The 144,179-nt window shown below is 40.9% G+C and overlaps 1 protein-coding gene across 1 annotated transcript; it reads right to left on the reverse strand.

Annotated features, from left to right (window-relative positions):
• Positions 1-38,495: 38,495 nt before the first annotated feature.
• Positions 38,496-97,147, reverse strand: UBE2E3 (ubiquitin conjugating enzyme E2 E3). Its single transcript, XM_056349843.1, has 6 exons — positions 96,977-97,147; positions 95,569-95,771; positions 93,364-93,414; positions 43,057-43,189; positions 41,151-41,298; positions 38,496-40,069 (listed from the first exon to the last, which is right to left on the reverse strand). The coding sequence occupies exons 2-6, from the start codon at positions 95,760-95,762 to the stop codon at positions 39,972-39,974; spliced, it is 624 nt and encodes a 207-aa protein (XP_056205818.1). The 5' UTR covers positions 95,763-95,771; positions 96,977-97,147; the 3' UTR covers positions 38,496-39,971.
• Positions 97,148-144,179: the final 47,032 nt, after the last annotated feature.

Raw genomic sequence — 144,179 nt, forward strand, 5'->3', positions numbered from 1 at the left:
CTGTAAAACTCAGGAAGAGATTTGAGATTGACAGCAAAAATTCCCTACCACAGGGCAAAAGTTCACCTCTGCGGAAGACAGAGCTGCTCTGGAGCAATCCCAGATTACCGAACAAATCTGTGCCAAACAGAACAGCCACTGAAGATATCCCTGACCTCCTCTCAAGTGAAAAGTGGAGCTCTGTGACCTGTCTCCTCTCACACAGATGCAGTATGACAGACCTGTTTTATTTGAAAATAAAAAAGAAAATAAAAACTCCCAAGTACTCATTTTTTGCATTAGGGAGAGAATGAAAAAAAAATGAACAGCATGTGGTAGATATTAGTCATATTACTTAGTATGCTACTTACTCTGACTTTTCTGTGCTGGCAGGCATTGGTGTTAAAGCTTGTATAATCTGTTTTGAAAATTCACCTCGAAAACAGAAAGTGGGGATCAGGCTTTCTTCTTTAATATTTTCTCATTAGTGAGTTAAACACTGTTTCTATTTTTAAAATGTGTGAGTAAAATACAGGGTGTGTGAGAAGTCACCACAGGAGTGAAATGGGAACTTGGACCAAGATAAGAGTGTGGTAATCATTTCTACCTACTGACAAGGATCAGCTGTCCTCCTTCCTCCTAATCTGCCTCCTTCTGCTCTTCCTACCCCACTTCCTACTCTCCTACTGTTCTCTTGTTGTGAATTCTTCCATATGTTTCTTGTTTTTACAATTCATCCCTCTTCTGGAGATTGGAGTTAACTTAGATCATCTTCAAATATCTTCTCTTGAAATACACTTCTGAGATGCTTGCAACTGGGAAATCATGAGTTGTATCAGCATAAGAGAGCAGAGTATGTCTGATGATAGATAACTCTATGAGTTATCAGTTACTGTAGATAAGAAAAGAATTAATTGAGTCTTGCTTCAATAGGGAATTATATTTTGCTGATTATTTAGTTGCTCCTTGTCTGCTTACAGGAAGCTAATAATTCACCTATTAACTTCCTATGTTAAAGAAATAAATAGTCATTCATACATACACACATACATTTTCAGACCAACACATGCTACCATTTGGAGGTTCTTGATATTGACACCTCTGCCCAGACCTGTGAAACAAATGTAATGTATGCAATTCAGAGGAGATTTTATTCTTTCTGTTTCAGGAAGAACAAGCTGCTTCTGTCCTGCTTGCTCTGGCAAACCACAACAAGCACACCCACCCTATTTCTTTAGCTGAGATATGAACCCAGTACAAAAGTTAGTGGAACAACTGGTGCCCTATTCACAGGAAGAAAGGTTCATGAGCAAAAATCACTTTTTTGAAAGATGTGGATGTATGTCAGCACCACTGCATTACTTCATGTAATGTACAATGTACAATGTTGCCAGCTAACAGAAGGGAGAAACTGTGTGGTGTTCACAGAATCACAGAATGGTCAGGGTTGGAAGGGACCTCTGGAGACCATCTAGTCCAACCTCCTGCTAAATCAGGCTCACCTAAAGCAGGTTGCACAGGATCATGTCCAGGCAGGTTTTGAGTGTCTCCAGAGAAGGAGACTTCTCTAAGAAGGAGTGTTGAATCGCTACAGGAAACAGTGGTGGAAGAAAAGGGTGATGGACAGAAAATTAGGTCCTACTGCAGCTGTGATTAGTGAGAAGAAAATATGCAAAATCATGTATTTGATACATCTGCCTCTATGGCTCCCAAGACTGGAGCATCTGCACAACCTCTCCTGCTTTTACTGCCAAGATTACAACAGCTGCTGTGAGAATCACTTTATTTTCCTGCAGTACAGATAATTAATCTTTATTCAGCCCAGTTATTTCTACCAAGTATTGCACAAGATTTGAATGCCCACACAGATTCAACAGATAGCATTTCTCTGCATATTTATCAGCAGAGTGCACAATGGTATAATGAATGTGTTAAGCTTCTTTTTGAATAGCAACCCTAGTGTAAAAACCCTAGGTACCACTAGCGACAATGCGTGAGCCACAAGTACCCTAACTCTTCTGCACAGCAGTTTGGACAGGACGTATGACATATCTGATCCAAAGGGAAACACACAGAACTTGAACATGAACATGGCTTAACTTTCCCCATTGACATCTCTTCCACGTGCTAAATGTGGCTGTACCTCCTTTAGTCTCAGTGGGTCAGCTCCTGAAATTGTGTTAAGACGACTGTAACTGCAGCCTTTAGTTTTCTGGGGTTTGATTTTTTTTAATAAAATAGATACCTTGAAAGCCAATTGAACCATATCTTCTTTTCCAGTGTTTAAATTTCTCAGAATCTGGGATACACTAACAGAAATTGTACCTGGGAGGCTAAAAAATCCTAGACAACCATCTGCAGCTTAATCACACAACAGGCCCAAGGGCAGCTCCAGGGACACCAACAGAACTGCCTCGGGAATCTGTGGAGAAACCAGATGCTTCGATACACAGGAGAAGTCTTTGCCATTTACACCCCTGAGGCTTTTCTGTGCTTGGAGAGGAATCTGTACCAGGGCCAATACACCTGCAGCATCCCTCTCTTAAAAAACACGTAGTATTAAAGGACATCTCAAGTTCAAGAGCAGGAAATAAATAAATAAGTGGATCAATGACTGAAAAAAGAAATTAATGTTTCTGGAGTTACTGCTTTCATTTTCCCAATGACTAGCTAAATAAGATGGCAATGGAGATAACAGGCTCCTCGCAAACTACAAAGCAGCATATGAAGCAGGCAAAGGTTCCAGGAAACATTTGGACATGCTCTGATTCCTTCTAAAAGAGTACAGATTGGTGAGAAGGTCACTCCTTGGTTAGTGGCGAATTTTATCAGCATTTAGTTTCAGTGTATGAATTATGTCCATCTAATTAGTAGGTTTTGTGCTGATTTCTTTATGGCTGTGAATATCTTATTGCAGAGGATGATTCTTACATTCTTGAAAAGAGCTCTGGTGGAACTAAGAGCTTGCTCCAGATTTCAGTGTTGAAAAACACTTATGCTGTGTATTTGTCTAATGTTCATTCTTATCTTTGAGCTTGCTTTGATTTTGGATGTTCAAAATTCAGATTCACCTTTTTACACCATGTGCCAGCCACTAGACTTCTACAGCTGCCTAATGGGAAACTATCACCACAGCAATCGTTCATCTTCATTTGTTTAAATGCCACCTTTTCCCCAGTATCCTCTGCTAACTCATTCTCTCATGTGACTACCAAGAGGTCTCAGATTATGATGATGGCACATATCCTAAGATTGTTTGACGTTCATCCTGTCCTTCTGATTCCCATTGGACAAACTGCCAAAGCTGGGTCTGGAAGATTTTTATTCTTTTTTATTTCAACAGCTGTGACACTGCCCATCAAAATATAAAAGTCTTTTCCTAAAATAGAGTCCCAAGAATAGCTCAGATCTGTTACCAAATTCGCAAATCTGATATCAGCTCAGAACCTTTAGAAAGTAAAGAATGTATTTTTCATGCTATAAACTGCAACTGCACATCTTTTTATGTTTACATTTTTTTTCATGAGCATTTTTGCAGGTTTATTCAAAGTAATTTACCAATTTGTATTAGATTTATGGATCAAGCACAGTGAATTAGTTGTTTCATTTAAAATTTGACAGTCATTGATTTCTTTTAAAACCTTGTGAAGATCATCTTCCTTATGACTGAAGATTGTAGTGTTGGTGTTCAAGTTTCATCATTCAAAACACAGTTTTCTACAAAAATGTTCTAAGATTATTTAAGCTAATAAATTTCCTGCCAAAATCCCAAAGGTTGATATACTTTTGAAAGCACAAATTTCATAAAATTTAATTTATGAGCTTTGAAATATTTCTTTGAGTAATGTAGAAAAGACTTTAATCCAGAAAGAAATTTATATGCTAAATTAAATGGAAGTGCTTTGTGAGCAAAGGAATACATTTGAATTGTTAGATAAAAGTTCCCTGGAAGCATTTCACAAGACAGAAATGTCCAAACATCCCATCTAACATTTGGCTGTGTTGTATCTGATATCCTGGATTGCTACAGGATCAGAGGCTGAAGAATTATTTCAGAACATATGGAAATTAAAATGTCTCCAGATCCATATGGAAAACATCTCTAAGAGCAGAGCAGAGATTTACAGACTGATGTTACTTCCTGTGTAAAAAGAAAATGCTTTCTACAGGAATTGTCCTTGTCCTGGGTGTTTCCAAAATCTTGTTTCCAAAGTTTTATATTTAGTTGGGAAATTTTTTCTGTGCCTACCGATCATTCATCAGGCTTTCATGGCTGTTACAGCATTTCTATTGACTCTGTGTGTGTGTGTGTGTGTGTGTGTGTGTGTGTGTTCTTCAGTGGAATTAGTTGGGCTGATTTGAATTTATTATGAAAATTATCTTCAAAACATATAATTTGTAATTCCTTCTTCTGCATTATCTTTGAAATGTTTAATCATGTAGAAAGAAACGGTTTACCTAGATCAAATCAACAGCAGACTAAAGGCAGGAGAATATGGAAATGACTGACGAAGGTTCCCTATGCCTCTCATTAAAGGTTATCCTACCACATTAGGGCTTATTTTGTAAGCATGTACATATGTGTGCATGCAAACCTGCTAACACTAAGAAATTCAAAAGTGACTGTTTCATAGCCTTCACTGTGCCCATACAGATGAGTTTACGTGTACAGATAAGCTTGGCACCACAAACCAGCAGGAGTGGTGAGCAAGCAGATCTGCCATCTGAGCTCTCAAGGGAAGAGCATCACAACTCTTCCCTGCAATTCACATACTCGTGGAGCTGATAACTTCAGAGTCCTCACTGAAGGACTGTTCAGGACAGGCAAACACACATGGCACAGTGCTTACACTAATCGATGTATATATGCATGTGAACTCTTTTTTTCCCTAAATGTACAAACACCAGCCAGATCAAGCAATTTATGTTTCCACGAATAATATCAAAACCTGTTGAAAAAATTGGTTAAGGCAACTAGCTATCTTCTGTTCTGAAACACTGTGGTTTAACACCTCTGCAGTAGTTGATTAAAACTCCAGGTTAAATACAAATTTACCTAAAAATCAGCCATCCAGGCAGCTCCCAGGATAATAGAGCTTTAAAAAAATCATTTAAACAAATAACAGGATTCTGTATATGAAACAAAAAAGAGAACAAAAGACTTCAAAAAAACTTTCAAAATCCCTAAACTATGTGACATGAAGGTTACTTCCCTCAGCTCTCAACCTGGAATCACAACGCATCTCAGTCCCAGTGAAAATGTTACTTTTTCTCACCAATTTAAGTGATTGATTTATTGCTGAAGGATAAACTGTAAAATTTAATGACAAATGGATGTGGGGTACAATGCTGAAGCATCACTTATTGCAATCCAAAAAATCCCCCTGAGATGTGGACAGTTGAGTAAACATTCATTGTGTAGCAATATGTTTGCATTTTTCTGCCTTTAGAAGAAAGCAAACAACAAAACCACCACCTAAAAAAATTATTTCCATATGATTCAGGCATGGTACCAATCTCATGAATGAGACTGTCTTGGTGCCTGTCCACACAGCACTGCCGGCTTGCACCGGCAGCAGGAAGCTGTGGGATGGCATTGCTCAGGCAACATTTGCAGGCAAACCTTCAGCCTGGAAAGAGCAACAGCCTTTTTATTGCACCTACACATATTTAAATTGAAAGTGTTGTAATTCTCAGCTTGCGTAGAAGGGAACTACTGAGATTACTGGAGAAGATTGGAGGAGGCACGGAGCTGCAGCAGGGGTTGCTTTCCCACTGTGTTCTGCTTCCGCCCAGCTGTTTGACTAAGAAAAAAAATTGTCACCTTCACTTGCTGATAAATTCAACTTTGTATCTCAGTACCCAGAGAGGGAAAGGAAAGCAGAGTAAATAATTTGGCTGCCAGTCATGCTATTATTTGTGGTATCTGTCTTAAAGCTGAAGAAAAAGCTCCTCTCTGCCTCCAAAATGTTGATGTGTTCAGTAAGAAACAAACACAGCAAATTCACAATTTACAGTATGATTTCTTTTATACTGTCAGCACTTATAAAGTCAGTAACCAGTTTCAAATGCTGACAAAGGTTTATTTTGTCTCAGCTTTTGTACTAAAGAGAATAATACTGCAGTGCGCCTATCTGGCACTTTGCTCTCAGCTTGAATAATGCTTGGTGCCCAAAGGAAAAAAATGCTTAGACGTTTTTCCATCTTAATACACTCCTGTTGCTTTCACTACACATCAGGATGTGACGCATAGTGCTGAGACTACATCTTTATTGCTTGGGACAGCATAGGCTGGAAAGCAACTAAATTGTGCCTGCCCCATGTCCATCTCCCTCTCCCCACCCCAGCAACCCTGAGGACACCTCCAACAGAGCTGCAGACATGCCTAAAGGTGTTGCAGCATCCAGCAAGGGCAGCAGAAACTTGTCTTCAGGTGCTGCTGTTGCAGCACCTGCTTGGTCTCACTGCAATTGCAGCTGTCTACAGAGGGGAGCTTAAAATCAGCATGGATGTGGCCTGTCTGACTTCATGTCAGGAACACAAAGTAAGAAAACTCATCTGATGCAGCCTCGGTGTAATGTAATGCATACAGCTGTGTGGTACCCAGTTAACAGGCATGACAGGGCTTGCTGGGCTGTACAACTGTTGTTACTGTAAAAACACAGCAGTCACACAGGACATCCCACAGCCTGCCACTCCCCATGGCTACCCTTAGCTACTCTATTCCCTTAGCAAGAATGGGGGCATATATGAGGCAAGACTCAACCACTTGTGGGTATTGACAGGTCCATTGAGAAGAAAAATCAAACGCCTCCACTTTATTTCTTGTGACATATGCATCACATTACATCTGGATGTATCAAAATGTGTTATGTCATGTGATGCTTTGTAACCTGGTGGATCTGGAAGTCTGTGTCAGACTGCAGAAGTAGCTTACTCAAGACAGACTTAAAATGAACAAAAGAGAAAAATTAAATAACAGTTTCCAAGCCAGGGGACCCAGCAGAATTTACTGTCTTGTCTATAAAAGCATGTCAGCCAGGACATCTCTGCTCACAGAAACGTGACCTTAGCAAAACCACCAACTATTTTGCCCCCTTTGTATCTAATCTCTACGAAGTGATGAGCTGGTTTATTAAGCAAGGGAGGGAAAAGAAAAACAATCAAACAGAGGTAATCCTTTGTTAATTCAAAAGACTTGGGATATTTGAGGCTTTCTACTGCAAACTGTTTATTTGGTGGCATCGCACAAGTATGAACACATATTTCTGCAGGAGTTAACCCTCCTTATTTTACTCCTGCTACAGTAATGTTAAATTGACGCAGTCAAATATACGCTGTTAAAATATTGATTTTTTGTTTAATTTACTTTACATTATTTGGATTTTAAAACTTGATTTTTAAACATAGCCTGGTGCTTGTTTTTCCATTCAGCATTTTGAAGAGAAAAAGAAGTGTGAATCTTAAAAATATCTACAGGATCCCAGTTTAACCACTGAAGCTCATGTCTTACTGAAAAACTGGGTATGGGAGTACCCAGAACTGTTGCAAAAGGCTGAATTAAATGACAGAAGTAAATAGTAGTATATTCTGGCTGTGTTATATTAGTGACTGTAAATGGTAAAAACATACCCTTTTTTTAAAAGAAAGCCTAATGTATCCTGTATATCATGTATATACTAGAAATATATACTTCTCCCCTCCCCCACCCCCGAACCCCACCCCCACCCCCCACCCCCGCTTTATTTTGTTATGCTTCTAGCAAGAGCTTTTACTTGCTAAATCTCTCCTGTTCGGTGACACTGGAAGCTTTAGAGACTCCTGCATACCATTAGCTCAGCCTCAGTCCTGTGGGCTTCCCACTCTTAGTAGGGAAAAGACACCACAATGCCACAGAGAGAACTTTATAGCCCTGTAATAAAACTTCTGTAGTAGTAGTAGTGTTACAATCAGCCATGATAGTCTGCTAATTCAGGAGAAGCACGGCTTGTTTGCAGGCAAAACCAGTATCTTTTGTTAGACCAACTGAAAATAGCAAGTGAAAACAGACCAGTGTTCAAGCACACAAGCGTGAGATTAAATTGAATGAAAAGAAGGTTCATCTGCCTGCAATTTAGTCCACTTTCATAGAGTTTATACATATCTTTCAGCTGTTCTAATAAGATGTCAAACTTTCAATAAAGATCAAGGTAAAGTGCATACTCTAGTGACTTGAAAAACATTTATAAAATCAGTTGATTAACTTTCCTTTTCAACCAGGCTCTCTTCAGCTCTGTCAGCAGGCAGATTACAGGACTCTGATTCTTTAGGGTGTGGGTGAAACAGCCCTTTTTAACTTTGTAACAAAAGAAACTCTTGCTGTTCTTCGTGTGGAAATGGAAGGCAAGATGTTCCTTTCAGTCCAAAACAAATGATCCCTTTCACTTACAGCTAAACATCAAGAGTTTTACCCTGAAAACCGATCTTTTTTCTGTCTCCATGCAAGTGATAATAGTATGTATAGCACGTAACCGAATGTGTTGTGTTGGACTGTTCATCTCTAAATTAATGCAGGTCAGAATATATGGGTTCTTACTGAATTCTAACCACTATTGGTTTAGTTTTGAAGTAAGATGAAGATACAGAAACAAAGCTGCATGAACTCATGGATTTCTTTTAGCCTATTTCCATGATAGTATTTAAAGAGAATACAGAAGAAAATGTGTTTCTGCTTCTCTTTTTCTGCCTTTAGCAGAAGACGCTGCAAAACAGTAATGATAGTTTTATGTGTGCTTGTGATAAACAGCTAGCGATAAGCTGCGGTCAAGGAAGTGGTTTTCTGTTCCATATAACAACAGGTACAAGTGGTGCTGCTTGAATCAGGCACAGAATTTCTGTAATACTAAGAATGAGAAGTCAAAGTAAGTTCAGAAGCGAGTAACGAGAGTTACACCTTTAACACTGAGAGGCACTTACTTGGCCCTAGCCAAGTGAAGCAAGAGCACAAACATTATTTGCTTGTAGCAATTGTCACCAAAAGCTGTTTCATTCCCAGAATTTAACCATCCTTAGGTTGCGCATGCCTTCCCCTTTCTCAGCATTACCACGTTCTCAGGCTATGCAAATGTAGAACTTCACACTACCTGAAAATTTCACACATGTATTTCCCACCATTTAGCCCCAGCTCATCAATATATGCACATTATCTTTCAACAGGGTTCAGCCCCAACATTTTACTACTTCAAAACTGTCCTAATTTGGCTATGTTTATATAAGCAAAGGGCTTATTTGCACCTCTAACAGCCACAGTAAAACCATAATTTGTACCTTTCAAGTGAGGAAAATTCAGAGGCAAAAAGAGAAAGGTGCTACTGTTCAAAAGCTGTCAAAACAGAAACTTAATCAGGGATATCCATATAAAAGGGAATGTGGGACAGTATGTGATGACAGCTTCTTGTTACAGTGCCTGTGCACAGCATGGGACTTCTGGATCACACTTCTTCTGACACAGCTGATACACAGGCTCTGTTTTCCAGGTGTCTGAGCTAGGTAAAGTAATCTTTTCGTCATCCCACTTCCTCTGTAATGTGATCAATCCATCATTCCTTTTGTTATCTCCTTTTGTGTTTGCTTTGCCCCTCAATAATTTGCTAACTGCAAAGCAGGCAAGTGCTTTAAAAACACAAGCCTGCTGCAAGTTAAGTCATACTTATCAGATGTGCTGGTAGTGAATCATGCTGGCAGATTGGCTCTGTTTACCTCAAACAAACTGTCAGAAATGTTCAGTACTAGAACCAAAGCGTGGAAAAGTCTTTCAAATACACACACAAATCAGATCATAGCCCAGCGCATTATATTTTGCATATTTCATAAAGGTATCACAGGTGTGTTTGCATGTAACAATCTGAATACACTGTTTACAAAGATATTTGGTACCTCTACAAGAGAAAGCAATTAAGACTCATGTAGCTAATGGGGCAGGAGTGGATTTTTCTCTTGTTTGTTCCACCCAGCAAAGCTGGCTGGGGACTGCAGGAGCTGCTAAGCTGCAAACTGCTGTAGTTCCTCCAGTACTCTGTCCCTCCGCTTCATACAAGGCTCCCAATGGTTTTGTGCCACTCTGTGCTGTGCTGGTACTCCAGATGGACTGTGGGACCACATGGCATCTTAGATGACAGGAGTTCAGACAGCACAGTCTGCTCGAGTGGCCAGAGCACTCATGTCTCACAAGCAATGAGTAGCATTAAAATGTGTTTGCTTTACGTTGCCTGGGAATTTCCCCCTCCACAGCAGGCTGTATATAACAATCTTGCTTTTTTTTTCTCTGCTTCAGCCCCACAGTTTTGGTGCTAAGATTAGTTTTCTTAGCAATTTTAGAAACATTTTAAAACCAGGTTTCTTGAAGAGACACTTTCCTTTGACGTGATCATGTTTCCAAAGGCATAAAACCACACACATACAGATATGTTTTCTGATACCAGCCCTTAGCTACCCACCACAGAGACCCTTCTGTGCATGTCTGTAGGTTGGGAACCCAAGGTGACATTCTTGAAAAAACCCTTATATTGGATTCCATTTCCAGTGCTCTTAAAAGTAACCCCTTCTTGGTTTTAAAGAGCTTTTAGACTAATCTACTTCCCTGCAGAAGATTCAGAATTAAGAATAAAACAATACAAACCCTGGCTGAAATTTGTAATTGCAAAGTTCAATACTGTAAAATCTAGGGAACTGAACAGTTCGCATTAAACAACTTACCCTTACAGCCAACTGGGACAATCTGAGGCTAGGGTAAAAGGAGCAGCATAGAGAGGGTTGTTCTATTTTTCACTTCTCCTTGTTTTATTTTTTTGTGGTTTCTACCTGTGAAAGTGTCAGAAAGCCTCCTCCTGTGGTCATGAGGCATCATTTCTAACTTCCCTGAGCCTTGGGTTGGGACCAACCCAAGATGCTCCAGACCAACACTTACCCAAAGTGGCTGGCAAGAATTTAAAATTTGAGCAATGTTTCTCATTAGAAACAAGTACAAATCAGGAGTTCAGAACCTGAAATGTCCTGGTGAGAGAGAGAGCACTGGTTATAGCTTATTTATGTGTACAGAAATTCAATTAGGATTGATCTGGGAACACACCAACATTGTTGTGGTAGGGTGACTGAGGAGGCTGTACTCTGCTATAAAAACTGGCTTAGACCTGCAGCATCTGTCCGGTCACAAAGCCTGTGTGCTCCTCAGGAAGCAACAGCTTGTTTGGATCCAGTACCACCGGATGTGGCAAATAACGCACTTTAAAGGGTGCTGTGGCTAGAACCATGATAGGTGGGTGCAATACTAATGCCTAGTTTGTGTTTATGATCCAGGACAGGCTTACAAACTGGCATCTGGCCACACTAGGGAATAATTAAGTAAAAATTGACTCAATCTATTTTACTGCTACTGAAAAATGGATTTGTTTATATAGGAAAAAAGGGGGAGACAGTAGATTCTTGAGTTTTTAAGGAACCTGGGAACGGTTCTTTCCTGCTAGGTGAACAGAGCCCCTGACTTTTTACACAACTTGTGGTTTTACAACCATCGTCATGTTTATAAAAGGGACTAAGAAGACCACTGTGCTATTACTTCTTGCACTTGGCTGTCATTGTGTGAGTTTTGCTTCAGTATTACTTTTTTGATCTCTAGCCATCAACACCTTAAGCCAACATTTGCAGAGTGAGAAAGGAAATAGCAAGTTGTTCTAGTCAAAACACCTGCAGTACTCTGGCTGCAACTTCACTTCCCTACTTTTATGATAATGTTACTTAGAAGGAGACTAGCCTTTGTAGAGGACAAGAGGAGGAGGGTCTAGAGAGATTCTTGTGGGTCTTTCAGATCCTTTTACAATTATTGTTTTAAAAGGATCTATGACCTGCAGAAATCTATCAGAAAGACAGGAAGACAGGCAGATGCAAAAGCTGCCTGAAAGATTTCTTTACATAGACATTTCTTTTTGTATTCAAGGCATTTAACAACAGTTCTTGTAAATATAGCAGATAGAACTTTTTCTATTTTTATACAGCTTTTCATCATCGTAAATCTGGAAATTATGTGCCACTTGCTAACTCCAAATGAAAATGCAACCTTCTGCTCCCTCTTGAATAGCAGTATCTGTATCTATGGTACAGGCTACCAGAATGGGGAAAAGCAAGTTAATTAAGACTTTCTTTTCGCTCTATGATACTAAAGCAAACTGTAGATACATAAAAAATATTCCCTTCACAGTATTTTGTACGTTATATAAAGTCCTGGGAATGAATCGTCCTCAGAAGTGTGATATTTTTAAATGACAAGCTAAAATGGAAAAAGTTTCTGATGGCATTCACATAGTTCTGTGAAGCAGACCCTGCTCAGGCTTCAGCTTTGGGCTCAGCATTTAAGTGGTTGAATCTGTCAATCACCAAAGGACTGTGGGCTCTTTCTTGTCTCCTTAGGTTTGCTGACAGGAGCTTCTCAAGTCTGCAGCACCCTGATGCACCACCTACAAAACCAGGTGTACACAAAACCTTTAAAGTAATAAGATAATCTGAACGGTGTTTTGGAAAGGAGCACAGCTTTTTCTTACTGGATGAGAACAAAATTGTCAAGGAATATTTTCTATGTCATTACAAGTTATTTATTGAATTGTTCCTTTCTGGTTTTCCTTTTTCTTGCTGAAGACATTTTTATTCAGTTCCCTGACAAAACTACTAAAAACTCAGCCTTTGGGACACCAGAATGAGCCATCTTTTACATCACCAGAGAAGACACAAGCAAAAGAACAGGCTTCAACAACCAAAGGGTCTAGTGTGAGACAGAAATGCTAACATCTGCCCTCCTAACTCTCTCTCTTTATAATATCTAATATATAGCAGTTTCAGTGGAATCTTTCAAATCTTGACAGTGCTGTGGGATGTCACAAGCTGCTTACAAAAATGAAAGATACTGTGAGTCATCAGTCTCTTTTTCCAATAATAGACCTGGGTAAGCTCAGGTTCTGTCTGACCCCTGGTTTATCAGGTTTTCTGTCATATAAAACACAGGAAATTAAAAGATTCTGATTTGTTTAGATATGTTACCTAGTTCACTAGAATTGCTTGCATTTCAGACACAAACAAACTTTCATGCAACCAGCTGAAGATGTCATATGACAAAATTCTGCTCATTTACTCATCCTAGAACTGTCATTTCTGGTGTGTTCTGTAAACCCCTAATTCTCCCTCCCTCCCTCATATCCCTACCACCACCTTTTTAAAGTAGCGTTCTGCTTTCCTGTGTTGCTATGACAACACTTACACTTGCCTTTTTGAAGGCAAAATATATGGCTTCCTTCCATATTTTTGTCAGCGTGCTCTTGTGTTAGAGGGACACACAGGGGAATGAAGGCAATCGCAGATAAAGCTTTAAGCAGCAGGCTGCAACTGAATTTCTCAACATAAAGGGTATTTAAGTGAGTCTAGCATGGATTTGCCTATGATATAATTCCTCAGTGTACCCCTAAGACAAATTCATTCAGTTTAGCCTTCTGAATCTTCTTCCTCAGTGCAAGAGAAAATTAAAGAAAGTGAAAACTTCTGACCTGCCTCTCTCTCCTGCCTCGTCTTGTGCAGGCAGAAAGACCACCAGAAAAATTCACAGTGACCCTTACTTCGAGGACTTGTCAACTAATTCCAGAGAATGAGAGCAGCTAAAAGGAGCTGAAGGTTAAAAAAGGATACAAGTTACTTTTTAAATTAATCAGGAGGCAGAAACAAAGAGGAAAAGTCCTTTCCTTTGCCCTCCAGCTGCTCAGAAGCTTTTGCGAATGTAGTGTATTGCACTGCAAAATATAGGAACTAATGCTTGCACCTGATAAGAATGACAGTTGGTTATATGGGCAGAGAGCGGTGCTGTGCTCCAGCTCCCAACAGAGTCTTTGGTGCCACTATCTTGCCAATAACTTTCTGTATTATGAACAGCCCAACTGAACTCTGCTTCTTCACAGGTCTGGAAACTGGCTGGCAGCTAATCTACAGCAGAAGTAAGGAAAAATTCTCCTCCAAAGACAAAACCTCTGCAAGAGGTTTTGAAACAATTGTGTCTTTATTAGAAATGCCAGGAGCTAAAAAACACCTCCCTTCACCAGGCGCCTGGCTTTCCTATGTAAACCACTGGACCTGAGTCAGATAAGTCCTATGGGCTGCAGCACTCTCTGTTTGGAACATAAAAACAGATGGAGACATCACATTCCCTCAAAGCAACAGAGATAGGCTGGCTTAGCTGATGCTTATTTCAGATCTCTTTAAAATCCTGCAGGAGAAGATATGCAGCAGATATATCTCTATGTTTCTGGCACTGTTAGCAATCCGAACTGCCCCTCCTTACTCAGGCTGTAGGAGCGTTGTCCTTTTTCTAACAGAGTATACCTCTGCAACACACTAGTTCAAGGCAAAGCTTGTGCTCACGGAGCGTGGGAAAATGCTGAACTCTGAACACTGCTGATGATGCTAAACCATGTCAACAGACTATGGAACAAATGCATTTGCAAACAGAAGATGTTGCATTTAAATAGATCGTTAATATGTTCTTCTAGTGTATAATGGTGTCAGCTGAGAGAGCTTAGAAAACTCACTGCAGTCAGAACTAAGTCTTATATGAATCATGAAACTCCAATATTAATCTAGCTTGTATGAGCATGCCATGAACTCAGGAGGAAGCACAAGGGCCTCTCTTGCTTCAGCACTGAACCCTGTATTGCCCAGTAATTCCTTTTCATGCCCACTTTCAGAGATATCCCTCAATGAAATGCTATCCACACAGACTTTAGAAGGCAGATAAATACACTGAAAATTATCAACCCAGAACAAGCATGATTTAGCATGCTCAGAGGCCAAATCAAGTTTGTACAACACTGGCTACGGTTTCACTTTTGACAGAGAGACAGGGTGCTGGTGATGTCTCTTCGGCAACCCTCTCAACTGTGGAGAAACAGCTTAGCAAAACAAGAAACAGAAGGTGGCTACAGCTGTCTTGGAGGGAACCTGATGATCTCCATTCCCAAACCCTGAAGTCTAAATCACAACTCCACTTCTCAGTTCCATTCTGTTTGCCCTGTGCTATTCTATCAGTAAAAACTGCTCCTCTCTGGATCTGCTTTGTGGTATCCAAATTGCAACTGCTGTCAGCTTCTCAGTGTTTGTTAGGGTTCTTTTTGATCTAAGGACGTACATTAGAACCAAATGAATAACTAACCCTCCACCATGAAGGACAATGATCTGAAGAACTCGGTTTCACTCAGATTTAAAGGGCTTAAACCAATTTCCCTGCTCATGCTACTGAAAACCTGGGAGTTACAAATACATTACTGAAAGAGCGAGTTTTGGCACGCGCCATTGGCATATACTGCATAAATGATGGGAAAAGTTGTTCCTGTGTAACTCGAGAACTTAAGGGAAAAGGCAGGTGAAGCAGGAGCCTCTCAGTTTCCAGACTTTTAGTCTTTCAGAAGGTTGTTCCCTCACATGGTCATTTTTGTCCTCACAAGAGAGCAGACAGCAGCTCTGGGTAGGATGTGTTAAAGCGCAGGTCCACGCACCCTGCCAGCAGGAGCACTCAGGTGCCCACACAGCAGCGGAGATGAGGCACAGCGTAATCCCACTGTGCCTCAGTCCTGCTGCCTCTTTTCCAACACGCTTTTCTGTCTCTGCGCAGATTGACTGTGACACATTTATATCCAGCAGCGTTCCTCTACAGCAGGGGATTCTTTGTTGTGAATTTATGGCTGGATTATGTCCCTCTTTAAGCTACCTCACAGGACAAAGCAGCTGTAACACATGGCCCTCACAGCACTCCCACACTGGAAGCAGACGTGAGCGATGGGCAGTAGTCTCACCCAGCCTCCATTATGTTTTGTCACAAAAAAACCCTCTAATGTGGTAAGAGAATTTAGGCAACACCCTTTTCCCTGAGGTAAGCAGTTTTAATGCTCATATTTCAGCCAAGCAGTATAAGGAAAATAGGAAATGAAATCCACATATCTTCCGCAAGCATATTTTCAAAATTTGAGCTGTATGCATAATTTTGGTTTGTGTTGCATCATTCCTGTTTAAAACTCTGGTTTTTAAAAATCCACAAAATAAATATACATCAGCCAAGTTTTTTGGGTTTTTTTGCTGCCTCCTCATGTACGTATGCATGCAAATAAGGGTACCTTTATTTGTCCATAGTTCTCTTTCTCAGCTCATTTTTCTGTCCCAAGAGAGCAGTCTCAGGATTTTAACTTTCCTAATGCAAATAATAATAAAAAAATACTTGAAGCTAGGAACAGTGAGGAATACTAGCTCATGCTAAGTTCTCAAATCAGAAGTGCTAGCTGCTATACTGCCCTGTGGCCACATAACACTGCATGTATATTCCCGAAGACTAAATGATCTGTACCTGTAGCTCCTATCAAGTACATACAATAAGGTAATGGTTTTTATTCTGATCAGTGCAAAAGATCAGTCTGGAGACACAGACATGGATGTAGAGGCAACAGTCAGAAAATGCGTAACCCATTTAGGGTGTGTTGGTTGCTCTTCTGTTTTTAGTAATAATTTGGTTTGTTTGTTTTGGTTTTTAGGATCCAAACAATGGAACTTCACTCATCAGCCATGGAAAACAGTTCATAGCCTGGCATCTGTGACAAGGGCTCCCTAGGTTTTCAGTCGTAATTTGCTTTCCTTTAATTTCTACTTCTTAATAGGAGTAGTGTATGACATGCTAACTAATTTCTCTCCATCATTAGGCTGTAGTCCTGCACATATTTATGCACATGATTAACTTTGTTATCACAAGGAATCTGAAATGAAGATAGTAAAGCAATAAATGTGTATACATGCATAGTGTGTTGGGGATCTGAACCTCCTCAAATATCTGTTGACTCAGACAGCTATAATCTCCTTAAACCCTGCATTGCCAACCTACATATTCTGCCTAGGTTAGTCTCCTTTCCAAAAGTAATCCATCCAGATCATTAATTATGTAGTAACTTTTCCCTGTTAAATATCCAGTCTCTTCAGTTAATTAAGTATCCCAATATAAACATGATATTCCAAGTTTGACTTCTTCACATCTGTCCATTATCATATAAGACTCATTCACACGATCTGTCACAACCATTGATGTACATCCATGTTCAGAAAGATATAGCTCCCAACTGGAAATGTTCATGGGGGTGAACAGCATATGTTCCATTTTATGACACTGGAATGGATGTGCATTGCTCAAAAATTTTCCATATTTTTTTTATAATACACAAAATACATGAAAAAGACAGAAAGAGTAAGAAGAATTGGTATAACAGTGCATTGTCTATCAGGAGGAATCAGGCAAGTTAAAAGGAGTAGTGTTATTTATGATGCTCTGAACTGGAATTCGTAATTTAATGTAATTCAAAGATTCTATCTCAAATAAGTGCACTAGACATTACAGAACTTTGTGGTGTTTTCCTTATGCAAAAAAGTATAAGGAATAAATAAAAACAATAGGAAGTGCAAGAACATTAAGTAACAGCAGGGTAATCACTTTGAGTATAGGAACAAATAAATAAATAAATAAAAACTTGTTTAACCCTCATTTTCACACACTCCTAGTTTCTTTCTCAAACACAGATGGTCTGACATTAATGTCCAACAAAATCCAGGCTCTCTACAAAGTGCAGTGCAAAACTGACTGCCATCCCTAGTATTCAGCTGATATTTTCATCAGACAAGGGCAAAAAAGAAAGTTGCACGAGCTCTCACCACTACTGTTGCTCCTGCAAGCAGTAGCAGGTGGAAAGCCTTGGAGCCAATACACAGTGCTGTCTTTATTAATCATGATTCTTCCACACGTTATAATACATTTAAGTGCTGTGCTTGCTCTTTAAGACGGCCTCAGCTTGATAATCAATGTAGCCAGTCTAGTGAAGTGCCACTTTCCTGCTGTGAGAAAGCACAATTCTTCTTACTGCCACAGCCCCCTGCTGACATGTTTTACAACATTTAAGCAGGAAACTGTTAAACCTTACTTCTCTTTTTTCCTTCTGTGCAGACAGAAATCTTCTTTCCTGCTGGTTTCTCACTTGAATTAAGAGCCGTTAAGATGTGCCCTGGCTTTTACCCTGAGCATTGCCCTAATTTTAACCTTGTGCAACGGCTATCTTAATTTTACTCAGATTTTTAGAATTGACTCATTCAGTAAGACAAACTGTGAAAGTGTCTGGTAAAGGGATAGATTTCCAATAAGCACGGTAAAAAGGTCACCTGCGCCAAGTTTTCTTCAGAGGCAAGCTGGAGGCAGCTTCAGTGCCTTCACTTACAAACCACACCAAGCCAGTTTAGGGCACTCTTGTTGCTGTAAAGAATGCAAAAATCAAAGAGGCTGGACTTGGAAATCTGCATCTACGTCAGGCTCACATTTTCATGCCATGAGCCCTGCTTCTTGCCAGCAGCATTTTTAAGGAGGCAAAAATGAAGTTAAGGGACTGATAGCTCTGTCAAGCTGAATAAATAATGAATAAATAGAATTAATAGATGTTAAAGTTTATAACTGGGAAGCTGATACAGGTGCAAGTTTTACGAGGTTTAAACTTTACTTTGACATAATAAGTAAAGTTAAAGCCGGAGGCTTTTATGCCATTATGAGAAGCTCTGTCAGTGAGCACTGTAACCTAATTAGTTTTGATGCAGCAAATCAGCAAAGCCACTACTGGTTATGACCTCTGCCAAGAGCATGAGAAAGCCAGACAAATGAAGCTTAAGATGTTATTAGTTATTTTGCTGCAAAGTTCCAGATAAAATATGACAGGATGTTGTTGCTTGACTTCGGCATCAGTTCTCCAGATGGCACTCAGCACTGGCTTGTAGCAAGGCTCGCAGGGAGGCTGCCACATTGTCTCTGTCAAAAACGAAAGTTTTCCAATTACAAAGAGATAATTCGAAGAGATGCAAACTTAATCTCCTGAACGAAAGGTTGCAAGCTGTGTAATAGCAGTTGAGGGGAGAGATTTTGCATAGTTCACTTGCTTTAAATACTGCTGTTCAGGAAAGCTTTATTATCCTGCCCAGTAAAACAAAGGAAATCAGATGCACTTGACTCTGTGTGTTAGGGCAGCTGTGGCTGGACACAGCCGTGGAATTGGTGGGTCTGATCCTCCTGCTGGGATGTTGGTGTAAATCAGGAACAGATGCCTCTGAGATAAAATGGTGTAAGACAGATGAAAAAGGGAAATTAAGGACCTCTGAACTAGCTGAGAGCTGTTCAATTTTATTTAGTGGTAGACCAGGTGACTTCCGCCAGTTTAGTTGAGGGAAATGATGTAATTTTTTTTCCTCAATTTTTTATAAAATCTTTAGTGGAAAAAGAGAGTATCATGCAAGTGATGAACTTACAGGGTTTGACACTGGTGTTATGAAATACTATCTTCATATTTATAGCACTGTACCAGGCATGTTGAAGTTATTTAGTAGCCACAGTGACAGAATGACAGGGTAACGGCATGATGAACAGCAGAAACAGCATCTCACCTAAAGATAGTTTTGAGCTGCTGGGAAGCGTCAGGAATTGTATAAAGGCTAGAAAACACAGTAAAGAAACTATCCTCCACTTGACCCACATACATAAAGAACTGTTGAATGAATGTACCACATCCAATTTTAAAAGCTCTCAGGAGCACAGCTTTCGTATATCGTTCAGTATCACTGAGTGAATCACGACTGTGCTTTTCAGGGTGTGAGCGTCCTCTTCCACCCGACACTCTTCTGACATTTGAAGTGATATATTTCAGGAACATTATTTGAAATACCTCAACACAAGAAACCCCCTTTAAGCATAAAAGGAAATCTTCATCCAGTGAGGGTGACCAAACAAAGAGGTGGTGGATTTGCCATCCCTGGAGATGCTCAGCACCTGGCTGGGTGGACGGTGAGCAGCCAGCCCCAGCTAACCCAGTGCCCAGCGCGGGCCAGGGCTGGGACCGGACCACCTCTGGAGGCCCCTTCCAGCTTCAGCCATTCTGGGTTTCTGTGAGTCTACTCAAATTATCATCTACTAAAAATTATCATCCATCAACAAACCAATTTAAAAAGAAAGCCAAAATCAATTTACAAAGAGAGTCACATTCTCTACCTGATTATAGGGATGCACTTTTAACACCTAGGAAAATATGGAAGTACAGGGAAGCAAGATCAAAACATGAAACGGCACGATTATTTTCGATTCCCTGATTTCTAACCAAAACAAAACCACTCGACCCGCCCCACCAGCACAGGAAGGCGGGTGGTTTGTGCCAGCGCGCAGGTGGGCACCGCAGCAGCCGCGCTTGGCTTTGGCCGCAGCCACCTCGCTGCAGGGACGCTCAGCGCCTTGCGTGTGTCCAGAGAAAGGGCTCGGCCCCCTCGCCGCCTGCCCCGGGCCCCGTTCCGGCCCCGGGCCCCGTTCCTGCCCCGGGCCCCGCGCCCCCTCCACGGCTCGGCCTGCCCGAGCGGCCGCCGCCGGCCCCTGCCCAGCCCCGCGCGGCACGGCGCGCCCCCGCCGTGGCGGCAGCGCCATCTAGCGGGCGGGGGCGGCGCTGCCGGAGCCCTGAGCGCTCCTCCCGCCGCCTCGGGGCGTCCCAGCCGTGGGTGCCCTCCGTCACCCGCGGGGGAGACACCCCAGGAGGCGCCCGGCCCGGCGCTGCCCCGCGCCGGCATGCGCTGCCCGCTGCCCGGGACGTGGGCGCTGCCCTCCCCTCGGGGGTGGCGGCAGCTACCGGAGAGAGGAGCACCGCGGCGGCATTCCGGGGAAGCGGAGGGGGAGGCTTTTTCCTCTTTCTGGCTTTAAAAAAGCCTAGTGATACTGACGCTGCTTGGGGTGGGGGTAGGAAGGAGACCCTACATATGCCGAAGTGCATTTACATTTTTCCTTTTGGGGGACTAGTTGTAAAACTAAGGATGATGAGCAGAAAGGGCTTGGAGGGCTACAGAGAAATCTGGATTGTGTCATCTGGAAGCAAATCTCCAGACAGGTCTTCAGGAGGGGCGTGTCTGGGCTTTTTTTTCAGACTAGTCCAAACAGCAAATTCAGACAGCAACTTCTGTCTAGAGTCTGTTCTTCAAACCACACTGCTCTTGCTTCATGTACTTCAGGATGTGTGTTTTCCAAAGTCTGTATATCCATACTGGTTAAGATAATACATAGAGTCTCTTGATGGTACGCTAATGACTGTCAAAAATGCCAGTGTGCCCCAATCCTAAATATTTACTAGGTAGAAATATCTCTGTTTACTAGAATGGAGAGGAATGGTGACATAGATGCCTATGCACAGAGCAAAGAACAGCTTTATTTTCAAAGAAGTTGCTGTCAATAGTTTGCCTTTGTGTGCTGCATCTTTTTTTCTCTAGGTTAGGGCAGGACTTTTGCATAGGTACAAACAGGTGTGACAGCCACAGTGCTGCCATCATGGAAGGGCAGGAGTTAAACAAGTAGGTCACTGAATGGCACAAGGACTTACTTGCAAAGAGCTGTGTACCTTTATTTCCTGTGAAATCCAGTGAGAATAGAATACTTTGAGAATCACCATCAATGGCATAGCTAGAGATACCAAAAACTTCAATCTGAAGGGAGATGTGACAGTGTTTTCACTGCTTCAGAGTTGCATTTGTTCAGACAGCCAAAGATAGCAGAGATGAGGAAGAATGCCTTATAAGATTTATCTTCTCCAGGGCCCAGAATGCAGCTGTCCCAGATATTATTAATGCATACAGTTTTTTAAAAAGGCACCTCTCCCAAAAAGCTGTCCGCAAGAGCTGAAAGAGGTTATATTGAAAATGGGAGCTGCACCAGGAAAAGAGGATCCAACAAAAGAGCACAAAGTAGTTAAGAGACAGCTGTTAACTCTACATGCACTGGTTATTGCCTTGGAGGCAGCAGCATGTTCGTAAATGCTCAGCTGAAGGGTGAGGGGTGCTTGAGGATCTCCCCAGTGAGCTTCATGCACAGGGAGAGCTCAGAAGATGGCTTGGAGCTGTTTGCTGGGGCTGTGATCTACCCAGTAAAGAATGGCAGAGCAGAGACCGTGACTGACAGGTCATTGCGGTGTGAGCCATAGCTGATGAGGGAAGATGTGGGTTGGACATGAAAAGCCTACAAAGGAGGAAAATTCTTTTGCATGTTTGATTTTGTAGAGATGGAGAGGGTCTTTTCCCCTTAGCAGAGTTTAACACTCCCCAAAACTAGCAGCAGACCGGGACCTGCCACTGCTTAGTTTGAAATGGTATTCTCCCTTTTGGCTAAAAAGAACTATGAAAAGCATCTTACTCCGAAGTGTAGCTGTAAATTCAACATTAATAGTGCAACAGAATAAGAGAAGGGCATTTTTTCTTTCATTGAAATAGCAGGATGTGAAAATCTCAAGTGCAATTGAAGCAGGACTGAAAGGAGGACTCTATAAAAGTGGATAAATGCAAAACATAAGGACAGGAAATCAGACATTCATGCACAGAAAAATAAAATATCTAAAGCAGAACAGCTTGGGGGAAGTAACTCTAGTTTCACATAGGTGTGGATGAGAACAAAACAGGGGTGAAGGGAAACACTGTACAAGGTGACAGACATTTGCTGAAAAAAATGGTGGGTCTATGGGGTTTATGGGTCTGATTTTGCATTGTTTACAAGATCTGCAAAACCTTTTACCTCTAACCATCCCTGCAAAATGAACTGATCCCTGTCTTATCTTTCTGAAGAAAACTTAATTCTTCTTTCCTCATTGAGGAAATATAGATTTGATGTAATCAATTCTTGCAAGAACACATGACGTTCATGAATATTATCTTTCATGGAAATTGTTGAAAATGCCCTCTGTATTTTCAGTCAGGTGAAGCTGCTCTGTTCTGGCTTCTCATTCGGATGCTGGTAATGGTACTCTGGAAGGCACGCATACAAATGGTAACATCAAAAGGAAGTGCTCTGATCTTATCTCAGGATAATGTCCGAATAAATTCCCTGTGGTATTCGCAAAGTGTGTGTGGTTCTTTCCATTCCGCGACTTTCAAAATTTCAACTCCTTATTCTGTTTTGGGATGAAAGGAATTTCTGAAATATTAAGCCTGGTTTTTGTTCACGTTTGTGCAGCAGAGGCAGAGAGCAATCAAGGCTTAAAATTCTCTTCTGTTGGACATTATGTCTGGACAGTTTTTTAACAACAAGATTCTATGGCACGGTTGAAGACATTCTTTCACAGCTGTTGATCTGTTAATGCAGCATGAGGAAGAGAAAACTGAAAAGACAGTTTGGCCATAGGGTTTATATGTATACAGTTAAATAATAAGTATACAGTTAAAGCCAACAACATGTTTGTTTACATCTGGATCCTGTATGATAGCAGTTGATACATTTAATATGGCATGTGGCATAAAACAGGATTAGGTAAGGTTTTCTGCTTAGCCATGCTTCTCTAGTGCAAAAGACTATAACAATGTTCTTTACAAATCACATCGTAATGCTGAATACTGTTTTGAAATGCATTGTGCATCAGCAGTATTTTCCAAAGGTTATGTCCCTGTGATTCATGATATTTAGCAATGAGTTGGCTCTGGGGTAGAAGACATGCTCAGGAGGATTTTCAGAGGTTTGAGTTCATAAACCCAAACTGACTAAACCATTCCCCAAATTAGCTGGTATGAATGGACCTGGAAAAATAGGTTGGAGCAGGACCTCAGGTAAGACCAATCATTTGGGGCTAGATTTTGCAGAACTGAGGAAAAAATACATGATAATGTTAACTTTGGGAAAGCCTGTGCTGAAAATCCTAGGCAAAGGTCCAGATGGTCCTTCATTATTTGACCTTTCCTATCCACATGACTTGGTCTTCAAGTCCTCCCAGAGTCTGAAAATGCACTGACATCTATTTGCACAGTCCTTAATGGCTGTTAATTTCTGTGTGCTCCCATTCCCATCTCCTCAGCTCCTACAGAACTATCCTTCCCAAACTGAACAGAGAGGACCTGAGTGTCATTTTTTTGTGAAAAGCCTAACTAAATTGTAATAACGTGTTCACAGGAAACCTTCTCCTTCATATCCCAGTGCTGAGCACCTCTGTGTATTTCACTACAGCACCTGGCAGTGTGTACTGGAGGCTGGAGTGCCTGGCATTGTGGTCCCCAGGCAAACAGGAAAAAAAACAGTGAACATGTGAACCACAAGTAGCTGTATCATGTACTACTGATCTCTGTCCCCAATAGCTAAGAAGTGATGAGGGGAATGGGCACTGAAAATACTTTAGACCCACAAAGTGTGAAATTGTGCCTGTACATGTACTGCATGTAAAGGTTCAAGTCCACTTTTAAGTGAAAGAGTCATAAATTAGGTTAAAAAAGATGGGAGGCAGTGCTGCTAGTCATTCTCTAGGCTATGGGTATTACATAGGATAATGTTCGATGCATTCACAGCCTAAAGAAAAAATGTAGCTGTGTTTGCATATAAGTCCACTGAAGACTGGAAAGAAAAATGCACACAATTTCTGTAGTCAGTAGTAAGCACTGTTGGCATCACTCTGTGTCTGAATAAGAATAAATGCTAAACATTATGAATATGGAAATAATGAAATATAACAGGGTTTGTATTTGGAGAGAAAAATGGCTTATTTCAGTGTGTATCTTAAGAGCATTTATGAGTCACATAGTCTAAATGATGAGAGTTCAAGCACCACAGACAGGTAATAAATAAAGCCCTAGAAATGCCTGGTCTGCATGTGTTGCTCTATCATGAAATGGAAACATTCAGTAGAGAGGAAAATTGACTAGCCACCGACAGGAGATAATGGATTTATCTGCTAAGGGAGTGGAGATAATGTAATATTTAATATGACATTCCTGGCAACTAGTTAGGAAGATCTACCTGTGCCAGATTTACAAGGTTATTTGTAATCAAATGCAAAAGGGAAAGAAGTCTGCTGCAATTTATCGTCGAGTGCAGAGCACCGTCAAGTCTGAAGATAGTCTCCATCCAAAAGAGTTTACAGGCACTAATTTAGGACTGATGTAGATTTAAGCAAGTAGCTAAGCACTTGGCAGAAAGAGGGCAGCTCATTTTGCTGCCACTGAGAAGGGCAACCATCTTCCCAGCCTCCCTGTCTCTGCATCTCTATCTCTGCTCACGGCTATGCAGTCTCACCCATGCCTGTGCATGAGCTCTGGCACCTGTTTGACCCCAAACTGAGCTGATGTAGTGTAATGCAGCTGCACAGAACTAGATCTTTTTCCTCTATATTCCTTGTCTGCTGGTTTAATGAGCTGGCTTGGCCTGTAGTTAATTTCTTAGCTGTTAGAGGGCTGGAAAATACAAGTGCCAGCAGGTACAGTCCTTAGCCCTCAGAGCACAGTAGTAGCTGTCTGAATGTATGGGGCAGAGTGGAACTGGTGGGGCTTCTTATAATGATTCAACAATGTGATTTCTGACATGTTTTTTTCTTTAGGGTTGGGTCTGATTCCCTACATCTGCACCAGTGTGTTATCTGTTGGTTTCAGTGCAGCTGGTTTAGGGCCAACTGAAAAATTAGGCTGGTGATGTTTGAATCATTCATGGAAGACATCTGGGCTATTCGCTTTACATATGTGTAAAAACAAAAACATCCCTTTTTTCTGTTCTTGCCACTTTTTTTTTTTTCCTATAATTCCAGCAAAGATGGAGTTCCTCCAAAAAGGAGCATTCATTTCTTAATGCTTAAGGCATTTAGGAAAGAAGTAGAGAGCAAGCAAATTGTCAGTAAGTGCCGTGTCAATATTTAGGGATGCAGACTAAACTCTGATATTGGTAAATCACCGTAAAAAGGAGCCCTGTGTGGAGAAGGTGACTTCAGCAGAGCTCGTTCTGATGTTGACAGAAGTTTTGCCCACATAAAGGGTTTCAAATTTGGTTAAAATTGTGCATTCACTGTCTGTCAAGAAGTGAAGTGCAGAATTAGCCTCCTGACACATTTCTCACATATCACACACTGTAATAACTATATTCTTGAGACAAAAGCCTGATACTGGCACTGCAAGGTACTCCTGCCTGGAAGGATAAAGTACAGTTCAGAAGTAAGAGACAATGGGAAATAAAGCATGGGATGATTTGATGACAGCAATGGGGAGAACACAGATGGGATGGAAAATTCAAAAAACTCGAAAAACACATATCCTTGTTATTTTAAAACATAGGGTCACTAAATTGAAAGAAAGAAAGAAAGAAAGAAACCTCAGTCAAAGGTACCATCAGACTGCAGAGTGCGATGAGAAAGTGTTCAGGGCCACAGAGTGGCTCTGCTTTCTGCAGTAAGTCCCTTGGCAGGGCTTGTTTGTTCCTACCCATAGAGATGGTAGGAACTCAGAGGAGCAAGCCCACCTTGCCGTGTGGCACCTGCGCCAGGGCTGGTGAGTTCCAGCCAGTGTCAAGGCCAGGCACAGTGAGGCTGGAGCTGTCTATACCCTCTTGTGCAGAGAGGAGAAATGTTTAAAAGCTCTGCTCTTCATGTTTCCCACAGGGCCACTGAAGCCATGACATACTTTTCAGCTCTCGGCCTCTTGGGAACTCGTTTTTTTGGGAACCAGAGCCTGCTTGCTGCAACTGCTGCCTCTGAGTCACTCGGCATCAGCCTGCAACTACTGGCAACTTCCCCCACTGAAAGATCTTTTCCTCTTTTTCATTTCCCTTTTCAGAGGCTGGGCCAAACAGCCATGCCTGGAACTAGATGTCAGGAATCATGACTTCATATCTATCATGCTGACCTGGCGTTTGGGAAGGTGCTTTTTACTGAGGCTATTGTTTTTACTTTCCTTGCTTGGCGGCACATGTTTCTGGTTTACACCCATACCACATACAACTTCAAAATACATGCCCCTTCAATTCTAAATGGTATTGCTGTTATTTGTCAGATTTTAGATTCACTATGAAACTATGTGTTGTGTGTTCATTACATGAAGTGTTTCTGTGCTGGTTTGAGACTCCATGGATTTGGCTAATTGTCTTGTTAGTTCATTTTCAATTGCTACTGCAACCCTCTGATTTCAGCTACTAGAAAGAGTCCTGAGGCATGTTCTGGAAATCCACAGATTTTGGGAGACATTTTTCTCTGCTGGCAGCTCTTCTCCCAGGAAATACTCTTTTTCTCTGCTTTCATGCTGGTCATTGTCAGCTGTTGCACTCAGAAGAGCAGAATGGGAAAGGATAGGTAGCATTTGACATAAGACATTTCTGGAAGCACCAGGAGCTCAAATTAGCACAAGGACTTACCTGGCAATTTATGAGGGATGGGATGCCTTAGTTTTGTGTGGTTTTGGCACATGGCAGTGTGTAATTTGAGTCACAGTGCAGGATGCTCTCTAGTGTGGAAAGAAGGGGCAAGGAGGAGTGTGTAACTGAATTCAGGCAAAAGATGGGAGCTGGGTTTCACTATAAGATGGAGAAGAGGTAATCCACTGCTGTCCCTATTTCTATAGGGAGCTAAGAGTGCTCTATATGTGGACACGTCTCTGGTGTTGAGGAACATTATGATTAACTTGATTTCTTTGTTAGTGCCATTACCACCTATGTAACAGCTTCTGTCCTGAAACACTTGAGCTACCATTTGAATCAGCCCAGCATGTAATCTATTTCTTGTTCTTCACTGTGTCTTTTTTTGGCAGCTTCTGAGAAATACTGAAGTGGAGGATATACAGATCAGTACCTTGGAGTACTGGTTTCAGTATAGCCTGAGATATATCAGACCCTTGGCACCAATTTGTAAGTGGGTTGAATGTAATTATGACTTTGTAAAAGATGAAAATAAGGAACTGATTGAAGTACACATTGAAGTTAGCATAGCATAACGATAGTGATCCACCTACAGGTTTCTTGGAAGAATCTGAAGGGGAATATTTAAGATGAAATTTCCACATTTATAACCCAATTGTTCACAATGTTAATCTGTTATCACAATATGACTTGATTTCAAAGGCTGCCTTGTTGAGGTTAACATACAGGCTAAGGCCCACCCTTACCTTCAATAGACTGGAGAAAATAGGATTAAAAATCCTTCTTTCTCTGTTGCGTCTTTTGAGGAAGTCAGAGAAATAAACAAAGAACTGTAATTCCCAGGCTTGCAATAAAAGCCTAAGTGACATGAATCTCAGGTCTTGGGTCCAATATATCTCACTGTTCCACTTGCAAGTTTTGCACTGAGTTAAACTGGGAGAGCGTATAGCAGGAGTTGATGGCAGCTGTCAGGTATGTAGTCACAGCTCACATGAATACTTTTGCTGAAAAAACACCAGTCTCTGGTTCAAAGCTGTCATAACCAGAGGGAGGTCTCAGGGAATATTTTGTTCTTGTTGTTATTTTACCTTTTCTAATCCAACATAGACTTCCAGCATTCCCAAAATAATGTTGAGGAAAGGAGTTCCCTAACATGCTTCCTCAGTGCTTTAAGGAATATTTATTGTCTTTAGTTTGTTTTGAAAGTGAGCTGTCCTTGCTTCATCCTGACATTGGAAGAGACAGTGAGCAATCAGGCCCAGACACCACTCTTGAATGGCAAGCAGCAGCTCAAATCCTATAGTGTACAAAAAGTCTGACTCTTTTCCTCCTGATTATTACTTTACATTTAACTGTATTGAACACTGTTGGCTGTATTAAATCCTGGTCACTGTAAGTTATTTTGATAGTTCTTCACAGTTGGCTTTGCTCTTAACCACTTTGAATAACTATAAATCAGCAGCAAACTTTGTCCCCTTAGAATTCAGCCCTCTATTGCTTGCTTGCTTTTAATAGTTTCCCTTATCATGTTGCTAGCTTCTTTTTTCATATTGTGAAAAATCTTTCTTGAGAAGAGCTTTGCTCTGAGACCCTATATGCTTTCTCAACAGAAATGCTTTCTTTAGATACTTCCCAGTCTGCTTAAAATATTTCATCCCTTTGAATGTGCTCCTAGTGTACTGTTAACAGGCTTCTACATTTTCATGTAGTTCTTTTTTAATTTTCTTTTTCCAAATGTGTCTTGGTTTCTGGAGCTCCAGTATGGATGCTGAACAGAAGTATATTTTGGGCCCTATACAGCATTGCTTTGCAAAAGAAGCATTTTGTCTGCAGGGAGTAGGGCTGCATTCTCATTTATGGGTGCTTTCTGTAGCTGCTCAGTCTTGGGCTTCCAGTCTTCCCACTGTTTATTATTTCATTAAATAAAAAGAGCAATAGTCCTACAGTTCCAGAACCAGCTTCATCCCTAACCCTAGTCCTTGTCTGGGTCTGATGCTGAGCCTGGGACTGCCAGACACTGAGAAACTCATCGGGGGATGAGTCTTTTGGCAGTGCAGCCTGTCCCTCAGTGGCCTCCATCTAGCAGCACTTCAACCTAATGCCAGGCGCTGTCTGTCTCCCAACCCCGTTCCTAACCCTAACAGGATAAGAGCAATGAAGGCCCAGTGGGATCACAGCCACCTCAGAAAGCAGCAGGCACAGCAGCCAAGATGGGGAAATCTGCACCTTCCCATCCATGTCTTTTGTCTCATAGTCAAATTATGATCCCTCTCTCTAGGAAGAGGATGAGTAGAGCCGTCCATCTGTTCATTTGCCACCAGTCAGGCCTAGCTCCAGCACATCAGTTTTATTCTCTTCACTCCCACTGTCTTGCTCCTCTTGTTCACAAGAGAAGTCCTTTGGACTGGCCCAAATTTTTGGATTTTATTCAGTCAGGCTTTATTTCTGCCCTTTGCATTGTGTTGGATTTTTGCAGGCACAGTGGCAGGCTGACCTGGCCCTCAGTTACTGGCTCTCTGAGGAGCAGAGACCCCACACTGAGAGTTGCTGGCTCCCTGCCACCTGCTCCTGTGATAGAAGATGGGTGTCAGAACAAAGCTGGCGGCATGAATTGGCATGATGAGGTGAGAAAGTAGGGTGCACAGTGCTCCAGCTGATGCTTGCCAATGTAATTGCCCTTCAGGCAATAATTCTTGCCAGTGTGATGGCCTCTAGGGACCTTCTGCAAGGCAGCGTAAGCCAGAGCCACTTCTGCTCGCCCATCACTCAGCTGCCATGAGTGTTAACCTTACATTAATTCAAGACTGAACCCCTAGATTCACATTAGTCGCTTTTTCATAATAACAAATTGAAGGAAATTACCTCTTCTTTCAAAACCCTTAAAGTGGAAGGAAAAGAAAATAGTGGCAAGGTTTGGAAGGATGGCCTTGAGAGAAAAATCTTTTGTACTGTGCACATTATAAACACCACAAGGAAGGTGTACTCATCTGGTGCTTGCAGCCTGCTTGGCACTTGCTACAGTAACTTGGTTGTTCTTAAACCAGCAGAACAGATCCCAAAGCCACTTTCCCAATGTGTCCGTAACAATGGCAAAAAATGGCAGTATTTATATGGCAACAAAAGCAGGAAAGCGAGAACTACTGTAAACTTAAGGCAGAAAAATAAAATGAGGACAAGACCTGAAAAGAACTAAGTTAACTCCCTCAGTTTTCTGCAATAAACCCAGAAAAATCTTAACTCTTAGATTGCAAGAGACAGCCAGATCCTCACAAAGTCAGCTCTAGCAGGTTGGAGCAGTTAACAGCTTTGGAGACTTTTAAACCTTCCCTTCTCCAGAGCTTCATGTTTCCCAGATTCTTGAGTCTCAGGGCACTGCAGAGACCTCACTTTCTCCCTTCTGAAGAGCTGGGGGTTGAATACCAAGGACTGCCTTGTCACTACACTTTCAAATTTCTCTCAGATAGGATTCTCAGTTGATTCTTGTTTTGGGAACATTTTTATTTTACCATGTGATAAAAGTTCCTCAGGTCTGGATGACTGCTGTTATACAAATAAATTGGGTTGGGTCATGAAACATACCTCCTCTCTTTGTAGTTCCCCTTCTAAATGGAAGTTTGAAGGTTTCCAAAGGCCAGCCAGACTGACCAGCAGCTAGAAAGTCCACCATCCTGAGAGAGTGAGCAAGAACGTTCCTCGTGAAGCAGCAACTGCCTACAGGGAGTATCACTGTGATAGATGGGGCAGATGGGTCATACAGTGCCTGGGGTGGGGGCTTAGCACCGCAGGATATCCTCATGATGCTGCCTTGTGCTAAAGTCCCAACCTGAATTCTGGCCTGACTGGAAAAAGCCTGTTTATTTTTAACCAGCTTTCCAAGCACCACTGCTGACCACTGAAATTATGAAATGTTTAAAAAGTCCACAGCCAGGAAGTATTGGTTCCTCCCAATGCAGTCTGTGGGACTTGGCAGTAGTTTTTGTAGGATTTCCAGCACATTTGCAAACCTACAACACATTTAAAGCATAAATCTCAGCAATCTGCATGAGCCATCCCCCTTTGCAGTTTATGGCTCTTTAAATGTCTTTAATAAAAACCCTACCACAGGAAACATCTTAAGACGACTGCTATTTCACAGCTTCACTACAGGTTCCTAATGTAAGTTAATAAGGCAAACACAATACCTTACGTTTGCAATAATAATTGCTCAGGCCTCACTTTGAATGATGGCCAAATACCATTGTGCGTGACTTCCTTTGCGGAGCGTCTGAATTACAGCGCAGGTTGAGGCCTGAAAAATCAATGGCTGCTTTAATCACTTAATTAAAGCCTTTGAAAATCATTAGCAATTTGGTAAATTTGAAATATTTATCCATACATCACTTTTAAGCAGACAGTGCCAGACCAGCACAAGTCCATTTGTTACACTGGGGAACTGCTGCTGGAGGGGTGAAAGGAACAGCGTTAGCGCACTGCAGCTGAGTAGGCAAGTGTGTCACCAAAGCTGGAAGACTGAGAAAGTCAAGAGTAACCTCTGTCAGCTTTACCTGATCTACAGTGTTTAGCTGAGGTCACCCTTCAAGTGGCAAAATGCAAGTCAAGAGCCAGGAAAAGTCTTGCTGGCTTACAGAGCAGCAGCCCCCCACAGCTACCACGGGTCTGGATCAACTCCTGCGAGACCTGAACAGCGGAACAGAGCGCGCAGAGGGGAAAAGGAGGCAGCACCAGCAGAATCCTCCGTTACTGAAGGAAAACCAGCTGACTGCAAGGCCACCCTTCAGAGTGGGACTTGTGAATGAATATGGCTTATAAGAATCGTAAAAATAACTTTCTGATGCCAGCAGCCTAATATATAATCTCATAAAGAAAATCGAATCTGAACATGATATTTTAGTCCATCTGGACTAAAGCTACCCATCTGCAGATATTTAACTTTGTTGATAATCTCTCGTCTTGCATATTTATTTTCTTTAACTGCCTCTTTTTTGGAAGCAGTGGCATCTAAGCGCAGCACCACTGTTCTAAATACATGGTGACTCTTGAGAAAAAAAAAAGAGACCGAGAGGATGAACAAGTAGGCTGAGAGGAACTGACCGGTGCACGGTGCTTCACGTTCCTCCAGGGCTGTTGGCCTTATGCAAGCGATGTTTAATTTTGTGGAGCTTAAGGGAGCTTAATGAACTCGGGAGAGATGGAGCAGGGGGCTGGCAGCAGCTATTTCAGATAACCTGCTGCAGCTTCTTATTTTTACCAGTTCGGGGGTAAAAACATACTCTGAAGCGAATTGTCTGTCCGCAGGGTGCAGCGTAGCGGCGGTCGAGCAGAGCGAGGCGGCAGGTCACCGTGCTAGCACCCCACGAGCAGGGGCCGCTCCGGGATGTCGCCCTCCGGCACTGCCGGCGTGAGGGTGCCCGCTCGCTGCAGCCCCCGGTGCGCTGCCGGGCGAGGGGCCGGCGCAGCCGCCCAGCCCCGCACCCGCCGCGCTGCCGAGCCCCGCGAGTCCGCGCTTCTCACCCCCGCTGCCCCCCCCCCCCCCCCCCCGGAGGCCCACGGCAGCCGGCCCCGCGGTTCTCGCCCCCGCTGCCCCCCGGGAGGCACGGCAGGCTGCGCGCAGCCCCGTCCTGCCGGCTGTGCCCGAGCTCCGGCGGGGCCGCCGGGCGCCCCAGCTCCCCCGCCGGGCCCCCGGGGCGGGCCGCGGCCGTACCCGGTGCGGCAGCGACACCTAGCGGGGAGCGGCCCGCCCCGCAGCCGCGGGGCCCCGGCACCGCCCGGCGCTCCGGGCGCCCTCGCCGCTCTGCGGGAGCTCCGCGGCTCGTTGTAAGCACCTCCGCGGGGCTGGAGAAGCGCGGCCACCCACCCGCGCTGCTGGGGAGGCTTTCCAGAGGCTGCAGGAGCGGCTAAGCCTGGGATGCTGCCCTCTGCCAAAGGGCAGGCGCCCGCACATAGCTGGGATACGCGTGGCTCAGTAGGGACCACTGCCGCTACAGCTGGGTTTCAAAAAGCCCGCTCAAGTGAAAACTTCTCCAGTGTTTTATTTGTCTATTTCCTTGGCTTGGTATTTGGCTATTTTATTTCCACCAGAAAGGCCAGCATTCGGTTTGGTTTGACCTGACTTTAGGCTTTCTTTAATGCAAAGTTCAGACATTTAATGTTTTTTATATATGTGATGGTTTCTATTTTCCTTCTCCCTCAATCCAACGAAAATTCATGGTACTTCACCTTTTTCATTTATTCCGTCTGCTAGTTTATGAGTGCTTGGATCAAATATCACAGTAGGCAAAGGAAAATTGCCATAAAATTTTCCTTTTTAGTCCATGATTTACCTATATAAAATATATAAGGCACTGAACTAGGTAACATCCTGCTATTAAACAGCATAGTCTTCCAGAAGAACTACTGTGTAATTTAATTCTTACTCTCTTTAAGAAATATAATTTGGGCCATTTCACAGTAAAATATCGACTAAATCAATGAGGAAAGCTTAAATGATACCTTAATGTTTTGAGTTCTTCATTAAATCCATACCTATGAAAAAAATCAGCTGGAAACAACAACACTCAGAAGTGAATAGAATGAAAAATGTTGCTTGTACACAATAACTAATCATTCCAGCAGTGAAAAGAGAGCACATTAGCTTCTCAGCTAACGGCAAAACCCAGGCAATGGCAGAAAAGCATAGAGCGTATTAATATTTCCCTTCAGAAACTGACAAGTTTAAAATAATTTGTCACTTTAATTCCACCGCCTATAAATTAGAAACTGTAAGTACTGGTAACCTCTTTATTAGCGTGCAGTCAAGGTGGTCCCAGCTCATTCTCACAATGTATGCAGATTTGAAGTGCTGGAATGCATAAACAAAACCATAGACCTCTACACTTGTAAGAAACTGTCTTCCTCGGTGTAAGAAATGCCATCACACCCTGCTGGACTTTAACAGCTTCATTCTGCTTCCATTAGTCACCTCTGCATTTCCAGCCTCACTATGGCTGCCTGGCTCTGTGAACAAATGCTAGACTGTAGATTTTCAAGCCAACCGTACCCTTCAGAGGTACATCCAATTGCTATGTTCAGGGGAATGGTCTCCCACACGATTGTGATTCACCCCTGTCTATCTATATGATATCCCAGAAAATTGATCTCCAGGATGACAGCTCATTCAGCACTCTGGAAAATTTACCCACGCTGAGCTCCTCTTTAAATAATGACCTGACATTTGTTCTGTAGAGGGAGACAAAGCCCAGACTGGTGAAAACAGTTGGCAGCTGCTTTCATTTGTGCCATTCAGAAGCCAGATGATAATTTGTCCTCTGGGACCCATCACTTCTTGGCAGACAGACCTGTCCAGTGCACTTTGCTATTACTTTTGCTGTTACCTCCCGCCCCTGGTGCATGCAGCACACACACAGAGTCAGTATTCAAGGCAGACTAAACTAAAACTGACTGCCAAGAGTCATAAAGGATTTCATGATACTGAGAACTGGGAGATAAGATCACAGATTAATTTGGTGATGATAGAGACAATGCAGCGGATATTGGGAAAGACAAATGTGTTAGACTACGTAAAAGGTTAAATTAGCTATTGCTCAGAAAAGAGACCCCAGCATCTCCAAACACAGCTTAATGAAGACATTAGCTAAGCAATAAGCAACGGTCAAAAAGGCAGAGTATTACGAATTACTAGGCAAGCAGACCAAACCAGAGAACATTATTCCAGATGAATTGTGAGTTCACCTTTTGCATACAGATCACACACGCTCTCATTCCTCTAAATTAGCTGGAGCAGAATTACAAAATGTACAGACAAGGGTGACCGGGATACTCAGAGCATCTACTGGGATGAGTACTGGGAGAGATTAAATAAATGTGGATTACATAAATAAAATTTCCAGCCTGAAAAAAGAGGTTACTAGGGGCTGATAATAATGATGGTACATAAAATTATAAATGGGATCAAGGAGGAGAACAAATGAAACTATTCATTATTTCTCACAGTACAAAACTAGGAGACATAAAACAAAGTCACACAACATAATCACATAACAAAAAAGCCTTTTTTCACACAGTCCATAATTAAACGGTAGCATTCACTATCAAAAGATGTTGTGGACAGTAACAATTTAGGGTGGTTCAAAGAGGTGCTTATCTTGGACAGCAAAGCTACAAAATGCTTCCCAATACTTGGAAACACTATGTAAACAGACAGGGCTGTCCACACATTACCTGCAGAAGAGCAGTACCAATGACAGACAACTGTATGCATTTATTATCCACGCGCGTGGTCCCACCACATCTTACATCCCTACGAGGGGACGAGATATGTATATTTTTCATACTATACTTCTTATTCTATCTATTCCTGGCAGGTTTTATTTTTAAGGATCACCCCAAATTGTTGCTAGCATGTTGGATGCTTTCTGTTCAACCCACCAACAGAGGTACTCACAGCTGCACTCCAGAGACACAATGCGCACAGAGAGGTGAGAGAAGACAAGCTGAAGCAGGTTTCCCTCTTTAAGGAATAAAAAGCAAAAGCTCCTATATGCTGCAAACATTCCATCAATTATCTTCCAAGTGCTTTATCTGCTCTTCTACCTAAGCTACAGTTGAACGTGTCTAATTATCATTGACATCAGCAAGGTCAGGCAGCAGTACAAGCAGCCGTGTTGTTGTCTCACTTCTCCCTTTAAAACACGTGCTCTATTACACGATCTCTCCTGTTGTCTTGGGATCCTCTCCAGCCGCTTTCAGCTGAGGTGGTTAGTGAGTGAAAGGGAGTGGTGGCTCAGCCTTGAAAGTTACCATGCGGTACAAACGCAAGCGGTGACACCATGAAAAGGCTGAAGGGATACCGCACACAAAGCAGCGCTGAATTCTCAAATGCATCTATTTCCCTGACTATAGCGCGGGCTGCAGAAATACAATGGTGGTTTATGGCTGAAACAAATCTCATTTTAGTCACACTACTGTCACCGTCCTTTGAAGATGTTTTAGTTCAGAATGCCTGCACAGGCCTTCCTTCTTTCACACAAATATCTAATGCTGAGTTTTGCTGAAGAAAATGCAGGAAAGACGAAATTCACCCTTCAGACTGGAGTCCGGAGTCCTTCCTTTGCTGGCTGCACCCATGCAGATGAGACTCCAGTGGCAGAAGACTGTAAGATCAATATAGAAGCTGCTGTGGTCTCCAGCTTTCTCCCCTACAGCGCTGTGGTGACCCAGGCAGGGCCATGGGGAAGCTGTGGCAGCAGTGGCAAAGGGGCAGCTGCGGCTGCCCCAGCTGGTGTAAAGCCCCGTGGCCCAAGCCTTGCAGCTTTCCCATGGTGGTGCAGGCAACTGGGGACACTGCTGTGAGGCCACAGATCTGGTTCCCACACATGAAAGTAAAGGAAGGGAGAGGCTTGGTTTCACTTTCTGCAGTACTCATGGCCACAGATAAGCTGGTACAGAACAGGAACCGGCGTGCAGCCAAGTGTAGCAGTTTCCCCACCAAGAGGCAGGGAGGGAGCAGAGCACAAAAGAGCCCTGGTTCAGTTCCTGCTTTCCTTACCGGGCTGTCTTGCTCTGTAGCCCCGTAGGACTCTCTTCCCTTCCTGGCTATAGACTTAAAATGATCACTAGTCAACACTGATCAGTGAGACTGTCTCCACATAAGGCACCCACACATCGCTAAGACATCACAGAACGTAAGGCAGCTCACCAAGAACATGTTAGTAAAGAAATAACAAGGCTTACATATTTACCTTTCCATTGTAATTAATATATTTTATTTAATACATTTATATTCATCCCTCCCTTCTCATTTGATACGACAAAGCGTTTGCTCTGAATATAGACAACGACCTCAGCTGAAAAGCAGAGATGTGACCGTGTTTGCTCATTTGGTTTGGCCCTCTCTGTTCCTCAGCAGTGTCACAGCTGGTTCCCATGTGAGTGCTCCCTGTGTCCAGAGATCAGGCAGCCTGGTTCAGGCACCTTCCCAGCCAGCTGCATGTGTTCCCCACTCAGATCCCACAGAACAAGAAAAGCCCATCCGAAATAGAGAGGAAGAGGGAATAAGAGGTATCTTTAGATCGTCTTTTCACATAAATGTTATTTCAATTCACTTTTTCTCAAATACAGAGCCCAGTGATTGGTGATAAGAAGACGGAACTGAAAATTAAAACTGTAAAATAGGATCAGTGCTGTGCTTTGATAGTGTCCAGTATTCACCCCAGCACAGCCAGGAAGGAAATAGTTTGAAAACACCAGATGCTCATTGCAATTGGTATTTTGCATGTATTTCCAGCACAGATTTCTCCCCTCCCCATGAAAACAGACACACATTCTCATTTAACAACTAATTGATTTATTTAACAATACAAATTTCTTTCTACTGCATGGTTTAGCAGAGAGAACTTGAGAAACAAAATTAGCTTCTTTTCTTTTTTTTTTTTAAAGTTTAAATGTTTACACAAAAACAACCTTTACTTCAGTAAATATAAAATTTACACACAAAGAAACTACATTAAAAAAGAACAGAATCATGACAAACCGACCAAAAAAAAAAAAAAAAAAAAGAAAAAAAAAAAAAAAGATGGGAATTCAGTGTAAAGGATCCAATTGCAAGGAAGGCAAGATGGGGCAACACTAACAAGGCATCCCACTTGTACACCTAGGTATCTGAAGTTGTAGGTACAATACAAACCAAAAATACATTAAAATTAGGATTAAAACCTGTATTTTTATACCATAATATTTTATGATAAATATCTGTAAATTCTGTAGGCAACACAGTTAATGTGTGAAATACATAGTTTGCTCTTCACTGGAAAGTCACTGGAGTGGTGTACGAGCACCGTGTCACCACGAGTGCACTAATGGTCATCAGTGAGCAGACTTTAGGTGTCCAGCCCAGACGTGATAGCCCCTTGTTTCTTTGCCAATCTGTGCTATTTCTCACACGTCCAATGACATAATGAGAAACTCTGGTCACCTTCAGCAGTGATTTCCAGCACTTCATCTCCTGGCATTTGTTACCTGACTTAGGCATATTCATCTGCCAGATCCCCTGTTTCTCATTCCCTTTTGCACTTTATAACCTGAACTCTAAAGCTATCTTGTAGCTACCAAGAGAGACTGGCTTCTAGGTTAAGATATTTGGGATACACAGTTCTTCAAGCCACCTTCAGGAATCTGTAGAAATATTTAAAGTAGGGTGGACAATTCATGGTCAAAGGTTATGTGATACAAAAAACAGGGACCTATATAGTGATGGCTAACTTTAGATCTAAATCTTTAACATTTTTTCTATTGCTTTAATATTTAAACAACATTCAGTTTTCATATATTAAATGAGCATCTTACTGATGGAAGTGCTACATTATCTCCAAAAACACCAGGTAGTAAGGGGGACTGTAAAGTTTAAAATTAAGTGTATTTTTAAAAATCATTTAAAGGGTTCAAGTCTCTTTTTTTTTTTTTTTTATAATCAATATTGTGACTGGCAACCTATAAAAGCTTAAATTATAAAACTATTAGTGACTCTACTTTTTAAACTGTATGTACTATAAAGCTGTATCTTTGTTACTTACAGATGTTACAAAATTTCCAAGCCAGAAAGTGAAGGGGGGGAAACATAGTCTAAAAGTTTTACAGATTTATTATTCACTAACAAAGGTTCATTTCCCCCACAACCGTTTTTATGTCATAAAAATCTGATTAGATTTATTCTACTCCTCTCTTTTCTGGACAGATGATACAGTGTTCAATCATGCTTTGGAAGACCATTTTCAATGGATAACTGTAGTTCTCTAGATCAGCAAGTCCGACTTGCTTTACTTAGAAACAAAAGCACCAGACTATCTCTAACTTGGCCCTTGTCCTGCAAAAAAAATTTTTGTAGCAAGATTCAGGCAGTCTGTTATGAAAGCAGGACCAGCCCTGAAGCAACCAGCTACATTAACTTCTGGAGCAAGCATGTGCAATGCTCTCATTCCGACTTGAGAAAGAGCCGAACAGTATTAAATTTAAGGAAACTGTAGAAATGACATTTGTTCTGTTAAAAACAAAACAGGGAAAACTTAAACAATCCACAGGTGTGCATTAAACATTTAATAGCAAGCCTTTGCTTATGTATATTAATTTAAAGGTTATCCACAGGGATCTGTGATACATTGGCCCTGCCTTGTTACTATAATTAAATTTATTCAAATATTAATTTAAAATAGGAAAACAAAGAAACTACTCCTTGGGGAACATGTTTATTGTGTTTGAGATGATACACTGGGTGCTCTCTGAGCTACAAAGGGAAAAAGGAAATCCTTTCATTACAAACTGACAAAGGTAAAAGTTAAAACAGTTTTCACAACAGCATGTACCACATATTGGAAATAGATCTGGGTTTAATACAAATGACATAATTCCTAGTAATCTACAGCTACCTTTAATAACTTCATACAGATAATGAATTAGGCTAAAATGCACTATAATATTTGGTTGACTTCAGGAACAGTATCCTTAGTACATCACAAAATACATTTTGATATCCCAAAGAAGCAAGACTTGCAAGTAGGCATTTTAAACATAACTAATCTACAGCTACAAATTTCTACTCTTGATAGCATTTACCTTTTTGGGGGGCAGTATCCCAGTCTTCAAAAGGATAAAAGCAGAGTAGAATCAGTATAACATATACACAGAAGTCCGTATTGTAAAGGCTATAAAGATTTGTTGCACACTGCAAAGTTGCCTTCTGCACCTTCACACTGCACAAGTAGTTTGTCATTTATGTTGCATATCTCTTGGTCCACTGTCTGGCTATCCTGTCATGTTCTGCTCTGTTGGTCAGGTACTGAGTGGCTATGCTTCCAACCAGAGGGTCAGCTGCAAAAGGCAGGAGAAGATGCATTAGATGCCATACCAGAATAAAACCAAACCAAACAAAAACACACACATGATTTAAAACACGGGACCTATTTCAAAATAGTCTTTGTTAGGCCAGAAAATGCTGTGAGGTATAGTAGGGCTCTTATACAAGACTTTCCAAGAGAAAGTACACAAGGCACAATGAACAGAAAAAGAGAAATGGAAAAATCTGTCATGGTCATATGCATATTAACAAATCTTGCACCAGCCAGGTGCCCTGCTTGCACCCCTTTGGAAGGGCCGCTGGGCGCAGGGGATGCTCAGTGAGCGCCGTCTGGCACACCCCTGTCACAGTGCTGGACAAGACTCATGTACATTAGAGTATCAGGACTGTAGGACATACACCGAGGGGATTCAGTCTGCCTCAAGAGTCACCAAACTTTTACATCGTAGCGGCTAATCCATTTCTCCCTGATCATTACCAGTATTTCGTAAATGAACGGTTATCTTATTGCTACTGCTCAGTTCCCGCCCTGACCACCCGCAGGCAACTAGCATTCATTTCCTAACGACACTAGTCACCCAGTTGTTGTGGAAAAACTGCTGCTTCCAGTGGAGTTCCTCCCCTTCCAACAGGAACAAGAAACTCAGAAAAATGGAAAAATCTCTCTGAACACTGTCCCACCCACATCTGCAAGATTAAATGTTTCAATTGCTGCCTTAAGAGAAGGGACTTCCTGCGGCCCCTTCTGATCTGCAGGATTTGTGAGTTTATAACTCAAAAGAACTTTGCTGCTTTCCTAGATTGACTGCTCATTAGCTGGAGCTCCTGCAATACAGACCTTCAATAATATCAGCTTATTTTTTCCACCATATCTTGGGGGAAAAATGGGCTTAATGCTATTTGCTTTCTGTTGTGCCACAGGAGTGAAAAGTGCCATTAACTGGGGGACTGCACCCAAGCAGGCGTGTTTCATACCAAATTTAAAAAAACAGTAACTTTTATTTAATCTGCATAGAATCAAATATACAATTACATTCCATGGCAACTAAGTCACACGACTAACAGTGGATGCTCAGAAAACAATCAGCTCCTTACCTGGGTTGCAGTCTGTCAGAAGAGAACAAATAGACAGCAGAACCTTTGAAATAGTCAAAGCAGGGCTCCAGTTGTCTTTCAGGATATCCAGACAGATGACTCCCTGACTGTTGATGTTGCAGTGATAAATTCTGGTACGGAAAGTAACCTGGAATCACAGCATAAGAGACAGAAAGGTCATTCAGTGTTGCCCAGCAATGCTGCCCCTTGACTCTAAGCAGCAGCAGTGTCTGGGGTGCTCCCGGTTCTGCAGAGCTTCTGTGGAGTCAGCTCCTCTGCTCATTTTCTGAAACACAATTATTTCACAGAAAAGTGTGTATTTACTGTAGCCATGGCTACCTGTAAGAAACCTACCATGGAGATCCTTGGTACACAAACTGCTTTCACAGAGGCCCTATCTGTTACCCACAAAAATTAGGACCTACCTTGTAATGCTATGTGCTATTTAATGAACATATCAAGCATGTCAAGAACGATCTAATGACAAATGTAACTTTACTACCATTTCTGATGGTGAAGAAGTAGACAGAATTTGGCTGCATGTGCAATACTAGTTGATCTCCTCCTTTATTTCGAAATCCTAAATACAGACCGTGAAAATCAATATTTGAAATCAGAGTATTGTATTATTCTTGTTAAAATTAACAATGAAATCTTTGCCTTACCCTTCATTAGGCAGGACATAATATACAGCCAAAACAGTGCTATCACACTAACACCATCCTTGTTTTTAAATTATTTCAGAGTAGTATCAGTAGAGCATGTAAGCATTATTCTGCACAAATAAGAGGTTAGAGACATTTCTAAGTGCTTTAATTATATAAAGACAAGGAGATGAGGAAATTTTTCTTTTTCTTACTGAAGCAGGGGAAAAAATCCAAGATGTTTTCTGAAACTACTGAAAATTCAAAAATGATCACGCTCTAAAAAAATTCTACAAGATTTTCAGGAGGAATTGGTCTAAAACTCTGTAGCACTTCATTTTAACAATCTTAACTCAGAGAGTATTAAATTTTGTGGGTTTCAGAGAAGCGTGAAATACATAGAGTTTATTACACTTTATGCTGTAATCCTTCTGGGAATTGAAAAACGTGTCTGATTTATGGTAACAACATTATAGCCACAAGAGCCGTAAGTTGTAGAAACAGAACGTATCGGTCTTTGCAAATGTCAGCAGCGTCCTTTCTGGTGACTTGGTCAACAGTTGTAATTTGGCATTAAGGGAGGGGAGAAAGGAACAACCTTTAACTTCTTTGATATCGGTTAGAAATTGTAATTTCTTACACGTCCATACTATTTCCAAACAAGGAAATTAAATTTTAGTTTAAGGTTAGTTTCATTTAATAATAAGAACTTCTGCTTACAAATATTATCAAAGAAGGTTGTTTATCTTACCAGTAGTAGACAGATTGACAATTTACAATAACAGAAATCATCACAGTATTACCCAATTTGAAGTCACAATATAATACTCCAGTTGTCTATCTAAATTTACTTTAGCTTTCTGTTATTTTGCTAAAAACCATGTGAAAATAAATAATATAGAATCTGTTTCATAACAGAAAAAGTTTATTATAAATACATTTTAGTAGCTGGAATGAGAAGCATAAGTAGGTCTTGCACTGTCTTCTATTGAAATTAAAAATTCTTGAATCTTAACTATTGATCAGAATTATCATCTCATTTATCACTTGGTAAAGCTTGGAAATCAGTATTTACTGTGGTAATCAGGATATAAATTAGACACAGGATTTTTCTCAAACTGCCAGCCAGAGTTTGGATCTTGTCGTTTTCAAGAGACATAAACAGATCTGATATTCAGAAAGGAATAAGCACTCACTCCTTGCAAGTTACATTTTTCTCACATGTGGAAAAATGACAAACACAATAAAAACCTTACCCTTACCTTTGGTGGCTTGAATGGATAGTCAGATGAAAATGTGATATCCAGGAAAAAAACACCTCCTTCATATACAGAACCTGGAGGTCCAAGTATAGTAGATCTCCATTCGTAAATGTTATCCCCTTTAGGACCAGCACTGTGCAAAAAGAGAGAGAGAGAAAGAGTCAGGTGTTACCTTTGAGAGAGGTGTTTTATGGATTTCCTTCTACATTCATTTTGTTTAACACAAACCACTTGCCTATCTTTAACATCTGCCTAATTTCCGACTGGTTTCAGGGCACTGAGTGTTTTAAACTGGCACGAAAGCTGGGCACTCCGCTCTCCCATTGGAGATACAGCAGTGAAACAGCCTGACAATGAACTGCTGAACTGTCACTGTATGAAACATACCCCCAGATCTGCTTTCTCGAGTATGGGGTTGCTCTGAGCTTCTACATCATGCCCTTCCGATGACATCACAACCATACACAAAAACAGTTGAATATTTCGACTGCATTCATCTTCTCCAGGCATTAGATGAATCATACTGTCATAAAAACCACGACCTACACATATATTGATACATATCCATTGCCACTTGCTTCACAGGGTAAAGCGAAATGTTAGACCTTGGGCAGGAAAACTGGGGATGGAAGACACAGAATCAAGTAACCCGGAACTGAGCTTCTTACAGCACTGTCAATCCAAATAACTGTTTCCTTCAGGATATACTTGTGTTACGCCTCCAGAAAATCACCATTGAGACTACTAGCCAAAATAGTTTATTTTAAGAAGTATGATACTGAATGTATTTCTCACTAGGGGAAGGGGTTATTGCATCATTAATTATTAAAGTAAAGCTTTAAAGAAGGGATAATGAACAAGCATTTTCTTGACCTCTGAGCTATCACAATTAATGCTATTATCAAGCAGTAACCATCTAACCTCCTCACAAAAAAATCAAAGCACCATCTTATTTCTGTAAGCAAGTCTCATGAACCTAACCTTCCACAAAAGGTCCTGAATCTGAGCTGCCGAGATCAAAACCAACTGCTATGGAAAACACCTCCACTGAGCTCACGCAGGTATAGTGGATTCATCACATCAAATCACAGACTCAGAGAACCATTTAGGTTGGAAAAGACTTTGAGATCATCAAGTCCAATCGATAACCCAGGACTGCCAAGTCCATCACTAAACCATGTCCCCAGGCACCACATCCACATATTTTTTAAAACACCTCCACAGATGGTGACTCTCCCACCTCCCTAGGCAGCCTGTTCCAGAGGTTCAACACCCTTTCAGTGAAGAAATTTTCCTAACATCCAACCTAAACCTCCCCTGGCGCAACTTGAGGCCATTTCCTCTTGTTCTGTCACTTGCTATCTGGGAGGAGAGACCTACCCCACCTGCCTACAGCCTCCTTGCAGGTAGTTGTAGAGAGCAGTAAGATCCCCCTCTGAGCTTTCCCTTTTCTCCAGACTAAACCACTCCAGTTCCCTCAGCTGCTCCTCATAAGACTCGTTCTCTAGACCCTTCACCATCGACATTGCCCTTCTCTGGACACGCTCCAGCACCTCTGCATCACTCTTGAAGTGAAGGGCCAAAACTGAATACAGTATTCAAGGTGAGACAAGCCAATACTGTGGCACTGTAAAAGATCCTTTCAATTCTCCCCACCTCGGCAGCCTCCCAGGCACCACCTACATCTCGCAGATACATGGGGAAGCGCCCTCATCCTTCTGCCTCTGTGGTCCCTAGGAATAGGCGCTGAGGACTGTCATCATATGTGATTGCACATGAAGCAAGCAACAGGGCATGGCACCATCTGTAGCCTGGGAGTTTGTGGTTTCTGGCATTGCTCGACACTCAGAGGAGCCTCCCTACAAGCCCTCCAAGTGTTAAGGCTCTTCCTATGTCATGTCACCTCATGTCTTTGTCATACATTTGTCCACAGTCTATAACATGGCATGTTGGACATTCATCCTTACCATGCAGCCAAACACGTGGAGACACTCACCACAGAGAAGGAACATGAGCAGTCCGCACTATGCATCTGCAATTCCTACACCAAAAATTCAGCTATTTTTACATTAAGATCATATTTGAGAAACAACCAAAAGCTGATTTTGATTATGAATTCCCTTTCAATTCATTACTTTCCAACATGTTTTTTATCTTGAGGACGTTTCGTGTACCAAATGTTTAAACTGTTGCAGGCCTTTCATTAAACAGGACAAAATAATCATGGATTTTGGCTAACATTGTATTTAATTAAAAACAAGAACATATTTGATGGAGCTGTAGCTATCTTCCTGTTGCCAAAATGAAAGTAGGTAAGAACAGTGTGCTGGTCTCCACAGTACAGCTAGGGAAGAAAAACAAGAAGTGCTGTCAAAATAAAGTTTGGGTCTAAAATCACTGATTTTACCTTTCTCTTTGCAATGCATGCACAAAAGTGGAAGAAAAACAGTGGAAAAATTTCAGGGAAATAAGGGGAAATCCAGAGGCAAGGAGGTCCATTTTCAATGACCTGTTCATACCCTCAGTTACTTGAGAAGATAATTCTATTCATGCTCTCTAAAAAGCAATTAGTGTAAGAACTGAAAATATTGGGGCAATAATGACAATATTTAAAACCCACACAGGCCACTGAAAAGTTTTAATTAATTCTTGACATTCATCAAGCTTACAGCTAATTAGTATTGTGCTTGGAAACCAAATTTCTATGGAGCAATTCCATTTCAGCATTAGATGTCCTAATGACTGTTTTACAGTTTAATGCAGAGGTTAGTGCTCTTGCCTCATGTGTCAGGTACCTTTCTTCCATACACCCCTAACAGCTGGATGCAATTCAATCAGATTAATGAAACAGCTCCATTAAATTAGTGACATATTTCAGACCAATGAATCAGTCACAATTAACCGTGGCACTAGTCCGGTGCCAAACTATCTGGTAATCACTCACCAAGTCAGAGCAAGGGCATCTATCAGCTAGTAGCCAGAAGCTAAGTGCAGTAACTCTATGCCTGTCTGCTATTCTCTTCTATGCTACCACTAGCAATATATAAAAGGACTGGGCTATAATATGAGAAGGGAATTCCTAACCTTGTAAGAGAAAGAAAATGCTGTTTGAACTCCTTCCTACTCCTGAGAAAAGATCGCTGCAATGTCAAAAGTAACACAAAGCTGTAATGATAATTACACTCAGATAAAGGAAAAAATTGTTAAATTGAAAAATTTCATTACACCTGATGGAGATCTGTGAAACAGCTGAAGTGGTATCTCACTTCCAGTGGTGTAAAAGATACCCCTGCTTCATTAGCAACATGAAATCCCCCACAATTACTACGTTATTGGTGTGAGGAGACAGGAGATGCGTGAGCAGGTACAAGACACTACACTTGGCTTCTACCACCTGCATATTTCCATTGCGGATCATCCTCAGCCAGCTATACCCCACTTTGGCTTTTGTATACATACCAAGGTAATCCTTTTTGGAAGTAAACAGATCCACACTCTCCAAGGCTTAGCAAAATATACCAGACCTACTCAGGTCAGTCTCGGCCTCTGCAATGATTTCCACAAGGACAGGGCAGTGGGGTCACACCCACTCGGGCAGCTGCAGAGGAGAGCAGAACGTGCAGTCCTGCCTCAGGCAACACTTCAGTTGCGTACCCAGCTGGAAGCGACTGCCCGAGCCCCCCTGGAGTCACTGCAGAGCATCCCTCAGTGCTGCAGAAAGCCCCAAGCAGGGAACTGCCACTCCCTAGTGCAAATCTAACTTCTCTGTTCCTGCAGAGGACAGCAGAAAACCCAGGCTGAAAACTGGGAATAAGGAAGCTTTGCTCTGTCCGCAATGTTCTATTTCACTGATACACCCAGAAGAAATACTCTTCTGCTGTTGGGCACTAAAGAGGCTGGCATGGGAGGTGCTTCTAGGGGCTCTACTAGAACTCTTTATTCCTGTAAGTTCTCCCGCTATTCAAGAGACTCACTTGCTTATTGCAAGCATGGGCTTCAAGCATCTTACCTTAAACCCTGAGAGCTGTGTTGAGTAACAGCCTAGGAATCTTTCTCACGGTCTGCCACACTAGACAGAATACCCCAGGCAGAGTGCTACAATGGGGAATTTCCATGGTCTTCTTCCCTTTCCATTTTGCATCACTGAAAGACCCAGCTCCTTCTGACTTCCTACCATGGAATCCATATGGACACAAAATCCTCCATTATTCTGTCCTTTAAAACACAAAATCTTGATGGAGTAATGGATCTGATGACAACTTCAGTGTTTTAGCCACACAGCATACATGTGCAGTTCATTGCTACCAGCCTGCTGCCCTCCTAAATTAGTTTACAGAACACCACAAATTCAGTAAAGGCACCAACAGTATATTCTCAATAAAAGAACTGCTCGATTATTTTTTTAAAATATGGGCTAAAAAAAAATCTTAGACAAAATAACAAAGCAAATTAATTGAATTGACAAAACATTCTTTGCAAAATTAAGGGGGTTTTACTTCATACATAAAAGCATGATTATTTTTTCTTAATAAATTAGATAAATTGACAGAATAGTTACCTGGCTACATCTGCTTCCTAAGTAAATATTCATTATGCTACTTCACGAAGGGATACACACCTGATCCAGGTAAGTCAAAGGACTTATAACCATGCTCTATCTAAGATAGTCTGCTGAACAGATTTAATTCACAAGTGTGACTTCAGATGGTGAATTTGAGAAGAAACTCTAGAGGCCCATAAGCTCACACCAGGTCCTTTAAACCTAAGTCTGCTAAACCTTGGCTGTCAGGTTTCACAAAGATGAAGAACAACTTTTCCAGCACAGCGATATGAGCATTCACATGGATGTAGCAGCATTCATATCAGCAAGAAGTCTGTTAAGACTCCTGATGCAATGGTTACAGAAATCAGAATTCAGCATTCGTTACAATTCACTAAATAAAAATGCATTAAAGCTGCCCATATAGAACTAGCTGCAGGATGAGAAACTAGGCCAAGAAATTTCCAGTCTACATGATGCTAGTAGCATGCTGCCTTCTGCACTTGCTAAATGTGCTTCTGTCAACAGCACTCCTCTGAAACACAGGGCTCTAAATTTGGTGACAGAATGCAACTTCATAGTACTGAGACTGTGATAATTAAGAAAAATGCTGAAGGAAAATGTAATTTAGCTAGATTTGATGTTAACTCTGTGTTATGCTTTGTTATGAGAAACAATTGGGGGCTATAATAGGGTATAGCTGGGGGCGGGGGGATTTAAAAAAATCTGTTTTTTAGGAAGCTTGTTGACAGTGAAGTTTGTCAGACTCTAAAACAGCCTTATGAGAAATGTCATTGGTGCCATAAACCCAAAGGTAAACATTGGCCTATATCCCAAGATGCCCATCGGGGTGCCTACAGAGCGTGACTTAAGTGGTGGAATATTTTCCTGCATTCTCCTCTCAAGGGCCCCACCCTCAAGGTCTGACACCCAGGCAGGCATCACAAAGGCAGCAGCTAACAAGCCAAATGGGGTACCTGGAGTGAGAGTTAGGTAAGGAATGAGCCCCCTCCCAAATGAGATTCAGGAAAAGTAAAACTCCTAAAGCTCTTCTTCGCAGACTGCTCAACCACCGTAACTCTGTCACAATGGTATAATTACAATACTTTTACAGCAATGTAAGTGAAGACAGTGTTTTATGAGAGGAGCAAGGTATCTTTTTTTATTTTTCTTAATTCAAGTGAAGGTACTAAAGAAAGGAAGAATGAATGCCCTCAAGTATGTTCCACAACCTCATGCTTGAAAAGTCCACTTCACAAAGCTACATAGTGAGTTTTGCAAAAGCCACAACACAGCTTCAGAAACTGAGTTTTACAAATCCTGCTGTAAGGCACTCAGCATGTTACCAGCATGAAAGGCGCTGTTTTGGACAGCAATGTCTCAGCTAAAGCTGTTGGATGATGTTCTAGTTCAGTACCGTGCCACTAGAGGGTAATGGGGCTGTAACAGATCCTACTAGCATATACAAGCCAGGCAAATACAGATCCCATCTGTATTGGGTCTGCCTGCCTCACCATCTAAGCTTCCGAGCTTGATGAACTCCTCTGCAGTGGAAGAAGAAAGCCCCAGCCTCACATAACTCCAGGTTATTGCAGAGGTGGAGATCATATCTACCATATAGCGTACCTAGTGCAGATGCCAATATTCCCAGACAATCCGGGTAGAGAGACCAGTGACCCTCTAAAGCACAAGAAGCATCTAAATACTCCCTAATACCAAGGTACTCCATCTCCCTCTGGTGGCACCTACTTTTCACTGACTGCATGGAGAGCTTGGCTCCTAGCTCAAGCCTCTAAGCTCAGTACTTAAGAAAATATTCCTCACCCTACATGCACTAAGAAAGGGTTGTGTAGCTTTGTATCCACATGCTATCTTGTAGCACACTGGCTTTTTATCTAGCTATAGATACCCACTGCCATGCTGCTCGTAATTAAAAAAAAAAAAATCAAAAACCAAAACACAAAAAAAATCCCACAAGGAACCAAAAGATCTCTGTCTGAGGCAAGCTGTCTCCAAGTTAGTTCAGTATTACTCTGTGAAGCCTGGAGAGAGCCCAAATCACTTATCAGTAGTTGTATTTAATGTTAAACACAGGAATGGAAAGATGCTCAGATTATTTTCCTGCTTTGATATTTTCAACATTTTGAAGCAAATTTATCCATTACCTTTTTTTCTTAATCCTCTTTTCCCTATCATGGAGGCGCTCTTTTATTTTTGGTTACAGAGTACAAGGAAAGGAAATTAGCATTAATTAAAAGACATACGTTTGTGGCTTTCAGCCCTGTGACCTTTAAAAACTGCCAAGCATTGACAGCAGCTTCCATTTTCTTTCAATGCCTCGTTTACATGGCTTTCTGCAGTACTCATTCTCAGTGTTGATATTGTCAGCACCAGTGCCCTAAGCACCTCCACTGACAGAATTTGGGTAGTACATCCTCTATACACAGAAAGTGTACTGGTTTCACTAGCAAGAGCCTTAAGTATAGCCCTAATTTTTGTATTACAGCATTTTTCTAGGGTTAGACACGTGTGGGTTTACTACAGCAATATATCAAATCCATATTGAAAATGCTTTTTGATAAGGTACTTAGTATTATTAAGGTTTCCAGGTTATGTGCAATTTCCCACAAAGAAAAGTTTCAGTCTATTGTGTTCTTTATATAGCTAAAACTGTTCTAATTTTACTTGCCACTGAACTATCTGCTATGTCTGTTTGCTGAAAAAGGTTATTTACTGCTTCTAGCAGATCCATAGAGGCTCTGTGTAACTGAGGATACGCAGACTCTAGTGCACTGTACAAACCTTTGCTTCTGTCACTTCCTTAAAGTCTATCATGCCCTTAAGACTGAAATCTAGAAATTACTGCTGAAAAAAAAAAATAAAATAGAGCCTATTTTTAACTCGTGGATCCCCTGCTAATTCAGCTGGTTGTAAAGTAGTGCAGGACTTGTGCCTGAAGCCATGGTTTGATGCAACAGTAAATTCAACCTGAGCGCTCTGCCTACCAGATCAAAAGCAGCGTGGCTACTCAAAGCAAAGTGCTGGTCCAACATAAAGTAACCTGGCCAAACCGTACACATTCTGAAAATGTCAACGGATTAGCTTTGTAACACCAGGATTTATGATTAATCAGGTATCAGTTGCCCTCTTGCAGCCAGCATAAAGGGGACATAAACTTCAGATTGCACGGTCCAGCTTAGAAATATAATCATGTGGCTGTATTTGGCTCATGTCAAATTGTACCATTAGGGGAACCTACCCAAGTGCAGATCTGCTATTAATCACCCTAAAGAGAAAGATGCAATATTACAGTGTTTTTGACAAAACCTCCAGTGCTAAATTTGCTATCGGTAGAAGAATACACACTGTTGTTACTAAAGGAAGCTGAGTAACAAATCATTTGATAATTCCATCAAAGCTGTACTATGTAGATAACCCAAGTAATATATTTCGGGAAGCTGACAGTTTTTCCACTGCCAAAAGCCCCATTAAATTAGTTCATTGCTACAATCACTCAACTTTACTTTCCTCTTTGTATTCCTACTAGTTCCTAGGACCTTTCTTGCTGCTGTTACAAGTCTGCTTAGGTTCTCTCTGTCTTCCAGAACAATCATAGCCAATTATGGAGACAGAATTCCCGTCATTTTTCTTTTGAAAAATAATTATTCCCAGAATGTAGCTTGCTAAACCACAACAGAAATACTGAATTTAAACCAAGTAACAAAACATATCAGATTGTTTCTTTCTACGCTTTTGACAGAGGAGTTGTAAATATATACTACTCAGGCAATACATAAAATGTTTACCAAACATGAGTTGGTTTTAAAAACGGAGAAATCACAGGACTCACAGGCATGAAGAAAGTTTGTGATGAACATTTCGTCTATTTTTAATATCGAAATCTGCATAGAAGTCCCTGTCACATGCCTACACTACAGAAATTATCCATGCTCCCTATTAAAACACAGAGCAGGACAGTCAGTAAAGGGAAACATTTCTTGCTACATCACCATGTGCTTATAATAACAAAGCCATAATTTACCATAAAATAAAAGACTAGCATCCTGTCATCAGTATTGAAACACTAGTAGTACTAGTGGCAAAATGTGTGCTATTTTCTTAGTGTTGGTATGAAGCTCAATTTGTACTAAGGCCAAATCAATTTGCCACAGAAATCTGTCTACCAGGTATACAGTGCATGTCTTCCTTCCACTCAAAATTACTGATGAACCTGTACTTAGCGAACATGGCAAATTTTGCTTTTCTTCCATGAGAGAGGATCTTTCTCAGCTCCCTAACAAAACAAAACTCATTTGGCATACACACATATTTTATTCTTCTGTATGTTATAGCCTCCATACTGATGTCAGCAATCCGTACTGAAAGGATCACACGGTACCTGAGAAATCGCGCCGCCTTAGTTTAAGGCCTACAAAGACACAAAATGGAGGCACTCAAACACAAGATCGTTTGCCTAATGTCATCCAGAAAATGTGTGTGGTGGAGTATGACTGCAATGTAAATCTCTCAAATCCCAGGCCTTACCTTACCCGCTGGGCTGAGATTAAACTATTAGTAGCTCATTCAATAGTTCTGTGGCATCCACGTGTTTTAGACATCAGTCCCCTCCATGATCCACTTGCAAAATCTTCACATCAAAAAGCTAAGTGATTCTGAGAAATCCAGTTTAGGACTTCATACCAATATTTTCAATTATACTTTTACATGAACAAAGAAAATTTATTAATTCAAACATCCTCTACGCACACACTTTGGATGAAGGAAGAAAAAACAGTTAAAACAATTAAATTCACTGAAGGATATAAATAATCTAAAAAGACCACTGGCTTTAAAACTGTAGCAGACTTATAAAGATTCATGCCTAGGAACAATATCTGGGCAATCTTCAACAGACTGAGCATGCAAGTCAACGAGAGTTGTTCAAATGAAATCCCCAGCTATGAATCTACACAAAATACCCAAATATCAGGCAATTTCGATACTGACTGATGTATTAAAAGATCTGCCACTGCTCTGTGGATTACGTTTTGTTTTTTAAGGATTGCATCTTCACCAAAAACTGAAGGGAACTCCACCTACGAACAGTGCTTTTCGGGACAGAAAGCACATTAGGAATTAGACAATCACCACAGTCTGACAATACAAGCCTAAAGGCAGGCTCCGTGATTAAACTTGTGAACGGTATCAATGTAGTGGAAAACCTTCTTTCCAATATCGTAAAAAGAGAAAGTGCAATTTAGTGCATACGATTTATTCAGATACTTCATGAAGGACCAAGAAAGACAGACTTATTGGGAAGCCACCTCCACTGAAACGTGGGTGCATCGAAGATGAACACCCAACACTCCTGGTGCTACCACAATAGAACCTCCTCCTCTGGGATGTTCAGGATTTGGCTTTTCCAGCACTTCACAGCAATATAGCTCCAAGCTGCCTTCCCCACTCTGTGCCTGCCCCACCCCCCCACCCCCCAAATCAGCTTTCAACTTCAGCAACAAAGTTACAGCTTGGCCACCCAGAGATGGAGAAAAGGCAAAACCCTGGGTCAGACAGCCTGCCTCCATTAAACCACATTAGCGCTCTGAGTAAGAAGCACCTACTTAGGTATTTAATGGTCTTCAATGCATGCATATTAGTTTCATACTTTTAGTTGTTTCATACTAACTTCCTGAATGTTGCCCTGCAGCAAGCACTCTTAAGTGTTTTCCCTTAGGTGACATAAGTCAGTTCTTGGATCAGTCTTCCTAACCTTCTAGCATAGGCTTTCTTTCAAACGTAATTCTATTATTACTTTTAAATACTTCCTTGCTCTTGCCTCCATCCATTTGCACATCGAACTGTACAGCCTAAAACCCCAGCAAATACCATGCCACAGCTCCCTGTGTCGGATGCATAACTTGAAGCCAAAAAATTTTGGTGGAAATCTGTAACTAGGGAAAGGCTCTATTTCTCAAAAATAAAATTGACCTTTCCTAGTTCATACGCAAAGACCTTCCCCACCTCCCGCACAATAAGGATGACTTCTCAAGTCTGGCTCCTTTCCAAACATTGTTGGGGTCACTACGTGGCTTTTGTCACTAACTACTTCATCTGAATTCAAAGAAGTTAGCTGTTTTGAAGGGGTGTGAATCTGGTTAGCCAAAACCCAAGAATCCTGTTCAGTGTAATGGTGCATATCCAGAAGGCCTGTCTTTAGTACGATTCCCACACTGGTTAACAAAATTTCCTACACTGAGAACTGATTAAATGAGATTTTCACTTTTTTCACAAGATTCATGGTCTGAAATGATCTTCATAACTCTGGCTATGGGCTTTAAACTCTGCTTAAAGCAAAATGATGACAAGCTTCACATTCAGCTCAGGGGAGGAGTTGTTTTGTTGACAATTTTTATAAATTTTATGTATTATTTGATACTAGATTTTAAAATTTTGCACTTTTAACAAAATAATTCTGCAAATAAGGTTTTGCCAATCTGAATATATAAAGCAAACCTCCAGGGTATAACACATTCCAGCAGACCTGACTGCAAGGTGACAAATACTGTCCCACAACGGATTAACCCCAGCAAAACCAGCCCTGTGCCTCCCCTTACTCCTTCCCCTCCCTTGACACCTGCAGTGGTACTTGTGAAATCATATACTGAATTGCTCTGTGGTGCTGAGCAGGTTAAGAAGTAATGAAGGATTGCTGTCAGGCCGCCTGGGCTCCTGGAAGCAGCACCTGGCTGCAACTAGCATGGATGCCAGCATCAGCACAAGAATGGGAGCAGGAAGCTGCAGCAGGGAGTAAGGCAGAAGTTGGGGGCTGCAGCAGCTCAACCTGAATTGGCTTAAAACGTGCTGGAATTATACTCTGCGAGTGCAATTCTGGATGCACAGTGTCCTATTTATCAAAGCAGAGGCTCGGGATCCTCTCTCTGGCTCTTTATGATTCCACTCTAGTACATAAGCTGGAGAGTGACCCAACGTTATGAGCAGTAACTGTCCTGTACCGAGCACGAGGCAGACTCGATTCAAGCGCTAAAACATTAGCCCAACAATGTATGTTTCACTAGTTGGATATGAATATTTGGGGAGTTTCAAAACAAAAGTAGTTGAGGATAGGAATCTGTTTTGTATAATGTAGAATTGGAGACAGCTGAAGCAACACTTGGCGCACAGTATATATAAATATAAAAAAACCCTTGTGTATTAAAAGCATTACAAAACTGTGAACACCAGCTTTAGCTCCAAAAGCACAGTAATTCAAAGGAATGGAGAAAGTATCATGCATACAAATACACAGAAATCAATGTCTGATATGAGTTCATTTTGTTCCACAAAAGTGTACTACACTAAAGAAAAATGTGAAAATAATAATCATTCCAAGGGAAAAAAAGTCAATAAACATCTAAGTGAAACAAGTCTCACTCAGTAAAATCTGTTTATTGGCAAGCCAGCTCCAGCCCAACTATTGCTCCCTCTAACAATGTTAATTTAATGAGTAACTCTTCCAAACGAACGTTCTCTGTGGAGACAGCTGTTGCATATGGAGCAGAAGCTGTTTGTGCTGGCCTTGGGAGCAGGGCTTTGTACCCTCCTCTAAGAGAGCTGCCACTGCTCAGGATGAGCTAAGAAATTTATGACCCGCACAGAGTTTTGCTGTAGGGTTTGGACCACTGGTACCAGTGGACTAAGGTATGCTGCAACTTCATTCCACCTTTTTACACATCTGTCTGTTCAGAATTATTATTAAAAAGAAATGTAACTTCCCACACAGCCCAGATTCGAGGCAGCTGTTAGGAAAGCGGCAGTTTACTGCCTGCAGTAGGATACAGCAATGCAGACCTCAGGCAAAGCAAAAGCACGTGGGCAGCACCGACCCCTTCCTGGGTGCCAAATCCTTCTTTCCAGTAGATCAGGTTGCAACACCAGTTGCACTGCGTTCAGGAATTAGATACCGCTACAATACGGACACAGGGTGGCTGTAATCTCCAGAAGAAAAGGCTCAGACTGTGTACGGTTTTTATTTGAGACTATAAGCATGATTTATCAGTGGAAAGAATACACTTAATAACTACCGTTGCAAAATTCATCAGGTTATATACAAATTAGGTATAATCTCTTCCAACATGTCCTAATATTATATATTGATACATAACTCTACTGCCCTCGTATTCTCAGTCAGTTATAATTTAGTGAATGCCATTAAGCACACATTTGCTTACATTTGCAATCTAGAGAAAATAATGTTCTTTCTGATAACTAATCTCAATAAAGCTCTTTCTTTACTGCAAATGCCTCATTTTAAAGTTCAGCACTGCTAGAAAAATTAACTTAAGACAAGCTGCCTGCTTACTGTACTTAACAAGATTCTGAGCTGAAAGGATAAACATAATTACTAGCAGTTAGCCTGCTGGGATTGATTACCTATGTTTCGATGACTAATATTTAGAATAATAATAATAATAATTATTATTATTAGTAGTAGTAGTAGTAGTTGTAAATATGCAATTTTTATCTTAACTATTTTTACTGCAGATGTCTAAGACAAGATCAATATCCTGTTTTCAAGACAGAATAATGAACACGATGGGCAATGACATGCTAAAAGTGACTGTATAGGTAAGGGGCAGAATGGGGTACAGAAGCAGTCTCCCAAGTCTCTGACCAGCCAAAGCACCAGGTCTCAGCGATTCCCATTCAGTGCTTGAAGGTTCAGATGCCTGAACCTCAGAAACCACACAAGCACACATTATCCTATAACCAGGGCAAAGATAGATGCTCCCAAGAGACACCTTAGAGCACAAATCCAAATGGAAAGTTTTCTTTCTTGTTTAAATCTTCTTTAATGAAATCTTAAAAATTGTGCTGGAAAGTAACAGTAGCAGCAGTAGTAATAGTAATAACAACAACAATAATGGTAATAATAATGAAAGGCTCAAACCCTGTGGCCTGGCTCTGGGTCCCTTGCACCCGAGCACACCGCCGGGAGAAGGTTACTCAGCAGGTGCCCAGCTCTAACAGCAGTCCCAAGCATCGCCGGCATTTTGGGCCGGGCAGGGGGAGGTAACTTCAGCTGGTCGCACTCCAGCAATTCCCAGCTGTCGCGCAGTCCCCAGGGAGCGCAGCAAGCTGGTGTGGGGTAGACTGGCAGATTGGCTCAGGCACGGAAAGTCATTAACAGTTCTTTGATAACTTGTTCCCCCTCCCCCACTGCACCAAGCAAATGCCAGCAGAGGAGACAACCTTGCAAAGGGAGAGATGCTGGGCGTGGGTTTTTTTGTAGGAGGCAGTTTTCCAAAGGGGCACCCTGAGACTCTCCAGTAGCCTACTGATGATTTATGAGCACAAAGATCTAGCTTTTCAGGGTTACGCTTCGTCTCCCTCCTGCTCCCCCCTCCAGTGCAAGCAGCAGCAGCTTACACAGGGCAGGACTCCATAGGAGCTGGAAGCTAATTGCCAGATGTCTTATAAATCTTTCCAGTCTGTGCAACTTCATCCAGTTTGCAATGCTTAACATCAACTCTTTTGGAACCTTTTCATCCTTATTTTTGTGCAACAAATTTTCAACAAGCCAGGAGTTCTTTGTTCTCTCCTAATAAAACAACCTAAAAAGTTAACAGTTCATCATGAAACTAATGAACTAAATGCACTTTTCTGGACATCTGAGCACAAGTACAGGCATTTCCAGATATATGTGGATTATTAATTCTGGAAGAAGTCCTTTGGGCTGTTTCTTTAAAATAATTCTTGAATTACAAAAATGAATAAAAACAATGGTTGTAAATTATTTATGTGTTTTGCCAAACATATGGCCACTCAAATGCTGTGCTTATTGAGGCCAACTTACATGAAAATCTTAAAGCGGGCTGTAAAGAGAAGTGGACCAAGTCAGACATTAGCTCAGATTAAGCTGTTCTGCCCACAAAATTTTACTCTGAATAACTGCTAGTGGCAATGCAGAGATACCCTGCAGAGCGTTGAGCATTCAAGTCTACAATCTACATGAATGGAAGCGATTTTCAATTGCCTCCTCTTGGGGGATACAGTGAAAAAGATGAAGAGTGAAGAGTTATTCGGTTGAGTATTTCTGCTCCTGCAGTACTGCTGACACAGGAGACTGTCAGTTCTCCCTAACCTATTCCAGTGGGATCCATACCAAGTAACCATATGGATTTAGCATGAAGCAGGAACACAGACCCTCACTCACTTGAATCCTCCAGCTGGCAGAGTTGAGAGGGGTTTGAACAACCACAGAAAGCTGGTAACATCTCTGTAGGAGCTGCTGATGGCAAGGTGAATGCCTGACCATGCTCTGATTGTGCTATGGAAGGAAAGATGACTCTGAACTACCTAGCAAATGTGTCCTATGCCCAGGGCCAAGAAGAATGGATGATATATAACTTTTTACTAGCTGTATAGAGGGAATGTCCTATTGTTTTAAAAGGTTTTAAGAGTTGCTTTCTTTAATCCCCTTTGGCCAAAAGAAACAAGGCAAGAACTTTCACCTTGGGCAAAACAACAAGGCTGCTGGATGACACCTACTCTGGAAAGACTCTGTCATGACAAACTGGAAGCAGTACCATCACTTTTATTTTTTACAAACAACCCACCCCTGTGGATGCTGCAGATTACATGGTGTAAAAATAAACTTTTTTCAGCACTCAGTATTAAATGTATTTAGATGTATGCATTTTGGATAACAAGTCTAAAATACACTGCACTTCTTGGTAATTGAAGATCATCTGATAGAAATAGCATCTTTCCCCCCTTCAAAATACAAACTTAAGTACTTAAAATATTGTTCTCTACAGATTATATGCACAAAAGCATTCAGGAAACATCAAGTTTATACAAACTGCCACTATAGAAGGCACAGCTATGCCCCAAACCAAGTGACATTTAAATCTCAATCTTCATTTGAGCTGCTGTTGCAAGTAAACACTAGTATTTGCTACAAAACTTCTGTTCCTAAAAAGAAAAGCGGCAAACAGAATCAGTGGCTGTGTTCATGTGTGGGCAGCTATGCAGGAAGATTATGGTTACATGAGGCTCACATTTGGCAGGTGCAGAATTACATCATCCCTCCATCACCCGCACAGCCACAGCTCCCAAGCAGCAAAATTAAGTGAAAGTGGACTGGACCCTTCTACCACCTCACATCCCTCATGACTTCAGAAGAAAGGAAGCAAGAGGCCTCATTCATTCAAAAGAATTCAGGACAATGGGGTAGAAGAGTTGCCTCCAGTTACAGAAGTGCAGCTGCAGCACCTGAAAGACAACGCCTGAACTACATGACTGTGATGAACTTGAGGCCCATGTGGGTGTGCCGTACGAGAGCCAAAAGTGTAATGCTAAGGCAGCAGCAGTGGGGTTTTTTTCAATCAGGCTAAAAGCATAAACTGTTTACAATATATTCTAGGAAAGGAAGTACCGCAAAATCTGGTAGCATTCTCCTGCTGAGAGTCAATGCTGAAGTGATGACACCAGTAATTTCTATCCGACTTTTTCCATGTGCTTTTCTTGCATTCAGCGGGAACAGTCACTCTTGCCCACTCTACAGAGCCCATCCTAAGCTTTTGTATATTAAAGATAAAAAAAAGATTTACACTGTTTTTCTCCAGGGCACTTGGCTCCCCATGCTATCCTGAATGCCTTAAACACTTACGAGTACTTCTTTTCTTTAAATGTTAACAAATTTCAGTCATTATTACAGCAATTTTACAAGCCTGGCTTTGTGACAAGATAAATTTCCTAACATGCTCTGAAACAGTCAATCTACAACACTTGCATGCACCTCTCAAACACTTCAGAGCAGGCATCTCCCTTTAAAGATCTGCCCTGGAGAGACCTCCGGCACCCGGCACAACCTCATTAACCACTGATTCATCTGAGCCATGGAAGAAGCAGCAGTCCACCTTTAATACAAGACACTAAACCACTTGAAGGTATAAAGACAGCGATTAGCAATATAAAGTGGAGCATATCACGTAGAGATTTTCTTGACAATGCTTCTTAGCCTTCTTTCCATTTTTAAAGTTTTATATATACTCTGCAGATTGGCATTTCTGTGCTGCTCAGATCAACGAAGTGGCTACGCCGAGCCTTCCTACAAGCAAGAATCACATTAGTCACTTAAACATCAACCACCTACACAATCATAAACTAATCCACTCAGCTCAATTATACTGCAGTCACAAATCCTGACCTGAACTGCAGTCCAATGAGGGGAGAACTCTGTGGAGCACAGAAAAGAGAGAACTCGCCAGACTCTGGGAAGCGGGTGCTATTGGGATACGCCTTGGAAACCCAAGAATCCTCCCAGGCAGCAGGTATGGAGCAGAGAGGAGCCATCTCTGAAACACCTGGGCTTTGAAAATCTCTAATGCTCTGAAAGTCAAGCTCCACCATGAATCCATCTAAAAGCCAGGAGGCAATTTTGTTGGCACTCCCAACAAAGTGCAGCCTGACAGACAGGCACAGGCTGCATTTTAGCTTCTGAACAGTCTCTAAGCACAGCCCCAAGCCGTGTATCATGGAGTGAAGGTACAAGGTGAAGTGTGGATAGGGGCTGCATACAAAACAACATGGTACACTCAATATGCCAAGCACAAATAAACCAAACATAGCTGTCTATATGGCATCAGAACGCATCCAACAGAAGAATAAATCCCAACCTGCAAACACTGACTTCCCCCTGCCTTTACTTACTTGTCTGATGAATTTTGACAAGTTAGGTCCACAAAACTAACGTACTACTACTGCAGACTGTACATTTGCAGCCTCCTTATAGTTCAAAATTTCAAGCTCTTCTATATCTTCCCACTCCATCCATAGCCTTCTCAACTTTCCTTTGGAACTGCAAGGAAAATATATGTCTTCCGCTAAAATCTCAGCCAGCAGAGACTGACCAGTTCTCCCAGAATGCGCCTACATTTGCTCTGCCTCCCTCCATCTGGCTAGCTTGAATGCCTCCCATCCAGCTGCAAAGAGATCTTCTCCCTCTTCCGTTAAATATGCCCCTAGTACTCCAAACTATTACTCTTACAGTGAACATGATCTTCATCTTACGAAGACAAAATTCCTTTTCCTTGACAATCTAACAGACTCAAGGAAGAAATATTAATTATAAATCACATAGTTATCTGCTTCATATCTATTGAAAATATTCATCAGACAGGCAGCAATACTTAGGTGTCTCTCACCATTGCTGATTCCAACACAGATTGAATTATTCACCTTGGACTCACTCAAACAGGAGAAGTTTTGTTTATAAAACTTTTCTAAGCATGCCAGAGATAACCATTTAACAACCAGAAACTACTGAAAACCAGAGTATTTTTTTTAGTCAAATAAATTTAATGATCCTCTTTGTGCATGGTAAAATACTTCTTAATTGGTTTAAGGTTTATGCATGTTGCATAATAATACAGAAATAATCTATCATGTTTTTACTATAAACTAAGTCTAAAGAGGACGATACACTACCTCTAGCTGCTTACATGTTTATCTCAAACTACTATATTGACATCTCCTGTAGTTACCTGAAATACTTTGATCTGTTAACAGTGCTTCTATTTCTACTGTCAACATTTATTTATCCTTAAAAATCTTTCTTTTCAATCTAGAAATATTTCAATAATGAAGACTAGACATAGAAAAGGAAAATTATAAAGAAATACTAGAGCAGATTGATTAAATATTCATACACTAGGAAATGCTAAATTTAAACTTATACATGGTGACCTTAATTCTAAACTCACCTACAAGTTCATGAAGTTCCCTTTAACTACTGACTACACACTCTAACTTTTCACAATGTTAAAGACACCACCTTTTAGTAAGACAAATATTTTCTATCTATAATCTATAGTGCAAATTATCTATACTCAGCTTCCTGCCAGTCAAAAATATCTAAATACCAGAGAACATCTACGGCTCTTACACTGAGCCAAGTTCATTACTAACACATCCCCCTGAAACAACTACGAGGAAGACAGTTCCGCTGTTAAAATGAATTACACGTTATATGATTATTAATCTTGAGAGGAAAGAAAAAGTCATGTAGAATACTGTTGGGGTTTTTTTTCTAGAAAAGACATCAAACTAATACCAGTGTTATATGTATGATGCAAATATAGAAGAAAAAAATATTACAGGATGTATTAAGTGCATATGAAAACGTAGGCCAAAATAGCAACATCAATTTGCGAAACAAACAGTAATTTAAAGGGACTACAAGGACAGGACAGTTGTACATGCAATTTTAGAGATACTGCAAGAAGCTGCTTAATGTAAAAAAAATGCATATGTATAAACATTCAGATTTGATAATCTTTTACACTTGGCCATTTGTAATGTTATCCAAGCAGCAGCAGCAGCTGCATTCCTTCTGAGCTTAGTGCTCTGAATCTTCATTTTTTGTAAGAAAGCCGAAAAATGGTAAGGCATAAAAACCCCTCTGACTTTTTCACAGTAAAATCTCAGCCAAACACTCTGAGAGTTTGTTTGCTTGCTTGCTTTCAGTCCATTCAGACCATTACATTTTATACAGTTGTCAAGCTGTTTTCCTGCCTTCTCCTTTCTTCAGCTACATGACACTGCTGTTACATTTCTGCAATTTACAGCTAAATCAGAGCTTGAGACAACACATGTCAATACTCAAATACCCACAAAAATGACACAGGATTGAGTAATTTATTCTGCAGAACCCCAAGAGTGAAAATTACTTTAATCTGTAAAGAAATAATCTCATTTTCCCTCTATTTCAATAAATAAAACTTTTTTCTTTTGTTCATTTCAATTTGGAAGACATAAACAACAGAAACATTTGCTTGCTTTGGATTTAGTTTTCTCAAATGCTTTATTTTTACTTTAGCTGAGGACCCAGATTAAAAATATATCTGTATTACTGAAGACCACAAAAAATTATGCCAGCAGCGGCATCCAATCCTATCCTCTCCCTGATGGACAAAGTTCTTAGTCAGCCTCAGGTTGAATATCCCAGTCTGACAGCATAGAAACACCCACAGAAGACATATTGGCAAAAGTACCCAAAACCCAGTTAAAACCTACAAAACCATTCTCAGGGATTTCTACACAGTTACCAAATCATGACCAAATCCTTAAGAACGATCAGGCTCCAGCAGCAGAAACAAGCAACCAGTAAGAGCAAGAGCAGCAGAAAAACTCCACCAGCACGTGGTGCACATAAATAATATGGATGAAGATTAAAGTTGCTTTTCCCCAAAAACGCCTCAGTGCCACCACGCTGCTCTGCTCTGGGAATGTACACCACACCAGAGGCTGAGGGAGGCACGAGCTGGCCTTGTCTGTGGCGACTCCATGAATGAACCCTGGGAACAAGCCAGCTCCCGTCTGAGTTCAGCATCAATTCATTTCCCCGCCTGGCACATGACAGGCAATGCTAAGGAGAAGTGGAAGCTATCTATAGGGTGGCTATTGATTCAGGCCTCTACCAGCTGGACAGTGACTGGGCTGTGCCCTATGCCGTAACTGGGAGGAGTTTTCAGAGTCAAACACCACCTCCAGACTTCAATGGATCCCACAGTTGTTTTAACAACAAAACCAAAAACCCACAACAACAAACCAGAAAGACCCAACGCTCAAAAACTAAACCCTCAAACTCTATGTGGTTGGTTTTTTTAATCGCACTTTTCTCAGAAACACCAAAAATAATCTCTGCCAAGGTAGGGCGTAATTTGCTTACTTGACGAAGTAAACAAGACTATGTCAGCAGAGTCACTGCATCCCAAGGGACTTTCCTCAAATGAAGGTGCTTGCACAGGATTTTTAAGACAGAAAAGTCTGGCTGGAAAGGGGTCAGGACAGTTCCCTCAGCCTGGGGGCCTGCCCACATACGTCCTGCACCAAAAGGATGGACAAGGTGCCCTATACTAAGTCAGTCGCTGGTCTTAGATGGGAATACCTGTGGGAGGAGAGGCTACAGCTATCTGTCCCGGCAGAAGTACTGCACACACAGCAGCACGTGACTCCAAGTCTGAAATTTGACTCCAAGACAACATTCAACTTCTTTTCTGATGCTGGCGCAATGTTAACTTTTGAAACCTAATTATGAACATTGAAATGTCAATAAACTCACTCCACTGTCAAACTGAAACGTGTTATCAGGCAGGGATTTGTTCAGAGCCAGCAGGGATACACCTGGCATGTCCCACTCCTCTGTTGGTTTCAGTAGGGCTGTTCCAGAATGAACACGCGTTCAGAAAAACTGCAATACTCTGGAACAGCTGGATGCAATCTTGGCAATCTTGATTCTTACTTAGGAGAGCAGCGTTCAAAACCACGTCCAAAAATGAACCAAAAGCTGAGTGCTCAGGCCCAGACTCAGAGGGGGAATTCACATGACTGCTGAGGAGCTGTCAGCAGCGGGTCCATGGGAACTGGTGGAGAGGAGCGGAGGGAAGAGGACCATTTTCCCGGTGGTTAGAGCAAGTCAGACAGTGGCTCAGTTCTATTATCTGGGAAATGTTACAAATGTCAGCAGCAAGTGGTCAGTTAAAAGGAGCCTTAAAATGATAAATGAGCTCAGCGTAATACACTGTATTACCTCTGTTCCTAAAGAGATAGAGTTTATGCTGGCTGGAACAATTTTAGAAACATCCCATGCGGAACGTATTACAGGAGGATGTTCTATTCTCCCCTTTCCTGAAGATTTACCAGAGACCTCAACTAGCTCTCAGGAAACCAGGGACGATCTAGTGGAAGAGCCGGTTTCTCACAACTAGCCACTGCCTTTGTCCATCTGAGGAGCAGGTTTAGCTCTTGAGCTATTAATGGCTTTTAGTTGCAAATCTGGGAAATGTGCAACAGGGTGAGAGGAGGGGAAGGCAATGAAGACCAATGAAGACCCAAAACTCAGAACATTTTTCTATTTAAACGCTTTCTGAATAGATGTTCCCCCAAATTTAATGGAGGAGGTAGAAAAGATTTCGGCAAAGCTATTTTAATCTGTAGCTTTTCACAGAACATAGGTAGGGTATATACTGGTTAGTATATTTAGTCGGTATAGGAAATATTTTGCTGGCATTAGCTAGGCAGCGCATTATTAAAATGGACAAGTGTACTCAATCCCTTTGACCAAATTCTGTTCTCAGCCTCATCTGAGGCTTGACCAATGTCACTGAAGTTAATGGAGTTGCTTTATACCAATACACTATATTATATTCTACACTAAGAAACACCAGTAAGATTTACTTCATCCAAAATTCATAAAAAGACAGCAACTTGTGCTTTTACCTACAACTGTGTAGCAAGAGTATAAAGAATACTTTAAAGTATAGCTAATGAATTAACATTATTAATTAACATTTATCAATTAACAATAATTAACATCAATAATGTCTAGCTAATGAATTAGTATAGCTAATTGAATTAATAAACAGCATAAAATAAGGTAATAAAATTGAAAATGAACCAGACCTCCAGTACTTTAGCTAAAAACTGGTTTATAATTTCTTTGGATTTAATATTTGTTTTACAGAAATAAACATATCTTTTCTGTTATCACAAGCTATAAAGCAGTTCAAGAGCCCTGAAATGATCTTTTCATTAGTTTGAGATGCTTAAGCATCTCAGTACTGAAACGTCCCATATAAGCCTTATGAGACGGGAAGAATATAAATCCTGCTCTCCCATTCCCTTAATGAGAACGCCTAGTAAAAATGTAAACTAATTCTCTTGGCTGCCACTATCCTGTCTACTGAATGAAATCTTCCTTTTCACCCTCATATATTTCTATAACTTTAAAGCTACAATATCAGTATGGCTGTTTGAGGTTACTCATCAAATGCCACAAGCTGGCACTAGTTTCTTAACTTCCCTCATTTATTATTATTATTTTTCCTTGTCTGAGACCAGACAGCACCACCTGCCCTGTTAGCAAATCCATCCTCTTCAAGTCAATACTGCAATAGCCACACTGAAGTCCATCCTCCGTCAACAAAGCAATCACAAACCCCTCAGCTTGCAGCATTTCCTTGTTGAAGGTATACTTTACTATATTTGAATTATCTGTTTGATTATAAACATTTATGTGCTTTTAAACTCAAATACATATGAAATATGCTTAAACTGTGCTTTCCTTTCTATCTCTGTAAATGCCTCCTTGTCCTCCTAATTCAAACAAATACAGACGGTGCTTCTCCTGCATTTGTCACTGTTGCTAGCTGGTGGATACTTCCGTCTCCTGTTCTACTTACACAGAGTTCCTTGCTCAGTCCTTTCCCTGCAGCCCCAGGGTCTTTCCAGGGAAGTGAGGTTTTCATTCAGGCAACAGCCTGACTGTCCAGCAGCAAGAGAGTGGAGATTTCAGCTTATTTTCATGCCTGACCTAGAAGCCAGACATGAATGCCAGCAGTAAGTACCTCTGGACAATTCAAAAAAACTATAAAAGAAAAAATAATCCTGAAGCCTCAAGCTAAAAGTTATAAGAGAGATTATAAGGGTTATAAGAGAGATCCCAGAAACCCTGGGATGATGCAGAGAAGCAAGCTGTCTGGAGAATGGGTCAGGGAATGCGTTGAAGCATGGGCTATTCTCCGACGCGGCCAGCAACCACCACTAACCCCAGAGCCGAGCCATGCCGCCCGCACCAGTCTGCTTATATCACTGCCCAGCCAAAAGCAGGATCACAAGACGTGTTTCAAAGCAAAGAGATACCATGGGGGAAGCTGCCAGAAAGAACATCTAGCTGACAAGACTGTTGGAGAGGTGGGCTGCCTTCCACCATATAAAGCTGGAAGCAAAGGCATGCTCATTTAGTCCTGATCAGCCATCAAAAAAGCTGTGAAGCCTGCTGCTATACGGGGGTGTTTCTCCAACCTTACTCCTGAAAGCGCACATCTTGCCAGGGACCAAAGAGGGAGAAGGCTGCAAATCTGTATTAGACTGCTGCTCTTGTAGTGTGGTTAGCAATGTGAAAAGAAGCACTTGGGACTCAGCTAGGCCAAGGTACGCCCAGGGGGCACAGCTGGACAAAACTAGTCTTTTAGGTGTGGTTCTCCACACTTGCTGGGTGCCCTCTCTCCTTCTGCCCCAGGTTTGCCATATCACAGCTTTGGAATGGACTGGCAGGCACCCAAACTTGTTCCTGGCTCTCCCAGGTAAACGCTCACTGCCAAGGATATACACTTTCCCTGGAAACAGCAATCCTCCCCCTCCCTGTCTGACATCCAACAGGGTGAGAGAGTGTCTCCGCGGTCAGAGAGCAGGCTTCCAGGCGGAGAAGGTGCTCAGGAGAAGAGCACCCCTGAACATCACGAGAAAGCAGGAACTGAACACCAGCACTCCTTTGTGCATCTGTACAACAGGAATTAGACCACGTAGGAGACAGCAGCCTTCAGCTCATTTGTTTATTACAAGGTACCTAATGCATAATGAGGCAGGGGGCCTTGCCCTTCAAAGTCCCTCTTCTTTCAGCCTATGCTTTAACCTTTTGATAAAAAACAGACAGAAGAAAGGAACCAAGTGTGTTTAGTACATGTAATATAAGCAGGTCTAGTGGCATGCTGATACTTCCCAGTCTCCAAGGAAAGGATAACAGCTGTCTTGCTGCTTCAACCTCCTGCTCCTGAGTCGATTCACGCAATGTCTGAAAAAATAAAGCTATGCCACAGTGCCTCTGAGCTGGGGGACAGGCAGAGGACAGCCTCTCATGCAAGCCTCATTATGCAGCCCTACACACAAAACATCCCACATCAACCACTCTGTCCCCGCACAGATCATGAGTATTTCCTCACAGCAAGCTCCAGTCAAATCTTCTGTTTCTTCTAATGCTTTGTTTTTATGAAAAAAAAAATAAATATCTTGTCCTTTTACTTCAGTATTGGCATTTTCCTGGAGCACCAGAATACAAGGCAAGGGCATAGCTTCTCCTGAGAAACACTCTGCCAAGCCTTCCCTCCCCAGCTTGTTCCTCTTGTCTTCTCCACACAAGTGCAGGACGTGGAGGGGGCCTCTCTCATGGGCACCGGCTGTCTTGGCTTGGTTGTGTTGGTCTCTGGTATATTCATACAGCTCCTCGCAGGATCCAGTGACGTTTCCATACCAAGCAGGCAGCCGTTGAGATAAAGTCAGGCCAGCTGGTCTTCCCCTACAGTATTGATCCCTCTGTGAAGCTCTGCCTTTTGGCAGTCTCTGTGGTGTGTGTTGTCAGGCCTGGCAGCTCACCTGCACTTCTTGCTCCTCACCATCTTCCCAGTGGCACGGGAAGGGGAGCTCACTGCTGCCTCAGCCCCGCTCTGTGTTTCCTAATGCTGGCAGCCACGCACCCCAGTTCACACAGAGAGAGCAGCTCCCAGAGGAGACAGAAAATCTCTGGCAGCAGCCCACTGCCTGCAAGCTTGGTCTATAGTTTTTAAATACACACACGACTCCATGTAAGAGCTGACTGACCCCACAGTGCCCCTCACCAGAGGCCTGCCCGCACAAGGGCTGAGGCCTTTCTGAGCTCCCAGCTTTCAGGAGCTAACATGACTCTCTTCCATGTTCACAGAACAGACCCAACAAATGTCATCCAAGCCATTTTGCTCTGAAACAACAGAAGTGGGATGAAATCACCTGCAATCTCATAAAGGTGTGTTTCAGACCCTGAGGGCAAGCTGAAGGTTTTTTTAATTGTAACTGATTCAAAGCAAACAGAGAAATTCATATGCCTGGCACTGAGGTAAGACATCAGATCTGCTTTAGATGATCTCCTGCAATGCTGACATTACACTGGGCTGCTCAGCTTTGTGCAGAGGAAGACAGCTTCTGCAGTGATGGTAGCCACATGTAACACATCCTCAAAACCTGCTGCTCCTCACAACTGCTAAAAGCTATATTTTCTTCCATTTGGCATATTTTCCCACCCTTCTGGAAACACCATGATTAAACAGTTGGGTTATTTTGGGTTTGTTTCCCCCACCCCCCAAAAAAAGGTTGTGACTTAAACCACAAAGTTTTTTCTTAAAATGACTACTTAATCTCAATTTTAGCAATCACAAGTGCTAGAGGAATAGCGGTGCTCAGCACCCAAGCCAGGCATCTCAGCCACAGACAGGCAGACAGACACACAAAGCACTGGCAGCTGGGCAGCCACCTCCAGACACTGCCCATTCCTGCCTGGTGTCTGGAAAGGGACCAATCTTCTGGGGTGAAGCACCCTAAGGCTCATTTCCCATCATCATGGATATGCAGACATTGCCTATTCAAACAGGAGCTGCCAAGGAAGGGAGTTAACTGAGGAGGATCTGCAGCAGCAGTTGCTAGGGTTTGTAAGCCATCCTTGTCACAGAAGACGACAGATCAGAAAGACACTGTGACCCCAGATCTGACTTTTTATTCCACCACCCACCCAGACTGCAGCCCAAAGCCTTTGCAGGGTACTGCTCCCCTCTATTTGGGTCATTGCCCATTTATGTGCACTGCAAATGAATTCAACAGCTGCAGATCAGGAAGGCTTACACTGGCATTTCTGGCATATGTGCAAAGTGCATCCAGATCATGCTTTCTTCACCATCGTCAAGGAACACAGGAATTGCCTGCATCATGTGGAAATGTATTTAATTAACTTCTCCCAAGGACCAGGATCCTCTGTAAGCGCAACCTCCCTATGTGGGGTAGCAGCCTGAGCTCTATTTCCTAATTATGTCTGACCTGGAGGTCATCAAGGCAAGCCATCCAACCCTCTTTTTCATTCAGGCAGGAGAACCATTAGCTACAGTGGGTCAACTCTTCAGAGCAAAAACTGTCCTTCCAAACATGTTTGTGTTAAGAACAGCGAAACAGGATCCCCTGGCAAGCATCCCCCCCAAAAAAATCCAAACATGGAGGTATTTGCAGTGTTGAAGAGGCCTGTACAAACAGACAGTACAAAAGAATAAGAGCCATGTTACCTTTCAACCCTCTTACTTACTGGGTAGTGCTAGGGGTTGCCCACCCTTCTCCCACATGTGAGCCCAGAGACACTCCTGCTCTGAGCATTACACCCTTCAGCACTTACTGATGACAAAAGAAGGTGCAGTTTACACTTACTTTTACAGCTCCATTAAAAGGTGACCTGCAAACAAAAAAAAAATCAAGCACATTTAGTATTATGTGCTGAATGCCCCCAAATAAACAGGATTAGATGAGCATTCAGCCCTCATGTAAAAATTAGGTGAAAAACTTGCACTGAATGTGTACTTTGATTTTAAGCTCATGAAACAAGTCCTTCCTAATAGCAATATAGTGAGCAGTTCTTGACGACTACTGGCTTCATATTTCTGCCCCTCACTGCTTGCAGACAGCATACTGGGATGGAGGTGTGGCAGAAATATTACTCCTTTGAATGGCATATTTCTGAAACTGCCACAAGAAAGCTGGCAAAGGCGAGGGGACAGCAGGCAGGCCCCACTTCTCCCGCTATGTCTCTCCTCACCCTGCTTGGGCACCAAAGGCTATGCTTTCCAAATGCATTGACCTGACATGGGGCTAAGCCCCTTTCAGAGCCACTGGTGGATCAGACATCTTTGAAGACGAGGTTTTGAGATCTGTTTAAAAAATCATCAGTGCATTGCACAACTACAGGTAAAGCTTTCTTCTGAGACACTGAATGCAATAGCTATTTCTGACTCATGATCACCACACTACTTTCCCCTCTTTCCTTCTGCATCTGGCCCCACTTAACCAACTCCCTGCCCTTGGACCCAACTCAGGAAAGTGTTTGTGCAAGTGCTTTAAACCCACCGACTTCAACGGCAGATAAGCATATGCTTCAGTACTTTACTGACTGGGCTGTTTAAAAGAATGCAGACCTCTCCCACCAGTGCTCTTCTGTACCAAATTTTGTACCTTTGTTATCAATTACACTGTGATGAAAAATTAGCCCATAGGTGATTTGATTACTTCATCGTTACTTCCATTCATTCTGACTTCCAAACATATAGACGTGTAAAAGAAGGTTAAGGGTTTTTCTGTCACGGTGTCCTTCTACCGCTTCCCTGGCACAGAAGTGGAGGCTGCTGGTTGTGCTGCGATTCTCAAAGAACCTTGCTCTCTCCCCTGCCCCCCCTCCCAGTTCTTATTTGTCATTTCTCTAAACTGAGGCTTCGCAAAAAAAATACATTAATCTACAGACATACACTGCAGTGGTGTTCAGAAAGCTGGTCAAAGAAGAGTCTAGCACCTAGTTTCAAATCCCTTAAGTAAACAGTAGTTTTGGTGACCTACTGTCATCAAAATGCATTCCAGTACATGCCTACTGTTTGTTGGTTTCTTTCATTTGGCTTTTTTATTTCTCAATCTTTTGTGAAATCTGATATTACTTTGTAGGTGTCCAAGCTCTTAATATAAATAAGCAACGTTATCCTAAAAACTCTACTGTAAAAACTTTAAAAATACTGTTTTGTAAGGACAAGAGTTAGAGCAACCAGAGGTGTACACACTCTACACTTAAATGTAGAATTTTGGGCAAATTGATTGACAGTAACAAGAACCATTATTTGAATTAAGAAACCAAACAAATGAGTTATACCAATTCCTGCCAACAAGAAGTCTTTAGCTTTTAGTAGACCGACAAAAAACATGTGCAATGGGTTAAGAAAGAATTTTAAAATAACTATAATTTTAGGCAGAGAGATCTTTTAATTTAAAAGTGCTGATGAACCAAGAAAACGGAGTAGGTTATGCCAAATTCACACTTATATTTTAGAAGGTGCAGATGATGGAGTTGTACTGAAAGCACTGAACAAAACCTGCTTGGGTTCATCATTTCTCCTTACCATCCTCCCTGAATAAAACCACCTACCTGATTGTCTTTCTCCTTTCAGCTAAATAACTGCTGACATGAAAGGCAGGTTTCCTCTTGCTTTGCCTGGGAAAAAGCATGCCAGAGAACAGGGTGCAGGCACGGTCATGCCCCACGTGCAGGCACAGTGGTGTCATGCCAGTGTTACAGCCAGGAGCATGACTGACCACTAACAAAACAGAGGAAACCAGCCAGAATAAAAATGCATGGTGTCTAAACCACAAAATAAACAAACAGAGTAAAACACCCAAACAACACTTTTGTTGATTTCACTTTGCCTGTAATAACAGTGGACATCATACTTTACAACTATATGCCATCCCAGGAGCTTTCCATAAAGTAATACTGGCATGGCTTTTGGTTGTCCTGTGTCTGATCCAGCATCCTCTGAGCAGCCCTTCCACTAACATTTCAGCATACAATTAAAAGAGGCTAATTGTGTATAGCGAGAACCATGCATGAAACAGCAGTATGGGGTCTGGCTGAGCTTCAGTCCCTCAGCAAGTGACTTCAAGAAGTTTTCAAGCAAGCCAAGGAAGAGAGCGGAACCACAGGAGAAACTACAGCAGATAGCTTGTCTAAGAGCTATATGTGCAGAAATAATACTTAAATGAGATTCCCTCTCTGCAACAATTAGAAGCATGATTCAAAAGGGGAAAAAAAGACATCTATAGTGAAAGATTTAAATATTTTTTAATTAGTCTATCGATTTACATTAATTTCAGCTATTTTCAAACTAACAACTGTTAGACTACTAGGCAACGCCATCTAGTGATGCTAGTTGAAAAAAATCATGTTCCACCCTTTATTAAAAAAGGTTCACTTTGTCAAAATTCTTGTTAGTGGAACTACAGTTTCAAGACGTGCAAAATTTTCAGTACCTATGAGCATTTTCAAACCTATAGCATTAATTTAGCAAAAAGGTCTGAAGCATTTTACTTATCCAGAAGTAATTTACAGAACTGACAACACAGAAAGCAAGCCGGGTTAATCACATCAGAATTTAAACATGCACAACATGTAGTCTTGAAATGGTACAGAGATACAGTGCAAAGCCCAGTAAATTACCTTCCAGGTTTGGGAATGGCTACAGATAGTATTTGTATGATAAAATAATATACCTAATTTTCTGAAGATTTCGTGTGTAAAATACCTGCTTGAAAAATTTTACCCCAGCCTTACAATCTCAAGGGAAAACAAATGCTGTGCAGGCTTAAATTCTCTTCTTTAAGAGGTGGAACCACTCAGTCATCTGCTGGTGATAGCTGCTAGCTGTAATTAGCTTCTGGTGGAAATTGCCAGCAGACACAACCAGAAGTTTAAATCAATTGGCTCTGCTTCCTCCTTACAAGAAAATTGGCGTTTCAGGGCTGCATTCCAGCATGATGGATCTAAGAAACCAAAGCCAATTTGACAAGAAAGGAAAGTGTCCCTTTTCATGGCCTGCTTTAACCCTGAACACGCTGCATGTTCCTGGAAAGGATGTCTCATTCTTTCTTTTTTTTGAATCCCCAAAGAAAGTAACTACAAATATACGACAACTGTTCCACCGAAACAAGCCAGTGTACAGCCCCAATTATTTTCACTTCAGAGCTGTGAAGATGGGAGAGGGAGGGATAAGATGCAAAAAGACAGAAACTGAGAAGAAATGCAGTACACATGAAACAGGACTTGCAAGAGGAAGCAGAGCCCAGTGCCTGGAAAGCCAAGCAAAACCCTCAAGCACCAGTACTGCAGCTGGCTCATGCTCACTCCAAAGGCCACGGGCTCACAGCAGTGCTGCATTATCGCTGCACCATATTGCACCTTTCAATAGTACCACAGCAACAGTGGCATAGGTACCTGCTCTCACCCTGCTCTGCCACGCACCCCGTTTCCCCCCAGTTTTTCTGCTTTTGACCCAATATTTGATTATTTCAATGTTCAGGGCTTCATCAGCCTGCAGCAGCGTACAGGCTGCACACTGGCGACCTGTCCTGATCTTATCCTCCTTCATATAAACTTTGTCAAGCAGATACTGAATGTTCAGTCATGATGAGTAAGTGGCATCATTGGTTTGCCAGTGCTGGCCTTTGTATAAAGCTTACTGGGATTTAACTTTCTTGTATCTAACTCCCAGGGCTACCTGAAGACCTCAAATTGTAAAGAAACCCTTCACTTCAAGGCCACCATTAATTTGCAATTAACATGTCTAACACATAAACAATTGTTTTCAACGAGATGGTCTCTATAGCTGGGTTTTGTAACTACTCTTCAGAAATACCAACTTAACAAATCACGTAAACATCTATATCAGGGTCTGCCTGAAGTCTCCATGTCAACAGCACACATGCACACCTGCCTTATCAAACTAAGCAGCACCTACTCAGTAAGGACTTCTGTCAAGCTTTTGAAAAGAAATACTTTTGAAGTATTTCTATACTTCAAAATTTGGTCAATGTTGTCTTCAGAGTCACCAGAAAGTAACGTGATTTGAGATCTAGAAGAAATTCAAATACAAAATGTACTAAATACAGCACTTACAAGAAAGCTTAATGGAACAGGGAAGAGTTTAATCAAGCAGAAACTCAAGTATGGCAACGCGGCCTTTTTTGACACAAGATAGACTGGTCACATTGTAAACTACTGGAACTGAGTAGAACCTGCTACAACAAAGTGATGCTAGCAACTATTTTGATGCTTTTCCTGAAAAGACATGCAGTGACAGCACAGCAGAACTGCCACAACCACTCACCCTCCAGCTGCTCCATATATGTGTGACTGTCTCCTAAATATCTTTTAGTACTTCCTTTGTAACCCTACTTAGACAGTTCATGTATGGGGGTTATCCTCTAGCAGATTGACCAGAAAAACCACACATGCACACCCTTGAGTATATTACTCAAACATAATACTACACTTTTCAGAAAGCAAGTTTAAGAGCATGCTAAGAATTTTATTTAATTTCAAAAAAAGCCCATTTTAATATCAAACCTCTTCCAGCACACTAGGTGGCTTTAGCTAGACAGGATCTTTTCCCCTCCAATTAAGAAGAAAAAATCCTGTAGATCAAATCCTGCCTACAGGCTATCTTTTTCTTTCCTTTTTTTAAAAGCCAACACTTACTACTTAATTACAAATCTAGTGTTTTCCAGAAAAAATGTGATCTTTCTTAAGCTCTCTTCTGCTCTGCGTTCCTCTGACCTAAAATTGCAAAGCTGTTTCCCAAGACTTTTATCATGTCTTTCTTGTTAAACAGTTATTAAACAAGCAATAGAACAAATCCTGATTTCTTCTTTAAGCAGTGGAAAAGCAAAGTTTCTGCCAAAAAATCTACATAGCCAAGAATGTTAGCTAACGTACATTCAATGCTTTCAACCTTAGTTTGTACCAGATAGGAATCTCACCCAGGAGCTGAAACTGTCTAAGACACGCTCTTCAGAGAAAGTGAGCAAGAGATTAACAGCTGCACAAAGAGAAGCAGGGAAAACTGGATTCCGGTGGAGAGCTTAGGCCTCCAACATCCCGGTTCCACCCTTTGTGGCTCCATCCCCCAGGCCGTGTGGGGCTGTAGGGCACAAATCAGTAGCTCGGCTCTGCCATGACTAACATGAGCCTTAAGTCTTTTCTGAAGGAAAGCAGGCGGCTGCCAAACCAAAGGTGCTGCGTACAGCACCTGTATGACTCTGCCTCTCTATGACAGCATTTTCTCAAAACACAACGTCATCTTCACCCAAAGTATCTGAGCAGAAATATGGCCCATAGGCTTTGCTACTCCCGTTGAGATCTCAGCTGGGTTTCTGTATGCTTGCTCTTCTCTAAAGGGCAGAACAGAGAATATTTGACTTTAAAAATGCCTTGGAAAACTACACATGAAAAATTACATGAAAAGTATACAGCTTTAATTACATCTCTCAAGGGGACAAAACAGCTTTTTTTGCATCCCCATCTTGTCTTTTCTCTGCCCTGGAAATTCATGATATGATCGGAGGTACAAACGTTCGTATTTGTAGGGGAAAAAATGACCTACATTACATCCTCAGCAGATCATGTAAATAACAGGATGTAAAGTCTCACAGAATTAGTTTACATTTGAAACATTTTCAAAATATTGTTTTAGCTGGGTATAATAGACCACCATAAGATGTGACACACAGCAAACACAGGGCTGCAATTAAACAGCTGGCAAACAGCCAGGAAGAGATAAAGGCCCAGGCTGTCACTTGCTAGACAATATATATGGCTATTTTGGCAGCCAAAATCAAATGTGATAATTGAGCCATGACACATTAAAAAGGCACACAATTTCCAAGGAAAGAGTTCCTGAGCACTAAACAGGAAGCATCTATAGTGTGCTTACAGCGAACCAAGATTTAGGAGTAATAATGAGATCAGACTGATTACAATTCAGTGGTGCAAAGCCAACCTTGTTTAATGCACTGCACCACTCTACACAGTTAAATACAACCAGACGTGTGAAGCCCACAAAGGCTGTCAGTATTAGAAACAATGGGAATCTGCAGAGTGTGAGGCACTGTCTGAAATTTTTTCTCTGCGTATTTTTTATATTAATAAGGATTATATACAGTAGCCTTCTTATCTCCACAAATTACAGTCCACTTGATTTGACTTGCAACACCAGGAGAAGCCCCAGCCTATATAATTCAATTTTAAAATAAGAATGTGTAGTAATACATGAAGGGTAAATAACTCTTCAGAATCACACTTTTTCTGTAAAGAAAAATGACAGTTTTAAGACACGAAGAACCACAACACTGACAGCAATAGCTGTTTGGAAGACAAAGTCCAGGAGCTTTTCTAGTGTTTCACTGCATGTTTTATTAAATAACCTAAGGACACAACAAACGAACAAATGTACCAAATGAAGACACGGTTTTAAGTTAACACCCAACAGCTATATAAAGCCTCCCATAAATGCACTCCATCAAATTAACATGCTGACATCAATTGCATTTCCTCCTCAAGTAAAGGCCTTGAAAGCCTATACATTGTCAGCCCTCAGTCCAGTCATTCACTAACCTCCCACAAAGTGTAGGTACTTCATGATCTAAAATTATGCTTATATAAAAGAGAAGCTAAATTTAGGCTCTGTAATAGGAAAAATCCCTATGAAGAGTTTACTTCCTAATCTTATTCTAAACTTAACCATATTAAAGACGTATTCAAATAAAGAAATTGCATGCGTACCTTCCCTAACCAAAAGTTGCAGTGTATCAAGAAGAATCCACTTTTAGGCCCACTAGCACCACTGATACCAAGAAGAGTTACACAACTCTTCATAATGTCAATACCAATGAACCAGAACTGAGTCCAGCAGTATCAGCAAAACTGTTGGAAATTATACCTGCATTGAGCATCAGAGAAAAAGGGGAAAATACATTAAGAATGGGTCCCTTCCATTTAGCCTAATTTCTTATCTCAAATAAAAATACCAAGGTGCTCTAAAACATGCAGATTTCTCCAAAAGAAACTCCTTACCCGCCTCAAACTCAAATGCCCAACACATACTTCATATCTAACAACCAGAGCAAACTGGGCCAAAACAAAGAATCAGCATCAATACTAGACTTAATACTAAAACCAGTACAACTGTAATAATTACATAATCTACTTTTATAAAATTATCTGTAATAGCTGTGATAGTAACTTCATTAAGTGTCAGTAAAGGAAATGAAAAAGCTTAAAGATGAGGTCAGAACATGCACTTTTGGCTGCTTCCTCAGAAGACGCATCACATTTGTTACTTCTGTCTGAGGAACTCCTGAGGGTAGCTGTTATGCAGCCCCAAAGAGAAAAATGAAATCGTGATATGAATTTTTCTGACCCCCAAATTAAAAGGAGCATAAGGGGGCAATAGCAAGAATAAATTAGTTGATCTTCATCTGAAAATTTTATACTACTGCATGTATAAATGGCATATTGTAGTAGTGAAATATATTAAAAGAAGCATAGTCATCTTTTTTTTTTTTTTGGTCCTCAATACTGCAGGAGACACACAGGCATATTATTCCATAGGCTCTGCCAAGTGATGTTTAGTGGCAGCTGAAACTGGACCAATTCACACTCCTTTCAGAAAAACATTTAAAACCACAAACACATGTTTTCCTGAAAAAGGTGAGAAAGGTATAGTGTGCTTTTTCTGACTCAGGGCCACAAAGCAGAAAGGCAGTAATTAAAAAGGTAGAAACATAAGAGGAATGAAGAGAAGTAAGACCCAGAAAATTATCATAGCTCATACACTTGCCCCTTGCCCCAATATCCTATGAAATCTCAGTAAAAAGAGAATTTTTGCATGGATTTTGTATTCTGGCCTGATTGAACAGCCAGTGATGAAAAGAGCTCTCATGGAATTAGATGTCACCCAAGGAGTAAAATTTCATAGAGATTAAGGGAAAGTATGATGGAAAACTGTTTTAGGACAAGGAACAAACATAAATGAGTAGCTTTGCAGTATGAGAACATTCAAGGACTGTGAGAAAAACTGTGCCACACAGAAAATACTGAATAACACAGATGAGGAGGAATACTACAAGTAGATCGTTTATTTACACCTACCAGGGAATCAGGGAGTGTTTCCTGCTATGACTACGTTAACTCCATTCAACCTTTGGCCACTAGTAATCAGCTGTAATTGCAAAAGAAACTTTGTCTGAAAATACAAGGAATTATAAGTAAAAGTTTTTGATCTTCACCTGAATAGAGTGGTAGCTGTAAAAAGGTTTGTCCCAGTATGATGCAGAGCCCTAATCCTCCCCACCAAGTAGAATAGCCTGGAGTAGATAATCACATTCTCTGCAAAGTAAATCCTCTCTTTATTTATACTCTGGCACAGTTTCCCAATGTTTACATTTATTCAACAAGCCAAAAAATTACTCAGACTTATTTTTTCTTTATATTTCACATTTAGAAGAACAGCAAAGCTCTGAGCACCTGGGCCATAATTAAATCCATAATTCATCCAGCAGCACGAAGACTAATACACAAATAAATTAACTCCACCTGCCAGAAGAATTAATAATACCGGGAACAACTTATTGCAGATACCAAAAATGAGAACAGAAAGGTTTAACAGTAAAGCTTCTGTCTTTCAAACCTCACTTAGGAAGAACTTTTTCCCCAAATTCCTATTCCAGTGGCGATCCAGACTCCAAAACTAAAACTTCAGAGGCCAGAAAAAAATAATTAGAGAAACTACTGACAGACTGAGAGGCACAGTACCCATTAGCACAGCCACAAGCAGATCGTGGCTGCACCATTAGCATGCTGAGCCAACACTCTCCCTCATCAGAAGGAAGAGGTGCCCTTGGCTGGCGCCGAACTGCTGGCTTGGGAGCAGAGCTGGGGAACCCCAGAAACACATTCGCTCCTAACAGAGGCTTCAGCCTCTTGGGACCACAAGCAGCTGGTGCAATTTCAAACAGCATCCAAGATACTGCAGTTCATGCACCCATCCGACCAAGGTGCATTTCTCTGTCCTGTTCTGCACAGAGGTCAGATAAAAGCCAGGGCCTGGCTTGCACCTAGCTTAGAGACTGTACTTATACACTCCAGCAGTGCCAGGATGACTCACGGTGCTTTGCGCTCCGCCAGCTGACTTTGTACCAAACAGAGATGTTGCATATGGAAAGCACAAGCAGTTGCAGCACAGCATCTCACAGACACTTCTCGTCATTAGCAATGAATGCTCGACATCTGCTGCAAAACTAACCAGAACTGACCCCTCCATTCTGCGATCAGCAACACACTTCAGAAAAAGATCAACAGAATTACTTTCAGAAATAACATTCAGTGTACTGCATGGACTGCCCACTACACAATTTAGTATTGCTTTTTTTTTTCCTCCTTCAGGCTTCAAAAGTTGAAGACGCTTCAGAAGTTAACAAACCTGAAATGCTTCTGGGTATAAATAGATTTGGACTAAGACCTGGGGCAATATGGTGTCTTGTAACTACCTGTTCTTCACGTACTTTCAAGCAGCAGAAAAGCAGAGTGATATTTCTATTGGTGCAGCAGTGTTTTTCAAACACCACTCTGAGCTTCCCAAAACTGGCTGCTGTCACATTGGTGGATGTCATCTTGATGGTAAAGCTGCCCAGCCTGGATGGAGGATTTTAGAGGGGAGGTATCCTGCTTATCTCAGGTGTAGCAAGAGGTATGCTCATTGTCACTCCTGTCTCCTTACTCCAATGTTTAAAAACAAAAAGAGAGTGCAAGCACAGCTGAATCTGACAATCCAGATAAGAGGATTTATTTACATTTACTCTTCAAAGGTCAGAATTTTAATACAGGAGTAAAGAAAAATTATGCACACCAAATTTGCATTTGTCAGAAAAAAAAGCAGAGAGTTACCACAACCTCTTACAGTCCTGCCTGAATGAAAAGTAAGCAGTAGCCATTTATAGCACAAATATCAAGCATGGCCTGCTCCTCAGCTAACAACACAAAGCAGCACACAGGGCAATTCAGAGGTGATGCAAATGGCCTGACTAGCATCCAGCAGGAAGAGGAGTCATATTCACTCACTGAATTGCCAAATCCTGTACTTCAGCAGCCTGCTGAAGGCTCAGGTACCTATTAGAGGGGAACGACCTACTAGCACACAGCCCTACCACCCTGCTAGAACTCAGGCAATTTCAGTCAGCAGTACCATACCAGGGAGCTCAACAATGTGATATGCCCACATCCATGCAAAAAGAAATCTAGAAAGCTGGGTCCCAAGTTCAAAGATTTATTTTTCCAGTGTTACATACACCCTAGGTGTTTGTGAGGACAGATTAATTTTGGCTTATGATTTCTAGGCTTGCAAAGCTTTGTCTGCCTCAGACTACAGGACTCCTCCCTGTGCTTAAATGGGATAAGGACCCCAGGAATTTGAAATTTTCTAATAAAATTTCAGTGTAAGAGTTACAATGTCAGCATGTAACTATTTCAGTAGTGACTACCTAACAGAAGCAGTCAGCAAACATGTGTGACCCACTCCACAACCCGCTGCCTAACTCAATCTTTCACACAGTCCAACTTTTTTCATCAAGCGCCAATCTAGATACGAGCATACAGGATACAAAATTAATGTTGTTTCCTGCAAAGCAGCAGGTGCCACCGCGCAGATTTAACAAAAAATTTAAAATTCTGCATCGGCTTCTCCAGCATTTGAGTTAGGCTGGAGCGCAGCGACAGACCTGACCTCAGAGACTGGGACACGGCTGGTGCAGGGCACAGCACCCATGTGCTCCGCAGGGTTTCTCCGCACCTACCACCTGCTTGCACCAAAGCACAGAGCGAGAAAACCTCTGCAACCCAAACAAGAGATAGTTTGTGGCAACTACTAATTCCCCTTAGGAAAGGGATAGAAGAGATAAAAAGAAACTTCAAATAGAATCTGAAAACACCCTATAACTGTATTAACAAGCCAAAGTAATGTGATTTCTCAGTGCCTGAAGGGATAGAAGGCTAAAGGTGCAAAAGGTTAGCTAAAGCAGAAGAAACCTTTTCCATCTCTCCATTCAATAACTGCCTAATGGAAAATGCTTAAACTAGCAACCCTTTTAACTGTTAAAAAAGAAAAACAACCTTCGGGTTTTTCCCCCCCTCAACATTTAAATACCTTTTTAAAGAATCTACTACTGAAAACAGCTTTTGGTTTACCAAAACCTATTTGGTAACTAAAGCTTCAGTGCTATAAACTCATGGTTCCACAGAAAAAGATGAAATCATCTCCCAGGTGCTTCTATACTTTGGCATCAACTTGCAGAACCAGCTCCTCCTTTTCACCTCCATTAAAACACTAGAGAACAGTAAGGATCACCATCACACAATGCCAGGCCAAATTAAGTTTATCAGAACTTCAGCAAATAATTGTTTCTAGCTTTATTTAGACTTTGTATGTAAAGCACAGAAAAATCACACAAAAGACAAACAAGTGCAATGCACAGGAAGTAACAATTCCCAGTTCCTTCTGCCCAGATCAGAATTGTCGAAGTCTAACTGAAGGCATATTCTTACAGAGCTTGCTTTCTTTACAGAATGAAAATAAAGTGATAACAAAGCATTTATCTGATTAGTACAGCTCGCATCTCTCTATATATCCTCCCTCTCTGACCCACCTCCACTAATTTCTAGTAAGGCGCTTGTCATGGTATGGGAACTTTGCCCAGAATGCCCTTTATATCTAGGAGAACCACACAGCACTCAGCCTACAGTAGTTGTTTTAGTATGGACAACTGCTACTGTTAGCTTGCTTTGTAACTGATAAGAAATTATTTTGTTTCTTCTATTCCTAACACAAAAAAACCCAAACAGGCTTAAGGAAAAACAAAGACTTAAAATAATGCTACTCTGTGGTAACACCATGAAAAATAAATAGACAACCAAAACACTTGAAAGAATACTTTCACTGTATTTGTTCTCAGGGAATCTAGAAAGTAATTGATTTCTCCATGTATTGATCTGTGTAAGATTTGGTACTCTATTTTATCAAACCAATCACTGCTCTCTTACTGCTCTGTTTTGGTGATGTCCCTTTTACTATAGCAAATTGTTTCTTCTTTAAAAAAATACGTTATGGTGTGTTTGCTCTGGTATAAGTATACCAGCTGTAATTCTGGCTTCCAGTTAAAAAAAAAAAAAAAAAAAAAAAAAAAAAGAGGTAAACCAAACAAAAAAACAGGTAGCCAGGTTACTACTGCAACTCTTCACACTACCCCAGCAATCCCAGCGCTCTGAAGGAAAAGGAACATGAAGGTAGGCACTACCTGGTGGTATAGAATTTGTATGGGTATCATACAAAATACCTGCTCCAGACAAGCAAACACTTTTGAAGCACAGCCTTATGGCTACAAATAGTTTATCATGTAAAGATCACCCTTTCAGATTTGATTACTGTTTAATTATGCTTGCAGAATTTTAGGTTGTATAGTATTTCCACCTTTTGCATAAGAAGTTTCTTTAATCACTCAGACTATGCTTAATATGCAGTAGGTTGTGCTGTGTAACATAGATCAGTTGAATTTGCTTCCATGGGAGTACAGTGTTTGTTACAGCGTTCATTGCAAGTGATTTTAGTCTCTTAAGACCTCTCTTTGCTTTTGCTTTATAGGCTAGAAATTAAACCAAATCTCTCCCCCCACCCCCCAGATGCTGAAGTCCAAAACAGAACACAAAACTAGGCTTTGGTATAATGGGTTTGGTTCACTGGGCCCTTAAGGTGTCTCTAGAGGGAGGTGTCATTAAATTTGTAATGTCCCATTAAAGCTGTAATGTCCATCTGCAGCTTCTACCACTGATATTAATGAAGTAGATATAGATATGCCCTAGGTATCCATGAACAAGTTAGGATGAGCACCAATGTATGATGATAACACAGAGCTCAATGTCAACTAACCATCCCTGCACCACATCCTCCGGCCTGGCTGAGGTCTCTGATGTTGAGATACCAGGGGGAAGGACAAAAGCGAGTTAAAAGTATGAGCATACTCCAGGCAGTAACTGCACAATAGACAAGTGCTTTGTTTGTTAGAAAAGGTGCCTGTGTGCGGGAGGAATCTGGCTGTCCATTGTCTGCTACAATAGCTGCAGCTTCACAGCAAGAATTGCCATCAGCTGAACATATCTCCTATTGCATAGCTATTAATCTATTGTAATGCTTCCCCGACCCAAACTCACTCTGCTCAACGCATTTAGACTCTGAACGCTTTACTTAAATTGCAAACAAAAATAACTTTCTGCTGCTAACCTTTCCTTACCAAAATGAAAACACCAATGTTTCACTTTGCCATGTGTTTTCCGTTCGTCCCACGGAATCTGACCTGCTGATGCTCTGTAATGATTTAATCTGTCTTCAATATTTCGGTGACTTCCACATCTGGGCTTCAGAATGAAGTGATAACCTAAGTTCAAACCTAAACTGCTTCACTGCAGCTTCAAGTTCAAGAAACTGCCCTGGCATGATGAGAACTCCCAGCTTTCTGCAGCACCTGTACTGTTAACACGCTCACGGGGTGGCTTGCGTGCTGGGCATAGCTACCTTCGCTCAGGCTATGCTAATCAAGCCCCACAAGTCAGGCTGGCTTCACACTGAACGAGTACCTTAATTTGCTTACAGATTTCCAGCCCTGCCACTGAAGCTACAAGACGACTTTCTGGCAAGGGAGGAACCCACCTCAAAGACAATGGTGTTGTGAACCCCTGCAGTTGGCCTTTAGCTTTGCCGTCTGTTCTTTGCCTTCGTTGGCCACCTCCCCAGTGCCTGCACCCTTCTGCATGCCTCAGAGAGGAACTACTGAAGTTTATAGCAGCATTAACTCATCAGCTGGAAACCTGCCAGGCTGCTTATATTTTCACTACAATCTTCTGAGCCCTGACTCCAGAGGGTGCTTAGAGATAGGATCCATGGTCAGAAGCAGCATGCTATACAACTCTTTTCTGATGTGCTTGGACCCATTTGGGGTGTTGCGTACACAGATGCATTAGGGCCTGCGTATCTACTGCAAACTGCCTCTATGAAGCAGGGAAAAATTGTCCCTTGCTTTTGTTTATCTCAGTGTTGCCGGTACTTACACTTATTTTGTAACAAAAGCAGAGCACAGAGCACATGAAGATCTACTGCACAATCAGTGCTATTAGTTTCTCACAAAGGTGATATACGTCTGGAGAATTGATGACATGTGCCTAGCTTATTTCTAGTTAGCAGAAAGTGACAACTTTGTGCAAGGAAGGTAGGATTGGACCTTATATGAAAACAAAGCCAAAAAGTGGGGGTGGGGGTTAATAAGAAAAACCACTAGACATTCGCTTTTTTTAATTGACAACAGGACAAAACCTGTGTGTTTCCAGTGGCTCTTTTAATAATTGCTGTTACTGTTGTTGCTTGAAATCATAGAACCTATGTATTTTCCAGGATGATTACACTACAAGATCCTGATAAAACACAGCTTTTAAATGAGGGGGAAATCACTTCCTGATGAGCTTTAACACTGTCATTTAAATCCGGTATCACATACAGCTTGGTCAAACTGGTCCTCAAGGGGTCACTTAATCCATTTCCTGCTTAAAGATAGAATCAACTGTTATCTAAACTATTCCTGTCAGTCATTTGTCTAAACTTTGTTCTTAAAAACTGATGATGCAAATCCACCACCTCCTTAGCATACTGTCTTTATAGCCAGGTACTCCTCAGGTCTAAATTAGGTCTTCATTATAGTAATTTAAGTTGCTTTCCATAACCACCAGACAGGACTAGCAACAATTGCCTTATTTCCTTTGCAGCAACTTTCTTCTATATCCAGGGATGATTCTTTCCTTCTTTCTTTCTTTCTTTCCTTCCTCTAATCTGTATTCTTTCTAGCTAGCCTGTGTCACTTGCAGTGTTGTGCCTAAAACTGGCTAAGGTAGTCCAGTTGGCCTTCACTAGTGCTGAACTGAATGGGATGACTTTATATACCGCATCTCCAACGCTTTTTTTTTTCTTTCTTTTTTTTAAATGCATCCTCCTGTTGTGACTGTTGTTCTATTTATTTCTCTTGCTGTGGCCCTGTACCATTGATTCCTGGAAAGCACATGATCCTTAGAGCGGTTACACCTTTTCTGAAGAACTGCTCCTCATCCAGTCTGTTTTTCCCCATGGATTTGTGCAGCTGATTATCCCTACTGAAGTGCTGTGCCTTGCAGTTCTCATTATTAAATTACGTGCTATTTTTAAGGTCACTTCCTATATTTGCCCACATCACTTTGCATTCCAGTCCTGTCCTCCAATGTGCCTACAACCCCTTCCTGCCTGCTGTTACCTGCAAATGCAGTACTTATATGCTCTAGTCCAGTATCCACATCAACAATAAAAACATCAATTACTAATGACAGCAGGATGGTCCTCTGCAGACCCTCTCTACAAACTCTTCTAACTGGAAAATGACCCATGGGTAACTACAGGCCACTGTGCTGTTTCATCAAGTCAGTCTCTCCCCTCATTTGTTTCTGAACAGTAGTTTCAACTTTGTCAACCGAATCTGTATCTGAGTTCCTAAAAGATCTGGCCAGTCTGTTTTACAGTAAGTGCTATAAAATTAACAACTGTTTCAGCCACAGTTCTGAACTAGGTAACAGTATAGAACACTTTCTGCACAGGGAAAATTAATCCAAATCAATGCAAGCAGGCTAGGACTCATTTATTACTAGCAGTTACTGGCTCAAAGTAAGGCATCAATTTAAAGTTACAGCATAGTTCCTGGCTAGCTTAATAGTATGCATGCTCCCATCCCTGGTGGCAGCTGGATGTCCTTGCTCCTGCCTCCTTAGCCCTGAATTCAGAAAACATGCTCAAGGTACTTTTCATGATGTCTGTATTATCTGTTCCAAAATGTTCCACATCTATGCAAATCCTAGTTACACCAGCTCCAGGAAATCTCCACACATCAGTTTTATATGAAGCAGTCAACTCATTTTAAATGAAGGGTTTAATGTAGTTTACTTGATTCTCTTATATTTGCACTTTGTTAGTTTGAATTAAAATTAAGTGTCCCAAGTCTGTAAAAGTAAAGATCAAATCAGACTAACTAATACACACAGACAAATCAGTCTGATGAGGAAGCATCCAGTGTGCTAGGACCTTGCCATACAAACTGTTTATCACAAACTAAATATGACAGGATGGCAGTGGTGAGCAATGCACAGTTTAAGTGCAGAAAGAAATACATATATATATATACATACATGGCATACTTTAATCAGTTTTATCACAGAGCCTGAAGGGCCTTTGTGCAGTTATACAAACGGATATTTCAAAAGCAGATTTGTCCTTAAGTCTAAGGACACATTACTTTGCGGTTTTGACAAATTTCTGCACAACAATGCTTAATGAATTGTTTTAAAAACTGGTCCAGCTTGGGCTCTTCCATTTTTTCCAGCTAAAACTAAGACATAATGAGGGTCTGTTCTCTTATACCAGTAACAGTGAAAAGTGTTTGAACTATTTCTACAACTCTAGGGTAGATGGACAGCCATGAATTTTTTTTTTTTTTTTCATTTGGACTGTAACGCTAATGAAAACTGGTGAAAGATTTAAATGACCTTTTGAATAACACACAGACATTTAAGAGCATATACAACAGCATCATGGACACTGCTTACACAAGTGCCTAATCTGCAAATCTGTAGGTATGACAACTTACTCCTGTGAGTAGATTCATTGATTTGTGTTGCATAACCTTGTCTTAATTATGCCACTGAGATTACTTGCATGAGAAATTCACTGTGTGGGGGCTGGTAAAAAACTTTGGTTTACAGCTTGCAAGAGGTCGATACTAACACAGGGTAAAAAACCCCAAAACTTGAGGCATTTTGAGTCAGTGGATCTGTCATCTAGTCTCAACTGAAAGTAATTTAAGTATTCTCACAATTCAAAACATTCAGGAATTACACAATCTTCCACTGTTGCATTTTTTAAATAAAAGCATGTTAAATAACATTGCACTCTAGCTCTACTTAACACTTAAATGTTTTACTGAAATGCCTTTCTAAATTTGCTTCATCCCTACTCCTTAAGCGGTTCCACTGACTACTGGCAAGTAAGGTAAAAGCGATACATACATAGAGATGGCAGAATCAGGCTGTTACTACAAATGGACAGAAATACAAAATCACCCGACTTCCGATTGCTGTGCTAAATTGTACAACTCCTTCCTACTCTGACCTAGACTATACTCTTCTTGTAAAAAAGCGGGAGAGAAGAAAAAGAATGGAAGAAAACACTTAGCAGAAATAATTCTAGATAAATCAAGGTTATCACTAGATAAACATATCTTTAAATCACTGCGAGCCACTGATTTATGTTCAGTAACTAACAATCAAGAAATTGCTTTTGAAAGAACCACAGGACTGTGTCCAGAGTTGGACAATACCAAAACACAGTATTTCAATATTCACTTGAGAGCTACATCAAACATGTTGTTACAGGAGCTGTGAACCCTTTTCATTGTATTTTTGTAACTGAACTTCTGTATAGGGAAGGAAGTATTAGAAATAATCGTGTGAGTTTGTTCTCAGAACAATTCTGCAAACTTCAGCTTTCTTTTCATTTATTGCACTATCAGAAGATACAGCAATAAGAGGTATAATCCCACTATCAGAAGATACAATATCAATTAGAGTTTGGGTGATGTTTTTTAAATTTTGCTCATTCAGCTTCAGCACAGGCATTTTTGCACATACTCCTAATACACGGTCTCTTACATACCTTAATCAACTTCTCCTTCTATAGGGAACCATTTAGTGTTCACAGTTGGGGTTTTCACTGCATAGGTGAAAAAAAGTAAAACTGATATCTTTTTTTTCCTCAGTGAGACTCAATATTTAGCAATAGCAAGATGTTTGCCCAATAAGAAATTAACAGAATAAACACATAACTGGGGGACTGCCACTGATCTGAAAAGTCAGCAGCTTGACTGGAAAAAAGAAAAAGTACAGGTGAATACTTAGGCACGCGTTTGTGCTCCTGTATAGGGGCCTAGTATTTGACTGCATTCAGAATATTCCTCCTCCTACTGATTTCAAAAAAGCAACAGAACTAACGCCTGGCTTTGACAAAGGAGAGATGGAAACTTATTACATTTGAGAGACAAAGGAATGGATTGACTTATTCATATCCTGGTGTGTCTGACAAAATGCTTTGTGTGAACAATGCCTACTCTGAAGGGAGGGAGGAAAAATCCAGCAGAGTTCGTTTGAATCACCTATTTAAAACGTTTAAGCAAACTTGGATGTTTTTTTTTTTAATTCTTCCCCCCCCCCCCCCCCCCCCCCCCCCCTTCCTGGGGAGCCCTATGGAGTAATCCCGTGAATCTGCTTCACTTACTGACTGGAGTAGTCACCTCCATGGCAGAACTGGAGCAAACCACAGCTGTGCAGTAACATCTTCAACAGGCACAACTGTTTGCAGAGTAAACATTTGCCTATAACCTTACTGTAGTCAGAGTATGTTAACAAAAGGAAGGCTTCTACCAGCTTAGCTGCAGGACCTTGCTCACTAACACAAGGCTGTGTAGCTCAAATCAAGTGCTATCCCTGCACGTGGAAGAGCCTGCACCACCAGCACAATTGTTCATTGCTCCTCATTGTTTCAGACAGCTCAACTGAAAGAGCTTAAATCGCTGGTTTGAAGAATACCTTCACGATATTCCTTTAAATACATAGTGCATTTCTTCCCCACTGATGGGGTAATAACCACAGTGAGACAGTTACAAACATCTGGATTCATGGGTCCATAGCTAAACCAGTAACAGCATTCGTCTGCCAGGGTTTTGCAGGCATTTTTTTTGTGTCAAACTCCAGGCCGTAGGGTTGGGTTGGCAATACTCTGCAGCGCAGAATTAGCCCAAGATGTGGCAGTAATGAAAGGGACAAATGTAGTCCTTAGGAAGCAGAAGAATCCTGTATTAAAACAAAACCCCTACATGTCTTGCTCCCATTGTGCTCAGTACACATACTACACATACTTCGGAGTGTTGTTTTAAAATAAGTAATTATCAACCTACTTGCAAGCCTAGGAGAGGCTGCAAACAGCAAAATCATCAGCTGCTACCTTTTGTAGTATTGCTCAGTAAATCACACTAGTATTTATTAGCATACAAGGCCTGAAAATAAATAGTAATCGAGTTAGTAATCCCTATTAAGAAAAATCTTTCAACAGACCCTATCAGGTCAGGCACTCACCAGCTAGAGGATGAGACAGAGCAGGGAGCCTTTGGTAAGAATTCCCATTTCTCAGCAGCTACAACTGAGGAAAGCTGTCTCTCTGACCAGTGCGCTAAGGCACGTGTTTTGTCTGGCCTTTATTCCTTTTTTTTTTTTTTTTTTTTTTTTTTTACCCACTTGCTTTCAGATGTCTGATCTTTAATCTAACAAACAGAAGAGATTAAAGCCAACTGACAGAACAGACTATAAAATGCTTGAATTCTTCCACTTGCATCGGAAAGATGCACGATCTTACCTCTTTTTAAACAACATGAATGAAGCTCTGAGTGGCTACACTGATTTTGGTGTTTGCTTTCATTTCCTACAAAGTGTATACCAAACTGGATTTGCTGTAAAATGGGTTGTAAACTATAAACGAAGCTGGCATGGGTGTTACTAAATTTATTTAGTACTGGGTTGAACGTCAAAAACTTTCTCATGAACAATGATTACTTTTGGAATGGAAATGAGGAGGAGTGGGGAAAGAAGACTGGGAATACACATTTTTTGCTATTGTGGAGCAGCAGGGCAGCAGGAACAGCTAAAGGAAGCTGCTCTAAATCACAGTTCCCCTGGGAATGGCCTCATTTGTGCCAGCCCTGAAATCCAGGAAGAACAATGAGCATCGGAGCCGGCTGTGCCCTGCTGCACCTGAGCTGCAGCCTCCAAGTTGGGCAGCTCAGAACAGCAGCCTCAGATAAAACCTTAACTACAGAGCAATGACCTCTAGTCTGAAGTTTTATGCCATGAACTGAAAACAGTTATTCCAGATACGTCAAACCTATTTAAGAGCATCAATGTGGCCCAGATTTATCAAGCATTACATGCAAGATCTTTGCTGCATTTTCCTGAGAATGTGTAGCGGTGGGGTTTGGCATCCTTCCATACCTTCAAGTATGTATAAGTGCTTGGCCATGGTTTGAAATTGAGCTGCCTAGGAGCAATAGGGCCAAGACCTTTTTAGCTTTGCTTTATGCTATTAAAAGCACAAAAGAAATTAAATACAGCATACTGCACCAAGTAGCACAGCTTTGAGTTAAGGCAGCAAAAGCAAGAAAAACCAGGATCAGATACCTGTGTCCTCAGTTTACCTATTTGTCCTAGAGCTAGAGTTCATGTTGGACAGTAACTGACTCATTTTCTCCTGTCCAGCAGAAGAGGTGTCAGTTACTGTCCAACATGAGGAGAAAGCAGTACTTAGTTTCCCACCAACACCTTCAGTGGCTTAAGACCAAATCTAATTTTATTGTTTTCGATGTTCTATCTTTCTTAGAAATCACACTGAAATCACAGGAATTTAGATTATTACTGTATGTTAAAGCATAAAGTTATCAACACAAAGATACTAAGTTTTATACTTGGTACGGCACAGTTTGTATTCACTGCCCACAAACATAACGTGATGCATGACAACATGATTTTTCTAACAGTCCATTGTCCAATTAAAGAAATCAATCTCTACTGTTGAGACAAGCAAGCAAAAACCTGCTATTCAGACATTTTTACGGTGCCTGTCATTCAGCTATCCCAGTGCCTAAAATAGAAGTTAATGTTCAGCCCAGGCCTGCTCAGCACACCCAGGAATGGGACTTTCTTGGGGCTCTGGCACTTTTTATAAAACAGATGTTACAGCAATAGATGTGACTGTGGGAAATTTAACTGCTGAGGAAACCTACACTTCTTTTGCATGAGAATCACAGTGCAACCAGTTGATGTCATTTTAAAGTGGTTAAATCAGCCTCAGCTCTCTCTGGTGGAGCAACTCCACATGCAGTTACACTGGCATGTGAGATGTGGCAGCAGCCATCAGTGTCTAACACAATATGGGAGAGTTCAATGTACTCTTCGGTATTAGTACTGTGTCCTCTTAAAGTAACATTTAATGTTTTATATGTGCCATTATGATATTTTAAAAATTGCTAAAGTTTAATCACTTATGTAACTGAGTAACCAGAAGTACCATCAACCTGCAAGAGCATCAGCTGGCAGCTCTATTCTTGAGAAGCCTGCAACATGTGGACTGCAAATGGTAAGGGTGTGCTCTAGAACTGGAGAAGAAACAACTCTGCGTGAAGAATCTCTTTAGGAGAACTTACAACACAAGTTTTTTTGTTTTTAAAGCACATATGAATATGCCAAGTTATACAGGCTTTTAAATGCTGTGGAGTTCTTTTTTTTACAAATTCTTTCTCTTTTACAAGAAATGTAACAAGTAGCGTTCCGCCGCTTGTTGCATGAACAATGAAGAGGTAGGTGTCACATGCCTGCTGTGTCAACCTATTGCTTAATCTGCACGATTAAGCAGATTAAGTGTCACAAACTTCAACTGCTCTGCAGTTAACACACAGCTGCATTTACCTCCTGATACCAGAAAGGCTCCTTCGAACAAGTCAGTTCCAATGTACCGATAATCCTTCAGGCACTGAAACTGTGTTCAAACTGCTCATCATGAAAACCCAGAATTTCTGTTACAGAAGGCAATATCTCTTGTAAATATTTTTCATTTTGCAAAAGGTAAAAATGCATTCATTGTACAGTTGCTACTGAGTAAAAGGGTTAAATTCCTCTTAAAAAAATACTTATAGGAACAGAAGCACTGACTTCCTCACTGGCAAAAAAATAATCTTTCCCCCTATCCTCTGTAGGAGAGAAACTTGAATAATTGTAGACACACTGGGGGGTTTTCATCATTCTCAACAGTATTTCTGGGCATTTGGTAGTACCAGCTCCACTGCAGGACAAACTCTCTGCAATACTTTCACGCCAATATGAGAGGAACATGCTTTCCCAGGGCACTAAGTATCAGAGGTATTGCAGGGTGTGAGGAGGGAAGCTTCTCTCTAAAAGCCAAACTGCAACTTGCTGTACCAGAAACTGCTACAATTTAGCAACTGTAAGACAAAGTGTCACTGTTTACTTCATTTAAATACTTTCTGTCCTACCATGCCCTCTCTGAGGGTCCAAGTATAAAGTGCATAACCAACACAGAAATAAATCCCAGTAATTTATTAGAAGTTTTAAAAACAGTTATTTAAAAACAAACAAGCAAACAAAAAAACAACCAGACCCACCCTCCCACCCCTCCTCCCCAAACCCAATAGACATTTGCTCTCTGGACAGAGCTTGCCTCTCGTGAAGAGGGAGAGCCACTGACCTTGCATGCAAATACATCAGACTACCATAGGCAATCTACAGAACAGTCCTCAGGGTAATAAGACACCTTTACCACAAATTCAGTAAAATACAGCTCTGCTTAGCCCCTGCTCTCATGCACTAGCCAGACAGGAGAAAAACGCACATTTTACTGAATTTGCAAAACCTGCACCAAACCTTTCCAACTATTCAAAAAGCCAAACAATTCCAACATAAAATCAGAAAGCACTTCCAGCATTTTTTTAAACATGTACAAGGCTTGCTGTTACACAAGCTATTAATCTGAAGACACCTTGCAGTAAGAAATCTTGCCGAGATGCATCAAATGAAATCAACATTATTTAAATGTAGCTTCACTGCAAATCTGAACACTGGAGGCTCACAGCTAATGAGAATTTTCAAGCATCTTTTAAACAAACGTAAAACATGCACAAGATTTAAAGAAATTAGCTAGCTATGTTACTATTTAACTTTCCTACAGATCAAGTGCTCCAGTTACTATCACTTTATCTAAGACTAAAACACTCGGTCTTCCAATCTTACAATTTAATTTTCTAAAGCCTAACAGAAGCGTCTCCCAAGTTGGGAACTTCCTTAAAAATATTCTCTATCAAGACACTACAACTGTGACCAACAGACACATAAATTTAAAGGCAGTACTTCAGTGTATCTGTTAAGCAACATACTAAGAAAGCATATAAAAATCACATATGGTTCTTTACCTTTACTTCAGAATGAAGTGATAACTCTATAAACCTAGCACTCAAAAAGCCAGTTCAAACTACATGCAGAGCTTCAGAGTATTCTAAAGTTCATATAATTAATGTTTCACGAAGGCGGTGACCAGCTACAAAAACCAAACTGAATACACTTCACTATGTACATCAATAACTAATGACTACACCTCCAACATGCAGCCAAAATAGCAAACTTCAGTATCAAACGTTCCCTATGCTTGTTCAATCTGCTGTACACAATTTCTGTCTAACAGTCACCGGTCGCAAACTCTAAGTTTCCCATTCCTTAGCCTGAGCACATTAATCTGCTACCACTGTCCACAATTTAAGAAGCCGTTACATACCTGCAGTTAGGAGGAGGATCAAGGGTTATTTCAGCTAGCTCCTTCTGGATTCTGTTGGTGAAATGAGAACAGACACAAAGCATTTGAGATAGTCTATAGAATAAATCAGGGAATTACACTGCCCTCTACCACCATGCAGTTAAATGCAAGATTGGCTTTGCCTTCAGTAATGCTAACATGGCTGCTTCCTCTTTGTTCTCAGAGGCATAACCCAAATCCCACAGCTGAGAAACTTTGCAGCTTTTTTCCTGCTCCACGCTGTATGTAAACAGAGCACTTACAACTGAGTTGGGTAGGAATTTCCCACAAGTATTCAGAAAAGTAACTCTTTTTCACATCCGAGCACTTTTTACCAGAGAGATTTTCTTTTCAAGCTAATATGCAAATGAGGCAAGGGGGGGGGGGGGGGGCTGCACACGCAGATTTGACAATTACTTTAAACCAGCGCTACAGACCTGTGACCGAGGCTGAAGAAGTGAACCGCGCTGGCAGCAGACACGCTCTTTTCACAATACTTTACCTACTACTTTGCAGTATGTTTAAAAAGTGGATTTGCAGATCTCCCAGGCTGCCTCTGTTACTGGAATAATCTCTCTGGATCAACTTTACTTCCCTCCACACCTTCGGCTGCCTTTCCTCCCCCGACCTTATAGAGCAGCTGAATTTACATGATAAAAAGTGATATAATAACTTGAAATACTCTGTGCTTAGCTTTACTCTATTACAAGCAAGGTGTCAAGGTCCAGAAGAAGAATACCGAAAACTTTTTGTCAATTTAATAGTTTATTCAGGTACATAAGAGGTGTGATTTCAAAAGACACATGGTAAATTCCTCTTAAATACCAAATAAGACTCTTTTCAGAAAAGGACCCATATGAGCAAGACTCTGAATTTCGTGTGAATAGCTAGTGTTAAGATACGAGCTAAGAGGAAACTGCTTGCATGCCCTTACACTTGTACCAATAAATTCAGACTACTGAACTATTTGAGATGTATGAAATTGAACTTGCAACAATTAAGTGCAATAAAGGGAATAAGGGAAAACTCAGTTGTGAAAGCCTGCATCTCAGGCTTTTCAAAAAAAGTTAAATAATAACAAATTACAAAGCCTACACAGTAGTTCCAGAACTTTTCTTTCTTTAGCCAGTCCTATTTCAAAGGGTTTCTTTAACAAGCTCAGAAGTCATCAAAGCCATTCAGTCACACTCTGCAGTGATTTTAACACATTTCAAAAAGTATTTGCGGAATTTAAGTCCAATGCAAAATTACTAAAGTGTTCCTAAAAATTAGAACTACACTATTTACACTGAATAAGCAAAACCTGAAGTTACTACGGCTACTCTACAGCTTTTATTGCTACAGGATATTTGTAAATGATTGTAAAGAAAAGGAACTCCAGGGAAAGGACTGCAGCATTATATTTCATCTTTGAAGACCACTGGAATCAAGAGATTTAAAGTTTACTTATTTCATACAGCTGAACTTACAGAAACTTATCAGAGCGCACGTCTTGAGCTGGACTGCCAGTAACCTTACATGCAAATAGAAATGCCACAGGTATAACTCAACAAGGCTTCTGAAGATTTTGATATTTAAAGGTAGAGGCTACCTGTACAACCCCATGGTTTGAATCTGCAGCTCCTAAGGGAGAAAATGCACCTAAGTTTCTTCTGAAAGAACTGCAGAATGAACCCATTACACTTCAAGGCGTTTGAGGCTCTCCCAAGCATTGACATGAAAAACTAGTCAGAAGGCCCACAGAAGCCACTGGGGTTTTGTGACTTCTTTAATTAAAGAACATTGCTGGTCATCAGTCTACAGACCATAATAAAATATACCAGGAGGACTCCACCCTATACCAATCAGGCATGGAAACTCTGGAAAAGATAGCCAAAGCCGACACACTCTCGTGCATTTTTGCAAATACGAAAATGTAGGTGCCCCCTCCCAGCCAGCCTGTAAGTTACTAAGTCCTCAAACAACTCCTCAAAAGACGTATGATGAGACTGTGTAATTATGACCCCAATAAGACTTGGATTAACGAAGATACGGCATGGCAGGCTTCTGTACCGCAAAAGCTGGTACTTCACTCTTTTCCACGTAGCTTTACAAGAAGAAGCCCTCTGTCTTGAAAAGTGCAATGCAAGCACTGTGACTCAAAATACCATGCAAAAATACTACAGAACGTTTTACTGTCCCCTTTACCTTTTTGCACTAGTAGATAGCTTAGCAGTAGTTTTGCTGGATAGTTTGGTGTTCTTCTTCTGCTGAGTGGCAGAGGGTTTTCGTTCTTCTTGCTCTTCTGGTTCAGGTGCAGGTGGATCCCTCTGATCGGCATCTGAACTACCGCTGCTGGTACTTGGACTTTCATCGTCTGACCTCTGCCTATCACTGGACATCGTGGGGAACTTTTTTTGGGGAAGGAGAAGAGAAGAGGCAGAGTTAATACACCAGGCAGGACTCTCTCTTGCCATTCCCTGAGTTCCAGAGAACGCTTGACTTGGTGACAACTCTGTTTCACCGAGGAATTAACCAAAATATACTTCTTTGTCTCGCCCCCAGGGCTGCAGTTTGACAGCTACAAAGCAATATTTACACTTCTGGAAATACAGATATCTCCAATTTTTAAACCCACTCGCATTTTTTTCATACTTTAAACAATATGCCAATTGTCGACTTTGTTCTAAGGCATGAGACAGATTTAGCAGGGTACTTAGGCAATGAACATTAATAACTTATGACACATTGTAAATAACAGACCTCACTGAAAATGTTTTTTAAAAAGTCACTAATACCCTGTAAATATTTACAATGGAGCAGAGCATTTTATTGGGTCCAAACGCCAGACCCCCCCTCTCCCCCTCTCTCTGAGAAAATATATTGCCAATAACACTTGGGTTGATTTCAGATGGAAATGTACACTTGCTCTGTGCATTTAAAGGGTTGGGCTGGGGGGGGGGGACGGGGGACGAGGAGGGGGGTGGGCTATGTTGTTGGTGGTGTTTTGTGTTTTGTTGTTGGTTTTTTTTAAAAAGGGAAAAACCCCAAGATGCATTTGAAGCAACTCGGGCAGCAGCAGCCCCGGTTATTTACATGGCCAGCAGCGAGAACTGCATTTGGCCACCACAGAGCCGCCGCCGGAGGGGGAAGAAGCGTAATTCAAACTGCACCTTCTGCACGGCGCTCCCCGCCGCCGCTCCCCACGCAGCTCCACCAGGCAGACCGACATTTTTCCGCCGACCGGGGCGGGGGGGGAGGGGGCTGCCCCGGCGGCCGGGGGGGGCCGAGGAGGAGCGCGGCGGGGAGCTGCGGCAGGGCTGGAGGCGGCCGCCCGCCCGCCCGGCCGCGCTTTGTGGGGAGAGCCCGGCGCGGCGCGGCTCGGCTGGGCTCGGCGCGGCGGGCGGCGGCGGCTCGCCCGGCCCCGCACCGCACCGTGCGTGTGCACCAAGTGAGGCGTGAACTCGGGCCGGCTCCGCGCCCCCGGCCGCCGCCAGGCAGCGAGCGCCGAAAACAAGAACAAAGCTCCTCTACCAGCCCCCCCGCCTCCTCCCCGCCTCCCCCCACCGCGCTCGCCCAGCCGCCGCGGCAGCCGCCTCGCCCGCCTCTCCCTTACCTTCGCCGGCGTCCTGTCCCGCTGCTGGGTCGGAGAGGCGGGATGGCGGGGGGCCGGGCCGGGCCCGCGGCGCCCGAGGAGGGGACGGAGGCGGCCGGGGGGCTATACGGCGGCGGCGGCGGCTCTGTGGCCGGGCAGTGTGGAACATTGAGAGCCGGAGCAGGGGGGGACGGGGGGAGGCGCGGTGCGGCCCCGCGGCCGGCGGGTGGCGCTGGCGGGCCCCGCTCTGCGGCGCGGGCTCCCGCGGCGGGCCGGGGGGCCGGGGCGGGGGGCGGCGGGCGCGCGCCGGCGGGGGCGGGGGAGGGGGCGCCGGCCGCTTCGGGCCTCCGGCCCGCCGCCCCCGCCCGCCCCCGCCCGCCGCCGCCGCCGGCGGGGCTCCCGGCGAGCGGGGGGAGGGGAGAGGGGGCGCTCGCTCCCGCCCGGCGCCCGCCGGAGCGCGCCCCCCTCCGGGCCGGGGTGCGCGCAGGCGCTCTCCCGCCGCGGCCGAGGGCGCGCGTGCTCCGGGCCGGGCAAGGACAAAGCGGCGGCGCGCGCGGGGGGGGCCGGCCCTCGACGGCGGTCCGATCCGGCCCGGCCCCGCGCCCTCGCTCCGCCGCCGCCGGCAGAGCCCGGGTCCCGACGGGCTCCCGCCGCCGGCGCCTGAGGGGAGACGGGGGGGAGGCACCGCCGCGGGCTTCGCCCACCGACGGCTGCGCGCCGCTGGCGGCCGTAGGGCCTCCTTCAGCCGCCGCGGCAGCCTCGCACCTCGCGCCTCGCCTCGCGCCCCGCCGCCGTGGCGGGAACGGGACCGCTGGTGGCGCCTCACCGCCGCTGCCGCCCTCGCCAGTTCCCGCGCTGCAGCGCACCCGCGCCTGGCGCAGCGCCTCTGCGGGAGCGCGGGCGGCCGAGCGGCGCGGGCTGGGCCGCGCGGGGCTGAGGCGAGGCGGCGGGCCGCGTCCTACGGTGTGCGCCTTCGGCGGGAGGGCCGCCCCGCGGCCTCGCCACCCCTCACGGCAGGGCTCAGGGCCGAGAGCAGTTAGGCTTAGTATGGTGTGAGCAGCCAGCATGGCCGTTCTGCGTGTGTTGAAGAGGCAGGGGGATCGTCGGTAGCAGTTGCGGTAGGTGTCACAGGAAGATGGACATAGTACGGAGGTTTAGTTTATTTTCAGGCCCCCCATGAATGTGCTGTTCCTGTGTGTACTTCAACAGCTTTTCACGTCATATGCCTGGAGTACACCATGTGGTAAAAGCAATCTGCCAGTTGAAATAATGTAAATATTCCAAAATTAAAGCCTTTTCATACTGTCAATAAAATCCACTTGTAAAAGAAGATTTATTCTGTCAGTGAAAAGTGGATGAGGTCGTGGGTAACTGGCTTCAGCAGAGAAGGAATTCACAATTACAGTAAAGGTTTGTGCATTTTATATGAAATCTCAACCTAACGTAGCTGTCCAGCACAAGGGCTTTCGCCTCGATGGCTTTTACCTCAAGGGCTTTCATCATCAACAGCCTAATGACTTAAAACTACTGTGTTACCTTAGCTTGTGCAGGATCAAGGGGTCAGAGAGTGTACATTGTGCTCTAGAGGGAATAAACAATCGGTTCGACAGGGAATACCCTTCTCTGGGTGACTGAAGTTAGCTCAATTGAAAAGTATGCTGCAGATTTGGCGAGAGAGTTGCATGATGTGATGTGGAAGAATACTGGAGGTTTGTTTGTTGAAGTAGGCTATAGAGAATTCCCAGATCACCACTACAGGCAATTTGCCCCTGAGGTATGCTGTAGAAAATTCCTAGCATAAACAGTATCTGGCATGATGAGCAATCTGGGCATAATTAGTAAAAGGGAAGCATGGCAATATTAAAAATCTCTCAGTCAGCACTGATAGTCGTGTTGCCACCCCACACCACCACCACCACCCCCCCCATTTTGTTGATAATACTTGAGATGAGGCTTGCTGGAGCTTTGAAAGTCAGGATTGAGTGTTTAAAATTTTATTTTATTTCAGGTGAAAATTAACACAGGCATAAAAAAAAAAAAGTACTAGAAGAGTGTGCACCTATGGAATGAAAGTAAGTAGATTGGTCAAGAGTTGCACACCACAGCAGCTACTACATGTTGTGTGACTTCTGTGGCTTTCAGGATACTAAGTGAAACTAAAGAAAGCCCATTTAACAGTGACTAATTGAAAAAACAGCCTAGATTTTATTTTTTCCCAGCCTTTTGTACCTTATTAAAACAGATTTACTACAGCAATGGGTGCATATAACAGATGTTTATTTGAATGAATATTCATTCATTTGACATCAGGTCTCAAAGGATGACACTTTGTTCTTACAAGTTTGTATTTTCCTTGGGTGTGTTTGTTAATGTTGTCAACCATAGGAAAAGTACTGCACTGAGAGGTATGGCACAGTTTGAAGGAGGGGGGGAAACACCAATTTTAATAGCCATTGCTACAAAGCTACGTATCATGATACCTCTGGCTTTTTGTATCCCTTGTGATTTGACATCAGTGTAATTTTAACTGATGTACACATCATGAATGCTTTTTCTCTGCCAGTTTCTTGGGTACTTGAACTGTGAAAGTGCAGCTGGTGTTGTAAAGTGCAGAATCTTCCTAAGGACCGTTCAGACTTGTCTGAACAATCCTGGGCACTCAGGAGTGGGTGAGGCCTGCATTTTTTTTCCCAGTCAGTTGCCTTTGTTGTTTGTGTTTTGTTTTGGTTTGGTTTTTTTACAAGCCCTGCTCCGAAAGGCAGTTGATATTTCTTAAGAAACCCAAAGTCTTCTTGGGTATGTCTCCATCCCTGTTCTGTCATAGTCAGCACGCGGAGGTTTAACAGCTGCTTTGGGCTGCACAGACATCTGAAAATATTTTTCTAGGTTTAGGAATTCACAGTTCAGTCTCCTCCATCTGACATGAAATTCTGTGATAGCAAACAACTCAATGCCTGGCACCAGCACTAGGGTGAAAGGCATTTTCTGCTTCTCACAGGAAAACTATGAGGGATGGAGAAATCATTGCTTGATCTCTTTGCCCCTACCATTTTAAGGGTGTACAGATGGTAAAATAAGGGCAGCATACATTTTTCATGATTAAGAGCAGCTCAACTGAAAATACTACTTAATGTTTACGGTCATGCACTCCATCATCTTTATCACAAAATCATTGTTTCCTGACAGTAAATATATCTCCACCTAGCAATGCATCTTTCTGCTCTATGTGTGTTCCCATACCAGGCTGTGTGTTAAAGCACCTGTTGGAGCTCTACTACAGCGCCACAGCTAGATGGGCACAAACTACAGAACCAGGAAATGAACAAAGTATATTTTTTAAAAGTAGATGGGGTGAAATTTAGATTGTGTTTTTATCAGTAGTAAATGTCATAGTAGCAACTAATGCTCCTTGTAAGGTAGGTCCTGTACAAATATCCAGTGTGTCTTTTCCCCAGATAATTAGCAATTTTAACAGAGAGAGCTAGGAAAGTAAATTAGGCAAAAACCTTGGGCCAGGAAGTGATGTAGTGACTTACAGAAGCAAGTGCAGGAAGCCTGCTGCAGAGTCAGTAATTGGAGCTCATCCTGTTTTGCCTTAAACTTAAAATCAGTACCATAAATAGGATTATTTTTACATCGTGATGCTATAGGTTCATTTGGGTTTATGAATGAAAAAAATAAGCCCCTGAAGAACAACGTTACTACTGTGTTTCAATTCCTTTGTATCCTCAGGAATTTACAAGAAAAGCATAGGTAATTTTTTTTGTCCTCAGAGAAGTAAAGTAAGCATGGCAGTGGGCAGGAACCAACCTTTAGGAAACCACCTCCCGGTCCCTTTGTCAGCTGGTGTTTAGCCCATCTGTTGGTTTTGTATTGCCACCTTACAAATCCTGGCATGGGGATATGGTGGATGAAGGATGGGGAGGGTGGTGTGGGGGAGAGATGGAGGGAATAGCCAGAACACTGCTGTGCTTCAGTTGTTCTCGTTTGAAGAATGACTTTTTGGAGGCTGTTATAGCACTGCAATAGCTCCGAGGTTGCTCTAATGCAGGCTGTCACGAGACCTGGAACTTGGGATGCTTAGAGGAGTTTTGAATGTATCTTTACCTTCTCTGGATCTTTATGCGCTTGAATAAAATCAGGAGGAGAATTTTACCAACTGTATTTTAACGCAGGGGTTAGCTTGTTAGCCAGGTTTCTTTATAGTATTGAACACTGCTGTATCTAAATCCATAGAAAAATACTTAATTAAAGCACTACAGATGTTAATTAATCTTCACTGTAATCTTATGAAGTAGATGGTAAGTTCTACTGTATGGTGTACATTGTATTTGATAGTTGGTTCTTACACACTAAAATAGTCAGTTGGGTACTAAGTTTTAACGGGCAGATTAGCATTAAGCACTTACAAAACATAACAGGTAAATGCATATTTTTGAATCACAAAGTCATACGGAAATGTTTTTATTTCAATGTTCCCATGGAGTCCTTGTATTCTATTCTTTCCTTGTGTGTGGATTATTGATGCAAGAAAAAAACATTAATGGCCCCTTTGGAGTTCCTGTAGTCGTTCATATGAATCCAGTGTCTGTGCATGTCAAATGAGTATCAGTGCTTTAAAAAAATCCATACTTTTTTGTTGAAAGCAGCTTGTATTAGCCAGCTTTTAACCTCTGTAATTTTCATTTTACTTGGAGAGCTGTAAGAAAAAGTGAGAAAAATTAAGTAGAGAAAATTCAGGTGGGGCTGGTCTGTCTACAATAGGAATTTGTGCATTTGTTAAGAGTATTCCTTTCTATAAATAAGCATTACTTCAGTAAATATTCATCTGCAAGGAATGTCATGAAGAGGATTTTTTTCCTTGAAATTTTATTTGAAAAAATATCCTTGGTGTATATGTATGGGTAGTTTCAGCTTGCTTTAACACAGACTTAATTTTTAGTACCGTGTTGTGAACGTTCGACTAGTACAGTAAAATGCAAGTACTGGCAGACTTGTACCTGTAGCAAAGTATGAGAACAGTAGTCTATAAGCAACTTCATAAACTCCATAAAACCATGTTGTGGTGCATATTCAACAGTGTGTGTAAATGATAAGTTAGGGAGAACACGGCTCTACAGGTACAACCCTGGCACACCAGCATTCTCAGAAAACATTCAGTGTGAGAATCTGCCCCTTTTCTGCATGTGGAGCGTAGTAAAATAATGCTGTCATTCTCAGTGTGTGATATTCTGCTGTGAAAGTAGTAGCTGTTGTGGTGAATAATGTTGAAGGCCTAGAAAACTTCTCATTTCCATGTTACAAATAGAGATATTCCACCTCTAAACCACATCCGATTAAATTATCTGTAACTATATACACAAGCATATATCTTGGTGCCATCTACAGACAGCTTAGATTGGAAACCTTTGGCTCCATAAAACCTTTGGCTCCAAAAGACCAGAGTTTGAGTGAAAGCAGAAAGTTAATAGGTTCATAGTAATAGAGCTAATATCCTCATTCATGCCAGCCAGAAGGCGGCAAGATAATTATAAAGTCAAACTCACTTGACCGAGTTGAGGTCAGAAAGAAACATACGCATGGGGCAGGCATTATTCATAAGCTGACTGATGTTTTAGAAAAAAAAATACTAAAATTTACATGACTAAATTGGCCCATCCTGAGGGTGTGTTATAAAAAAGGGATCCTGGACAGCTCCTCACTGCTTCAGTCCGGCTAACCTATTTCCCTGGTGTCAGGTGGTAAAAGATTTCCTTCATCACCTTTAGGGCTGGTGACAGTTGGCACAAACAGCTTTATCTGGCTTATCAGCAGTTTGACACATTGGCCCCCAACAGGCTCTTCAAATTCTGGTTTCTGACATCCCATGGAAGAGGAAGGAACCGATCAGCATTTGAAGAAAATCTTACAAATCCCTGGGAGCAGTCACACCCTTTAGTGATGAGTCACGGTGCTTTACATTTGCCTGCCTGGAAAGCCTGTGACACTTCTGAATGCACCCTAATTATAGGGTAAGGCCCATACATATTTCCCATTATCATGTCTGCACTGGATAAAAGGGCAGCTTGGCTGATCGCCTGTTCTACAATAAAGAAACAATACCTTTTTTAGCCTATAAAGATCAGGATTACCAAAGGCTCCTGTGGTGTAGCTTTGTGGCATCTTGTTTTTTGACTAGGAGTATTACTGTCTGCATTTATCCACTCCCTTCCTGCTGTAGGAACCCTAACCTCCCACAAAGGGACAGGAAAGGCAAGTCAGGGCCCGATCTTAATAAATCACTGCTGCTAAAAACTGGGCAGGGCTGGGCTGGTCTTCTTCAGCCTGCTCTGCTGAGCGTACTGGGCAGTCTCTGCAATAGGAGGTGTTACATCTCCCAGTGGTCTCCTTTGTGCCCTGGTCGGTGGGAGTTCTTCCCATAGCAGCCGCAGCGGGTGCAAATGAGTGTCAGGAATGGATCTCCACAGTGGTGGTGAGGTCTGAGAGGCGAAGACAGCCCTGGTTGAAGAGTTTGCTCGTATTTGTTCTGTTACCTCCCCTGCTGGAGCAGTACATGCAAGTGGAGAGCCTGGGTGGTGCTGTCTTAAATAATTGTAGCTAAAGCTATGTGAGATGGAGTCAGGCCCTGGAAATACACTGGAAAAACTCAAGGGCAAGAATGGATTGAATCCTGCAGGGTGGGTGGAGGGTTTATGTTTGTCATTGAGTATGTTGAAAGGTTTCTGTGAAGTATTTGAGTGGTGAAATGGTGCAGACTTAGAAATGAGCTGCTTTTAGTGTTATTTTTTATCACCCCCATCTGTGTGATGTGAAGATGTGACTACCTTCAAGTAGCTCTTTTAGTATCACCAGCCAGAAATCTTTGCACAGGAAAGAAGTTATGATTAGCAGGTGTGAGACCAGTCTGATTTTACTCTTGTCCCATGGTTTCAACAATAAACTCTTCTTTCAGCTTTTGTTTCTTTTTATAATGAGCATTTCAATTTCACACTTTTGAGCAACATCCTCCTTCCAAGTGAGAGCTGAACCAGGCTCCCTCTGGCGTCCCTCATTACTGCTAGACTGGCTGGGTAGCAGCTGATGGATGAGTGTCCTTCCTGGCCAGCCACGTGTGCTGTCTCCACTGCACTTCGAGCAGAGAATGAGAGATCAAGGATGTTCTCCATGCCCGTGCAGAGAACAGCTGCACTGCCAAGTGCAGTTATTTCTGAAGTTGCTTTTGTCTTAAATACCCATTGTGTCGTTTCCCTACCTTTATTCACATGTATGTCAACAGACTGACTGTTGTGTGTTTTCCAGTGCAGTAATCCCAGCTGCTACTGGAGCCCTCCTTCACAATGCAATGTGGCACTGCAGTGCGTGCTTCTACTTACAATGTTTAATAAATATGTAAATTAACCTACTCTATCTCTTCAGGTAGGAGGGTTGTATGACTGTACTTGTATATCACTGAATATGCTATTCATGAGGATGGCACAGTGTGGAGGGGCAGTAGCTTGAGGTGGAAGTTTGAAATATAATTAGCACAATGAAAGTGTCAGTTAAACCCTAAGTTTAAAGTGTTTTACTGTTTCCAAATGGAGTTAAGCTGAGATGATGCTCCTGTGTTCTGCGCAGCACTGGTGAGGAAGACCAGGAAATGCAAGCTTAATTCACACCAGCTCTGTTTGGATCTGTCTAACTATAGCATGGCCAATTCATACTTGAATTTCTAACAGTTATCTTTTACTACTGCTTTACTATGTTCTCACTAATATTTAATGTGAATATTAACACACTGTGTTTTTAAGAGAGCTTTTTGGTTAAATAAAAATAGAGGAGACTGTACTATGCTAGAACAAATATGAACATGGTGCTAACTTCAAAACAGCAGAAAAAATATGCCAATGAAGCTGCTTCCACTCATCTAACATCAAAAGATTACTTTACTTTGTACTGTATCCATGATCTTGAAAGCTATGAAAAAATCTCTCAGGGGTATTCTTATTCCTAAGTTACCTTACGTTGTTTTAATTAATTAGCTAAATGGAGATCATCATTCCTGAGGTCTGCTTATTTTTGTCCCTGTTTCAGCTATGTGTGAGAATGAACTTTTGGCCTTTGCTATCAGGCTGATCATGATTTTAAATCGTAATATTCTTGCTAGGAGACTGTATTAATCCTATTAGTGGAAATTTTAAGATAGGGAGCGTCTTGGTCAATGGAATCAGATCAATCTAGTTTAGTGTTGAACTAGGAACAGGTATTTAAAGTTAAGTGTTTAAATGCCAGCACATAAATAGGTGTCCAGATTGTGTAAAAAAAAAAGCTAGTAAGTCCCACCAATATTTTACATAATATCTTCTAATATCCAGTATAGATATCTGACATATTGGTATGGTACTTTCCTGTCTCAGCATCAAACCAAGGATAAAGGAGATGTAGAACCAAAATGGTTCCATTAGTCGGAATTGGTTAAATCATATCCATATAATAATGGACATTTTGCAATGTGGATTTTAGGTCTACAGAGTACATTTTCCCTATTTAATTGCCTTTCTCAAACTTAACTTTGAAATAATATGGTGCTAATATAATTCTGGCTGAAACACTTGTTTGATATCTCCTTCAGTGAAGAAATACAGTGACATTATGATAAATTTTATCAAATTAATAGGTATTAAACTTCAGTGACATGAGTAAGTGACTCAGAATGGGTAAAATCCTGAAGCAAACAAAAATCTCTTTATTAATACACTGGTTTTCATTTGTTTCTTACACCAAAGAAGCAGCAAAGTCAGTCTTTATGTTCCCAAATTATCTTTCACAGAATCCTACCCAGCAATTGCATATATACATGAAAAGAGGTTTAAAGTGCAAATCAACTTCTTTACATTGTGTCTTAGTGGTTAATATGCTACTGATGGGGCCATTCTGAAATATCAAAAAAAGGTTCATGCAAGTAATGCCCAGCAGAATAGAAAGAGCTTTTGTGCTGAGGCTCAGGACCAACAGGTGATAAGCTGTGGTTCTGCTCTAAAAAAAAAAAAAAGAGAAACAAGTGGGAGAAAGCACTTGTCTACCACTCCACAGTATTCAGATATACAGATCTCTGTTAGCATTGTCCTTTACTACACATTGATGTAAAAAAACCCTACAGAGGTGAATAAATGCACCATTCTCTTTAATAATTATAGGTCAATTGATTATATCTGTTTCTTTTTGTCCTTTATCAACAGAAAACTCATGCTGTTGAGTGTAAGGTCCGGAACTGTTGAATTTCTACCTCAGAGGTGATCTACAACTCCACCCTGACCTTCATTAACAAAACGAGATCCGATGGTGCCAGCTAGCCAAAGTCAGTCCACTGGGCTGATCAGAACAGCAAGGAGAGAAGGTAAGCTATACTATTCAGCCATAAATACTAAAATGGTAGTAGTATCATTTGAATATATCTACCTCCAAGCCAGCTCTCAGATCTGTCATGAAAGGGTTCCCAGGACTGGTGCTTGTAGGTTTTACATGCTGGTGAAGCACATTCCCTAAGGAACTTCGGTATTCCCACAGACTGTACTCAAACAGTCCCAAGTCATCTATTCAGTCAGTCACATGATGATTGTCATTGAGGTAACCACCTTGGCATGTGTTAGTGTCATTGTTTAACCCCAGCTGGCAACGCCCTCCACCCCCAACTCCCGCGGGGTGGGAGGAGAACTAGGAAAAGGTAAAACCAGTGGGTTGAGAGAGAGTTTAATAATTGAAATAAAGTAAAATATAATACTAATAATGATGATGACAGCAATAATTGTAATGAAATTGAAAAAGAGAGAGGAATAAACCCCAAGAAAAACAAGTGTTGTACAATATAGTTCCTCACCATTCAGTGACCAATGCCCAGCCAGTCCCCTAGCAGCAATCAGCACCTCCCAGCCAACTCCCCCAGTATATATATGTATCTACCGAGCCTGATGTTCTGTGTTATGGAATATCCCCCTGGCTAGTTCAGGCCAGCTGCCCTGGCTCTCCTCCCTCCCGGCTTCATGTGTGCCTCCTCATTGACAAAGCGTGGAAACTGAAAAGTCCTTGACTTGGGGTAACCACTACTTAGTAACAACTAAAAACATCAGTGTGTTATCAACATCGTTCTCATACTAAATCCAAAACACAGCACTGTATGAGCTACTAGGAAGAAAATTAACTCTATCCCAGCCAAAACCAGGACAGTTTGTCATGTTACAAACTCAATTACAAAATGAGTATGGCCTGAAAAATAAAGTTGCTCACCTATGCTGGTGTGTCTTCCCTCAAACTGAGTATCTTTCAGCTCAGGTACCTTAAAGCATCCACTAAAGAAAAAAAATCATCCATTTTTGTCTGAGAATGTGGGACCTCCCACAGGTGAACACTGCTTGAAAAAATATTTCACTTTTCTTCTAGTCTTTTCCTCCATTTTCTTAACAGTATTGTCAAATATAACAGGAATAAAACAAATCAGATTTGTGGCATAATTTGCAGGTCATGTAATACTCGCAGACAAACTTGCAGAAAAACTCTGTTACTGAGGTTTCAACAGTCCAAAATTTGGCTCTCTATAGTAATCTTGAGGCTTTGGATTAATTTCTTACACTGGGCTGAACACAGTGAACTGTAGAAAGATGGTAGTGTAAGGAGACGTGGGCATACTTACCAGAACAGGTCAACCTTCTTTGGTGGGCAGTAATCATGCAGCAGGCACAGGACTTAAGATCCTGGAAAGACGTTGGCAGGTTTCTGCAAAAAGGCACTTTCTAGAAATGCACAATGTGCTTACCTGTGATTTTGGGTCATGCCTTTGCACCTGTGCTGCAGGATGCTTCAGTACCTGGCAAAGGAGCTGTAAGATTTTCAAGAGTGTATCTGAAAAAGAAAATTTGTATTTTGTTCAGCACTGTATTCAAGTTAGACCACTTTTCCTGACATTTCCACGTACAACAGAATGTCCAACTAACAAATAAATAGTCTTTTTCCACCAAGGACTAGAAAGGCAAGGTTTCTATTCTATCTTCAGGTGTACCTGTTACTAATAGTTAGCCTGCTGCCTGGAATCTAAGAGGTTTGTTTCCCTCTCTAGGCTGGCCCTCCACAGAACTTGGGCCAGTTTCAGAATATCATTATTAAATTTAAAAGCTTTGTTTTCCAAGTCACTACCTAGAGCAGCTTGTTTTCAGACAATATTCTCTCCTGCCATCTACTTTAGAAACAGCATTTCTCCTAACCTCAAGGGTAAGTCTTATGACAGCAGACAACATAGAAGACTTTTGAACCCCTTGCTGAAACAGATAAGAAGAGTCACAACTTTCACAGCCTTCAGGGTAAAGTATAGCATGTTATTTTAGCCCTGCTGTCCCACCATGTACACAGCTTAAAGCAGCAATGAAGAAAAGAGGAAAGTAGAAAAGGTCAGAATGGAGAGTGAGAAGGGGAAATAAGTTAGATAAACCCTGTCTGGGGAAAGGAAAGAGCAAATTTAGACTTGTGGCCTATTGTAATATTGGTTATTAATTCTTGAGAGGACATCATATACTGTGGGAAAGGGCAGCAGAGATTGACAGATGAGATAGATGGCATTGCTACACTCTGACCCAGCAGTCACAGAACTTGTCTGTGTCTGAGTTTCCTCATTGGTAAAATGAGAATTGTTCTTAATTTCAGGGTCCTTGGAAGCATTAATCAGTGCTTATTGTTAAAGCTTGTTGAGACCACCAGCTGGAAGTGCAGAATAACCTGTAAATCTTGTCTTTTCCCTCTCTATATATTCTAGCCAAATTAAATTTAAAAACAGGTACTGTCAGTTCAGTTTTTCTTGGAAAATAATCAATTTTAAAAATGAGAGGGGAGGGCTGTTGTGAAACACGTCTAATTTTAAAGAAGAGGAGTGCTGCTAATGTGCTCTCCTGTCTGCTGTGGTGCTTGTCACCCCCCTCCCCATTCCTATCAAGAACAGCCAAGCCTCAGAGACTGTTTGGTCCCCTTGTGGGACTGTTCTCTGGAAATAAAATTGACATATTCTTTTTAAAGCAAGAGAGAATTTCTTTACCAGAGCTGAAAATAAGACGCCAACTTTGCCCCTTCCCTCCATACCATATGCTTTTCTTACCACTAAAAAAAGAGGACTGCTTCAACAGCTGCTGTCACAGGGAGGGTGCAATAGAGAAGTGGAGAGGTCTCACCTCTGTAGGGGTAGGTGATGCAAAAAAACCTGTAGCCCTTGTGCTCTTCTTTTGATGTCTGCCTTTCCAGTTATGCAGGATGTGATTTGTGCCAGTGTTGTAGTTCTGAAGAACATGGTGGGCATGGGCAGTTATGGAGGGGATTTCCTTTATGTCATGTTCAGCAGTACCCACTATGGTGCTCAAGTTAGCAAGGAGAGTACCAGAGCTGATGAGATGGTCTGGCCCTCATTAAGCCGATGTCATCAGGGAAGGAGTAAAGTCATCCAGTTGCATTTCTAGGCTTTAAATGAAAATTGAACCCATTTTACTAAGTAAAACCAAAGACCGTTTCATCCTCAGATCAGGTTAATTTTAATCTTTAAAATTATTTCCATTTTTATAAAATTCCCATAACAGTTATAGTGTCAGTGGCTACACGAAGTTGCTCATATTAGTTGCTCATGAGCTGTCACAGAGCTCTGTAACATCTCTCACCATGGCCTCTTTCCCAAGGCAGTCCTGGAGCATGAGCCTCCTTTTACTGAAGTTTATTTTCAAACATCATTCAAATATCTGTGCTGAACAGCTTCTTATTCTTGCAGCTGCAATACGCAATGTTCTTTTTTTTTTTTGCTCCCTGTGATCCATCTTGGAGAGTATCGATGCCATCCAGAGCCTCTGATCACTGACATCTCTTCCATCACCTGAAATATATAGATTTTTTTCCTTTTGCAGGTTCCAGTGCTTTCATCATTCCTCTGTGCTCTCACAGCTGATATTCCTCACAGGATAGTTCTTCAAACTGTTACAGCCCCCAACAAGCTTCCATTGGATCACAAGAGCTGTGAATAATTTTTAGACGCTTGAAGGAGCAATGAACTACTCTGACTTCTTGGCAGTCTACATCTGCACCTGTTACATGAAGCTAGTTTTCACTTCCTTGCCTTGGAAGCACTGAGCAGATGCTGTTTCCTCAGAGAAGTGGAAGGACTGAGTGGATAACATTCCTATGAGATGCCCTTCTCTTTTTCCCTGTGTAATTGCATGAAGATGAGGAATTTGTGCTTGCAAATAATTTGAGACTATGTCCTCCAGAGGGACTAGCTGTTAAGCAGTGTCAATCTTTTCTCCCAACAAGCCAGTTTTTACTCTCCATATTCTCATCCATTCTCCTGTTCTCCATTTATTCCTCCATCTCTTCTCTGATTTTCTCTCTCATCTTTTTCTCTCCTTGTGTTTGTCTGTTTCCATCACCTTAAGTTCTCATTGGCCCACCTCAATGACTCACTTGACCTTGCAGATCAGCTTTTCCCCTTTCAATGCCTGCTTGTCCAGCCTTCTCACCTCTCACCATAATAAAAAAACTGCTCCTTCATCTGATTTTAGGCGTAGTTTCTTGAGGAAACAAAATTTCTGTGATTATACCATATGAATCCATATATTTACCCTTTACTGTGAATAAGGTATTATGCCTTTGGCAAAACTTGGAAGAGGAGTAGAGGGATTTAAAGTGTATTTAAGTTTTCTTGAAGTTGGTCACACAGAAGAAAAGGAGTTTATTTCGCGTTCCTCTGGAAAGAAAGAATGCAGTTTGAGCTCATTCCTACTATACAGTAGAAAATCCACGCAGAGGTCTGTAGGACTCCTTTTGTATTATGTATTATATTATTAGAGAATATATCGTTAGAGCTTCAGTCTAGATTTCTCTCCTCTGTGGAGTCTGAGGATGCAAACTCTGATTTCGGCTTTTCCCACAGTTGCAGCCTTCAAATTATTACTCTCCTGTGTGTATCCTTTGCTGTCCAATAACAACTGAGCTTATGGTATGTTGTTGATATTGATCAGTAACAAAACCAATCAGTCACAATGTACAACTCCAATGGAAAGAAGACCTCATGGATTCTGACATTCACAGAACTACTATTTTTTCACACTTGTTTCCTTATCTATTGTCTGTGCATTGTTTAGATCATAAATATTTGAGATAGGGATTATCTCTGGGGTTTTGACCAGTATATTATATCAGAATATCAGGCTATGTTTATAGTTAGGAAAGTGGTTCCCATTAGTTTTTAAACATTAAAGAAAGATTAAAGAAAACACATGCTTTCAGTTGCACTGCCTTTTGACAGTAGTAAATTGAAGCTTCCTTAACACATGCTTGGAATATTTCAGTCTTTACTTGGTACTATGGAATTCTTAATACAGGCGTTTCTCAGAAATACAGAACCTACAAGTGTGAAACATGTTGTAAGAAATAATGAGCAAAGATAAGTAAGAGCATCCCAGCTGAAATCACAGCAGAAAATAGCTAAATCATTTGAAAAGAGATGAATTAGAGTAAGGTAGCTGTGCAGTGTGTAATGATGAGGAGTGACTGTGGTCTGCAGTAGAATGGACTCATCTTGCAGGGAGCAAGCCCAGGTCCTACAGAAATGGCAGGGAATCACTCCTGGCCAAAAATATGTAATCAGATAACATCAGAAAACATGTAAAAAAAATCTGTTTTTTGTAAAGATAATTTTATGTAATATTCCTGGAGGAATCTTGAAGCACCTGTGTAACTCACCCTATTTTGTCCTGGATTATATAAGACTAATGAGCCCAGAGAGATATTTTCACACACACATAGACACAAGAAACCAAACCCAAGGATATGAAAAGAATTTTGAAATTGTACTTAGGTGGATTTAGTGACAGTTAAAAATGAATCTGAGTAAAAATGGGAAAATTTTTGCATCCTGTGCAGTCTGGTGTACACTCTGTGTCCTGTGTGTAATTAATCATTTACACCTGTGTGGAATGTCACAATTCTTATGTGGTAGCATTTTGCACTGGGATAAGTAATACAGTAGCTGCAGGGGTTTGGTAAGTAAATGGCTTTCCTTATTTACTTATTATCTTTTCCCTCACCTAGAATATGTTAAACATGCTTCAGACCTGACTTGGTTTCAAGTATGAATAGGTTTTCAACAGCAACATCATGTATCTTACTTGAAGGTGTGAAGAAAAGGAAGAAACAAAAATATTTTAACTCCAGTACACTGTTTCCATGCTTCAGCATACTTATGTTCCCTAGGTGTCATGTAAGTGATAAATGAGCACTTCTGACAGCAAACATACTTCTGTATAACCTTCATAATAAGTGGCTGGTTATCTAATGTAATGGCTAACTATTCTCTGACTTTGCAAAACTTCTTGAACACCATAGAATTTCATGGATGGTTTTGCAGGGGAAGAGTCCTGCTTTGAACCTAAGAGAGGCAAAACACAATATATTCTGATTTAGTGTTAACTAATTAGTTAATATAGAGGTTTACAAATATAACCAGCTTATTTATACACACCCACTTGTCAGCCCCCATCTTTAGTCAATAGATTGCTTTTCCTTTGAGGCTTCCTTTTCTATGGGAAGAGCTGTGTGAATGTTCAGTGTGGAAAATTAACCCACAGTATACTACTGTTTTATGGAGCTCCTGGTAGACTACAGTGAGAGCTGAATCCCTAGCACTTTTCATTTTAGCCGGGAAACAAAAGTAATGTTGATGCTGTCACCAATTCAGCACCTCCATGAGCAACACAGAATTGTTGAGAATCCCAAAGTGGCTGTTACCACCTGTCATCTTTCCATGCTGTTGATAGCACTTAAACCAACTGTTATTGTGGGAGAAAATGAGAAGGCTCATTTGAAACCGGTATAAAACCAAAAGATTCTATTCAGACACAGTTTACACAGTTTAAACGGTTGATTTCCATGGAGTTGCAATTACACTGCAGCAGGTCTGGATCTGGATACAAGTTCCCCGCCAGGAGCTGTTGTACTGCTGAGAGTTCTCTGCAGCAGTGTGTGTCAGCTGTCTCTTCTGCTTTTTCAGCTTTTGGTGTCACAAAATTGCCAAATTGCCTTGATGCAGAAATGTAGCTCTTTTTCTGGATGTTTCAGCTTTTTCTTAACTATATTCACAGTGCTGCATGCTGTTACCATCCCTTTGGACTGCTGAGACAATGAATGAATTTAGACTTTCAATAACAGCAACCTTAATGCCCTTATTAAAAATGAGATGGCGATCACTACTCCCTACATTCGCCCTCCACTGATGTCTTTGATCACACCCTCCCTATCCCAGCCAACCTACGTTACTCTTTGGGGACTGGATGTGCAAATTGGACTCACTGTTTCTGATGTCAAAACTTACTTTAGTCTGAGTCCCCTTCTGTCCCCTAAGTTTGAAATCTTTTCTGATCCACAACTGAGCAGTACTGGCCTGTATATTCTCTACCTTTCTCATCCATTGTTTGTCATATCAGTATTCAAAGATATAAAATGCAGCAAGTAAGAGAGCTGTGCAAAAAGCATTTTACCAATTAAATGTGGTCATCTCTTTGAAGGAAAAAAAAAAAAAAGTCAGATGTTTGATAAACTGCTCAGCAGGGAACAAACATAATCTTTCAGTTGGTATCTTTTCCATATGTATTTCTTCCCTGATTATGCCAGAAACAGCTGTGTTTAGGAACCTTTAACCTTAGGAAATGTAAAATCTCTAACTTACCTAAAATAGGAAATAATCATTTTCTGTCAACAAATGCTATGAAAGCAGTGTCTTTGCTAGGCGTGTTCTGCAGGAATCAAGGAACTTGTGCCATGTGAATTTTTCAGAGAGACATTTGAAAATATTCCGGTCTTTCATGTCTATTAGTATGTACCTGCTGCTTATAAGGGACTTATTCTGCCAGCTGCCCAGCAAAGTTTTTAAATGCAAGAATAAAAACTGCTGTAATGTATCCTTCAAGATCTAATCTATATTACATGCAAACACAAAGCATTCAATGAAAAATCCCTTCATGAGATTGTATATTTCGGTTGTATTGTATACGATATTATATCCCTGTGTAAAACTGGGGAAAAAATTATTAGTAGAAAATTAGATTTCAGTAGAATTTGGACTTTTTTATTTCCCTCATGTGTCTTTTTGCACTAAATGAACTCTAGTGAAAATATAAACTGCCTGTCCTGTAAGAATAGCGCATTGAGGAGTGATGATGTAGTTTCACAAGTCACCACATCATCATTCACACATCATCTCCTGCTGAACATAGTACTTTATCTTCAAGAGATAAATTCAGCATAATTGCAGGAAGAGAGATTTATGTTAGACGTCAAGAAAAACTTCCTAGCCCTAAGTGTAGTACAACAATAGGGCAGGTTGTCTTGTGAGATTGTGGGATCACTGAGGATTTCTGAGAAGGTGCTAGAGGAAAATGTCCATCAGAAATAACTTAATCCTGTTCTGGAGTAGTAAGATTTACTCTTTTGATTCCTGTCATGATTGTCTCAGTGTGACCGGAATAGCATGTTTCAACATTGGCTCAAAAAATGAAAAAAAAATGAAACATTTGGCTTCTGTGAGAAAATTTTATTTTTCTCTTTTAACCAGAAATGAAAACGTCAGCTGTGAGAATGTATGCTTTGTTTCACAAGTCTTCAGGCGACACTTACAGAAAAGAAAAATAGTGGGCTTCCTAGAGCGCTCCACCTTGCCTAGAGGGTCCTTTCATAGTTGGGGGGGCAGAAGAAATCTTGGCACAGGTCTGTCTTCCTCCAAGAGCAGTCTAGGCCTTGAGTGGCAGAGCGCCACAGTAGACCTGCTTCACTTGGTTGCCCAGAAGAGCTGCAGGGCAGATCCAGTGGTCCTGCATATAGATCTGTAGGTGAATAGTGTTGCTAATTTTGAGTGGAAGGAACGTGTTTAAAAAGAAAACCTCCCAATGACAGGCTTAAGGGCTTTCTTCTCGTCTCTGCTGCATTTCTACCAAAAAGTAAATCTGGTCCTATGTTAGCATAAGGTTTTGTACACACAGGTGGAGAAATTGTTTCCCAAAATAACCTTAACTTGTGCTTACATAGTGCTTTGTATTGCTGCGTATGCTGCTTGCTTTAATTGTTTGATGTGCGGACTGCATGGTATGTTCATCTCTCTGCTCAGGGCAGCATTAGAGGTGTTGAGAATATTGTAATTTTTAACTTACTGACTTAGTTTTGTACAAACTTACAGCCTTACTCATCATATCAACATCTTCTACCTTTCATTTCCTTTTAATTGAATACTGTCTCATCTTCTGAACATACCTCTTAATGCAAGAAGTGCAATATTTATACATGCTGATTTGTCAAGCATGACATTTTGCCTCCAAAAAAACTTTTCTAAAGTGTCTGCAATTAAGTTAACAACAGACTTGAAATATTTCAGCTGAACTGGTGAGCATATTAAAGCATTTTCAAAGGCTTTAGAAGTTAGAAGCACCTGGATAGAAAGGCTTAGAAAATGTCTTCTCAACCATAAGTCTAGGGTTGCTATAGCAATGTTACAATAGTACCTAATTAATAGAAAACTGCCTAAATATGCCTTAAAAAATCTGTGCAAATTTGTGCAATAATTTTTTTAATGTCAGTGCTGGTGACAGGCTTAAGAATCTGAAGACAACAGCCCCTTTGTTTTGGGCTGCTTTAAGCCAGGATGGAGCATCTGGCTTTTATCGAACTGTTTTGCTTTATCTAAGCAAAATGGTTATCTAAATTTTGTAGTTCATAGGAAAGCCTGGTTCTATCTTCAGTTCCTATTTACATGCACCAGCTACATGTGCAGTTCTGTACATCCTCTTCTGTGCACAGTATTCCCTAAATAGTTTTGTTGATTTAAATGGTGCCTGTTAGAATGTCAATTGCAAAATGATCTGTTACCTCGATGCTGCGTGCCATTTTTTTGTTCTTCTGACTCTTATCCCTCCCAGTGTGTTAACGGCTATATAAACCCCTGGAATTGAATTGAACCAAACCATCGAACACAACAATATTCCACTAACTTTGGTTGAAGGATCTATTTGGTTTGTTTTGTGTTTTTTTTCCATAGCATTTCCTATTCCTATTACCAAATATAATAATGAATAACAGCAGGTAAGATGTCACACTGCATGAGAAGTTAATACATTTTTCATGCTCTTTACAAAAACCTTTTGAATGTCTACCAGTGCTTTGAGGTCATGTCCTTTAGGAAGGAAAAAGGCCACTGTGACCAGAAAAAACCCAGTTTGTTGTGAGCCCTTAGAAAGAGTTAACTATCATCCACAAGGCTTTTATTCGTAGGAGCTGTTGCAATCTTCATTTTTGCTGTTGTGGACATTAGAATATAACATTTTGTGAGTCAGGCTACTTTTTCAAGGTTTTCATTACTTCCACTGTTTTATACTCAGTGTTTCACCTGTGCAAGAAAGTAAAGCAAATGAGAAAGTAGGAAAGAATGACAAGAGCTGTTGTTGTCATGACTAACTGATTTACCAAAATTCCTAAAGCTCTTCGGTAAAGAGAAATAGTTTTTCTCTCTCTGTACTTAAAACAGGTAGTTGGAATGTAGTGTTGATGATAGGCTTGTTGAGGCTACATATTACTAAAAAAGTTAACAAGTACTGAATAAGATAAATGTCTTTACTTTTCTCTCACAAGATTTTATGCATTAACCAGAGGTTATTTTAAATGTCTTCTGTAGAATAGGACACCTTTTCAGGAGGGTCCTTCTGGCTGATCAAACTTGTTAAACATTGCCATTCTTTTAATTTTATACTAAAATCACTCCACTACTTTTCTCAGTGTTTTTGTTTAACAATTTGTCATTTAACTTAATTTTTTCCCTTCCAGGCAGAACATTTTCACATGATTGCTGAGGGTGATGATCACACATTACAAAAAGAACAGTGGAGACTAATTGTTTTCATTTTCGTTTGTGTCCCTGCCCATGGCAGGGGTGTTGGAACTAGATGATCTTTAAGGTCCTCTCCAACCCAAACCATTCTATGATTCTATGATTTTCATGGCTTTCAAATTAAAATTCAAAATAATCATCATAGGTTATTAAGGTTGGTTGATGATTAAGATCATTAAAGCAATGTATCTTTGTGACTGAAGACTGATAGGAGGAAGAAAGAAGGATTTCTATCTGGCAAAAACTAAACTTCTTTTATGGTGGTTTTTGACACTTACTCTTTAGATTTGCCTTAATAGCTTTCTCCAAATTAAACATTCACAGGTTATCAGTAGATTCTGGCTCAGATAAAGTTCCATGTGCTCAGAAAATTCTTTTCACGTGGCCTCACATCATTGTTCAATTATTTTTCTGCAACCTTTTTCTCTAATCTCTCTAGTTTCTCTGTAGTAAGCTGCCTTTTTCATAAAAAATGCTGGTTATACCTTCATTTCTATGAAGTATGTCATTTATGCTATGGAGCCTAAATTATTTTAGCTTGCAGTGATATTAATTTTCTCTTGATTTACCTGGTTTTCACAGTGGTATTCTGCTGCCCTGTGTATTTTCATTTTTTCGTGTCTTTTTTATTATGTTGTTTTCTCCATGGAATCAAGTAATACTTCAGTTATTTTTTAACCCAAAGGCCCCTCATTACATTCAATGCTATTTTTTGCTTTGGGGAAATTTTAATACTTCTGCATTATATTTTTCTGTGAAATTCTTAGTGTTAGAGCTAAAAAACAGTCCTTAATTATTGACTTAATCAATGAACACTGTAGTGATTTCACTTTCACTTTTGTGTCCAGTCTTCATATTTGCACAGTTTCTCAATATCTACTAAAATTTCAAAAATTTCAGAAGATACAAGTATTTATCTGGACAACCATATCAAAAGTGTATTTTATATTGTTATTTCATCTCTATTTTATTTGGACATTCTAAGTCACCCTTCAAGAATGGAAATTTTGGCTTGTGAGCTAAATGATCAATTACACGCTATGAATAGTCAATATGAGCGATTCGCAAACAATGCAGAAGATTGTGGCATGCTTACACAGAAGCAATTTGGTGTATGCCTACAAATAAAGAAAATCTGTTCACAAATGATTCATGAACACTAAACGTATAGTAAATCTTATTTGCAACGTGTAATTTGACCTGATATACATGAAATCAAATTTCAGCTGATGTTGCTTAGCCTTTTTGTCAGATTTAACGTTCCAGCTTCCTGTAACAACAGCAAAATGGATTTTATTTTAGAGCTCAGCCTTCATAAACTGTTTCCATTTTAACTGAATGACTGCTCTATCCAGCTGCACTCTACATGTTCATCCCTAACAGTGTATATAATTCCTGTCCTTTAATATAATTAACTCATTCACTATTATTTCAGAATCCTCTGCATTTTCATTTCTAGTCATCACACAACTATGTCCTCCAGCTGATTATATGCAAGGACCTAATGCAGCCAAAACTGTGTGCTTGGACTGTGCCAAGGACAGTGGAATAGTGTAAAGTCTGTGTAGGAGGTCTCTGTATCTGTTTGCTGTTTGTGTGGCAACTGTAGTTGCTCTCCACTGCAGCACAAGAGTGTTCTGATGGCACACGACCACCTGGACCCGTATAGATCTCTCTCAAGGGACGGTTATGTTCTCCATCTGCTTTTCCTTCCCTATTAAAAGCTGGTTAGGTGGACAGCCTGGGACAAGTTGTGGAACTTAGATTTGTGATTGCGATTCCAGGCCAGATTTGCTAAGGAAAACTGAATCAGGTAGCTGGCCACTTCCAAAAGTCAGTTTTCAGCTGGTCTGCAGCTGTCTTTTTATGTAGTTTGGCCTGTGACTTTCTAAAAATGCATTCAAGGGTATTTCTACAATTGGAAGACAAAACTGCAGGGAGCTATCTGGAAGGAAATGGAATTTTGTAATGGCCAATAAAACACTCTTATATGCTGTAAAATGACTGAATTTATTATGCCAAAATTAATAAGAAATGATATATTTATTAGAGTTACTGTACTAATATGAGTATTTCTTTTTAGGTATCATGGAAGCTATTATCTGTCCTAGTAATTCTTTTGCATTAAAGAAAACCTACTGTCAATAGCAGTTTTGCATTAGATAAAATTCTTTTGAAACCAAAACTACTTGGTACCTAGAAAATTGCTGATTAGAACAATACGTCTTTATGTAGGATAACGTTACTACCATGACCTGTATGCTGATAGTAGCGTTTTCAGGACTTCTTTGCAATCGTGCTTTACAAAGTGTTGGCAATGGCATTTCTAACTTCCAATCTTTAAATATTGACAAACACAGTCATTGCAATTGTTTTGTGGTGCCTGTATAGAGCATACCTAGGCATGCTCTCTTTAATGTATATGTTGATCGAACACTATGTTTATTGTATGTGGGTGATTTTTTTTTTTTAATGAAACAGGCAAACCTAGAAACTATATACCCTCTGAAGCAAGTGCTTCTCACGTAAGGGAAATAAGATACTTGCTGCCTCTTAACACTCACTTGTTATGTGGGTGTCATAAGGCAAAGAGAAGGGAAGACAAGATGAAAAATAGTCCTTTTTTAAAATTTTAATTTAAGCATTAGTTGTCTTCAGAAATTTAAAAGAGTTCTCTGGCAATAGCTGCCTAGGGTCTGGTGCTCAAAAGGGACATGGTGCAGCAATGAGACTTGAAAAGCTGTGAGTTTGTACTCCTCCTCCTCCTCTGTACCTCCCACTGGGCATCCTTAACAGAGGAACAAAAACATTTCACTTAGCAGTCTTTCTGCATCTGAAGGGAACTTACTGTTATGTACATATGCATACATATATACCTAAAAAGAATAGCCATAGCGCATCGTTACCTAGCAATAAAGCATAAAGAAAAATGCAACCTTGATACACAATAAATATGCAAGTGTAGGTGTGGTGCTTAGGGATATGGTTTAGTGGTGAACTTGGTAGTCCTGGGTTAATGATTGGACTTGATCTTAAAAGTCTTTTCCAGCCTAAACAATTTTATGATTCTATGTTAGGTATTTGTTTGAAACCACTGCCTGTGTTCACCATATGTCAGTATCAGTTGGCAATATCCATACCAAAATCTAGAGGATGATAACAAGTTTGAAATAATCAATAGTCATTTATTACTACTTTCTCAATTTCTAGAAGAGTGCTTGATATAATCAGCTGAAGATATATCAGGATAATTTAATACATTAATAGTTAGAGGCTCCAATTGAAGCTGCAATTTCTTTCTAGGCTTGATTATAGATCTGTAAAATATTTATTTCCATCTACATTACGTGGTAATTTGGCAGAAAAAAATTACAGCAAATTAACCTCTAATAATAATCTTTTACTAAATGTGCTTGTATCTCCTGATTTGAGTATAGAAAGATTATTTAAGTGCATTAACCCTACTCCACAAAGGGTACTACTGAGACTATGCCATTGGGACCACTGCCTGGACCCCAGCCTTTGGACCAAATGCTGTGTCCTGTGGTGCTAGTTCAGTTTAGGTGGCTTCTAAACTTCATCTAACTAGTTTGTCCCTGCATATAGCCTTACACTTAGTTGTTTGGCTTCTTCTGGTTCATCCCTACCCAGGGAAAAAATTTCTGGTGAGTGAAATGATGAGGCCACAGAATGAAACCCAGCTTTAGGAGTCAGGCACTCGCTACAAGCATCTTTTGGTCAGTAGATGGAGTTTGATAGGTCTGAGTTTGAGACTAGGTCTGTGGATCCGAGCATTGGATAAAGTTCTGCTGGGTACTTACATAGGAACACAGCTCTGACTGACTAACCTGAAGGAAGTGGTTAGCAATTAAAAAGTTAATTACTATTATCCTTGTCTGGTAGGTGACCAGAGCAACACTTAATTCACTATGAGATTTGAATAGACTTTCAAATAGAAGTTTAGGACTATAGTTTTCCATTTAAGATGTGACAAACAAATACTATTTCTTCCTTCCTCTCCTTCCATCTTTTAACAGACATATAAAAAACAAAGATCCCTAAAATTTTCTGGCAAGAGGTGAAGGAAAACCTGCAGGCTAGAGTCCCTCTAATAGTTGGAAGTGAGTAAGGAAGAAAAGACATCTTTCACCATTCCATATCTGCCAGATCGTTACTGGGTAAGTTAAAGTAGCAAAGCTCCAGCTTAATAGGTCATATTCTTGTTATTTTCATGTGTTTACATGTCTGGGGCAATGCAGCAGGTGACAATCCAGAAAAACAGCGTGAGAACTAAATCACAGCTACACACCAAATATTAGGCAATGCTATTCTTGGCCTGTTTTAAAAAAATAATAACTAATTTCTAACTAACATACAAAACCATTAATAAGCCTATAGCTATATATGAATGAGATATTTACACAGCACTGGAATATTACTAAGTATCAAAAGTCTGAGGTAAGAACCCATTTATTTTTATCTTGTCAGTTTATTACATTTTAATTTTCCTACTCCCTGTGTAATCTAAGTTAATTCAATGTGCAACACATAATTTGTGTTTTTAGCTTTAACAGCTTTAAAGTATTTGTATCTTTTCGTAATTGAATGTGGACTTTTTCATCTGCCGCAAATTCACAGGTTTCAATTATGGATTCTTACGGTATCACATAGCATATTATTTCCTAGATTTGATGGTATTTACACTGGAGTTTGGAGTACCCAAAGTAACTTTAACATTTAGAGTAAACATGAATAGTTATGTAATGATGTGCAAACCCGAGAATAACAGGGAAGTACACTTCACAGCACACTTCTTATACAGCACACAACATATAACTATGCAACAAGCACTGGACTGACAAACCCAGATCTCTAGGCTGACCTTCTCAGGGGTGTCATACTGAATTTGAGTGTACAATTTTATTGGATGAAAACATTTGCTAGGTCTTTTGTTAATTATGTCAGCTTTTGTTAATTATCTTTATTATGTTCATCATTGGCAGTATATTTTTCACTGAATTCTGCAAATGGTGCAGCCAACTGACCTGTGATTGCCAGTGCTTGATATGAACTTTTGGTTAGTTTTGGTGAGGCTCAAACTTCCTTGCACAATCACTTTCCTTGACTGACCAAGGATACTTCACAGAACAAACATTCTAGTGTAGATGGTATAACCCCCAAAAGTTAAAAAAAGGTAAAAAAAATTCTGATATTTAAATTTAATATTTTTAGATTAAAAAACCCCAATAACTTGCTACCAGTATTTGGCAATATTCTCTGCCTTCTGAAATAGCATGCTAATACTGCTGGTAAGGCCATCCATCAGGCCCACAAACAGAACTAGTAAACATTAAAAATGTGAATGACTATTCCTGGAAAAATGTTTGCACTATTTATATTAGCTCTCATAATGAAAACTTACGGCAGCAAAAACATTACAATTCATACTGAAGTGATTCACACTGAAGAAATATTTCTGTGGAAAAGATGAACGGAATAGCCCGAAAGAAATTTCTAACAGCTAAAAAGACTGTAACAAAAGCAGACAAACAAATTGCCAGCTATTGTAAATCCTATTATTTTCTCAATGTGCCTAAATAGCATACTACCAGGACTCCCACTGGCATTACTAGCGTGGAAATAGGATGCTATTGTGAATGCATTTTCAAAATATTGTAGAAGCCAATAGGGTCCACATAACAGTCTATAGAATATGGAATATAAACTATCAAGCTCTCCCTCTCCTTTGGTGTCAAAAAAACATGTTTCGTACACAGAGTGAGTCTGATTTTTGGTTAGGCCACTGTTTTACCACAATAAATATAAGTATATGTGACTAGTGCATTTGCAGGTTTAGAAGACATTTTTACCACCTGATTTGCACTTGACTTATGCAGTCTGCTACAGTTTTGACATTTCAATTTTGTCACAAGACCTGTCCCTACATGAGGCATGTTGTGAGGAAATGCAACGTGTCATGGCTGAATATCCATCATATCCATCTCTTCATTCTCACTCACTAACTGTTAGAGATGATTCCAGGTCAGTTGTCTTGGATACAAAACAGGTGACACTGAGTGCTGCACTGATGCTGAGCAAAGTTTTTTCCAAAAGATCTGTAAAAAAAAGTGTTTTGCCCAAATCTGTCCTATGTATCAAAGTTTTTTCCTCCCTCCATGCTAAATTATTGGTTTATCTGTAGCTCTCAAAAGAAGTGAGAGGGTTTTTTAAAATCCCATTTCTCTTTTCTACCCTATAGTTACATTGGAAAAAGCTCAGTCATCCTTCATAAAACAAACAGTTCATTTTATTGGTGACCCATTGAGGAAGATATGTTCACACACATGCATCTGTGCATGCACACACGCATTCTACACATCTATGCTCTAGAAAACTGAGCTTGCATCATAATTTTTTTAAAAGTTCCTAAGTGATTTACAAGCTTTAATGATGAAAACAGTTTGAAGATGTTGATTCTAAAGCAATCAGGAAAATGATGATTTTTGCAGTAAAAACTGAAGACTAAAAATACTGGCAAGTGCACAGGAAGACATGGCTTCACCAGTACAATTGTAAATTCAGTTCGTTCAGCTCAATTGTTTTCAGTGTTACATGATACTGGTTTAGATGTTATTGTTCCCTGTGGGAGTTTCACAGTGTATGAACAGATATGAGTAAAAAATAGTTTGCTTTGGATATGTAACTTTTAAACCAACAAATTACTAAAGGTAAAATGTGCATTATTTTTAATTCTTTTTTACGTGATCCTAGAAGTTTAGATTTTCCAGCTTTTTAATTTTACTTATCCTATAAATTCAATGGGAAAAGCAGCCTCTTCAAGTTATCATTCTGAATAGCTGCATAACTTGCTTGAGATATAGGACTTCTAACCCAATGGCTTTACTATTTCAGATTTCTCCATTATTTCCAGTGTAGAAGGTTTACTGTCGTTGTCAAGGGAGTTAAAGAAATAAGTTTTCTGTAGTGGTGGCTGATTTTTATTTGGTCCATGTGCAAAAGCTTTGCATTTTCAATTTTTCCTTTTTAATTTTAACATGAGTAATTTGTTTAAAATAAAGTTTTCCGTTTTCCGTTAGTGTTTGCTGTAGGGAGCTGGGGCTATATGAAAATGCCATGTCTATTAATACTTGTGAATATTGGGGACTGGCAGCACTGGGTTTGAGATTATAATTTTTAGCATGCATGCACATAGTACGAATTTGTAGAATAAGCTCAATTTATAAATCTTTCATTATGATTGTCAAGCCCATTAAAAGTTTCCCAGAGAAATCCTTCATGTGGAACAACATTTCCATATGGAATTTCATGCAGAATTATATAATGATTTGAGGAAAAATCTTGTTACTGTTGTAGGTAGCTTTGGTAAAAGTCTGTGATACCTTCAGGATCTTATTGTCTGCGTGTGCATCTGCATCTGTGTGTTCGTGCACTGAGCATATGATTTTGCTACAGTGCTATCTTCCTTTGGTAAAATCTGATCTGTGTATAATGAAAACTTCATAGAATACATGTTGTGTATATCTTGTGATATACAAGAATATCTTGTGGGAAAGATAAGTGGCTGTCTTGGTAAACTCAGTGCAAATTTCTCATTGTATAGCTCAGATTTCCTGGCATGCATGTGTAATTTGGAATATTTAATACAGTGCCTACAGCTCACCTGAGGGAAGTGCAAATCTTCACATGAATAGCAGTACCAACTTCACAATAGACAGAGAACAGATTCTCAATACGCAACGTGTAATAGATTTTAACTTGTCTGATAAAAAATTCTCAGTCCATTCAAGAAAGAACCCAAATTTAGTAGCATAAGTTTCATGTTGCATGCAAAATTAATTACAAACCACACATGATTAAACTTTTACATCAGATCTCTCACTTCTTTATGTTGCTGGAACAATATGAGCCAGGTTATGTACATTCTGCATCACATTACATGCGTTCACAACATACACGTTATACTGCATTTTAAAAGCTTTATGCAGAAGGACTCTTAGATCTTCTAATACAAACTTCAGGAGATCAGTATGAATTTCACTGAGCAAGACAAGCTGCATGTTGTAATATAGATTGGACGATCTACAGATGAGTGAAACCTTGAATGTATGGATGGATTCAAAATAAATTGCATTGGAATGTGTCATAATAATATTTCTAAGAAAATTAGATAAGTATCAGCAATTTTTTTATATACCAGCTGCAAAAGTTAATAAATTTTATATTCTTGCACATCCCATACCTGCACGTGCACACATCTGCCCACCTGCAATGTTTTTATTAAAAAAAAAAATAATCCCCCAAATACAAAGTCATTATTAGAAATGTAAACAGTTCAAATGATTCAATTTGAATTGAAAAAAGAAATGTAAACAGTTCAAATTCACAAGTAGTGTTTGGATTAGGAAGTGAAAAGCCACAACAGTACACTTAAATACAGTGGTTAGACAGCTAATGTATCAAGCAAATTCTAGCAGCTTGGAAACGCTGGTAAAAAAACAATGCAAATTCAACAACTGTGATGAATAATTCAAAGCATACCCTCAGTGCAAGCTTTCCCACACAATTTTCCAGCTTGACACAAATTCTGATTTTATAGTGTTTGCACAACACAAGTTTCACAGCACAGAAAACTCATATTCAATAAATGAAAATTATCTCTCATGGAGAATTTCTATGCACTGTGGGTGAATGTGCAAACTGTGTTTTGCAGGGCTTGCATGTGTAATAACCCCAGCAGCAGGCTTTAAACTTTGACTTTAGTTCTCTATTGATATAGTCTAGTAAATAGCGTTGAGAAGTACCTGCTGGAGATGGATGTCACCTGTTCACTTCCAGTTGTTTCACATGCATGCTGTGAACCTGTCTGCTCCTCCTGCCTCTTCTACAGTCTTGGTAGAAGACAGATTTTGAAGAGGACATCGTGAAACATGTGTTGTACATCATATTTGCAATTTATGTTGCACAAATTTCTTCATGATTTGATGCCAATTTGCCATCAACACAGACACACCAAGTAAAAAAAAACAGAAAAAAAAAATTACATGTATTTATTACTAGTATCTACTTAAACTTTGGAGGTACAAAGATGTCTTATCAGTATATAATCTTGCTGCCTGACTTGCTAGCTGATGGTTCTCTCTGAATCCTAATAATTCTGAGGGAGCAACAAGACATACTGGAGTGCATTTCCTCCTGTCAGGCAGCCAAAGGATTAGAGCTGGAGCTGCTATTCACTACCCAACCTTAGCATCAAACCAAGTTTGTTTCTTTTTTTTTTTAACTACAGTTTGGATTTGCTAATGACAAAGGGAACTCCCAGTGGGTGTGACAATCATGAGATAATCAGCTTTAGAGGATTAGAGGACCCCAGGGGTGTGATTAGCTCAGGTTGGCCAAGCCCTCTGTCATGAATTAATTCAGAAATGAATATTTGCATTCCAACACTGCATCTTAGTGAAACCAATTTCCAGCCTAAAAAACAGGTGTGGTTTTTTTTCTTTTTTTTTTCTTTTTTTTTTTAATGAAAAGCAATTCACTTTGCACAAGACAATTGGCAGCTGTGGCTAATGAAATGTGAGATGATTAAGCAATAAAGATCTGAATTTTGTGCAGTTTACTTCTGCCAATGATCTTTCAATGCAAAGAACATGTTCATTGTTATTTTTAGTCACTTTTTTTCCTACACTTTTGTTAAATGCTTGATGGAATATTTTCAATTCATTTGATTCCATGGTTGACAATCAGATAACTTTTCCTTCCATAATTAGCAATTATCAACTGTACAAAAATACTGAATGCTCTTGGGTTTGCATAATAAAGAAAAAGCAGAAGTGATGGTAGCAAGTTTGCTAACTGAAAATGTATCTTTTGTGCACTTGACAGTTACTTGGGAATTTGAAATGGTGTTACATACTTGTGAATGCACTGGTGAAATGGCCTATGTGTCTGACAGTTGCATTAAATCCAAGCAGGCAAAATTGTTGCCTGACAGAAATTTAGCCAGTGCATTTGATAAAATAGGCCAGAGAAACATAATCTGACAAAGCAGCGGTAATTTAAATCTGCTTTATCAAAGAAAGGAAAATAATTACATGCAATAAAAGAAACAGATACAGATTTGTATGGCTAACATTTTGTTCTAAGAGTGTTTATTACATGTACGAAGGATAATAGATGAATAGCAACCCCATGGGCTGCTTAGTACAGTTTACATGTGCACTCTCTCTATATATCCATTTGCCTGCTGGTTCCACAATCTGTTCTTCAGTGTTGTCAATTTCTTGGATACATTTTTTTGTAATTTAGTTGTTCTGATCTTGTATCTCAATTTCCATGTCTATAAAATGACAATGATAGTGATGAACTCTTTAAACCGTAGTTTGAAATTTAGTTGCAAGAAACATTAAATACCATCAGTAAAGACAATTAATTTTGCTGTTTCCTTGCCTGAACTTACTTTTGTTTAAGATGCTTATTCTTCTCTTTGGGGAAAATTAAGAATAATTCCATTCCAGTACTGCCTGTGTTCCTATCTGAAATTGTTTTTTAACTGAACAAAAATATCTTCTAGTTCTCACTTCTGACTTCCTGCTTTATCAGTCCATTCTTCTGTCATATCCACCAAATCTGATTTAATCTGTTTATAAAACGTTGGCTTTTGCTGAATTTTGTTAGATTTTTCTATTACATTCCCTGGGAGAAACTGATGATTATTTTTTGGTTTAATTGTCCGCATTGTCTGCCTAAGTACTTCAAAGCACTCAGCAAAATCTGAACTTGTATTTCTTCACCAGTAGTAGCAATAGTCATAGCTGTAGCCCTGACGACAGAAAAGCAGTAAGATTGTGTAAAAGCCAATACTTAAGCCTCTTAGCCTGAGTATTAAATTGTCCTATCCTATGTGGACCTGGAGAAAGGAAAGGAATAGAGATTGGAGTTGATGGGCTTTCATCGGCTTTGTTGAATTGTAACACGTGTTAATCCAAACCCTGAAGTTAGCTGCTCCTTTGTTCTTAATATTTGCATCTGCCTTGTTTCCTTAGAGCACTTCTGTACTTAATATCCTTTATTAACATCTTAAAATGAAATTTTAAAGGATCGTCTATGGTTCTGTATCCCTGTTGAGATTCTCTTCTCGTAAATCCCTTTGCAACCTGTTTTTCTGTCTTCCCCTGTTAATCCCTCCTTGAGTACACTCCCAGCCACTGAAAAATTTATCTATAGGTTGTCCGTTTTGAGGACTGTACCTTAAAAACTGAAAGTCTAAGTGGAGTGGTAAAAATCTTATTGTTACACACTGCCATAAAGCACTAAATATAAAATGAAGTAGACATCTTGTGAGCACTGGAGTCATTAATAGCCTGACTGTGAAGAAATTTTAATGTAATTCCCATTTGATTTTAGTGGGTGCGTAAGTGCCTCCATAATTCTGGCCCCCAAAGACAGCCTAAGAAACAGCTTTTAACGGCGAATGGTCTTATTTTATGCAATGGAAAGCAGTCGGTAGTGAAGGCAACTTCATTGATAACATTGCAGTTCATCCATATTCAATATAGCGCACTGCCAACAAAACTGTATTCTGTATTCTGCCTAATAAATACTAATAAGCCCGCATCCATTGCATAGGGACAGTACTTTTCTAAGGTGCACGTTACCAGCCTCAGTGAGGGAAAAATGGGCTTCTTCCAGTATGACTGAAGCTAAAACAGTCACTTGTTCCGGGTGATTTTTCCCCTGTAGCCACAGTCAACAAAACCTGCAGAGTTGCTGGCTGTCAGAGGAGAAGTTGCTGCTGTACACAACCGAGCAAATAATGCTGCCAAACTGGGAGTGCTTTGCACAGCTGGCCCTCTGCTCCTTCAGAGCAGCCTGTGGCTGAGCCTGCTCAGATCCAGGCAGATCACAGACTTCATGAAGAAAGTCTGCAGAAACTGCAGAGTTAGAGGGTGTAAGAATTTGCCTTGTTTTCTATATTGGCTATTTCTAGGCAGATACATCATGTCAGAAACAAAGGAATAGGGGGACCAAAACTTAAAGATGCAGACAAATACATCCAGCACAAGATTCATACTGATAGAAATGTGCATTGAATGCATGCATGAGGACTTTTGAAATTCTGCAGGGTCCCTTTCTGTATCTTCAGGTGCTGCAGTGTCTCAAAACTGCGGCCCTTAATGTTTCCATTTCAGGTGTTAAAGGACTTTGCAAGTTCTGTTATTTCACAATACTAAGTACTGATTCCCTTCATGTATAGTGAACAGATTTTTTTTTTCTGCAATTCAGCTTGAATGATTCATACCCATTTTAAGGTGATAAACAACTGTGGTACAAGATACCTTTCATGTTTTCCTTAAAAGGGTAAAGAAATCTTAAAAATGTTTTAAGCTGAGTTTGATCCAAATAAAAAAGCGTTGGCTGCATATAATCAAATAGTGTGGATAACAGGTCACTGAACTAAATAGATTCTTCTCAGGCCCCTAATGCTATGATGAGCATGAATGTGAAATTTCTGCTGCACATGATACAGATAATGGATTTTCAGCAGTCACTCAGAGAAATATCCTTTCAGATGCTGTACAATAACAAATAAGTTTTAATCTTTTATTACAATATAACTTTGGCATTTTTTTTTTTTTTTTTAGGTTTTATTAGTTTTATTCTGTAAATGACTTCCTAAGCCTAACTGGAAGGGTAGGTGGGTGGTAGTGATGCCACAAATAGGATGGGAATGGATAACTGGGTTTTGTAATGGTGCTTTAACCATACTGCTGTTTGACAGCAAGGACCATAGAAAGGGTCATATTTAGCACTCACTAAAAATACAAGGAATCTGGCTAAGTTAAGTTCTTAAAATATCTATTCTAGAATTCATATATGGTGCTCTAAGTTTCTGTTGTTGAGCAGTCACAGCCAGAGGTGTCTGCACCAGCTAGTTGCTTCAAGGTATTGGGGTGTTGTAGTAATGGTAGGGACCAGCAGCTAAAAGGCTGTGAGTCCTTAAAACCCTCAGCCTGTGTTCACTCCATGAGTGTGGTCAGCATGTAGTTACTGCACTGCTTCTGTGTCCACCCTGATCCACATACTGGAAAAATTTGACTGTTAGGGTTTCACAGAGGAAAGGAGTACAGAGAAGGATTGAAAAAATAGGTACCCTGACCAATATTATAAAATATGAATTAAAGCTTCTGGTCCCCTGTAGCATGATCCAAGGTGCACAGCATGCACCCAGAGTATATGAATTTATGTGTCAGATTTGTAACACTGCTGTTCCCACAACACAGTCCTCTAGAGAAAAATGCATACTAGTTTTCACTCCTGTAAAATTTGAGCATATCCAAACTAATGTTTAGCATGGAAACAACTCTGCAGTGTGCAGTGCTGCTGCGTAATTATGAAGCATTTTAGAAAGCAGTTGCAATAGCTGTTTACCAGATATAAGTATACAGTACCTTTCACAGCAGCAAAAGTAATTATTCTACTTTTATGTAATAAGTTCTTGCTAACTAATATCCCCACCCCCCACAACACCCCTCAAAACCCAGAAGTTTTGGTTTAAGAACACAAAAATATTAACTTTGCTTGGTATTCATTAAATAATCTGTTCTAGAAAAAGTTTTACAGAAGTTTTTTATATTTCTGAAAAGGACATTCAAATGTTTGCATCAGTGATGAATCAAAACAGCTTTCATGAGAGGCATATTGCTGGACACACACATTTTGCAAACTCTTACAAATAAATATATGCAATGTACAGTAATTTCAAAAGACCTCCTGTCCTTCCTGTTGTAAGCCTTCTTTTAAAAAACAGAAGTCTTTGGAGATGTATGATCTAAAATAAGATACTGCTATCGGCCAACACCCGCTTCAGAAAAACAGGCAGACTCAGCACCTGACAGCAAGCTTAAAAATGAGATTTGATCAAAAATTTTCCGCAGAATTAATTAACTGAAGTGTAGAAGATTATTTTTCAAGGCTAGACTTTCTCAGATTGTTCTACATTTATTTTCTGTGTTTTGATTCCATGATGACAGCTCTATGTCTCTCTGCTAGCAATGTCCAAATCCCTTTTGATTGTTTTTAGAAGGGGTAAGGTTGCTGCTTAGCTGCAGGGAAGGAGCAGAGGCACAGAACTTTCAGCTCTCTGCTTTGCCTTGTTTGGATGGGGAGACAGCTATGGATCTCCTAGCTGCATTTTGGATCTTCCAGAGTAGAAACTTTCAGGAAATCTCTTCCCAGAAGAATAAAATGTGATTTCAATTGTCTCCTTACTGGGCATTAATTTTTCTCAAAAATCACAGATTATTGATTATTTTCCCAATATCTATAAAGAGAATGAAGGTATAGATGCAAACTTTGCAGCCTAGGCCTGTCTGTAATGTGTGTCAATTGAAGGAAGAACCATTTGGAAATGCATTGAATACTTAGGATTAATGGTTTAAAAGTAAAACACAAAAGATGTATGTAATTCATAGAAATATTTCTGAGAGGGAAGAAGAGGGGGATTTCTTGATAGAGAGCAAAAGGTGAGGTGAAATAAATGATGCAAAGAATCGGCATTATAATTAAAAATCCTAATTACCATGTCTATATCCAAAACCATACTTTTAAGCAAAAGTATTATTTGAAGACAGATGGTCGTCTGGTTAGGGCTTAAAATAGAAACTCTGGTGAGTTTCTGATTTTGAACTATGTCTCTACTAGTACTGGTGATGTTAGAAATTAACACACTAGCATCACAACTTAATGATTATTCTCTTACAGATTTATACTGTTTCCTTGAAAATGACCAGTGCTCTAAATTCTCTGAATGAAATTCAAATCTATTAGTATTAGTGAATTACATAAAAGATAGTTTTATATCTTGCCGTTAGTCATAAGTAAAAGTATGAAGTAAAAGTGTATCTTCGGAACAAAATCTTTTTCACTCTAGATCAGCAAACAAAATCCAGGGAGCTGAATTGAATATCTGCCTTCCTACTGAGGGAGTCTGGGCACAACTTTGTGCTTATCAGCCTTATTTTGCATCAATTTATTGATCTTCTTCTTAGTGACAATCTTACTATTGGAATGAGGCCTGACTTTAAATGGCTAAAGTTCATACTGGCCTTTATCTCACCAATTAAAAGGAGCAACAATGGAAAATACTCTGCTTAAAACAAAGAAACCAGCCCTCTTAACAAATACACAGAAAAAAAGTATGAATGTGAATGTCACTGAGTGATTTTGGATAACTGCCATCTGAAGGTAACTAGCGTTTTTTTAAGTTTATTGCATGTACAGCTTTGATTTTAAATGGTAAACTTTGCTTTAAAGCACTTGCTTTTCTTTTCCTCTTTGTTCTTAAAAAAATGGGACTTAAAGCTGCTACATCTAAAGGAAATGTGGACTCTGCTATTACAAAAGTCTGGCAACAGACCATGGGTAACGTTGTGCCTGGTGTGGTGTAATCAGAAGTTAGCTGCCAGGGCTAGCTATCAGTCTTCTAGTAAACTGGACCAAGTGGAGCCCATAACATGCCCACCACTATTACATTGGCATCTGTGTTTGCTGGAGAGAGGGAAGCTAAAGTATGACATTGATTTCTGACTGCTGAGATGGTGGGACAGGATCTTCTTGGGAAAGACTAAATATGACACTAATCTTGTAAGTCTGGAGCGCTTTACTGTTGTCATTGCCAGAGAAAGGCTGTAATGTCCAGTACCATACCACCATCTAGACATCTTCACCAGCTATTTATTTTGTCTGTTGTTAGTATTTGCTCTGAAATATGAGATCACCATGGAAACTACTTAGTATGTATAGTATAGAGGTAACATGCGGGTATTACAGCTTTCTGGTCCATGCTGGTATGTGTGAGCAGGTTTCTGGATCTGCAGAATACTTCAGTTTCTCTCATTTCGTACAGTTATGTTTGATCAAGCAGAGGATGTTAGTTATTGGGGTAACATTTCATGTGATACAGTGGTGTTTAGTCAAATGTGAGATGTGTTACATCAGATCTCAGATAAGAAAGTGAGGTATTAATCAAACTTGGAGCAACTTCAGGTTGGGTCCTGATCCTAACATTCTGAAGCAGGACAAAATGATGCAAACATGAATGAATGTAGAACAGAAATTATGCAGAAATGTTCCTAACTCTCATAGTAGTGAGATTCTGGAAGAGCTTTCCACTAACACTCCACTAACACGAAAGGACAATTTTGAATACGGAACTCCGTATCTGTAGGACATTTATTTACAGTAGTGTTTCAGTGCTGGAAGACTGACTTTGATTAAGAGTTTCCTTCCTGTGTTTGTAAGGCTGCTAACACGCAGGTGTACATGAAATTTCACTCAGCTGAACTACAGCAATAAATCAGTAGGAATGTTCACAGTATCATTGTTAATGTGCTTAAAGGGTGGGAGGATCAAGGCTTTGACTTCCCATAATTTAGCAAAAGGATCTTATTTATGAGCCTGAACTGGTAAGTCTTAGAAAAAATACAGTTTGAGAAGTCTGCTGTGGTACATGCAGAGAAGGCTGTGGCCCCACAACACAAATCAGAAATCTTGAGGAATGTCCTTAGAGTGTTTTGGACTTCTCTTATCTGCTTCATCTCCCAACAGCATGAGTGGACTTGTGATCTACAAAGTTAGGCAACCTTTGTTTTTTCTTGAATCCTGCATTTCATTCACACACTTTCCATGTGCCTACTCATATCCAGGAGCGGAGTGCATACTCAGTGTCTTCAGTCAAACTCAGTTTTGAGTGATTTTAATCACAAATATGATTTAAAAGTACATCTCCAGCTATGACTGGGCATTACTTCATATTAATACAGGTTTTAAGTCTGAGTAGACTTTATAGTATAAAAAAGCACCTTCTTTATATGAGTCAAGTGACTAATTCTCCATGAATAATTTATAAGATGAATTGAGGTTCCTCTTTCATGTGCCACCTACGTGAAATAATTTCATTTATTTTACTTTTTTCTTTTTCTTTTTTTTTTTTAAATTATGAGGTAATATGCACATCTGAAAGCTGAGCTTCCTTTCCTATTTGTGCCTGGTCAAGTAAGATCCATGGTTCTGTATCCTGAATGGATGAGCAGAATATAAATATGTTATGGAAGCAAATCTTTTAATTACAGATTTTAAATCTGCTTTTGACAAACACTGCTTAATATGAAACATGCTCTCAGAAGTTATTACCAGGAGTAATGTGAATAGGATAAGATGATTACATAAATCAAATACAACAGAATAATCAGAATCATCTCTCAATTCATGTACAGGTATTTTCATGGTGAATCCTCTTTTGGAATAGATATGCAGGAGGTACGTTCCCTATTTTAAAGGACCTAAAGTACCCCTGAAAAATGGAGCACTAAGCACAAGCAGAGAGCATGCTTTCTGGCTCTGTGGGGCCTTTTAGGAAGGTCTCCAGAGGGAGCAGCATTATACAACAGAGAAAGCGTGGCTGAGGCAATCACACTATTCCCTTGTTACATCAAAGACTGTCTCTGGTGTACAGGTTAGTTTCAGTCCCTTTTTAATACATGCCAACAGCTAGACCAATTTCAAGCTGCCCAGAAAAAAGGAAGTAGAAGCTGCCTCCATCCTGTTTCTGTGCTAAGCTCTTCACCATCTCAGAATGAGTCAGGCCTATGATACCTACTTTACAGAGAGTTTCAGACTCTTAATCCTATTTAAATTTTAATGTGAAGGCTTGTTATAGTTTCTATAATTTGAGGCATTAAAAGCAGATGAAGCATCTTTAATCATAAAAGCTTCAATGCTCTAATTTATGACACCTGCATTTTAAGCCCTAACATAGAGTGGATTGTGTTTGGGGGATGATGGTTCACAGTAAGGAAATGTGATCCATCAGGAAACCTGTTTACATTAAAACATTTTGACAGCGGCAGTAATTAAAGCTGTTTCCCAGGTGCACAGCAATATTTTAAATGCCCCTCTGGCTACAATGCCATTCAGGTTTGTCTGTCTTTCTGCCTTATCGTCTCTTACAAAAACAAGATAATGAGAAGAGGGCAAAATAAGGAGGGCTGGACTAGCAATTAATAATCTAAGTATATAATCAGAATGTTAAGATCTCATTTTAACTGATTTGTGTATTAGTTTGTATGACACTGAAAAATTCTTCTGCGTATTTCTATGTGCCTGAGAAACAGTAAATTGGAAATCATGGCACAAATGCTCACTGCTGTAAGTTACAGACCTCTCCTATGAAGATAGGCTGGGAGAGTTGGGGTTGTTCAGTCTGGAGAAGGCTCCAGGGAGACCTCACAGCAGCCTTCCAGTACCTCAAGGGGGGCTGCAAGAAAGCTGTGACTTTTACAAGGGCATGGGGTGATAGGACAAGGGGTAATGGCTTTAAACTGAAAGAGGGTACATTTATATTAGATATTAGGAATAAATTCTTCCCTAAAAGGGTGGTGAGACACCAGAACAGGCTGCCCAGAGAAGCTGTTGATGCCCCATCCCTGGAAGTGTTCAAGGCCAGACTGGACTGGGCTTTGAGCAACCTGGTCTAGTGGAAGATGTCCCTGCCCATGGCAGCAGGGTTGGAACTAGATCATCTTTTAAGGTCCCTTCCAACTCAAACCATTCTATGATTCTAACACGATCATTTATGACTTGGAAACGTGAGTTGGCTCTAGAGCACAGCTATGTAAACCTTTTTATGCAGACAGCATGTGATTTTTTCTATGAACCTTGCTGTGAATAACAGTGCATGAGGACTGGCAAATCCTAAAAACCTGATGAACTCATGAAAGCATAATTTCCTAGAATGAAAACAATAATTTGGACATGTGCATCCTTGTGCCATGAAGCCAAGGGTAAGATCTCTTTGATTTACACACAGCATAGATCAAATGCTGCTCCCTGTCAGACTGCTAAAATTCTTTTAACACCCCATGCCCAGGCTAACTTGCTTCATTTCAGTCTCCTCCTTGTAAGTCCCAAACTGACAGGTGGATGGGTATTTAACCATACACTTATTGTCATCTTTTTGGAGTAACCAGTCAGTCCTGCTGTCCTCATCAGCTGGAACAGCTAGTCACAGTGCTGTGTTTCTGAACCACGCATCTGAAATCTTTGGAGATTATCTTGGAAAGCAGGGTCCCAGACATGGGTCTGGTCTTGGCACTATGGCCAACATATACTTTTCATATTCTGAACACTTGGCCTGGCACACCTAGCTGTTTAATTCTTTGCTGGTTTTCACATTGTCAGAGTCACTATACCAAAAGTGGACAGCTCAGCCTGGGAAATTTGATTACATTGGAGGGATGTGGTGACTTCTGGCAGTGGGCTGAAGGCAGGAATAGCAATCCACCTGTGGGAAGTTTTGAGAGGGAGCAGGACAGTCACAGGAGGTCTGAAAAGGAAAGGTTTTAATACTACCATATGTCACAGCCAAGTGTGCCTGCTCTTTCCAATGCAACGTTTTCTCCAGCAGACGAATGGAGAATTATCACCAATTGTAAATGCCTGACAGCATATATATCATACGCGTAACTCAAGTATTTGTCATTTAAGAACACCTTTAAAAATATCAGAAAGCCATAATTATTGAAATACTAAATGTCATCATTGCTGTTCCTATACAGCTTACATGCAAATACATGCCTCTCCCCAGAGCGTGAATTCACAGGAAATGAAATGGAACAGCTTTTTTCCTCTTTTACGTATTTTTTTTCCATATTGTGAAATAAGGCTCTGCACAAACTGGCATGTCACTTGTACAATCTATAGTCAATACAATAAAATCTTCATCGCTGAATCAGAAACTCTAGGAGCACCTTCATATTCAGTGCTAATTCAAATAATTTCTATGGCGGCTCACCAGCTCTGCACTGTGGTGAGGAAGCTATGTGGAAACATTAGTAGCATGGGTTGATGCCTGGTGTAAATGAGACCCATTTCAGAATAAATGGTATTTTTGAGTGTTTATTACTTTCCGTAAATATACAAATATATACAAGCATTTGTTAGGAGCAAAAGCCACTGTTCACCATCCATTTTATTGATAATGAAAGTGATCTGATTTAGCACAGCTGTAACAATCATGTTTTTATACACATGGTCCAGAAGCTATTTGTTTACAAACTGCAACAAAGCAGATCATCTGAGACATTGCTCATAAAAGAAAAAATATTATCATTATTTTTATAGTTATTGTCAGAGGGCATAAGTGAGCATAGCGAGTAAACTGTTAATACTCTATGTGTCCTGATGCCTCTACATGCTGCTCAGCTGAAACATAGCACACTCATTTCTATCTGGGTTTCTAGGGTAAGAGGCTGCCTGGATCACCAGAGGAATGGCAAGGACTGTCTCCTAAGCAGCATAAGAAATATCTGTTAGGAGTTGTTGTAGAAACCTGTACTACAGGAGAGATCATAGTTTGCAACAATAACTTGCGTTAGTGTTAGGGTTTAACCCCAGCTGGCACTGGGTTTAAGTACCACACAGCCACTTGCTCCCTTCTCCCCCTGCCCACAGTGGGATGGGGAGGAGAATCATGAAAAAACTAAAACTCATGGGTTGAGGTAAGAACAATTTAATAACTGAAATAAAATAATAACAACAAAAATAATTGTAATGAGAAGGAGAGAGAGTGAGAGAAGAGTAAAATCAAAAAGGAGAAAAACAAGTGATGCACGATACAGTTGTTCATCACGCGCTGACTGATGCCTAGCAAGTCCCTGAGCAATGATCGGTTGGCCCTGGCCAACCCCCCCTCCCTCAGCTTATATACTCAGCATGACATCTCATGGTATGGAATATCCCTTTGGTGTCCCCTCCCAATTTCTTGTGCCCCTCCAGCCTTCTTCCTAGCAGGGCCTGAGAAACTGAAAAGTCCTTGACTTTGTGTGCAGCAACAACTAAATCCATCAGTGTGTTACCAACATTATTCTCATACTAAACCCAAATCACAGCACCATACCAACTACTGAGAAGAAAATTAACTCTATCCCAGCCAAACCCAGGACAGTTAGTTTACAAAACCACAGCTCTGTGCCATAATGTGTGCTGGTGCTGTATCTGTTTAGTGTTTATATACCAACAGCCAAAGTACTTCTGTAACCACAGGACTGGGTGATAGCCTGTCTTGTTCATTGGGGAATTAATTGTGCTTGTTTTAGAGTTAGCTGCTAAGGAGATTAGGAAGGTGAAGCATAGCAGGGTAGCTGTGGTTGCATGGCAACTGGAAAGAACAGTAACATCTGGTATTCTTAATTTTTTTAGAACGTATAGAACTTTGTGCCATCATATAAGTATTATTATTTCCACCACTGTACCTCATTTTTCCTAGTTGTTATCCAATAGGTAATATCTTTGATGTTACCAGTTAACCCAAGGGCAAAATTAGATATAACATTGGATGCTGTGATGTTAAAGTCAGCTTCCTAATTTCCAGGCATGGCTAGCCGTAGAGGATATTGTTAAGAGGCAGCATAGAGGAAAAGGTCTATCCTTGTATGAGACCAGCTTTGAAGTTAGTCAGCCAGTGCTGCTAGCTACTTGAGTGTGTGGTGTCTCTGCTGTCTGCTGAAAAAATAGATCTATTTGAAATTTTGTTTACCTTCCTCCCACAGGGCTATTTCTTTCCTGTTAGGAGGGCAGGAAGACCAGGCCATCTGTCACAAGAACAGCATGTATAAGAAAAAGTGCATTAACTGCACTTTAACTCATCTTCCTTGATAATTTCCCCACTTGTGGCTCCAAAAGCTTCATGTTTTATTTCTGACAAACAAAAGAGCCTTATTAAAGCAGTGGTTTGCTTCATTCATTCTTGAAATAAAAGCTCAGTTAGTGATGGGGTGTCAAGTTTAGACCAGACTGGTTTTGTTCAGCTGCCTTTAAGCATTTGGCGTCCCTCATCCACCCCATGGTTTTCTTCGGTGGTTACTTTAAAATAAAAGGAACAACAGCCTCAAGTTGCACCAGGGGAGGTTTAGATTGGATATTAGGAAAAAATTCTTATCTGAAAGGGTGGTCAAGCATTGGAACAGGCTGCCCAGGGAGATGGTGGAATCACCATCCCTGTAAGTGTTCAAAAAACACATAGATGTGGTGCTTAGGGACACAGTTTAGTGATGGACTTGGCAGTCATGAGTTAACGGTTGGATCTGATGATCTCGAGGGTCTTTTCCAACCTAAACGATTCTATGATTCCATAACAGAGGGGTTTCCACAGAGCTTCCCACCGGGGAGCAGCAGATGTTGGGTGGACTCAGCAATCACTACAGCACTCGGCTGGTACGGGGCCTTGGAAAGCCTCCCCGGCCTTGCTGCCCCAGAGACAAGCTCTATTTAAGCTGTCCTTGCCTCTGTGTAAGCACCTGAACCAGCCCACTTCTATGGCAGAGCTGCTGATCGTGTCAGGCCTGAATGGCAGCGGGGCTTTGGAGAGCAGGAGCTGGGAGGGAGGGTGGTTGTGCTCCCCACACTGCTCAGCACACCTCTTCTCCAGACCTGCTGATCTGGGCAATGCTGGACAGAAAATAAATATAAAGGAATCCCCTATGCCAAAGCCTCTTTTTCAGTCTGAATGCTTTGCTGGGAAGATCAAGCAGGGACCTGTCGTTTATGAACATCAATGAGGATCTGTTTTCCTCAGTGAGTGAACTTCAGTGAACCCTGTGCGTGCATTTGCTTGGCTGGTACAATTCTCGTTTTCTCCCAAGAAGCTGATGGGAGCATTCTGAAATAACTAACAATTGTATAAACATGGAAAAATAATTTATTATATTTTAAAATATTGACTAGACCAGCAGATTGTACAACTGCTGCATAAAAATCTTCTTTTGCATGTTCTGCCTTTAAGACTTCATTTCATAAAACCACCTTTATAAATCCTGTTTTGCCATTCCTATTCATCCTTTTGTTCTGATCTTTTCGAGAGTTAGCCCGGATTAGAATTCATCATATCTAAAAAAAATGAGATGCTAAAGGTATTCTTTCTTCAGTGTGCATCTCCAGCCTTTCTTGACAGGCTGTCAAGAAATATGTCTCTAAAAGCCAGGTTAGATCCTCAGAGACAACCAGTGATGCAGTTCTTACTAATGTGCTAAAACCCAGTCAGAGTGCACCTTATTGTTGCTGTGTGCAGTGATGTGACATCTGAGTTATTTGTTTGCTCTGCCATAAGATAGCATTAGTGGATATAATGTGAACAGATCACTCATTTGTGGAAATATTTATGGTGCTGCTTTTGAGGTATCATTCAATTCAAAAGCAGATGGCAAAGCATGGATATTCATGGACTACTTTAAAAGCTATCTTAGGTAAAATGTTTTCATACAGAGCAGCTAAAGCATGTAACAATCTGATATTTTACAACACTTATTACTTAATGTTTACATGTATTTACAATAAATCTTCATAAATGCTACTCAAGCAAGAATTTGCTAGTTCCAGTTTTTATTATAGCATGTCCCATGAGTTCTTTATTACTCAGGCCCCTGACCCTAAAAACACCTACGCATGCGTTAAACAACACTCAGCTGAGGGGACCTACTGCGTTCAGCAAGACTGAGTGTTTGCAGCACAGCAAACTCCAGGAACACATGGTGTGTGTCAAGATTTTCAATTGTTCAGGGATTTGGGACCTCCAGCTCATGACAGCTAAAAGAAGTCTAGCTTTAGAAGTGATGAGCTTGTCTGCTCAGAACTGCAGGATTCTTCTAAAGCATTACACTGGGCATCCAGAAAACAAGTATTTTCTAAAGATGATGTCCAAAGGCTTTGACATTCTGTAAATATGAATTCAGCTAAATGTGAGCTAGCTGTTTAGATCATTTCATGTCCTTCTTTCCTGATTGCCTGAAGCCCAGCTTTCCACAGTTCAGTGTTTAGAAAAGGTGGTGAGCAAAATTCTGTTAATAGTGTTGAGTTGGAAGACTGGCCTATTTCATGGAATAGGCAATTTAACATGTATTCAGATGCCACAAACTTTTCAGCTTCCTGACTGCACTTGTATCTCTCACCCAGCACTCCCTAGGCTGCCTCTTACCCACTGCCTTCCATTCCTCAGGGAACATCTACACATCCTTTTCACACAGTGGCTTTAAGAACCTGTGTACATTCCAGCAGCAATACCCCATATGCCATGTTATCCAAACCCACACACTTAAGATTGATACCAAAGGAAAAAAAAAAAAATCAGATTGGGTTTTAAGCTATTCACTTAGTAAAACTTACAACACAGAGTTTTGATCTGGCTAGTTTAGCTGGTGTTCATTTATAGTTCTCTTATACTCAGTTGTCCAATATTGAAGATAGTTCCCATTATATTGATGTACTTCAGGTGTGGGCTGTGTGTCTGCCTTTGGAGGGCTTGGCCCTCCGTTCACAGCTGGAGCTCTTTGGGTTGTTCCTGCCTCTCGGCTGTTTGCAATGAGTGCTGTGCTGGAGGCTGCTTGATTTGGGAGGGGGCTGGCCTAGGTAAGGCTTTTCCTTTGTACCTGGGGCTGTGGGCTTGGCTGTGGCACAGGTGATAGGAGCATGTGAGCTGTTGTCAGTTTGGTAGAGGTCCATTTCCACAGGACCTGGAGACGAGTTGTTGAGGTTTTATGTTGCTGAGGCTGCCAGGTTCTGCATGATGAGGAGCTTCAAGAGAGAAGGTAGTGCATTAAGATACTACAACTGTGTCCTAAGTAAATATCTTAAGGTGCTTGGTTTTAGATTTGTTGGCTTGGTTTCTTATAGCTGTATGAGTATGGAAGCATTGAGCTGAGCGTGGATCAACCTTTCTGGTTGTGGTCTGCCCTGCCTGGTACTGGGGATTAACTAATTTGAATTTTGCTGAGTTGAATGCACTGGTCCCTGAACTACCAGCATATCTTTAGATGTCAAGGCAGGATTTTATCGTTTCTACTGTTTGTGTGGGGTCTAGTCTTGTTACTAATTTTTGTAGTAATAAAAATTATTATTAGTTATCCTGCTGCTTCTCTCTACCTTACCCATCCCGTTCTGAGTGTAGCTATTTCATGTGTAAAATTGAAATAAGTCCTCTGACTGAATGTTACCTCTGCACCCACTGTGGGCTGTGCTCGTTCTCTGGCAGTACCATTGTGAAAGGGCCATCCTGCAGACCTCCATCTAGCTCACGGTTTTATTTTCCAACTCAATTTCCATACAACTTCATAATGCTTTTTTATTTACTCTTTCTAGTCCTGCAAATCAAACTGTCTCTCAGCTAACAGTAAATGCACTTGGTGGCATAGCAGGAACAGTAAATGTTCTGGGAAACCTCTTACCACGAGCAGTTCAAAGGCCGATGTGAAAGCATGTACTTATATGCATATGTATGCAGTGTTTATTAAAATGTACTTGAATAAGTATTAATAATGGATACAGTGCTAATGTTTGCAATGGGTTTTTAAGCCACTGGGGAAAGTGTAGTATAAACTGCAACTTGAAATAGTTCCCTGTTAAGAAATAGCTAGCTTACAAGTACTGCAGTGTGCTTGCTTTCCAGGAAAGCAATTTGTTAAATCTGATTAATGATATAAACTGTCTGAAGGAGATAATGCACATCTGAAAAATGCTTTTTAGTAGGTAAACAATTGCGTTCAACTGTATTAACGGTATAGCAAGGGCTGAAGCTGTTCTTTCTGACTCAAATACAACGGATTTGTGATCTTGCTTGTGGAGAAAGATCTGCATGGAACAGACCTGGGATTTTCTGTCTTTATTCGCTTTGAATCGGATTTTTGTAGAAATCAAGTTGGAAACTTAGATTCAGATTTCTTTAGTTGAAGCCTGGTGCCAGTGGTTAAGGTGGTGTGCAGAGTTTGTGTGTGGTGTTCGGGTTAAATTACTTAAGCCTGGTTTTCACCACATTAGTGTCATTCATGCTTTGTGGTGTTTCATGCTATGAAAGTCTGTGAAGTATTGCAGCAGGATTCTTTCAAATTCCTCATTTTGCCTGGCAAAAGGAATAATAAGGGGTAAAAAGAAAACAAACAAATGAGACTCAGCAAAACTTACTGACTCTGCACAATGTTCAGGCATGCAGTCTGTGGCTGGCTTTAAATGAAACAAGAACACAGGGGACTATATTTAATTTAAACACCACTCATCCTAAAATAACTTAACCTGCAGAATGATTGCTGTGCAAACACTAATAATACAGCAGAGCTGTCACTTCAGTCAGTATTTAATAGTCTCTGGCCGATTTCATTATTAACACTTCAAGCACTTCATGAAAAGTGATGAAAATACAGATGTGTAACCCTTACTGAACTCTCTGAGGTCCCACAGATGTTTGTAGCTACTGCCTGCCACTTCTCGAGGGGGGAAAGCAAATGGCTGTGAACTGAGCTGTTAGTAGTGGATTCCTAAACTCCTCCTTTTTCAAGATGTTGTGCTTTAACCTCAGCTGGCAACTAAATACCCACGCAGCCACTCCCTCACTCCCTGTGCCCAGAAGGATGGGGCGGAGAATCAGGAAAAAAAGTGAAATTTAATGGCTGAAATAAAATAAAACCAATGATAATAATAATTGTAATGATAAGGAGGGAGAAGGGGAGAGGAAAAAGATCCAGATGGAAGGGGAAAAAAAATACCCAAGTGCTACACAATACGGTTGCTTACTACCTGCTGACTGATGCCCAGCCAGTCCCTGAGCAGTGATCGGCCAGCCCTGGCCAACCCCTGCTCCCTCAGCTTATATACTGAGCATGACATCCCATGGTATGGAATATCCCTTTGGCTAGTTCTGGCCAGCTGTCCTGGCTGTGTCCCCTCCCAATTTCTTGTGCCCCTCCAGCCTTCTTGCTGGCAGGGCCTGAGAAACTGAAAAGTCCTTGACTTGGCACAAACATCACTTAGCAACAACATCAGTGTGTTATCAACATAATTCTCATACTAAACCCAAATCACAGCACTGTACCAACTACTGAGAAGAAAATTAACTCTATCCCAGCCAAACCCAGGATGCAAGATTACCAAAGTAGATGAAATGGGCTCCACACAGCTTTTCCTTCCATGTGATCTGTGTGGAAGGCTGGTAAGTGAGGTATAACATCCCCCTCTTCTATCCCAAATGGCAGGGAATTATTTTTTTGCTTTTTTTCTGTGCTTAAATTTATATGGTGACCAGGCTGGTGTATTGCACTCGTTGGAACATGTATTACTGGAACAGCCAGGAGCGAGTACTAAAAAGACTGTAGGCGCAAAAACCCCTATCTGTAGTCACACTGTTAAACTTCTGGGTTTGTTACACTGTTTTCTGAAAGTTCCTTACCATAACACAGGCCCTGA

The sequence above is a fragment of the Falco biarmicus genome, chromosome 8 (assembly GCF_023638135.1).
Source record: "Falco biarmicus isolate bFalBia1 chromosome 8, bFalBia1.pri, whole genome shotgun sequence".
NCBI classification, from domain to species: domain Eukaryota; kingdom Metazoa; phylum Chordata; class Aves; order Falconiformes; family Falconidae; genus Falco; species Falco biarmicus.

Coding starts and splice junctions, on each gene's coding strand:
- UBE2E3 (XM_056349843.1), bottom strand. CDS start 95,762: ATGTCCAGTGATAGGCAGAGGTCAGACGATGAAAGTCCAAGTACCAGC. Junction 43,190..93,363: donor GATCCTCCTCCTAACTGCAG/GTATGTAACGGC, acceptor CTTTTTGCACAG/TGCTGGTCCTAAAGGGGATA. Junction 41,299..43,056: donor ATCCATTCAAGCCACCAAAG/GTAAGGGTAAGG, acceptor CTGTGATTCCAG/GTTACTTTCCGTACCAGAAT.